At 44.4% G+C, this 142740-nt stretch overlaps 7 protein-coding genes, 1 long non-coding RNA gene and 1 pseudogene across 13 annotated transcripts in view; 3 read left to right on the top strand and 6 right to left on the bottom strand.

Annotated features, from left to right (window-relative positions):
• The window catches only part of LOC136461059 (protein STICHEL-like), a 5367-nt gene extending 1937 nt beyond the window's left edge, over positions 1 to 3430 (top strand). Inside the window, exon 2 of the mRNA XM_066460524.1 lies at positions 3215 to 3430. Coding sequence (XP_066316621.1) covers positions 3215 to 3430 — 216 coding nt within the window. The remainder of the gene's footprint in view (positions 1 to 3214) is intronic.
• A 40210-nt stretch (positions 3431 to 43640) lies between these two features.
• LOC136459152 (uncharacterized) lies at positions 43641 to 44821 on the bottom strand. Its single transcript, XR_010760147.1, has 3 exons — positions 44547 to 44821; positions 44324 to 44420; positions 43641 to 44081 (listed from the first exon to the last, which is right to left on the bottom strand). It is a non-coding gene; the product is annotated as an uncharacterized lncRNA (long non-coding RNA).
• Positions 44822 to 48822: 4001 nt separating this feature from the next.
• LOC136459151 (ultraviolet-B receptor UVR8-like) lies at positions 48823 to 53101 on the top strand (annotated as a pseudogene).
• A 2784-nt stretch (positions 53102 to 55885) lies between these two features.
• Positions 55886 to 75456, top strand: LOC136456669 (inositol hexakisphosphate and diphosphoinositol-pentakisphosphate kinase VIP1-like). 3 transcript variants are annotated; one of them, XM_066456603.1, is made up of 31 exons: positions 55886 to 56130; positions 56221 to 56280; positions 56970 to 57016; positions 57486 to 57569; positions 58204 to 58267; positions 58970 to 59123; positions 60270 to 60340; positions 60843 to 60947; positions 61060 to 61152; positions 61320 to 61394; positions 61808 to 61902; positions 61998 to 62204; positions 62300 to 62399; positions 62511 to 62557; positions 62891 to 62969; positions 63513 to 63671; positions 63935 to 63977; positions 65632 to 65714; positions 66633 to 66695; positions 66772 to 66846; positions 67217 to 67339; positions 67537 to 67775; positions 67876 to 67920; positions 68499 to 68565; positions 68925 to 68996; positions 69144 to 69385; positions 69447 to 69504; positions 72739 to 72906; positions 73571 to 73645; positions 73762 to 73977; positions 74942 to 75456. In XM_066456603.1, the coding sequence occupies exons 1-31, from the start codon at positions 56059 to 56061 to the stop codon at positions 75002 to 75004; spliced, it is 3144 nt and encodes a 1047-aa protein (XP_066312700.1). In that variant the 5' UTR covers positions 55886 to 56058; the 3' UTR covers positions 75005 to 75456. The 3 variants fall into 3 exon arrangements, with proteins under 3 accessions (XP_066312700.1, XP_066312699.1, XP_066312701.1); XM_066456602.1 differs by having other exon boundaries at positions 62487 to 62557; XM_066456604.1 differs by lacking the exons at positions 55886 to 56130; positions 56221 to 56280; positions 56970 to 57016 and having other exon boundaries at positions 57547 to 57646; positions 62487 to 62557.
• Positions 75457 to 75896: 440 nt separating this feature from the next.
• Positions 75897 to 77282, bottom strand: LOC136456670 (uncharacterized protein At1g27050-like). Its single transcript, XM_066456605.1, has 2 exons — positions 76829 to 77282; positions 75897 to 76331 (listed from the first exon to the last, which is right to left on the bottom strand). The coding sequence occupies exons 1-2, from the start codon at positions 77174 to 77176 to the stop codon at positions 76143 to 76145; spliced, it is 537 nt and encodes a 178-aa protein (XP_066312702.1). The 5' UTR covers positions 77177 to 77282; the 3' UTR covers positions 75897 to 76142.
• Positions 77283 to 78114: 832 nt separating this feature from the next.
• LOC136456667 (exonuclease 1-like) lies at positions 78115 to 84434 on the bottom strand. Of its 4 annotated transcripts, XM_066456599.1 has the most exons (15): positions 83866 to 84434; positions 82979 to 83098; positions 82683 to 82806; positions 82444 to 82581; positions 82100 to 82309; positions 81824 to 81998; positions 81512 to 81585; positions 80978 to 81092; positions 80278 to 80630; positions 80109 to 80163; positions 79698 to 79978; positions 79560 to 79611; positions 79172 to 79382; positions 78848 to 79032; positions 78115 to 78745 (listed from the first exon to the last, which is right to left on the bottom strand). In XM_066456599.1, the coding sequence occupies exons 1-15, from the start codon at positions 84024 to 84026 to the stop codon at positions 78594 to 78596; spliced, it is 2406 nt and encodes an 801-aa protein (XP_066312696.1). In that variant the 5' UTR covers positions 84027 to 84434; the 3' UTR covers positions 78115 to 78593. The 4 variants fall into 4 exon arrangements, with proteins under 4 accessions (XP_066312696.1, XP_066312697.1, XP_066312694.1 ...); XM_066456597.1 differs by having other exon boundaries at positions 78117 to 79032; positions 83866 to 84431; XM_066456598.1 differs by having other exon boundaries at positions 78118 to 79032; positions 79172 to 79370; positions 83866 to 84431.
• Positions 84435 to 88895: 4461 nt separating this feature from the next.
• LOC136456668 (aspartic proteinase 36-like) lies at positions 88896 to 95311 on the bottom strand. Its single transcript, XM_066456601.1, has 10 exons — positions 94755 to 95311; positions 93326 to 93455; positions 92956 to 93215; positions 92480 to 92707; positions 90279 to 90441; positions 90100 to 90173; positions 89919 to 90015; positions 89770 to 89836; positions 89400 to 89471; positions 88896 to 89269 (listed from the first exon to the last, which is right to left on the bottom strand). The coding sequence occupies exons 1-10, from the start codon at positions 95309 to 95311 to the stop codon at positions 89097 to 89099; spliced, it is 1821 nt and encodes a 606-aa protein (XP_066312698.1). The 3' UTR covers positions 88896 to 89096.
• Positions 95312 to 99534: 4223 nt separating this feature from the next.
• LOC136461058 (uncharacterized) lies at positions 99535 to 101809 on the bottom strand. Its single transcript, XM_066460523.1, has 2 exons — positions 101746 to 101809; positions 99535 to 100976 (listed from the first exon to the last, which is right to left on the bottom strand). The coding sequence occupies exons 1-2, from the start codon at positions 101807 to 101809 to the stop codon at positions 99535 to 99537; spliced, it is 1506 nt and encodes a 501-aa protein (XP_066316620.1).
• A 5157-nt stretch (positions 101810 to 106966) lies between these two features.
• On the bottom strand, positions 106967 to 113585 carry LOC136456666 (conserved oligomeric Golgi complex subunit 1-like). The gene is made up of 6 exons (XM_066456596.1): positions 111312 to 113585; positions 110522 to 110716; positions 109356 to 109654; positions 109057 to 109242; positions 108208 to 108385; positions 106967 to 107720 (listed from the first exon to the last, which is right to left on the bottom strand). The coding sequence occupies exons 1-6, from the start codon at positions 113526 to 113528 to the stop codon at positions 107577 to 107579; spliced, it is 3219 nt and encodes a 1072-aa protein (XP_066312693.1). The 5' UTR covers positions 113529 to 113585; the 3' UTR covers positions 106967 to 107576.
• Between the last annotated feature and the right edge of the window lie 29155 nt (positions 113586 to 142740).

Raw genomic sequence — 142740 nt, 5'->3', positions numbered from 1 at the left:
GAAGGCGTTGGTTGGTCCTACTGATCGACCACAGAAGATAAATTTTTCTAACCACATATTCAAGAATGTGGCATGTTCCCTCTGGTTAACTGTCCCGGTCTTCTGGCATTCTTGAATGTATCCTGTCCAACCGCCGATGTTGCGGGTATTCACCCTATATTCAGATTTTCTGCCATAAATGGAGCCTTCATCGGTAGTTGAAATATCCAAGCCAGTGAGCATGTAGACATCGGCAAGTGTGGGAGTAGCTGGGCCATGTCCAAACATGAAAGTGTTTGTTGTGTCTGACCAGAAGTAAGCAGCTGCAATCATCATTGACTCATTCTTTTGCATATCAGCAATAGATAGCCTAATGCATTGGTCTAGTTTCTGTTCTACCCAGTGTACTTGCATCGACCTATTAACCCTCAAGTACTAATTTTTCCACCCTTTGGTGGTTTTGGGCCAAGATCGGAATGTATCTTTCCATAAATTCAGAGAGAAATTTTGGGCTCTAAAGGGGATTCTGTTAACCTCTGCATTAATCAGATCAGTTGGATCTGGGTTACCCATTGGTCCTAGGCATTGGACATGCGGCTGATTGGTTGGAATAACTAATTTGTTGTGCAGTTCCTAAGTTTAGAGGATCTGGAGAACAAAAGAAAAGAAAAATTACCAACTATATGAACTCGCAAAGACCAGAGGAATCGAGGTAAAAGGTAATGGAAGTGGAACGAACCGCAGGGATGTCGAAGTTGATTGCCATTATCTTAAGGTAGATGGGGGCACGAGCCGGAGACTCGAGGTTGACGCTGGAGAATAGTTCTTGTTGGTTGAGGTCGCGCAGTTGTTCGTCGGAGTCGCCATCGGAAAGAGAAAATGTCAAAGATTGGAGTCTGAGGGTAGAAGACGAGCGTTCTGGAGAAATCTATTTATAAGCCGCTTGGAGTAGGGGTATTTTGGACTTATCTCTATGCCGCGCGCATGTAGGTCAAGGTGGTTCAGATGGATATGGTAACTGTTCGCACGATGATCAGGGGATTGTACAGATGAGTTGATGGCAAGTAATCATGACTTGGAAGAGATATCGGTGCAGGATATTTTAATTCTGAAAGTGGTGGTATTATTATGTTAGGATCTTGCCGATGGGTTATTGTTTCGGTATCTTAACCATAATTAAGGCAAGAGTGGTTGGCAATTGTGCGATATTTACTGAGGTGCATGAATTAGGATTAGATTTGATAACAGATCAAGTTTTGGCTTGAAGGATGAGTTACGGTAATTGGGCGAAGGCAAATGTTATCTGGAGTAAATTTCAGAGCATTAATGGTTTTATACTCCAAAATTGGGGGCATGTGTTGACATCGTTTTTTGCACGTGTCAAAATGATTAGAGTGGGCTAATCGGTAAGAGGAAAGTTACTGTATACACTGATAGCCGATGAAAATCAGCTTGTAAAGATGGTTGCCGATGAATGGTGGTGATCGATGGAGAGGTTGATTTAGACTCGGGCATTGCCGATAAGGTTGGAAATGTTATTGTCGATGCCGATGAAGGAAGGCTTGAAGACTACTGCCGATGGAACATGAAGTATGCCGATGGAGAGGAGGTCGGTGAGATTTCCATCGTAATCAAGGTGGACAGGGAAATAGGTAGGAGTTGATTTCCTTTTCTATATTTGTTAGAGTATGATTCATGTAAGAGTCGCATGTTTCCTTAGATATGGTCTTGGTGTCCTAGTTGTGTTTGGTTATGTCTCTTTAGATCAGGGTATAAATATAGATTGAGGGGCAATGTAATAGATATATCAATCAATATCAAAACCAATTTTTACTACTATTTGCATCTACTTACTTTTCGGCGACTTCGTCAATTTGCATATTTTTCCTTTTTTACGAGTTCTCATTGATTCGGTGAGTTGCATAGCTTCAGTGCGACCTTCGGCGATCCTCGAGTTTCGTGTGAGTACCTCTTGGCCGTGACTTCCGGGCGTATCGTTGTTGTCAGGACCAAAGTGCTCATATCTTTATCCTTGTCGATTAACAGGTCAAATCGACTGGCACGCTTTGGATATCGATTCGGGTATTAGCCCTTTGTGTTTACAGATCCACTTTTACATCAATAGGAGGACAGATGCCTTCGCATCTCAGCTATCCACCTACTAGAGTAGGACAGGTACGTGACCCAGCTTGAGCAGAAGAGACGTCAGGACAGGACCCTTCTGTGGGAGTACCAGGAGCAAGACTCACAGGGAGCAAAGGAGCAAGCTAGTCTACTCGAGACAGTTGCCTAGCTATAGGACAAGCTCAACCATCGTGAAGAAGTCCACAGAGCCGAGGTTGCTGACTTACAGGACAAGGAAGCCGACCTAGGCAACAGCAACTACTACCTCGACAGCGAGGTCGTAGAGTTGCAGAGAGAGTTGGACGATAGGAAGGCCAAGTTCAACCATAGAGGAGACAGAGAGAGGTCCAAGGGGATTGATATGCTGAAGATCCATTCCAAGAACAAGACCATGACTCAGGAGCTAGAGGAGTTTAGGAAGAAGGCCGTTCGCAACCAGGGTCACCTGATCGAGGCACTCAGGTAGAACGAGTACCTATAGGACAAGTGTGAGAGGACTTGGCAGGCTTGGCAGAAGTCTGACAGGAAGCGCCTTAGGGAGATGAAGGGTATGTGGGATCAGCTACCCAAGGAGATTCGCAGCAAGACGAAGCCTAGAATAGAGGGGTTTGAGTTAGCCCCGACTCACCTCAACCTAGACGCCTGCCCTACCCTACCTGGAGCCAAGCCTACTGAGGAGCTCGCCAAAGCCTTGAAGTATGTGTCCCAACTTCACAAGTCTGACGAGGAGATCGAGATCGAGAATAGTTGTATCCTAGCTGCGGTGTATGAGTTAGAGTAGATGACCCTACGTGGTCATGAGTCATGTCAGAAGCTTCCATGAGTTGTATCCCATGATGTACCCTTATGAGATGTATTATGAGACACTATGCGTAGTACGATTCTCGCACGTCTTTAAGTGTAGCTACTGGAGATGATGCTATGTAATAAAACCCATGTAATGATTGTTTTGGATCTTATTGCACCTTATAAATCCTAATGCTTCTTTGTGATGAGTGTTGGATAGTATAAATGTTTTCTTTAAATCATCAAATCATCAAAAATAGATAATCATATTGAATTATAAGCACTTTTGGCACAAGCACTAAAATTCATATGATCTGTATTGTAGATGCCGAACCGCCGATCAAATCGCCTAATGAACCATGGACATGCGCCCACCCTTGAACCAGTTGAACCAAATGGGGGATGTGGTGGCAACAACCGTGGCCGTGGCCATGGCCGTGAACGTGGAGGGATACCCTTCCACCTGGAGAATACCCCGCCACCTGAGGAGAACATTCCACCACCACTACCACCAAACCTGGCTGAAGTGATGGCACAATAGACCCAGCTTCTTGTAGCTCTTGTTGAAGGAGCGAACCATTGCCAGGGAGGTTAGCAGAATGACTTCCAAAGGAAGCTAGAAGGATTTCTGAAGCTAAGGCCACCTACCTATGATGGCACCGACCCTAACCCGCTTGTAGCCGATGACTGGCTCAAGGAGATGGAGAAGAAACTTGATCTCACTACTTTCACTAATGATGAGTGTGTTGGAGCAGCCACACACCAGCTCATGGGTGCAGCACGCGCCTGGTGGGACAGTTTCAGTGATTCCCATGAGGACCCTACCCACATCTCGTGGGATGAGTTTGCTGAAGCATTCATTGAGTACCACATTCCCAAGGGTATCATGGAGGCCAAAGCCGAGGAGTTCCGCAACATCAAGATGGGAAAGGACAGGGTGACCGAGTACACTACCCGTTTCACTAACCTTCTGTGCTATGCACCTCCCTATGTTGTGAACTCAGAGAAAGAGAAGCTGTACTATTACCGCAAGGGACTTAACCCACACATCAAGCTAAAGTTTGGCGGTATTGAGAGTAACACATTGCGTGCTCTGGTGGATCGCTGCATCTAGATTGAGAAGGACCGTGCTGAAGCTAGAGAAGAGTATAGGGAGAGGAAGCGTAAGCCTAAGGAGTCCTTCCGTGGACGTGATCGCAAGAGGTTCTGCAGAGATGCACCCTCTAGGGAGCACTCTCGCCACAATAGGGATGATAACCCTGGATCGAGTAGGGGTAGTGGAGGCTACAACACCAAATACTCCCACCCTGCTCAGGATCGTTACACCTGGGACTGTTATGCGCAGGACCGCAACACTCAGGACCATTTCAACCATCCCCACTCAGCGAATGAAACTCCCAGCACAGAACCGCTCTACACCAAGCACTGGAAACTAGAAGGCACCCACGCTAACCCCTATAGGCGGTGCGCCTTTCACCTGCTTCGCTTGTGGCCAACTAGGTCACAAAGCCACTGAGTGCCCTCAGAACTCAGCTGCTCAGAAGTCTCAGTTCAAGGGATCTACTACTCGTGGACATTTTAACCATCTGGACGCCGAGGAAGCACAGACTGCCCCTGACGTTGTGTACGGTATGTTTTTAGTTAATGGCAATACTGCATCAGTTCTATTTGACTCTAGAGTAACTTGTTCATACATATTATCCAAGTTTGCACGAGAGCATGACCTACCTATAACCCCACGTGGAAAGCCTATTATCACCAGCTCACCCTTAGGAGACCTAGAGTGCACCCACATCTATAAGGGAGTGAGTCTTACCATTGAGGGTCTTATCTTTGAAGCCAACCTAACCTTGTTACCTTCCACTAACCTAGATGTCATCTTAGGCATGGATTGGTTAACCAATCACCGAGGTATCATATCATGTTCACCTAGATACGTCCAAGTGACCCATCCATCAGGCCAAATTATTAGATGTGAACCCCAGTCCGGAAAGTCCACCTCTATCCTATGTGCCCTTAAAGCAAATACAGAATCACAGCAAGAGGAAAAGATAGTTCATGATGTGTCTGTGGTCAGAGACTATCCCGATGTATTCCCTGAAGAATTACCGAGTATGCCACCAGACCGTGATATAGAATTCATCATAGATCTTTTGCTGGGCATAGGACCCATTGCCAAGAGACCCTATCGCATGTCAATTGATGAACTGGTGGAGCTCAAGAAACAGCTTGATGAGCTCATCTCAAAGGGATATATCAGACCCAGTGCTTCACCCTGGGGATCCCCTGTTCTGTTTGTCAAGAAGAAGGATGGCTCAATGAGAATGTGCATTGATTACCGGAACTTGAACGCAGTCACCATCAAGAACAAGTACCCCCTGCCAAGAATTGATGATCTGCTTGATCAGCTTTGAGGTGCCAAGTATTTCTCCAAGATTGATCTCAGATCTGGCTATCATCAGATGAAGATTCAAGAAAGTGACATCCCGAAGACAACTTTCGTGATGAGGTATGGATAGTTTGAGTTCACTGTGGTATCCTTCGGACTCACGAATGCGCCCGCATACTTCATGAACATGATGAATAAGGTTTTCATGGATGAACTGGATAAGTTCATGGTGGTATTCATTGATGACATCCTTGTCTATTCACCCACCGCTGAAGAACATGAACATCATATGAGAACTGTGCTCGAGAAATTAGCCCAACATCAGCTCTACGCAAAGTTCAGCAAATGTGAGTTTTGGCTATAGGAAGTTGCCTTCCTAGGCCATGTACTATTAGCTAAAGGTGTCGTAGTTGACCTAGCCAAGATTGAAGCTGTGAAAGAGTGGGATCAACCTCATAATGTGACAGAAATCAAAAGTTTCTTGGGATTGGCTGGATATTATCGCCGATTCATCAAAAACTTCTCCAAGATAGCCTGTCCAATGACCAATCTTCTGAAGAGGACCAAGGAGTTTGAATGGATGCTCGAGTGCGAACAAAGCTTCTAGGAATTAAAATAGAAGCTTACCACAACTCCTGTACTAGCATTGCCTGATATCGACAAAAATTTCGTAGTCTATTATGATGCATCCCGTCAAGGACTTGGTTGTGTATTGATGCAAGATGGAAGAGTGATAGCATACGCGTCTTGACAGTTGAAAGAACACGAGAACCGTTACCCTACTCATGATCTTGAGTTAGCAGCAGTTGTGCATGCCCTGAAGATCCGGAGACACTACTTGATAGGCAACAAGTGTGATATCTATATGGATCACAAGAGCTTAAAGTACTTTTTCACTCAAGAAGATTTGAGCATGAGGCAACGCCGTTGGCTAGAGTTGATCAAAGACTATGACCTAGAAATTCACTATCATCTAGGAAAAGCTAATGTAGTCACAGATGCTCTCAGTCGCAAGAGCTACTATCACACTTTGATCATTGAATCCGTACCACCTGAGCTTAAGGAAGAGATTGATGATTTCCAACTTGAGATACTACCGCATGGCTTGTTGAATGAGCTTCGCATACAGTATGATCTCATAGAATGCATCCATCAAGCTTAGAAAGATTGTGAAGAAATCGAATATCTCTGTGGTCTGATGAAACTAGGCTATAAGACCAACCACCATGAAGATGAACAAGGAACCATCTGGTTCAAGAACAAAATCTGTGTTCCATCTAACCTAGTGCTATGAGAGGAAATTCTATTAGAAGCTCACGATTCTAAGTACTGTATCCACCCTAGAGGTTCAAAAATGTATCAAGATTTGAAGAAACACTTTTGGTGGAAAGGCATGAAGACAGACATTGCAGGACATGTGGCACAATGTTACACCTGTAATAGAGTCAAGGCTGAACATCAAAGGCCTGCAGGTTTGCTAAAGCCTCTTGACGTTCCCAAGTGAAAGTGGGAGAGCATATCCATAGATTTCATAGTTGGATTGCCCCATTCACAGAAAGGCAATGATTCCATCTGGGTGATTGTTGATCGCTTGACCAAGATTGCTCACTTTGTACCAGTAAAGACCAAGACCAATGCCAAACAATTAGCAGATCTATATATTGAGCATATTCTCAGACTACATGGAGCTCCCTCTAGTATTGTATCTGATCGTGGTCCTCAATTTGTGTCCCGATTCTAGGAAGCTCTGCATAAGTCCATTGGAACCAAACTTGATTTCAGTACCGCTTACCACCCATAGATAGATGGATAGATAGAACGAGTAAATCAGATCTTAGAAGACATGCTTCGCGCTAGTGTACTGAACTATGGCTCTAATTAGGAGAAGTGCTTACCCTATGCAGAGTTCTCTTACAACAACAGCTACCAAGCCAGTATCAAGATGTCGCCGTTTGAAGCTCTATATGGCAGACCTTGTAAGACACCTTTGATGTGGTCCCAATCAGGAGAAAGATCATTCTTTGACTCCACTAAGATTCAAGATGCCGAAGGAGTTGCTCAAGTAAGAGAGAATTTGAGAATTGCTCAAAGTCGATACAAGAGCTATGCTGACAAAAGGAGAAGAGAACTTGAGTTTAATGTGGGGGACTTCGTCTATCTCAAGGTATCCCCGCTACGTGGGACTGTCAGATTCCATGTGAAAGGAAAGCTTGCCCCTAGATTTGTTGGCCCATACAAGATTTGCAAAAAGATTGGAAAGCTCACCTACAAACTCGAGCTACCTGAGGAATTTGTGGGTGTACATCTCGTATTTCATGTCTCGCAGCTACGCAAGTGTTTGAGGGTGCCCGATGAAGTAGTCCCAACTGATACACTTGACATTCAAGATACACTTGAGTATAGAGAACATCCTATCAGAATTTTGGATAGAGATACCAAAGAGACCCGAAGCAAGACTATTCCTATGTGCAAGATCCAATGGAGTAATCATACTGAGAGAGAAGCAACATGGGAGAAAGAGTCGGACCTCCGGCTATGATATCCTTACCTCTTTGAAGAGTACGTTACACTTTAATCTCGAGGACGAGATTCTGTTAAGGGGGTAGGACTGTAACAACCAAAAAATCCATACACCAAAAATACCAACTACAAATTTTTTTCTTGGAACTCCCATGTAGTGATGAGTGTCATGTATAGAAAGCCAACCTGAGGGTTGCATTAGGCATAACCCCAACCCAAGTCATCACATAAGCATAGCATGACATTTATTGATTATGTTGTTTAATTTCTAACAAATAAAGGGTTGCATACATTATTAACTCAAATTGTGAGTTGGATCTTCATTTGTTTTATGTAATGCCTAACAACTCCTTTAAAAGTAATAAACCATCAAATCAAATCAAAGAATAAGGATTTGTTACACTTACTTTTGTTATACAAAATGGCTAAATAAATTCCTAATATATATATAAGAATGTTGTGGGTCACATATCTAAAACTCTAATGAATTTGGTGCACCAATTTTTGAATTCAAAAACCAAAACCAAATTTGAATTCAAACAAATGGAAGAGAACTAAAAAATAGAAAAAAGAAAAGAAGAAGTGGGCCTCGCAGCCAGCCGCTCGGCCCAAGCTAGCCAGCACCATCGCGGCCATCCCCCAGCGCGCGTGGCCTAGCTTGTGGCCCAGCAACACCCACGCGCTCCCCGCCTTCGCTCGCTGCCGCTGCTGCTGGACCCCACATGTCAGCCCTACTATGCTTCTTCTCCACGCACACGCTGATTCTCCCCTCCGACAGAACCACGATAGCAATGGTAGGGCGGGCCAGGGGGTCACGCCCAGGGCATGGCCTTGCCCCCCCCTTTGCGCCACGCCCACGCAACCACGCATGACCGTCGGATGGGATGCACGTCTCCGATTCCCCTCAATCTCCAGCCGCCGAACACCGGGCTCCATGGTCGAGCTCGGCTATAAAAGCCCTAGCCCTGGAGCCCTAGCGCTCGTCCCGTCGCCCCGCCGCCACCTTGGTGGCCGTCCACAGCCCACCCAAGCCAAGAGAGAAGAGGGAGAAGAGGAAGAAGAGGGGGAAACACCAAAGCCGCTGTGGGGGAGGAGACCACCGGAGCCGAGAGCGACGCCATCGTCTACATCACCGATGCGGTTTGGCATGACACTACATAGCTACCGAAGCTACACGACCTCGAATCGACACGGCACCACCATCCATTCTTCCACGCCACCCATGGTGAGCCCCCCCCCCCTTCGGTCTCTCTCTGCCACCGAACCTCACCGTCGGCCATGGCGCTCCACACCTGGAGCGCGTAGGCTAGTGCCTTGTCTTTGGCCACTAGGAACACACGCACCCACGTACACCCCATGACCATGCCGTGACCACCCCGCGGGAGCCCCCTTGATCACCCATGTGCATCGCCATCATCACCATGTTGCCATGGCCGCTGGAGCCCCCACCGACCATCGGGAAACCAAAGCGTCGCCTTGAGCTCGGGATGCCCTCGCCGCGTCCACACGAAGTCGTAGAAGCCTCATCTGCCCAGCACTAGCCACTGGAGGGCCTACGTGCGTGGCCTCACCACCGGTGAGCACTGCCGAGCCGCCGGCCACCGTGGCCAACGCACTAGAGGACCTCGACCACCACTTAGACCTCAGGATCATGATTGCCATGGCTCGGGGAAGCTTTCCCCCTCCCCAATCGGACACCAGCACTGCCACGGAGGCTCATCGGGCACTCGCCACCGATGGGAGCACCGCCGCAGAAGAAAATAGGGGAACACCCCCTCACCGGCCACCCATGCGTGAGCTCGGTGCACGTGAGCCGAGCCAAGGGGAACAGACGGTGGACTTGGTCCACCATGCGCCCTGCCGTAAGTCCATGGACCATGAGCGCTGGTCCACCGTGAGCCACACGGTGTGAGTCGGGCTGTGGACGAAGCCCAATAAGAGCCCACGGCCGTGACGTGGCAGCGTCACAGCATGCCACGTCTCTGGCCTGACCCGGCCTAGACCGGCCCAACCCAAAGCCCAACCGGCCCAGTTCGGACCCGGCTCGTATTGACCGTTGACTGGTCAACATTGACCGTTGACCTAGCCCCATAGGTCAGCGACACAGTGTTGCTGGACCCCCACGTCAGACGATGACGTCATGCTAGCGTCCTAATAACGTCACGTGGGACCCACATGTCAGTAGTAACACAGCCGAGGCGACGTCATGCTGACGTCACGATGACATCAGCTGCTGACGTCAGCAGCCCTAGACCCACACGTCAGTGACCCTGACCGTTGACCAAAGATCATTGACCATTGACTCGTCGTTGACTTTGACCGGGCCCACCTGTCAGTGACCTAATGGTCTTTGGCCCCACCTGTCAGTGTGGATGATGTTGATGACGTCATGCTGACGTCATACTAACATCAGCTGGGCCCCACCTGTCAGCTCAGAACCATGATGCCAATGTCATGCTAATGTCAGCAAGCCACGTGGACCAACCACAGCGTGACACGTGTCAGCCTAGGATTAATTCAACCTTTTCCATTTTCAAAAATGATTTAAACTTCGGAAATTCATAACTAATTCATATGACCTCAGAAAAATACGAAACTAGGACCTAAATTCATCTAAAATCAAGCTCTACGCAATGAACCCATGTTTGAGTGCATTTGGCTCTTTTGAATTTTTATTGCTTCTATGTGCTATTCTATAGACGTCGCTAACGCGACTATAATACAATCGTTTGCAGACTTGGAGGAGAACCTAATGGACAAGGATCGTGAGTACTGTGAGGAGTATGGAGATGACTACACTAAAGGTGCCACATCCCACCTAATTTCGTAGCACCTATTACGGCATGGCTAATATATAAATGCTAGTGCTTACTTTTATTGGCATGATCACACTATGGTAGGACTTGCATGGTAGTATGCTTTCTTGATGGCCTTTACCTTGACGCAACCTTACCCCTGCTCACCTAACTGTTAGGTTAGTCACACGCTTGCCACTAAATTTCAATGCTTATTACTTCTACAACACTTGCACTACGATGATGCGTGGTGGAAACTGGTGTTATCTAGACTATGGGGAGAGTGTTGCGTGTGTGACTTGGGTACATGGAGGGTGAGGGTTGTGTCGACCAAGTTGGAGTATACGATGAGGCTAGGGCAAGTCTTGCCATGGGATGCTACCTGGGCACCCCTAGAATGGATACCTGTGGTGGGTAAATGGTATATGAGGTGGTCCTGGGTGTGAACCTATGATGGGAGGAGCCCGGGATGGAGGTGCTATGGTGGCATGGTAAATGGAAACCCTGAAGAAGACATTCTAGCTTGGTCAACCTTAAGGACTTACTAGTACTCAGATTCACTGGGAAGCCTTACGTACCACTCGCCCTATATGGTGCGGGACGGCCGGACTACTTGGTCAAATATTGCCACTATTGCTAGGTTGATAGCGGAAAGTGTAAGGAGGTACGGGGCGCAGAGGATTCCCCCACACCCTTCCGAGACTTCATGGAGACCTTGTGGACCTAGCTCATGACTTACAGTTTTAGCCACCCCAGACTAGACTTGGGGTGTACTAGGGTTGAAGGTAGAGTGGCATTATCCTAGGCTAGCAAGCGGCCGGAATCAGCCTAGTTGACGACGGTCAACGAGGAAGGCGGATCTTGTGGTTATGTAAAACCTCTACAGAGTGTATGGTTGATCGATCGATACATGTGCCGACTTGTCGGCTGTGGACCTTTCCTAGGTTTCGCTTAAACTAGATAGTAAGATAAGTCTTTCTTTTCTCCCCCTATGAGTGAGTATTCGGTCATAGCCAGGGGATACAGGCCTTGAGATAGTGCTGAGAGGGAGTTGGCCTGTCGACTAAGCGATGGTATGGTTATGGTATGGTGATTGTGTGGAGATGGTGGTATATCGATCCCAGGATCGAAACCTGGCTCTGGAATGGGAATGGGTGGAATAGGTGTGGGAATGGTGTTAAAACTTGACTATACTGTTATATACTTGATATGCTAAAATAAATAGGAAACCCCAGCCTTATAGGTTCCTTATGACTATATCCAACTTGCATCCAATCTCAATAAAGCAATGCTCAAAGGGTTGGGAGTGACTAGTACAAATCGTACTGATAAATTTTGGCATACAGGTTCTGCTGAGGAGTATAGCTCCGAGGAGTTTGACGGTTGAGGGGTTCGTGCCTACGCTCGAGTTTGGTGATCTTATCTTCAAGCTGTTCTGAATGAATGCTACTTTTAATTCTACCAATGCGGTGATATAATAATTTATATAATTCTGCACTATTTGTACTCTGATATTATCATTGTATGGATGTGATATTCGACTAGAATTTGGGTAATATGATCTACTATGGTCTTATTACACTTCAACTCTATGGATTTCCCTTCGCGGAAATTGGGGTTGTTTCACCCATCGCTTCGTGTCAAACCTTAGGTGAGCGTCAGCCTCATAGATAGGTCAGCATGGGTCCCATGTGGTCGACGCAAGCGCCAGTGCTACCGCTCGCCGCGCCGGCACGCGCGGGGATGATTGAGGACCATATCATTGTAAAGGAGGGAGATTGTGTGGGTGTTCTTGCAAAGTTGCTGTCTCTAGAAATAGTAACGTGGATTGCGGGTTGTTTTGTTCAGAGTCCAGGGGCGCTTTTGCTAATATGTCAGCGCGCACGTGAGATCCTCGCTGTGGGCCGCATCCGCGAGCGGGCCACGACTCCCGTGGGCCGCGTTGGGTCGGATTCGGTTATCTTTTTCGTGGAAAAATAGAAATAACTTTTCATTTTTATTTCTGAGCTAAACTTTGATAATTAATATAAAATGATATAGATGTCCAAAAATTGTGAAATCAATTTTTAGGTTCCTAAAATCATGATCTATCTACTAGTATGTTTTGTTCACATAGTTTTATAATATTCTTAGGAGTTATATAATTAAATTGAGATACTTAATATTATCAAAATATAAATTTATAGGAATTATTATGATAAATTGATGATAGTGTTGGCTCTGAAACTTTCATAGTAAATTCCTAGCATTATTAGGTATTCATTGTAATTTTTGTAGCTCCATAATAATTAGTTTGCTAAGATAGCTAAATGAGCTCTAGTCTAAAAATATATATTTAATCAATAAAATGCCGAAACACCTTGGGATTTTAGAACTAAAACATTTTTTTGGAGGCAAAGCATTACCTAACAACGTGGATGTGTATCCTAGTACGTTAGTCATTAAAGTTAGCTCATTAGCTTACGGAGCCTAATCGTATATTTAAGAGTTGCGGTTACCGTTGATTAATTACGTGTTCTGCGTTGCATCCACGTATATCATAATAGGAACAATCATGGATTGCGAAGTCATCTAGAGTAGCGGGAAAGATGGTGCCTTGATGATCGTGTCACCATGATGGAATGCTAACTTTTGGTTATATCTTACCCAGACAAGCCCCGATGCATAATCCCTATTATTCTGCACTTTATTTTATGCTTGTGCGTTAAGTTTTAAGCAGTTGAATGAAAACCACTTGCATATATATATACTTATCCTATGAGTCCTACTAGTATATTAGGATTGTGTAGATTGCTATGCTATAGGACCTGGTATAAGTCAAGTGATTACCTGCCATTCGCGAGAGATGGATAAGATATTATTGTTACTGTCATATGGAATATATATGAATGATAATTGGAGACCGGGCAGAATGGTACTTTGGATCTGGACTTGGGTAGGCATTCGAGTGAAGCTTGAATTGCACTTGTTTCGCCTGTGTCGATTGAGGACCATTCGTTGTTGTGGATGGTAGTTAGGTCACATACTTATTATCCTGAGCACATACTTGCTTATGGGAGTGGAAAGGCTTGTTGCTCTCTTATCGTGGGTTCTGGCTCTTTCCAAACCGACTGATTGGAGGCAGGGATGGTGGAGGTCTAGGCACCACACTGAGTTCGGGACTTAGGAGTGGGGGCTTGGAGTCCAAGTTTGGACGGGGACCTAGACCCCTTGATAGGAGAGTGGTGGGTTAGTTTTGCTTATGCCTAGGGTACAAGCGAGGCGTGTGTTTTGGGGTACCTAGCTGGGATACATTAATTCGCAAATCGCTGTGTGATACGGTATGACTTGGCTATAATCTAGCATCGTAGTAAGAACTGGAATATGAAAGATGGTAAAATGGTTCTGATTGCTTACCACCTGTTTGAAAGTAGCATAGGTGCTTACATAGAATGGTTAGTTAATTAACTAATGATGACTGCCAATAAAAGTGAATATAAGGACACACATTTAGTAATGCTTCCACAGATGCAATAACCCACAAGCCAGATAACCTTGCATATCCTTGAAGTCTTTTATTTTCCTCCTATAGGGTAAGTCTTGTTGATTATATTCGAGTACTTAGAGTTTTATTCCCCCGGTTATAGGTGATTGGAGGATACTTAGAGCTGACTCTTGTGTGTGGAAACATTCTGGTGGGCTCAGAGAGGATTCCTTTTATGCTACGACTGTAGTGTTTATTTTTAACCCTCACGAAAGGTTTTTATAAGAAAAGATGTTAAATCTACTAGCATATCTTGTATAAAAATGTTCACTATGTTAATGCTCTACCATGTCATTAAATCAATCTTTGCTTCCTCTGTAACTCTAATAACATTGTTATACTCTGTTGTTATAATCAATTGAGGTAACATCCTGCTACTGTAATAAAGTGATATAAGAAATGACTTAAGAATGTTGTAAGCTTTATTCTCTCAGTTATGACCCTGATGAAAAATGTGAATTTTTGAGTTCTTCCTCGGGGTGTGCTCGATGGAACTGCGTAGTTTTGTGTCCTCTCTTGGGTACTTAGTGTCTAATAGAAGACAAGTACTCCGGGAGGCACTAGATTAGGCGGTTCTACTATAGGCGGGTGGTTTGTGCCCAGCGCCAATGGGTGGGCGCTCTCGTGGGGGAGGGGCACTGGTGGCAGCGCACCAACGGGTGGGCGCTCCCATGGGGGAGGGGGCGTTGGTGGCAGCGTTGCCACCGCTGCTGTCGGCACGAGCGATAGAGAAGCAGGAGGGGAGAGGGAGACATTGGCATCGGTGGTCAAAAAAGTGATCGGGTGATGATCCATTGGTACGGGCGAGGTGGGTAGCAGGTGGGTGAAAAAAATCACAAGTTTCTGGTGTTTCTCAACTGCAGAAACACGTAAACGCTGACTATAGGCATAAGATTTTTGTGTGGCCCATAACAAAACTAATTTAAACTTTAGATCTAAATATGTGAAATCAATCCAACGGTCCTGATACAGATGGGTACACAACTTTTGGGTAACAAGTAGATAGATAGATAGATAGATAGGTAGGTAGGTAGGTAGGTAGGTAGGTAGGTAGGTAGGTAGGTAGGTAGGTAGGTAGATAGATAGATAGATAGATAGATAGATAGATAGATAGATAGATAGATAGATAGATAGATAGATTTCATATTTTTCTAGAAACTTTTACGAACATTGGTACTATTCAAAAACTTTGAAAATCATGTTCAAAATAACTTTATAGAACAGCTTTTTCAACTAATTTTATATACATAACTTTATTGCAACAACTCATCAACTAAAGTTTCCTAGAAAACACTTATCAATCACAACTTGTACTGCTAAAAAGGTTTTAAGTCATTTAAATAAGTTTTTTACTTAATTTATTTTAAAAATGTCTAAACAAAGTAGTTGAAAAAAATTCTACTACTTGTAAAAAGTTCAAGCAGATGGGGCAGGATGGATGTGAAATAGAGAAACAGAGAGAGAGAGTGAAAGCTATAAAAAAATGTTAGGCTCCATCATGTGGATCACGTGGACTCAACTATTTTTGGTTTAGCTTATGAAAAATGCTTCTGCTATCAAAAAGTAGAACACCAACCAAACAGATTGAATTCGAAGCTACTTTTATCAGAAGCAACTGTTTTTGTGCGATACAATTTCTACAGCACCTTGAACCCTATTTTTGGCTCTTAGTTTTCTATTTTTCCAAATGTGTGAAAACAAAGAGATGTTTTATAGCCATTTCAAGGGAGATAAAAGAGAGGGCGGATATCATAGTTGTTTTAACAAAACATACACCATTTTCACAACACGTAGCTTAAATCAACATTTCCACAGTCACAACTCACAATAGCTTTCCCATAGCTTGCAGGGAATCCTAATAACTCGAAGGATACCCCACATATTGCCGCGAGGATCGCGAATGATTTTGAATGACATTAGATGACTTATATTTATTGCATCAATGAATAAACTATTATAAATGAATTTTAGTGGATGTTGTGGTATGCTGACGTGGATAAATAAATACATGTTGGTCAAATAATAAATACATGTTAGTAGATAATGTGGTATGCTGACGTAGATAACTTGCATGAATATATAGATGCCATAATAATTACATGGGCTAGTGGGCTACTGATTTGGATGATTTGCATGTCGAAAGTGCATCAAGCCCTTTAGTGGATTTTGGATGATTGGATGGCAACGTGATTAAAGGTCTAACCCGTTTGCTAAGTGTTGGACAGGTAATAGGTTATCTCATAGGTATTTGATGAAAGCCAAAATGATGTGTTGTTGTATAAACAATCTTGTTCAAACACAAGACAACAATACAAATGTAGCTCATACAAGGCTTATTCATTGTGGGATTTCGATGACTCATATGAAAGCAAGCATGTTGAAAAATAATTAATGAGAGATGAGGGATTGCATATGGAATGGTCTCACTTTTTAGAGCTTGCTATATTGAAAGACAATTATACAAATGATCTTAATGAATGATTCAACACCAAGTGTGACTTGATGGCTTGAGATGGTGAAGATAGCAAGGAAAGGCTTTGAGGTACTAAGCAAGAGTGAAGGGCAAGCGACGGCTTGGCGATCGAGAAACCTAGCTAGGATGAAGAAGAAAGTACTTGCATTTAGTTGAGGTACCAATCAAACTATGATGGTCACATTGAAATAGAGGATCAAAAATATTAGATGAATTGTGGAAGTGGCTTAATACATTTGGAGTTAACTCACATTTGTTGAATGGAATCAAGTCACATGCTCAAGATGGCTATGCTCAAGAAGAAAATCAAAGTTGACATGATGACATCCTCACTTGATAAAGATTGAGAAGCTATGGCATTTGGTTTGAAGGAAATCAACTCAAGCGTTTCAAACTCCATTTTTAGTTGGTCTTAAGTTTATAGGTATGCCATACTATTAAGAGAAATGTATCATGTTGATAGATATTTATTCATAAGTGCTCAAGCCAACCCATGTGAGAATTGATTGAAAAAGAGAGCCAAGTGCTAACTCAGTGTGCTGCAGGTCCAGATACCGGACGTGCCCGGTATTGATACCGAATGTGTCTGGTATTGACCTCTCGAGGTTGTTTGTCGGGAGTTTCGACAAGAGTTGAGAGTTTTGACAATCATCGGGAGTTCCGACACCTCACACTCGCCACTGACTTAGTGACCGTTGGTGGTGTGCAGGCAATACCGGACGTGTCCGGTATTCCAATGGCTAGAAAATGGCTAGTTTTTGAGTGGGGTCTATAAATACCCCCCAAGCCTCCACCCTTAGAGGCTGCTGATCCTACTAATTTTCAGACATGTTTTTGAGCCTTGAGAACACTCTTCAACCCTCTCTTAGTGAGTGATTGATTCAAACTTGCAAAATTCATCTTGTGGGTTGAGTGAGATTCAAATTGAGAGCAAGCCACCCTTGAGCACTTGTGCATATTTGTTGGTCTTGTGATTTGCATTTGTTACTCTTGGACTCTTGGGTCCTAGACGGCTAGGCATTGCCAGAGAGCACCCAAGAGCTTGTGGTGTGCCTCGAGAAGTTTGTGACGGTCCGATTCCACCACCGCAAGGGAAGGAATCAAGCTAGTGGAAGGAGGAAAAGGAGTTGGAAAAGACTCTAGCTAGAGTGGCCTTCGTGGTTCTCTAGAGCTGACCTTTGTTGGGTCGCTCGCCGCCCCCTTAACGGAGAGTAGGACTCGACGGAGTCCAAACTTTGGTAAAACAAATACCGTGTCTCAATCTTCCTTTTCATTTGGTATTTGTGATCCTTGTGTGTTGCTTAAGTTTGTATATAGGTTCCTAGATAGTGCCTGTAGCTTGGAAGCAAGGAGGAATCAAAAGGAGCATTTCGAGGGCTAAAGTGCCCAGCCCATGAATACCGGACGTGTCCGGTATTTCAGCCCTGTGCTATTTTTATTTATTCATCGTTCTAACTTTGTGGTGCAAGGTTGCAGCTCTTAGATATTTCCTATATACCTTCTTTACTCTGTTGGTTAGCTCGTGAGGGGTTTATTTCTCTGATTAGGAGTTTCCAATCTCTTAAAAACTCCAACACTAATTGTTTCCGCATTTTGAAGGGTTGAATTTTTAGAAATGCCTATTCACCCCCTTTAGGCGGCATCCTTGGTCCTTTCACATGTAGAGATAGAATTCTTGTAGAGTTTAGAATTATAAGAGAGGTATAAATATAAAGATATAGATATAGATAAGATACCCAACCAAGAGATTACATTATTTAGAGTACAAACCGTGCCAAAGTTTAACAACATATGACCCCAAGTTTACATTTTAAACCATGTTGGTCCTAAGAGGTATCTAAGACCAATCTCTTATATATTCAAAATCAAGGTCTATGGAGTTAAAAAAATCCTCTGACAATTCTCCTAGGTCAACATTGATATTTAGTGGCATCCTAAATTAAATCCTTAAATTTTGGATAACTGGTGTACCACTATTTTCGCGCGGTTTTAACCCAGACATATGTAAGGTTCCGTGAGCATCCAAGAGGGAGTTAAATTGGATGTCTAATTTTAATCTTAAACCACATGGCTCAATTTAAATTACTACTAGAAAAATCATAAACTACTCTAGCAAGATATGTGCTTAAGTTTTTCTAATCTACTCTAACTTACCCTTAACTCAAAAGAGTTTTGCCAGTACAATCAATGCAACTAGCCATAGCTAATATAAAAAGGTAAAGGTCAACAAGTAAGCACATATAGAAACAATAAACGTGATAAGTAAAGAGCTCAAATAAGAGAGGAAAAAAATCAAGGAGACGAGATGATATATCCCATGATATCAGTTGCCAACTCACAACCCACATTCTATGTTGAAGCTTCACTGAGATAAGCGCTCGGTTATAACGTTGGATTTTGTAACACAACTCGTAGCTCGGACGGTTTGGTGCTTTTGTTCCCTTTGCCATCGGACCATCTGGTGCGTGTATACTCACACTTAGTCATTTTTGCTTTGTTTCTTTGCCGGTACGGTTTTCATGCCACTTTTTTTCTTACATTGCTAGGATCTATTATGATATGTCTAATACATCTTTATCAAATATGTTACTTATAAACTTGTGTGGTTGTTTTAATTGCCAAAACTAAGGATACTAGTATAGACACATACCCATGTCCCTCACGCACCTAAACGTTGTCACCGCACATCCCTCACATGCCAATCGCCAAGCATGGCCTACCCATCCCATGCCTTCCACGGTTCCACCACCTGAAGCTGCTTATTTGTCCCACACAACTTCCTATCGACCGAATTTTTTACATTTTAGTCCTTTTTTGAAAGTTTCTCATAAATAGACCCCTGGCGAAAAGAATTTAGAAAATGGACCCTTAGCTCAGCGCCATTGGTGCTGGCGCCGTGCTAACACGTCTCAGCGCTAGCATCTCTGGCGCCGAGCTCCTAGGCATGGCAGATGACATGGCAGTGAGTTTGGCACCAGTCACTCTAGCGCCGAGCTCATTGCCATTTAACCCCGGCCAACCTTCCTGCCCGAGCGTTCTTCCTCTTCTTTCTCCTCTAGGGTTTTTTCTCTCCCCACTTCACCCTACCTCACGAATCGGCATATTGGACCTTGGAAACTTTGATTTGATCCATAGATCTTTGAGAGCAAGGTATCCTCGCTCCCCTCCTAGTTTTTTTTGCATCGATTCGGTATGTATTAGTCGAATTTTTGAACGTAATAATTATCATCACTTAGGGTTTCATTGTATCCATCAATATATGTATTATACAACCATAGGATGATGCCAAGGCATGGAAAAGCTAGCAAACCAAGGCGCATGTAGTTATGTTATGGGTTCATTGTTGTGCATCAAATAGAAAACCCTAGGTTTATGGTTTAATGTTAACTGCTTTGGGTTCTTAGAATGAAATTGGTTGTATTATAGTTATGGTTCTCATTGATATTTATTTGTGATGTTTTGATTTATGTTTGTTAAATTACATCCATTTTGTTAGATGCAAGAAATATTTCAGGAGGAGTTTTGGCGAAAACGGGGTCATCCTCGAGAATTATACCCCGACGCATCTAGCAAAGATGCCCCCGTCCCTCCTGACCTCCCTGTCCTAACTATGACTGTGGTTTCCTGGCCCATGTTTTTCAATCGAAACATTCGGACACAGCGGCGTGTTGCTTCTACACATGCAGTCGTTTTAATGTAAGAAATTGTTTCCACTATTCTTTTTCTTTATTTGTGTAAGTATGCTACTAATATTATGTTGGAATCTTGTTGTGTAGGACCATGAGAGATGCTTTTTCTTTCAATGGATCGACGGTGCAGACAAGTTTGATCCTAGGTACCTCCTTTTCGACGATTAGTTTAGAGGGAGACATCCACATGAGCACTTCAAGTGGTGGGTTCCACCCCCCTAACCCTCCGCCAATGATGGCTAAGGAGAAGCACCTAGCCATAGTTAGACAACTCGAGAAACCTCCTCTGTGTGATTATGGAGATCGAGCTATGATAAACCCTAAGAATACATTGGAGTTTGTGTATTCAAACAAGCATGAAGTAAGTGCAAAGTGTATATGTTGAAATGTTGAGCTATATGAGTTCATGTACTAATGTCTACTTATTTAGGTGTTTTTAATGGTGAAGTGTCATTTCAAGGAGTGGTTGTATGGTCCTAAGAACCAATAGCCGGAAGAACTGCGAAAGGTTAAGGAAAAGAAGAAAGAAAGGGTAATTTACAAAGCACCTCCTGTCATGTGCGAATATGGTGTTAAATCCAACTATGGCCTAGTCCCTTCGGAGCTTAGAATAGGCCATTATTGCGGCCATATGGCTGAGTATGATGAGGTTGGTTATTTTTGTGGTAAACATAAAATCGTATTTTGTTTATTTTGCTAAGACATATATGATAGAATTTGCCGTTTGAACAGAGCACTAGGAAATGTAGGTGGGAATGTTATGATGGTCAAGCTAAGTTCTTGGATGAACTAAAGAAGAGGCAAGTAATTGCATGGAAGGGGGGATATGCACCTGACTATGTCAACCTATTCGTTAAACATCACAAAGAAAAGATGCGTGAGTTTGCTAGATAGCGTGGTATATGTAACCCGATCGATGTTGGGCTTAACAAATGGGGATTGGAGAGGCAGATGATGTTAGAGGAGGAGAGGGCAAGGAATGAGGCAAGGAAGAAGACAAAAGTACAAATGCAGGTCTTGAACAATCATGTTGTTACATTATGTGGCAATGAGTGCTTGAAAGCATTTTTTTCATTGCATGATTTTAAATGAAATATAATCGCATTGCTAACTAATTGCATTTTATACATGAAGGGATTGGATGCAGCGAGGACCATGCCACAGAGCTGGCTCGTGCAAGGTATGAGGAGAAGAAGTTAGATGAGCTTAGATCTCGAGTTGGTCGCACCGTTCAATCACCGATTGTGTTGTTTGATGAGGGGGGCGATGATGAGGATGACACTGGCAGACTGAGTGGGCTCATTGCTCTAGCAGAGGTGGGCTTGCAGGCATAGGAGGCCGAGGATGATACTAGCAGACTGAGCGAGCTCATCGCTCTAGCAGAGGTGGGGTTATAGGCGAAGCAAGTAGAGGAAGACACTAGCAGACTACGCTAGCTCATCGGTCTAGCAGAGGCGGGCTTATAGGTAGAGGAGGATGATGATGCGTTCTTCACTCAGGCCGCCGCAGTCGTAGATGAAGCGAAGGCCGCTTACTATAGGTGACAGGCAGGTCAGAGAAATGCATGTGAGCCTAGCCACAGCAATAGGATTATAGTAGAGGACTGGTACTCAGATGATGAGTTGCTTACTCAGTACGTTTCAGACTAAGGATTTGGAAGTGCATTTGCCCCTATGTCTACTCAATGGAGAAGATGGGACGACAGTGCCTAAAGGCCTCGACACACTGAGGGAAGCACTAGAAGGCACGGAAGAATATCTACCTCCCATCCTTCCATGCATTAGGTTTTGCGATGTACTCATAATGCATGACTGGATTCACCGCTTTGATTGCATTGAAAAGAACTAGCAGCTGCTTATACCCATCCTCCCAGTTCTCATATATCATCTTCCATGCTCGCTGCTTAGCCCTCCATACTTTACCATAAGTTATCACATATCCTTCATACAACGCCTCAACGGTCCTGATAATTGTCCTCACCTTCATATTGGGTTCTCCCTACAAAATTCCCATCAACCGCTTGGCAATGAGGGTAGATGTCAACTGCCGATGCCTCAGTGTTAGCTCATGGTCAGCACAATTGTGTGGCCCGACAACTTTTGTGATCTTCTATTTTCCAGTTACATGTTGCTTCCTTGCACAAACCCTCAATGGGCAGCGTTCCTTGTCACATACAACTATGTAACAGTGCTCCGCATATGAATGTAATACCCTATAAGGCTTCTTTCGTATCACTGCAAAAGCCTGCAACCACCTCTTCAAAGCAGGAAGGTCATTGAACACCCTCCCATTCTCAATTACCATGTTAGCACCAGCCTCAGGAGCTTCTAGGAGCTCATCATCATGTCCTTCTGCAAACGCCTGATTGAAATGAGCAAGATTGCTAAACACAAGAACTCGAGGATCACGGTGGCCAGGAAACATATGCCTCATCATCTCAACATCACTCTCCGTTAGCTCTCTAAAAGGGCGATCATCACCAGAATCAAGAGCCCTAGCCATCTCATATGGCTTTGAATTATGCATAATTTTAATACTATTGGAGCCACATAATCCATCTCCAAAGTGCACTTGCGTGGCAACAGGGGGCACATCCATATTCTCAGGAATCTCTCTTGCAACATCAGAAGAGAAATGAGGAAAGAATGAAAGAAATTGAAATGACCTAATTTCCGCGAAGGTAAATCCACAGAGTCGAAATGTAATAAGACCGTTGTAGATCATATTACCCAAATTCTAGTCAAATATCAAATCCATACAACGTAATTTCAGAGTACAAATAGTGCGGAATTACATAAATTATTACATTGCCGCATTGGCGGAATCAAAAGTAGCATTTATTCAGAACAGCTTGAAGATAAGATCGCCAAACTCGAGCGTAGGAACGAACCCCTCAATCGTCAAACTCCTCGGAGCTATACTCCTCAGCAGAACCTATGTGCCAAAATTTATCAGTACGATTTGTACTGGCCACTCCCACCCTATGAGCATTGCTTTATGGAAATTGGATGTAAGTTGGATATATTCAAAAGGAACCTATAAGGCTGGGGTTTCCTATGTTTTAGCATATCAAGTATATAATAATAGTTGGTCAAGTTTTAACAACATTCCCACACACATTCCACCCCCTTTCCATCCAGAGCTAGGTTTTGATCCTAGGATCGAAATACCACCATCTCCACACCATCACTATACCATCGCTCAGTCGACAGGCCAACTCCCTCTCGGCACTGTCTCAAGGCCTGTAGCCCCTAGCTACGACCGACACTCTCTCACGGGGGAAGAAGAGAAGGACTCATCTCACTATCTAGTTTAAGCGAAACCTAGGAAAGGTCCATAGCCGACAGGTCGGCTCATGTATCGATCGATCAACCATACACTCTGTAGAGGTTTTACATAACCACAGGATCCGCCTTCCTCGCTGACCATTGTCAACTGGGCTGATTCCGGCCGCTTGCTAGCCTAGGATAATGCCACTCTACCATTTAGCCCAAGTACACCCCAAGTCTAGTCTGGGGTGGCTGAAACTGTGAGTCATGAGCCAGGTCCATAAGGTCTCCATGAAGTCTCGGAAGGGTGTGGGGGAATCCTCTGCGCCCCATACCTCTTTACACTTTCCACTATCAACCTAGCAGTAGTGGCAATATCCGACCAAGTAGTCTGGTCGTCCCGCACCATATAGGGCGAGTGGTACGTAAGGATTCCTAGTGAATCTGAGTACTAGTAAGTCCTTAAGGTTAACCAAGCCAGAATGTCTTCATCAGGGTTTCCATTTACCGTGCCACCACAACACCTCCACCCAAGGCTCCTCCCATCATAGGTTCACACCTAGGGCCACCTCATATACCATTTACCCACCACAGGTATCCATTCTAGGGGTGCCCAGGTAGCAACCCATGGCAAGACTTGCCCTAGACTCGTCGTATACTCAAACTTGGTCGACATAACCCTCACCCTCTACCTACCCAAGTCACACACGCAGCACTCTCCCCATAGCCCAGATAACACCAGTTTCCACCATGCATTAATGTAGTATAAGCATAGTAGAAGTATAAGCAATGAAATATAGCAGTAAGCATGTGTCTAGCCTAATGGCAGGGTATGTAGGGGTAAGGTTGCATCAAGGTAAAGGCCATCAAGTAAGCATACTACCATGCAAGTCCTATCATAGTATGATTATAACAGAAAAGTAAAGCAATAGCAGTTCTATATTAGCCATGCATAATAGGTGCTATGAAATTGGGTGGGATGTGGCACCTTCAGTGTAGTCGTCTCTGTACTCCTCATGGTACTCATGATCCTCGTCTGTCTTCTCCTCGGAGTCTGCATACGATCGAATTATAGTCGCGTTAGCGACATCTATAGAATAGCACAAAGAAGCAATGAAAATTCAAAAGAGCCAAATGCACTCAAACATGGGTTCATTGCGTAAAGCTCAATTTTAGATGAATTTTAGTCCTAGTTTCGTATTTTTCTGAGATTGTATGAATTAGTTATGAATTTCTAAAGTTTTAATCATTTCTGAAATTAGGGAAAAGGTTGATTAATTTAGGGCTGACACGTGTCATGCTGTGATTGGTCCACGTGGCATGCTGACATCAGCGTGACATTAGCATGATGTCATCATCTCGGCTCCGAGCTGACAAGTGGGGTCCTGCTGACATCATCTTGACATCAGCATGACATCATCAACGTCATCATTTCCGACAGGTGGGGCCAGAGGCTCTTGGGTCACTGACTTGTGGGTCCGGTCAAAGTCAACGTCAAGTCAATGAGCAAGTCAATGGTCAACGGATCATAGTCACTGATAGGTGGGGCTAGGGCTGCTAACGTCAGCAGCTGACGTCACCTCAGCTGTGTTTGTCATCATGACATCACCATGACATCATAATGATGTCACCGTGACGTCATCATGATGTCACCGTGACGTCATCATGATGTCACCTCGGCTGGCATCCAATTGAGGTGGGAAAAAGCTTCACCAGGCCTCAGCATGTACGGTGGTGGGGTCAAGGTGGCAGCCAGGGCTTCCCAGGGCATTAGCCACGGTGGTCGGCAGCTCGATCGTGGCGGTGCTCATCGGCAGGGCATCTCGGGGCTTTTAGACGGCTAGCGGGGGACAGGGTATAGCATCGACGACGACCATAGGGCATGGTGGAGTCCGCGCACGGTGGTGGTGCACGGCGGAGCTCTGGTCGGTGGTCTAGTGCTCGTGGCCAAGGCACTACGGCCGGCTAATAGGGTCTCAGTCTACACGGCTATCCTTCAGGCATCACGGTGGTGCTACGGCTACTTCCTAGTCTAGTGAGGTGGCCGGGTGCGCAAGTGGTGGCCGCGCCATGACAGCGGCATCATGAGCATGGCGTGCGCATGCTCTACTATGGCGTCCAAGGGCTAGGAGGAGGTCTCAGCAAAAGGACTCACCGAGTGGTGCTGGCGGCGTTTGGTGGTGGTGTGGTGGCGAGGCGCGTCATTGGGGTAGGCGCTTAGGGCGGCGCTAGGGCTTTGATGATCATTGTCTTCGAGCTCCCTACTCGCCTCCCTCTTCTAGACTTCCTTCTCGGCCCTCTTCTCTCGGTGCGGTGCGGGCAGTTGGGCCACCGAGCAGCGGCGTCATGGGCTGAGGAATCCCTAGGGTGCTCTAGCATCGCTTTATAGCCCCGAGGTCCGAGCTCCACCCATGGTGGATGGGGCGGATGGCTGACGATGCGTCGAGGGCATCGGATGGTATCGCGGGCGCGGGTGGTTGGCGCGGAGGTTGCGTGGGCATGGCGCCAAGAGAGTAGGGCTAGGTGATTCACGTGACCCTAGGCCCACACCTGTTGCCTTGGTCAGGATTCGGTCAGGAGGGGATGCCAGCGTGGGGAGGAAGAAGGTACTGTGGTGGGGGGTGACTAACACGTGGGGTCAGGTTGGCAGCGACAGTAGGCGAAGTAGGAAGGCACGCGGGCGTGAGCAGCGTGCTGGGCTAGCTTGCTGGGTCGGCCGTTCGGTCATGCGTGTTGGGCCGGCCTGCGCACGAAGCAGGGCTGGCTTGCGGGCCGAGCAGGCCGAGCCGCTATGAGGCCCTCTTCTTTTCTTTCTTTTTTCTATTTTATTTTTCCTTCTTCTTTATTTGGAGTTTGAATTCAAAATTGGTTTGGAATTTGAATTCAAAATTGGTGTACCTTATTCATTGGAGTTTTAGATATGAGGCCCACAACACTCTTTTATATATATATTAGGAACTTTTATTTAGCTATTTTGTATAACAAAAATAGGTGTAGTTTTGTTATATAAAAATATAAATAGTTTTCTCTTTAAGCATTTATTCTTTGGTTTGATTAATAATTACTTTATGGTTTATTTCTTTAAAGAAGTTGTTAAGCATTACATAAAGCAAATGGAAATCCAAATCACCATTTGGAATTAACAATGTATGCTACATTTTATTTGTCAGTATTTAAATAAACATAATTAACAAATGACATGCCATGCTCATGAAATTGTTTAGTTGGGTTACAACTAAAGCAACACCTATGGTTGGCTCCTACAGATGTCACTCAACATTGCATGGGGTAACAACAAAAAATTTTGTAGTTGTGATTTTTAGTGTGTGGATTTTTGGGTTGTTACAGTCCTACCCCCTTAACAGAATCTCATCCCCGAGATTAAAGCGTAACGTACTCTTCAAAGAGGAAAGGGTATCATAGCTGGAGGTCAGACTCTTTCTCCCATGTTGCTTCTCTCTCAGTGTGATTGCTCTATTGGATCTTGCACATAGGAATAGTTTTGCTTTGGGTCTCTTTGGTATCTCTACCTAGAATTCTGATAGGATATTCTTTATACTCAAGTGTATCTTGAATGTCAAGTGTATCAGTTGGAACTACTTTGTCGGGCACTCTGAAACACTTGCGTAGCTGGGAGACATGGAATACGGGATGTACACCCGCCAATTCCTCAGGTAGCTCAAGTTTGTAGGTGAGTTTTCTAATTCTCTTACGAATCTTGTATGGCCCAACAAATCTAGGGGCTAGCTTTCCTTTCACATGGAATCTGACAATTCCACGTAGTGGGGATACCTTGAGATAGACGAAGTCTCCCACATTGAACTCAAGTTCCCTTCTTCTTTTGTCGGCATAGCTCTTGTATCGACTTTGAGCAATCCTCAAATTCTCCTTCACTTGAGCAACTCCTTCTGCATCTTAGATCTTAGCGGAATCAAAGAACGATCTTTCACCCGGTTGAGACCACATCAAAGGTGTCTTACAAGGTCTGCCATATAGAGCTTCAAATGGCGACATCTTGATACTGGCTTGGTAGCTGTTGTTGTAAGAGAACTCTGCATAGGGTAAGCATTTCTCCCAATCAGAGCCATAATTTAGTACACTAGGGCGAAGCATGTCTTCTAAGATCTGATTTACTCATTCAGTCTGTCTATCTGTTTGTGGGTGGTAAGCGGTACTGAAATCAAGTTTGGTTCCAATGGACATGTGCAGGGCTTCCCAGAATCGGGATAGAAACTGAGGGCCATGATCAGATACAATACTAGAGAGAGCTCCATATAGTCTGAGAATATGCTCAACATATAGATCTGCTAATTTTTTGGCATCGGTCTTGGTCTTAACTGGTACAAAGTGAGCAATCTTGGTCAAACAATCAACAATCACCCAGATGGAATCATTGTCTTCCTGTGAATGGGGCAATCCAACTATGAAATCCATGGATATGCTCTCCCATTTCCACTCGGGAATGTCAAGAGGCTTCAGCAATCCTGTAGGTCTTTGATGTTCAGCCTTGACTCTATTATAGGTGTCACACTGTGCCACATGTCCTGCAATGTATGTCTTCATGCCTTTCCACCAAAAGTATTTCTTCAAGTCTTGATACATCTTTGAACTCCTAGGGTGAATACAGTACTTGGAATTGTGAGCTTCTGACATAATTTCCTCTCGTAGTGCTAGATTGGAAGGGACACAGATTCTGTCCTTGAACCAGATGGTTCCTTGTTCATCTTCTTGGTGGTTGGTCTTGTAGCCTAGTTTCATCAGACCACGGAGATATTTGATCTCTTCACAACTTTTCTGAGCTTAACGGATGCGATCTGTGAGGTCATACTATATGCGGAGCTCATTCAACAAGCCATGCAGTAGCATCTCAAGTTGGAAATCTTCAATTTCTTCCATGAGCTCAGGTGGTACGGATTTAGTGATCAAAATGTGACACTAACTCTTGCGACTGAGAGCATCTATGACTATATTAGCTTTTCCCAGATGATAGTGAATTTCCAGGTCATAGTCCTTGATCAACTCTAGCCATCGGTGTTGCCTCATATTTAGATCTTCCTAAGTGAAAAAGTACTTCAAGCTCTTGTGGTCAGTGCAGATATCACACTTGTTGCCTATCAAGTAGTGCCTCCAGATCTTCAAGGCATGCACAACTGCTGCTAACTCAAGATTATGGGTTGGGTAACGGTTCTCATGTTCTTTCAACTGTCAAGACACATATGCTATCACTCTTCCATCTTGCATCAATACACATCCAAGTTCTTGACAGGATGCATCACAATAGACCACGAAATTTTTGCTGATATTAGGCAATGCTAGCACAGGAGTTGTGGTAAGCTTCTGTTTCAATTCCTAGAAGCTTTGTTCGCACGCGGGCATCCATTCAAACTCCTTAGTCTTCTTCAGAAGGTTGGTCATTGGACGGGCTATCTTGGAGAAGTTCTCAATGAATCGGCGATAATATCCAGCCAATCCCAAGAAACTTCTAACTTCTGTCACATTACGGGGTTGATCCCACTCTTTCATAGCTTCAATCTTGGTCAGGTCAACTACGACATCTTCAGCTGATAGTACATGGCCTAAGAAGGCAACTTCATGTAGCCAAAATTTGCATTTGCTGAACTTTGCGTAGAGCTGATATTGGGCTAGTTTCTCAAGCACAGTTCTTAGATGATGTTCATGTTCTTCGACGGTGGGTGAATAAACGAGAATGTCATCAATGAATACTACCACGAACTTATCCAGTTCATTCATGAAAACCTTATTCATCATGTTCATGAAGTATGCGGGAGCATTCGTGAGTCCAAAGGACACCATGGTGAACTCAAACTGCCCATACCTAGTCACGAAAGCTGTCTTTGAGATGTCACTCTCTCGAATCTTCATCTGATGATAGCTAGATCTGAGATCAATCTTGGAAAAATACTTGGCACCTCGAAGCTAATCAAGTAGATCATCGATTCTCGGCAGAGGGTACTTGTTCTTGATGGTGACTGCGTTCAAGTTCTGGTAGTCAATGCACATTCTCATCGAGTCATCCTTCTTCTTAACAAACAGAACAGGGGATCCCCAAGGTGAAGCACTAGGTCTGATATATCCCTTCGAGATGAGCTCATCAAGCTGTTTCTTGAGCTTGGCCAGTTCGTCAACTGACATGCGATAGGGTCTCTTGGCAATAGATCCTATTCTCAGCAAAAGATCAATGATGAACTCTATATCACAGTCTGGTGGCATACCCGGTAATTCTTTAGGGAATACATCAGGATAGTCTCTAACCATAGGCACATCATGAACTGTCTTCTCCTCTTTCTGTGATTCTGAACTCACTTTAAGGGCACATAGGATAGAGGTAGACTTTCTAGACTGAGGTTCACACCTAATAGCTTGGCCTAATGGGTGGGTCACCTGGATGTATCTAGGTGAATATGATATGATACCTCGGTGAATGGTTAGCCAATCCATGCCTAAGATGACATCTAGGTTTGTGGAAGATAACAGGGTTAGGTCAGCTTTAAAGATAAGACCCTCAATGGTAAGACTCACTCCCTTACAAATGTGGGTGCATTTTAGGTCTCCTAAAGGTGAACTGGTGATGATAGGCTTTCCACATGGGGTTACAGATAGGTCATGCTCTCATGCAAATTTGGATGATATGTAAGAATAAGTTGCTCTAGAGTCAAATAGAACTAATGCAGTATTGCCATTAACTAAAAACATACCATACACAACGTTAGGGGCAGCCTGTGCTTCCTCGGCGTCCAGATGGTTGAGACATCCACGGGTAGCAGATCCCTTGGACTGAGACTTCTAAGCAGCTGAGTTCTGTGGGCACTCAGCGGCTTTGTGACCTGGTTGGCCACAAGCGAAGCAGGTGAAAGGCGCATCGCCTATAGGGGTTGGCATGGGTGCCTTCTAGTTTCTAGTGCTTGGTGCGGAGCGGTTCTATGCTGGGCGTTCATTCATAGAGCAGGAATGGTTGAAACAGTCCTGAGTGTTGCGGTCCTGAGCATAACGGTCCCGGGTGTAATGATCCTGAGTAGGGCGGGAGTATTTGGTGGTGTAGCCTCCACTACCCCTACTTGACTCAGGGTTGTCATCCCTGTTGTGGTGAGAGCATTCTCTGAATGGTGCATCTCTACGGAACCTCTTGCGATCACATCCATGGAAGGACTCTTATGCTTCCTCTCCATGTACTCCTCTCTAGCTTTAGCATGGTCCTTCTCAATCTGGATGCAGCGATCCACCAAAGCATGTAGCATGCTACTCTCAATACCGCCAAACTTCAGCTTGATGTGCGGGTTAAGTCCCTTGTGGTAATAGTACAGCTTCTCCTTCTTAGAGTTCACAACATAGGAAGGTGCATAGTGAAGAAGATTGGTGAAACGAGTAGTGTACTCAGTCACCCTGTCCTTTCCTATCTTGATGTTGTGGAACTCCTTGGCTTTGGTCTCCATGATACCCTTGGGAATGTGATACTCAGTGAATGCTTCGACGAACTCATCCCATGAGATGTTGGCCGAGTCCTCATGGGAATCACTAAAACTATCCCACTAGGCACATGCTGTACCTATGAGCTAGTGTGTGGCAGCTCCAACACACTCATCATCGGTGAAAGTAGTGAGGTCAAGCTTCTTCTCCATCTCCTTGAGCCAGTCATCGGCTACAAGCGGGTCAGGGTCGGTGCCATCATAGGTAGGTGGCCTTAGCTTCAGAAATCCTTCTAGCTTCCTTTGGAAGTCATTTTGCTAACCTCCCTGGCGACGGTTTGCTCTATTAACCAGAGCTATAAGAAGCTAGGTTTATTGTGCCATCACTTCTGCTAGGTTCGGTGGTGGTGGTGGTAGAATGTTCTCCTCAGGCGGTGGGGTATTCTCCAAGTTGAAGGGTATCCCTCCACATCCACGGCCATGGCCACGGCCACGGTTGTTGCCACCATGCCTCCCATTTGGTTTGACTAGTTTGGGGGTGGGCGCACGTCCATGGTTCATTAGACGATTAGATCGGCAGTTCGGCATCTACAACATGAATCATAGGAATCTTAGTGTTTGTGCCATAAGTGCTTATAATTTTAGTATGGTTACATGATTTTGACAATTTAAAGAAAAAACATTTATTCTATCCAACACTCATTATGAAGAAGTAATAAGGTCCATAAAATGCAATAAGATCCAAAACATTCATTACATGGGTTTTATTACATAGCATCATCTCCAGTAGCTACACTTGAAGACTTGCGAGAATCGTACTACGCATAGTATCTCATATTACATCTCATAAGGGGTACATCATGGGGTACAACTTATGGAAGCCACTGACATGACTCATGACCATGTAGGGTCATCAACTCTAACTCGTATACCATAGCTAGGATACGATTGTTCTCGATCTCGATTTCCTCGTCAGACTTGTGAAGTCGGGACACGTACTTCAAGGCCTCAACAAGCTCCTCAGTAGGCTTGGCTCTAGGTAGGGTAGGGAAGGCGTCTAGGTTGAGGCAAGTTAGGGCTAACTCAAACTCCTCTATCCTAGGCTTCGTCTTGCTGCAAATCTCCTTGGGTAGCTGATCCCACATACCCTTCATCTCCCTGAGGCGCTTCTTATCAGACTTCTGCCAAGCCTACCGTGTCCTCTTACACTTGTCCTATAGGTACTCGTTCTGCCTGAGTGCCTTGATCAGGTGACCCTGGTTGTGAATAGCCTTCTTCCTAAACTCTTCTAGATCCTAAGTCATGGTCTTGTTCTGAGATTGGATTTTTAGCATATCAATCCCCTTGGACCTCTCTCTGTCTCCTCTATGGTTGAACTCGGCCTTCTTGTCATCCAACTCTCTCTACAACTCTAAGACCTTGCTGTCAAGGTAGCAGTTCCTATTGCCTAGGTCAACGGCTTTGTCCTGTAAGTCTGCGACCTTGGTTCTATGGACTTCTTCATGACGGTTGAGCTCGTCCTATAGCTTGGCAACTGTCTCAAGCAGACTAGCTCACTCCTATGCTCCCTGCGAGTCTTGCTCCTGGTACTCCCACAGAAGGGCCTAGTCCTAACGTCTCCTCTGCTCTAGTTGGGTCACGTACTTGTCTTGCTCCAGTAGATGGATAGCCGAGATGCGAAGGCATCTATCCTCCTCGGCAAGGATAACTCTGCTGGCTGCGAAACTCTGCTCACTAGGGGTAAGGCTGAGATCGAGGGCCTAGGGAAGTAGATGGAACTCTATTGTCTTCAGGTGCTCGTAGTGGTCTCTCATCACTCTACGAAGTGCCTTGTGTGAGATAGCTTGTAGTCCCTCCTTGACTATGTCCTCTATAGTTAACTCAGTGAAAGCTGGGACAAAAGGTAAGGTAGTGCTAGCTAGGAACTCGACTGAGGTGATAATTAGTCCTTTGATTCCTCCTTTCTGAGCTGGCTTCCCGGTGTAGGTGACCTTGACAAGCTCGTCGAGGTCTCCTAACGTGACGAGAACTCAGCAGAGGGTTTGTGTAAAACCCCCGTGCTCACGTAGGTTGAAGGTAAGCTTGGCATGGTCCAGAGATAGCGGTCCTAGAGGTGGCCAGTCGACGTTTGTTGCCATCTGCATGTTTTAAGGAATAGGTGTTAGCAGGTCAATAATAGATAAGCCTTGCATAAAAGTAAATGCAGGGTCGGTATATAACCGAAAGAAGGGCTGTTCTCGTCCTATTCTATCATCCATTTCTGAGGGTTTCGTCCTATGGTCAAGTATGGCTCTGATATCAACTGAAACGACCTGATTTCCACGAAGGGAAATCCACAGAGTCGAAATGTAATAAGATCGTTGTAGATCATATTACCCAAATTCCAGTCGAATATCACATCCATACAACGTAATTTCAGAGTACAAATAGTGTAGAATTACATAAATTATTACATTGCCGCATTGGCGGAATCAAAAGTAGCATTCATTCAGAACAGCTTGAAGATAAGATCGCCAAACTTGAGCGTAGGAATGAACCCCTCAACCGTCAAACTCCTCGGAGCTATACTCCTCAGCAGAACCTGTGTGCCAAAATTTATCAGTACGATTTGTACTGGCCACTCCCACCCTATGAGCATTGCTTTATGGAAATTGGATGTAGGTTGGATATATTCAAAAGGAACCTATAAGGCTAGGGTTTCCTATGTTTTAGCATATCAAGTATATAATAATAGTTGGTCAAGTTTTAACACCATTCCCACACACATTCCACCCCCTTTCCATCTAGAGCTAGGTTTTGATCCTAGGATCAAAATACCACCATCTCCACACCATCACTATACCATCACTCAGTCGATAGGCCAACTCCCTCTCGGCACTGTCTCAAGGCCCGTAGCCCTTGGCTACGACCGACACTCTCTCATGGGGGAAGAAGAGAAGGACTCATCTCACTATCTAGTTTAAGCGAAACCTAGGAAAGGTCCATAGCCGATAGGTCGGCTCATGTATCGATCGATCAACCATACACTCTGTAGAGGTTTTACATAACTATAAGATCTGCCTTCTTCGCTGACCGTCATCAACTAGGCTGATTTCGGCCACTTGCTAGCCTAGGATAATGCCACTCTACCATTCAGCCCTAGTACACCCCAAGTCTAGTCTGGGGTGGCTGAAACTGTGAGTCATGGGCCGGGTCCACAAGGTCTCCATGAAGTCTTGGAAGGGTGTGGGGGAATCCTCCGAGCCCCATACCTCCTTACACTGTCCGCTATCAACCTAGCAGTAGTGGCAATATCCTACCAAGTAGTCCAGCCGTCCCGCACCATATAGGGCGAGTGGTACATAAGGCTTCCCGGTAAATCTGAGTACTAGTAAGTCCTTAGGGATGACCAAGCCAGAATGTCTTCATCAGGGTTTCCATTTACCGTGCCACCACAGCATGGCACCCCATGGCAAGGCTTGCCCTAGGCTTGTCGTATACTCCAACTTGGTTGACATAACCCTCACCCTCCACATACTCAAGTCACACACGCAGCACTCTCCCCATAGTCTAGATAACACCAGTTTCCACCATGCATTAATGTAGTATAAGCATAGTAGAAGTATAAGCAATGAAATATAGCAGTAAGCGTGTGTCTAGCCTAATAGCAGGGTATGCAGGGGTAAGGTTGCGTCAAGGTAAAGGCCATCAAGTAAGCATACTACCATGCAAGTCCTATCATAGTATGATTATAATAGAAAAGTAAAGCAATAACAGTTCTATATTAGCCATGCGTAATAGGTGCTACGAAATTGGGTGGGATGTGGCACCTTCAGTGTAGTCGTCTCTGTACTTCTCCTGGTACTCACGATCCTCGTCCGTCTGGTTCTCCTCTGAGTCTACATACGATCGAATTATAGTCGCGTTAGCGACGTCTATAGAATAGCACAAAGAAGCAATAAAAATTCAAAAGAGCTAAATGCACACAAACATGGGTTCATTGTGTAAAGCTCGATTTTAGATGAATTTTGGTCTTAGTTTCATATTTTTCTGAGGTCGTATGAATTAGTTATGAATTTCTGAAGTTTTAATCATTTCTAAAATTAGGGAGAAGGCTGATTAATTCAGGGCTGACACATGTCACGCTGTGGCTGGTCCATGTGGCATGCTGACGTTAGCGTGACATCAGCAAGACGTCATCATCTCGGCTCCGAGCTGACAAGTGGGGGTCCTGCTGACATCATCTTGACGTCAGCATGACATCATCTTGACGTCAGCATGACATCATCAATGTCATCGTTTCCGACATGTGGGGCCAGAGGCTCTTTGGTCACTGACTTGTGGGTCCGGTCAAAGTCAACATCAAGTCAATGGGCGAGTCAACGGTCAACGGATCACAATCACTGGCAGGTGGGGCTAGGGCTGCTGACATCTGCAGCTGACGTCACCGTGACGTCATCATGACGTCACCTTGGCTGTGTTTGTTACTAACAGGTGGGACCCGCGTGACGTCGTGATGACATCAGCATGACGTCACCTACTGATAAGTGGGTCCAGAGTCTCTGTGTCGCTGACATGTGGGGCCAGTCTATCGGTCAACATTGACCGGTCAACGATCAACACGGACTGGGTCAAACTGGGCTGGTTGGGCCTAGATATGGGCTAGGCTTTGTGCCACCACGTGGCATGCTGTGGCGCTACCACGTCGTAGCCAAGGGCCTCCACTGGGCTTCGTCCACAGCTCAGCCCACACTGCGTGGTTCACGGTGGACTCGTGTTCATGGTCCATGGACCATAGGCTGGGTCTTCGGTGGACCGAGTCCACCCTTCTTCCCACTGGCCTAGTCCATGTGCACCAGGTGCAGGCGTGTGTGGCCGGCGAGGAAGGATTCCTCTGCTTCCTTCCCCGACATGCTCCCGCCGGTGGTGAGCTCACCGACGAGCTCCCACAGCGGCGTTGGCATCCAATTGAGGTGGGGAAAAACTTCACCAAGCCTCGGCGTGTACGGTGGTGGGGTCAAGGTGGTGGCCAGGGCTTCCCAGGGCGTTGGCCATGGTGGTCAGTGGCTCGGTCGTGGCGGTGCTCGCCGGTAGGGCATCTCAGGGCTGTTCTAGGGGCCCTGGTGCCCTATTTCCTTTTAGACGGCTAGCGGGGGATAGGGTATAGCATCGACGATGACCATAGGGTGTGGCGGAGTCCACGCATGGTGGTGGTGCACAGCGGAGCTCTGACCGGTGGTCTGGTGCTCGTGGCCAAGGTGCTACGGCCAGCTAATGGGGTCTCGGTCTACGTGGCTATCCTCCGGGCATCATGGTGGTGCTACGGCTACTTCCTAGTCTGGTGAGGCGGCCGGGTGCACAAGTGGTGGCCATGCCATGACGGTGGCGTCGTGAGCGTGGTGTGCGCGTGCTCTGCTACGGCGTCCAAGGGCTAGGAGGAGGTCTCAGCAAAAGGACTCACCATGTGGTGCTGGTAGCATTCGGTGGTGGTGCGGTGGCGAGGCACGTCGTCGGGGTAGGCGCTTAGGGCGGCGCCAAGGCTTCGGTGATCGTCGTCTCCGAGCTCCCTGCTCGCCTCCCTCTTCTGAACTTCCTTCTCGGCCCTCTTCTCTCGGTATGGTGCGGGTAGTTGGGCCACCGAGCGGCGACGTCGTGGGCTAAGGAATCCCTAGGGCGCTCTAGCGTTGCTTTATAGCCCCGAGGTCCGAGCTCCACCCCTGGCGGACGGGGTGGGCGGCTGACGATGTGTCAAGGGCATCAGACGGTATCACAGGCGCGGGTGGTTGGCACGGAGGTTGCGTGGGCATGGCGCCAAGGGAGCAGGGCCAGGTGATTCACGTGACCCCAGGCCCATGCCTGTCGCCTTGGTCGGGATTCGGTCGGGAGGGGATGCCGGTGTGGGGAGGAAGAAGGTACTATGGCGGGGGGAGGGTGACACGTGGGGTTAGGTTGGCAGCGATAGCAGGCAAAGCAGGAAGGCGCGCGGGCGTGAGCAGTGCGCTGGGCTGGCTTGCTAGGCTGGCCGTTCGATCACGCGTGTTGGGCTGGCCTGCGCGCGAAGCAGGGCTGGCTTGCGGGCCGAGCAGGCCGAGCCGCTGCGAGGCCCTCTTCTTTTCTTTCTTTCTTTCTGTTTTATTTTTCCTTCTTCTTTATTTGGAGTTTGAATTCAAAATTGGTTTGGAATTTGAATTCAAAATTGGTGTACCTTATTCATTGGAGTTTTAGATATGAGGCCCACAACACTCTTTTATATATATATTAGGAACTTTTATTTAGCTATTTTGTATAACAAAAATAGGTGTAGTTTTGTTATATAAAAATAGAAATAATTTTCTCTTTAAGCATTTATTCTTTGGTTTGATTAATAATTACTTTATGGTTTATTTCTTTAAAGAAGTTGTTAAGCATTACATAAAGCAAATGGAAATCCAAATCACCATTTGGAATTAACAATGTATGCTACATTTTATTTGTCAGTATTTAAATAAATATAATTAACAAATGACATGCCATGCTCATGAAATTGTTTAGTTGGGTTACAACTAATGCAACACCTATGGTTGGCTCCTACAGATGTCACTCAACATTGCATGGGGTAACAACAAAAATTTTTATAGTTGTGATTTTTGGTGTGTGGATTTTTGGGTTGTTACAGAAATAGATGTAAGAAATGGGGTAAGCTCCTAAAAACCATGCGGTTAAGACACTTACTCGGATGATTCTATGTCAAAAAGATCTCATAAGGAGGGTCTGCCACAGAAATATGAGTCTGACAACCATTTCCAACTACCGCATTGGGGGCAGATTGAGCATCGGGAATCGTAAGTGCAATCTACACATGCAGATAAGGTTCTAGAATGGGAGGGTCAATGTATGCCTGATGATCCATTGCTGGGGTAAACCCATGGGGGATGAGATCAACTAACACCCAACGCACAACCACATCCAAATATTATAGCTGGCTCTTCATAGCCGATCTCACATAGTTCTCCCACTGATCCGCGCAACCAATTGAGATCATTTGTCTAAACACGTTGGGCGGAGAACCTAGGTGCAGTACACCATCAACTGCAATGCCATCATCTCCAAGGCAATGCAGCTCCTCCTGAGCCCTTACAACCATCTCACTAAATGAAGGTTTATCATTGAATAGCATAGGCATGCTTTGCATGTCAACAAACTCAATATATCCATAGCGATCGCTTTCAACGGTGCCTCCATGATATATGGTAACTAGGTTGTCCATCTAGTTTAAACACGTAACGAAACACATGTCATTTAGTCTAAATTAGACGATAGATAGTACCTAACAAGTACTTTCTAACTACAAACTAAGTAAATAAGATAATAACTACGTATATATATAATGTACTCACTAAATAGCTAGATCATATGTAGTTAACTAAATATATAACTAATATCTAAGTAACTATCTAACTATATCTATGTACCTATGTATCTATATTTTTATCTATCGACATATATATCTCACTAGATCATTAACTAAATCAACTACCTGAGTCATCACATTAACTAATAAATAACAAATGCCAACTAAGTAGGTACATTGTATATTCATAATTTTTACCTTTCCAATGACTGATCTGCGGATGTTGATGGAATCACAGCGGACGAAGGGCATGGGTTAGGCCGACGATCCGAGCTAGCGGTGGCACGGCCGGTTGCTGCAGGTGGTGGGGTCGGCGGTGGCATGGCCAACGACAGCGGTGGCGCACGGCGGGCGTGGGATGCTCGGGGCTCCACGCGACGAGTCCGGCTCAACGGGCGTGGGAGGCACGGCGACCACGGGCGAGGGCGGTGGTGGAGGGCGGCAAGGCGGGGCGAGGCCGGCGGTGGAGGGCGGCAAGGCAGGCCACGACCGAGGCCAGTGGTGGAGGCCAAGGCGAGGCTAAGGCCTACAGCGGTGGTGTAGGGCGAAGGAGGGCCGTTGGCCGCAGCACAGCACGAGGAGGGGCGTGGGGCAGCCGCGGGGCTCGAGGCGCGCGAGCGGGGGTGGTGGCACAGCGCGGCGCGAGCGAGGGCGGCCGGTGGAGGCAAGGGCGTGGGCGGCGGTGGTGGTGGAGCTTGGCTATGCTAGAGCGAGAGAGGGAGAGAGAGAGAGGAAGTGAGGCGTGGGGCCCATAGGTATTAAAGGCTTGGCGCCAGTCACTCTAGCGCCGAGCTCGGCACCAAGATCTACGGCGCCGAGCTCGACGCCAAGATCAATGGCACCGAGCTCGGCGCCAGAGTGACTGACGCCAAGCTCACTGCCATGTCATCTGCCGTGCCTAGGAGCTCAGCGGTAGAGACGCTGGCGCCGAGACGTGTTAGCTCGGCACCATCACCAATGGCGCCTAGATAAGGATCCATTTTCTGAATTCTTTTCACGAGGGGTCTATTTGTGAGAAACTTTCAAAAAAAGGTTAAAATGTAAAAAAATGGTCCTATCGGTCAGTTGCTCCTTCCTACGCGTCTAGTCTAGACGATCATGTTTGGAGAGGGGCGGGCGATGTGTGATGTGTTAACGGTGGGGCGATCGATGCTCTTAGAAAAAAAAACAAGATTGATAAAGAACATAGACCTAGATTGCTTAGTGACATGTTAAACTTTTACGGATTGAGATATATAGGGGAATTGTATTTTTTTAGAGAATTGTTTTTTAGGGGAGCACTGATTTTATTTATTCAGTAGGATAAGAATTAAGAGAGAAACATTTAACAGGGATAAAAATCTAGATTTATTTAGGTGTATGCTTGTTAAAAAGTATTATTTAGGTGTATGCTTGTTAAATTTTTTTATAAATTTATAACTAAGTTATACATGATCTAATGAGTATAAAACTTTTACTACAGTTTAAGCATACAATAATTAGCCTACCATAAAAATTTCACCACAATTGAACTATAGAAACTGCAGCTATGAATTAATTACAGAAAAGCATAGATCTAAAGCTACAATAAAAAAGTGTACTAAAATATATCATATTATATATTCACTGTGTAGATCTACTCATGTGGAGTCCAACAAAATTAGATTTTTCATTTTATGAATTTTTCGTGATTTGCTATGATTTTTTAAAGATTCAGTCGAAATAAATAAAAATGAAAATGATAAAACCGTCTTTAAAAACCGCTTATAACTGGTCTGTGAGCTAAAACGAATGATTTTAAAAGTTCAGGGAGGTGGTTTATTTGGTTTTAAAATTTAGGGAGGAAAAACAGATTTTCGTAAAAATTGAGGGATTGTAGCGTGGACTTATTCCAAGACAGAAGAGAGAGTACTAGAGGCCCAAGCCATAATGTCGATTGGGTCAGACTAGAATAGAACTGGGCCCAAATCTATAATAAAACAGAGGACGAACGGGCAAATTCAGAAAAGCCTTGCTGCAAAACGCACACTCCATCGCACCGAAGCACTTTGTGTCTGCCTTCATTATTCAGAGATTTGGTACACACATATATCGTGTTGCGTTGTGCTCAAACAAGTGCAGTAAACAAGCGCCGGATCCAAGAACAGCATCTGGAATCTTTCTTTACCTTTCGAATCCCGAGTTCAAGCTCGCGCACCCGATTGTGCCACGTAACCTGCTAACGCGCTAACCGTTCGATCAGCCATCCGTGCAAGATGGACCGTCCGATGTGGGTTCGTCTAGCCTGTCGCCCATCAACCCGCAAGCCGGACACTCGCGACGATTCGCGAACCCTGGACGAGGTCCTCTTCCCCCGACCTCGCAAGCCGCCGTCGGGCTTTGCCTTCTGCGTCGCTTGGGGAGGAGAAGCAGCGGCCCCAGCCGACCCTCGATCTCCAGCACACTCCTCTCCAAGTCCAGCTAACCGTAGCGCGGTGGTTAAGGCGTCGGACCTGGCCCCTGACGACGCGGCCTTGGCGATAATGGCCACGACCGGGACAGAGGCCATGGCAACGGCTACAGTTGTCCTCGGCGAAGCGCCCCCGGGCGGTATCGGCGGTCGAGATCCGCGCCAAGTTTGCACAACACGCCGCCGCCGTTGTGCGCATCAACAAATTCAGCTTCAGCTGCTGCTCGGCCTCAGTCCTCGCCATTGCCAGGGCCTCAGTCCTCGCGATTGACAGGGCCTCATCCTCACACAGCCCGACGCCTTCTACTTCTACGGCCTCCAGCAGGGCTTCCTCCACTCGTGCGTCGCCGTCGCCGAGGGCCCGAGGCTTGCGGTGGTGGCCCATAGCCCATACTCGGCTACAACAACCGCAAAGGCTCAGCTTGAGCCAAGCTTGTCTTTCTCCGTCAGATTCGCTTGCCTTGTGGAATGGCATGGTCGTGGCCACTCTTGCATGCTGACGGTGTCAATGGCTAGGCCGCATAAAAAGTCAAGACTTGCAGATGAATTGGTGTCAATAAATAGTCCAGACAAGATAAATCACGGGACTACATCAAGGTAACCACCATTGCTACATGCCTGTATATGTATTCATGCACACAATCTACTCGATTGAATGCTTCAGAGGTTCATTTTCTAAAATATGGCAATTTATAATTCATCAAATTTCTCTGTTCCATGTCTTATGATTAATTTGATATTCTTCTGTTGAGAAACCACTTTCAATTCTATAGATTTCCACGTGACTTTTATGCTTCATTTACAAGTGCTAACATGTTGTTCATAACTTGCATCCTTCCCTTTCCTTGGTTATGTTGACTTTGGTGTAGTGTACATGCAAGAACTCTATTACTGTGTAAGTAGACAGTGAATTGATAGGTTTCATATGTATAACTACAATCTTACCTACGTTATGATATTCTAAGCTCTAACAAGAATAAGAAGTGGACAATTTCTCAAAAGCGCATGCTGTGCAAATTTGAAATGGGTTCTCTACTACTTTAACATCCAGTATTAAGTTCAACTGATCTCTAAACTTATTTTCCTTTCCAAAGATTTAATTTCTATTTCTAAATATTTGAAAAACTGTAATCTAAACCCTACGCACAAGTGTGACACACAGCTGTTCTGTCACTTTTACATTCTTTAAAATTACTATGTTATCGCAATACAATATGGTGCAAAGGCTGATCTAATTTCTAAAAATGTTACCTTACATTTTAAATTCCTATTCTTAAAAATTTATAGTAACATAATCTTTGCTTTTAAAAAATTCTGAAATATAGAATGAGGCTAATCTAATTTGTAAAAATGTTATCTCGCACTTTAAATTTTATTCCAAAAAAATTATAGTACCATAATCTTAGCTTTCCAAAATTTTGAAATTCTGTTATTCTTTTTTGGACTACCATATCTTTATTTTCGTACAGCCGTCAGCCGTGATGTCCTGATTTCATAATAATAAGATAGTGGATAAATCTGATATAGCAGGGTGAACTGGTTTACCAAGTATCAAATTAAACTTAAGAAATAAGATTAATTTCCAACTTAGCTCTTGGTAGTTTGCTTTGCGGGGCTACTGATGCCTTTTAATGATGAAAATCCTCACTGATCATTTTATCAGAAGCAACAAGAAGAAGATGAACAGATCCTATCTTCATTAGAGAGGCATCTTTCCATCACATAATTTATACAAAATTAATTTCTTTTATATATCATTGATAAATCACCTTTTTTTTAAAGAAAGTACCAACAAGTCATGCTATGAAAACACATGATAGAAACTATCCCTAAAGTGCACATACACCTGCACCTTTATGGGAAATTTTGGATCTTCCTTAAGTACTATTGCTCAGATTTGTTTCTCAAATGTTTTTTTCTGCTGGAAATTCAACACCTCATCACAACATGTAGCTCTCAACTCTCTACTCATGACAATCATTTTAGGTGCCAATCTGAGCAGATGCTCCAACTCCCTTGGAGTGAGATAAGTCATATATCATTGTTTTATCAGAAATATAAGGATTTAGAACCAACATGGGACATATGTACAAATTTTTACATTTTATTTAATGATGCAGTTCTGTAGTTTCAAATCTCATTATATTTTTGAATTTATTGATCCGATCCTTTGTCAAAGATATTAGCCCAAAGCATTACATTTACCAAAGTAAAGCATAAGCAACTGAGCCAATAATTTAGGTTGCTCTGTTTCTTGGACTTGCCATGGTTTTAGTTTATAATTATAACTTTATACTATGCTTACAATGCAGGTTACAACTCATTTCACCTATATTCTAAGGCAGTACTTAACAACTCCTCTGGCGTGCCAAGGCCATGTGCGCAGCTCGTGGGTGGCATGACCGAGGCTGAAAACATCAATTTTAACTCTGACATGAATGATATTTTGGACAACCGTAAATATTACAAAGAAGAACCTGCCTTCTGCATATCAATTTTAGACATTCCTTTGTATTACACAAAATTAGTGTTTTGCCCCTGAGTCTGGATACTACCTATGCTTCAATATTGATACTATTTACGATGAGCATGATAGCTTCAGATGCATAACATGGTACTGAAATCATTTCCACTAAAGAGAGATTGTATTGATACATGGCAGTGACTAGGACGTCGGTTGCTGAATTTTCTGTAACATGTTGTGTGTTCATCTCTGAACCTGCACTGTACGAGCATCTTTCTATTCATGTCTTGGAGCTCCAAGTCTCTCAGTTTCCTACAAAATCGTTCTCATATAGAAATACGAAACTATTATACGTTTAGATTACTGATCATTAGTGATATACCCACGCCAGGTGCATAAATGTGCAAATACCAAATAGTGGTATACATTGAAACATCTTTAGTGATATACCTATGCCAGGTACATAAATGCGCAAATGCCAAATAGTGGTATATATTACAACTTCTAGATGGCGCGGCAAAGTCGCGCCTTCGTTTCTAGTTCTGGATCGGACCATGCATATGTGTCCATCTCCCTGACCTCGATCGAGACCTGAACTAAACGGACAACTCGCTGCTTGAACTATATATAGGCTGAAAACATCATCACCACAAAGGTGCGAATGCGAAGTGCGAAAGTGCGAACACACGTACATGTACGTATATACATATATGATATATATGCAATATAATCTCTGGACTGGGACGACGACGGCGGCATGTTGTGGTCGGATCGGATCAGCTCACAAATATGACCGACGGGTCGCAGCAGCACTCGTCTATGAGGCAGCAGCAGCACAGAGCAGCGAGACTGCATGTGTCCAAGAGAAAAATGAAAGAAAGCAATCTTAGTACAGAATTATTCAGATTTATTTTTCTTCAGCTCGTTATATTACTGATGATGGTTTCGTTTTTTCGAAAAAAAAATACCCTTTCCCTTCACTAGTTCTAAAATTTCCTAGTACTATCGTCGAGCTGATGAGGAGCTTGTCTAACGGTAGTAGCTAACTAGGCCAGCAAGTAGATCGTGTCCATGCATGCATGGCTGCTTACCATCCTTCAAGGAAGCTCGGCTCCCTCCTCGGCGGCGGAGCTGCGTACTGGTACTGCGGCGGCGCCATCACCGGTGGTCCATTGTTGTAGTACCCTCCTGCGTTCCGAGGAGCAGGAGCATAGCGAAGCAATTAATAAGTCCAACAACAACAAGATACATGTGCATGTAAATGGGTAGTATACTAGTCTAATCCGTTGTCGTCTTCATCCCTACGACACTTACCCTGGGGCGGTGGGTACGAGTACCCGTACCTGCGGTCGCTCATGCTGACGGGCGACGGCCTCCTGCTCAGAGTTGAGAGCTTCCGACGATGGCTGTGTGATGTACCGGTGGAAGAGAAGAGCAGGGGTCCGGGAATATAAATACTGCAACAATGAAGTGCACAATTTCTTGCATTGGGAGCATCTGGTACTATATGCTGCGAATTGCATCGATCTCAAAGCCTCAGAGGCACTTGAAGAGTCCAAAGCATTCTCCGTGCGTGCCCCGGTGTCAGCAGATCGACCGCCGAACAACACACACGCAAGGGTTAAGAATAAAGCTTCGTCAGAGCTTTTAATCCGTTGCCCTTTTGTCTCCTTTAGCCTGTTTTGCGCCTTTTTCTGCTACAACCTTTTCTTTTCTTCGTAGATAGAGATTCCTGTCTTTAGCATTCAAGTTCTCTTTGTGTCGTCTGTTGCAGTTATCACTCACATACTAGTTTGCAGCACAAGTGTGGTTGTGTGAACGCTTCTCGATCCTCTTTGTCTTCTTGAGGGAAGGTATGCGGTACCACCATTCGCCGGACCAGGCCGGGCGGTTACCGAACGAGACGAGAATAGCCTGGGCTCCGGTGATGGGTGGGACCAGCGCGCAGAATCTGCACCATCGCGTGATCCCGCGAACACGAGCGTTGCCGTCACCGGTTTGACCTCGTCGTCCGAATGGAGCATCGATCCGCTGGAGATGGATGGATTCTTATTTCTTTCACACACGGCAGGTCCATCATATATACCAGATCACCATTCTCGAGAGCTTTCGGCGGCTTAGCTGCCCATTTGTCCTGCTTTTCGGTGAGCAGCAAGCAAACGTGGTTAACTCGGAGAACACCAAGGCAATATTTGGAGAGAAAGAGAACATATAGCAGCGGTTACTATGGATGTTAACATGCAAGAAGAGGCTGGCACCTTCAGGCAAGTGTCCAATACTGCCTCTCTCAGCCTTGGTGGTGCCTGTTTCAGGAATTATATATGTGCAGCGGTTACAAGGATGCCAGCTGAGGAGGGACGACACTTTGGATTGTCATCTAGAAGGCCGGCCCTTTTTCGGTCCTGTTTAGCGTACATAGCTACACATGGATTTTATGGAGCCGTGTGTTGTTACTTTAAAACATATGGAGCTCGAGGCATGTTAAAACATTTAGACAAGAGAGTAAATAACACTCACCTTATATAACAACTATATATACATATGGGTACAGATTGGTCCAACAATTTATAATCTATTGAAATTGGTGCAACAAATTGACAAATTCATGTGTGTATAGTCCAATACTGCCATGTATTTATCCATATTGGACAACCATGCAACATCTACCGCTCTGCTAAAAGTGCAAACCATGCAATGCATCTATTTGATTCAGCATCTCTACGTTATGACTTGTTTGGTTGTCTGCTCTGATCTTCTCAGCCAGGCCAACACGAACATCAAAGCACCTTCAGCAAGGCTTCAAGAAACGTAGATTGAGTGCGTTTCTCACGAGCCATGATGGTACGGGACTCAAAGCACCGCGTGTGCTTCGCTACTCACTCTGGGACATACAACATCTTTTGTTTTATTATTGCTGTTTGGTTGTGTGCAAGCTCAAGATCTTATGCTTAATTAGGATCTTGTTAGTCTAACACATGGCAATTAATCACGTTGTATCAAAAAACAATTAATCTCGTAATTACTTGAGATGATGTCGATGTCCTATGGGGCTGCTGAAGTCTACATGCCTGATCGAGGCAATAGACATGCGTCGGAATTGGTGAAGAGAGTGGGCGACAAGGCATCGGCGAAGAAGATGCCAACAACACAATGGAGACCGGCGGCAAACCTCTGAGCTTCGATGCTACATCTGTGCTTTCCTAGATCTGTAGTCTTGTGTATCTTTGGTAGATGGGGTGTAACCTCTTCTTATGCATGGTGTAGCTTGGGTTAAGACCTAGTGTTGATTAGGCAGTTGAACTCGGTCTGGGCAAGTCGTGGCCGTTATTAGGCCCTTATCACTCGGTCCTCTAACCGAGCCTTAGATCACTTGTATTATCTCCCTTTTGATCGAAAGGTTTAGTTCTTTTGATATTATTAGTTCCACTCTCACAATAAAACAATATATCAAAAGATAAAAAATCACAACGGTCAGTTAAGTATTATTGGACCTAGCATCTATGTCAAGAATGAAGGACCTATTTGGACTTTATGGAAACTAAAGTGTTGTCTAAAGTTTAAATAACCTCAAAAAAATATCATAATTAAGGAACTATGTATTTTTTTCTTGTTCTAGCAGTTCTCCAATACCTCTTCTACTTTTTTTTTGTCATCAATATTTGTCTCGTTTCCACTTGAATAAATGGGATTTACACCCCTAATACATCCTTCCAACTATCACTTTTCATCCTCTTACTCCTATATTATACTCCTGTGGAACCCATCTTTGGAGCAAATATATTGGGTACTGCTATGGTAACTCCCCCATATTCATAAAAATAATATTGGAATACCTCAATACATATATGTTATGGATATTATTAGAAACTGCTGGAAATGTTCTCATGTAATCTACTCCTAATCTATAAACATAGTCTAAATTTGAAGGAAAATCATCGCGTTTGATAATGATATTTGGGTGACACCAGCTAGAGATGACAAGGGACCCAGGCCCCGTTCGCTTCGCTAAAAAAACAAGCCAAAATACTATTTCTGGCTGATTTGTTGTGAGAGAAAAACACGGTTCCGGCTGAAAAAACAAGCTGAAAAAGATGGATTATAAGAGAAGCGAACAGGGCCCTAGTCGTAGCTCGGTTGGTGTGCGCTCTCGGAGCAGAGGCCACCGGTCGCGCGTTCAAGTCCTACTCGAAGCGTGATTTTTATACTGGAGTTTTTCCCCAAAATAAATGTCTACAGCCTAATTAGTTCATGATTTGACAATGTGGTGCTACACTAAACATGTGCTAATGATGGATTAATTAGGCTTAATAAATTCGTCTCGCGGATTACTGAGGACTTCTATAATTTATTTTATTATTACTATCCGAACACTCTCATTTGATACCACGATGTTATCCTCGACGTGACATACTGACTCCCTGGATTTAAACACCACCAATGTTACGGAGGTGCGAGTGTGAAGCCAAGGTCCCATCTACATCGCCGCCTCCGTCCCTGTCCCTGTCCCTATCGAGAAAATTGCATATTTAAGACTCTAATCGTCGCGTTTCACAGTTTTAGGACTTCAATCGTCGACTTTGTAAAAATAACCCTCCAAAGGTTGGACTCTTGATTTTCATGACATTATGTGCATTCTTTCTTTTGTTGCACATATACATGTATTTGGCACCGTACGTACCTGGGAAGGGAAGTCCAAGCCGCCCGACATTTCGTAACCGCCCGACGTTGAGAAGCTCTAACCCTTCGTCTGTTCGTATCACCGTCGCCCGACGCCGCGACGTTTCTCCCAACCGTGATCCTGACACCGCGGCCATGGAGGGTCAGGCTCTCGACGCCACGGTCATGGAGGACCAGCCTCCCGACGCCATGGCCCGCCCTTCGCTTCCCCTGGCCGTGGCCGCCGGAGGCCAGGCAGCGGCTGCAAAGCGGCTAGCCACGCGCGCCCGAGACGACCTGGCCACGACGGACGCCCGAGGCCTGCCCGCGCCGATCGCTCAAGGGCTGGCAGCGGCCGTTGACGACGTGGCCGTGCCTGAGGGCTCCATAGATGACGAAGCTCCACCGCCGGGCACTGCTATGTCCAGAAATTTTAGCAAAAAATCCAGGCGGCGGCGGCGAGCCAGGCTGCAAGGACGGCGGTGGCCTGCCTGCAAGGGCGGCGGCGGCCAGGAAGCCTGCCCAGGCAGCAGTCTCGGCCATCAAGTACAGACTTACGTACGACAGGAACAGAAGGAGCGGTCTCAACAAATGCATGTATAAAAATGAAAAAAGAAAGAAAATACATATAACATTATAAAATTCAAGAGTTCAATATTTTGAGGGTTATTTTTCCGAAGCGAACGATGGGAGTTTAAAACTGCGAAGGGCGACAAATATGCATGGCCTCGTTTAGATTGAGGTTATGAATCAGTATTTGATACTGTAGTATTTTTGTTTGTATGTGATAATTATTGTCCAATCATGGCCTAACTAGCTCAAAAGATTCGTCTCGTAATTTATAATCAAATTATGTAATTAGTTATTTTTTTATCTATATTTAATACTCTATGCATATGTCTAAAGATTTGATGCGTTGGAGAGAGTGAAAAAACTTATCTAAGGCCGCAATTTTCTCGTCCCTGTCACGTCCGCCGCGCAAGAGCCACTCGAAGCCGCCGCGGTCATCCGCCCGCGCGAAGCCTCCGTGCCGCCCCTTCCTAGAGCTCGTCGTGGGAGGCCACGCCAAGCTCGCCGCGCTGTGTGTTGCGACGGCAGCGGCGGCTGCTGTCGCTGTGCTGCGCTCGCCCCGCTGATTCCTCCGCCACCCGCGCGCACGCGGAACAACTTTTTATGGCTTGACGATGTACTTTAAGCTTTTTCGCTAGGGTCGGCTCGAAGTCGACTGTGTATGCCCTAGCCGAACGGAAACAGGCATGAAAGAGGCGATGGCTGCGGCTGCGCCGGAAGAGAGGCGGTGGCGGCGGACTGGGCGTGGAGCTGGGGTGCGGGCACGGACGGGCAGCTGGGGAACGGCGGATTCGACGACCACCACCTCCCGCAGCCGCTGCTTCTCCCCACTCGATGCCGCGGCCGTGTCTCTTTCGTCGCTGGTGGCGGCGCCCACGCTATCGCCCTCACAAGTAAGCCTGGTCACCTATTTTGAGCTGCCACCTTAGGAGGCTGTAATAAGATAGGGGCTGATCAAGTGAACTGTCGCCGCGGTTTCTCCATGTTTGATGTTTTGACCACTGTTGTAGAAATAGTAGTGTGATAATAGTAGTTATGATTATGGCTCTCGCGTTGCTAGAAGTTGAAATTTTGGTTTGTCAATGACAAGTTTGGCAACCAAAAGTTGGGGCAGATTGGCCTCCTACCATGCTCGGCTATCCAATGTATATCTAGACAGCATTAACCCAACATGGTATGCTTCCAGAAGTAAATGTTAGCTTGGTGGCAGGTACTTGGTAGACACATCACCACTGACACTTTGACACTATCAAAGTCGCTTTTTATGGAATCTGAATCTGTAATTTAAGAAAAGATTGTGAATGCATCTCCATACCTTACTACTGTAATGAAGCTACCACTTATTTTCACCCACTGCATTTTGTGGATTAATCATTCATTAAGCATTCAGAGGAGAGGAAACCATTGATTAAACACTTCACCATGTTTCTATCTGTGGCAACTTCAACAACAACAACAACAATGTAATCTTTTACTAGTCCCAAGTAAGTTGGGCTAGGCTATAGATGAAACCCATAGGAAAGAGCATAAACCATAGCAACTTCAGTAAAACAGTTTAATTATCAAGTGATGCTGTTTGTTCAAGGTTGACTGTTTACTTGGAAGCCAAATGTATATGGCTGATCAGTCTCAAGAAAATTAGCTACCATGTGTTAGTTCTTGATGCACCTTACAATTTTACTATTTTTATGGAAATAAGCTTGCAGTATACTCAACATTTCAGGTGATGGTGAAGTATTTACTTGGGGCAGAGGTACACATGGCCAACTTGGTCATGGGAACTTGGACAACATCCCTCATCCGAAGTTGGTTAAGTTCCTTGAAAATCATACTATAACCTGTGTGTCTGCTGGATGGAACCATTCTGGATTCGCTACAGGTCTCCAGATTCTAAAACTACTCATTTCTTACTGTGTTCGTTTTTATATATAATCTTTTTTGTGTTTGAAATGTTCTATATGAAATTTATGTATTATATGTTCATGTGTTCGTTTTTTTAATGAATAGTTCAATATTTCTTTGGTATTACCACTGTTTATTTGAAAAATGAACAATTGCTGATGAGCTTTACTGTGATGTTTCTAGTTCTTATTTTCAGATTCTGGGCAACTCTTCATGTGTGGAGATGGCTCATTTGGACAACTTGGCACTGGTGATAACCTCTCAAGGAACTTTCCTTTTGAAGTGGCATACTTTAATGCAAGGCATATTGAGAAGCTTGCTTTTGGTATGCACCATTCTCTTGTACTACTGAAAGGTAAGTAAAACCATGGGCCCAGTTGTTATGGTGAAAATCAACTACGTAGTTCTTTTTAAGAAACTGCATGTTCACAGACCCCAGCAATGTACTTTCTTACCTTCTAGAAACACTCATTCAGCATTTCCTCAAATCCATGATAATACCCTAGATCTACACTGTTTCAATCACAATGCATAATTTAGAGTTCTATTGTTCTTGAGAGTTGAGAGAAATTATTCCCAACCCCACATTGGTATTATCTTTCACGTTACATTAGATCGGAGGAAGTGGAAGCTCTTTGGTGTCCATTGGGAGGTACACTACCTTCTGTGTCTGTCGTCCCTCCTTGCGAATAAAAGATCTCAATGAGTTCATCAAGGTGGAAGTGAGCTAATGCTATGCCTGCCAAAGGCCACATAAAGCGGTGGCATGAATCAGTGCTGTTAGTTGTTCTTTTCATGCAGCACAGGAAACGATGCATATGGAGGAGATGTTAGAGTTGTTAGATCATCACAACTGTAGGATCAATGATTCACCTTTCTGCACTGGTGATGCACATTTGGGAGATGCTGTAGGTGTTTGTTGTTCACAACTGTAGGATCGGAGCTTCACCTTTTTGGTTTCTGCGCTAGTGAGTAGTGATGTAAATGCAGGAGATGCTGTAGGTGCCCCCGATCTAAAAGATGATGTGTTAGCATTTCCAGGATCTTACTCTATTCGGCCTATGAGAAACTAAGAACTGAAGTACTGAACCATCTCTCCTGCTTGGTACATTGAAATACAGAGTACATAACAAAATCCATATGCTTTACCAACAGATGACACTGTACTTCTCTTCTCAGACAATTCAGTGTATGGATTTGGCTCCGCAAGACGAGGACAAGTTGGTAAATGTGTTTCTAGGAACCAAAAAACATATAATGTTCCTAGACTGATTGATGGTTTTCCAAATTGTAAGATAGTAAATATATATGCCAATGGTGATCACAGTGCTGTGACAAAAGGGTACCGCAGAAGCTAAAAGACAAGTTTTATAGGACGGCGATTAGACCTGCTATGTTGCATGGTGCAGAATGTTGGCCTACGAAAAGACGACATGTTCAACAGATAAGTGTCGTGGAAATGCGTATGTTGCGTTGGATTTGCGGTCATACGAGAAGGGATCGAGTTCGGAACGATGATATATGTGATAGATTAGGGGTAGCACCAATTGAAGAAAAGCTTGTCCAACACCGGTTGAGATGGTTTGGACATGTCCAACGGAGACCTCCAGAGGCACTGGTGCGTAGTGGAATCCTAAACCAGGATAGTAACGTGAAGAGAGGCAGAGGAAGACCGAAGTTGATTTGGGTAGAGGCAATAAAAGGAGACTTGAAAGGATGGAATATATCCAAAGACTTAGCTTTAGATAGGAGTGCTTGGGAAACAGCTATTCACGTGCCTGAACCTTGATTGCTTCTGCTGGGTTTCAACTCTAGTCTACCCTAACTTGTTTGGGACTTGAAGGCTTTGTTGTTGTTGGTGGCGGTGGTGATCACAGTGCTGCATTGGATGGTAAGCTTTGTAGTTCTGTAGTTGTTGACTCTCATCTTCTCTTCAGTCTTGGACCATAATCCCCCTTCCATTTGATGTGACAGAATCTGGTCATCTGTACATCTGGGGAAGAGCATTAATTGGAGAAGATGATGATGACGAACCACGGAGAATTTTACCCTCAACAAGTGTTTCTCAAGTGGCACTAGGATGGCACCATGCATTAGTTTTATCTGGTGCGTGTGTTTCATTCGAACTATACTTTCTGGATAATAAGCTCTCACATTTATTGCCACCTTGTATCACAGCTGGAGAATTGTACAGACTTGGTGTTTACCGCCACCAGAAATGTGATCCCCCTGGGTTAGGAAATGTATCGGGGCAGCAATCGAACACAACGGCAACAAGCAGTTCTCGTGATCGTTCATCTTCTTTGTCAATGCTGGAGACGGTTCCATTTATTGATGGAGAACAGGTGGTGCAAATAGCAAGTGGAACTGAGCATTCTGCTTTGGTAACAGGTAAAAGTTTCTTCCAAGGCTTGAAGATGCACATAATAAAAGAAAGAAAAAAATTCACAATGAAACCGACTAATCCGATCTTTCTTATATTTTGTTGTCAGATAAAGGAAGTCTTCACCTGGGGCTGGGGAGAGCATGGACAACGTGGTTTGGGCGACACTTCCGATCATGTGGCTCCTCAGAGAGTAGATATAGGTGACAATGGGCAGCGCATGTCTGGTTCACTTGCCGTCCACTGTGGGAGTAGATTTACCATTGCGGTGAATCGCCCTAGTGGCTGGCTATTTTGTAATGTACGTACCAAATTCTTCTTGCCACACAGCAGCGAAGAATAAACAGCAGACAGCACTTTGTTGTGATGCCATGAAGATAATGGTTGAATTGTTTGTGCAAATATTTTTGGCGCCTCTGGTTTTGAGCTACACATTTGACTCTGCCATTAGAGGTGGTGCTGAGAGAGCCTGGGAGAAAAATAAGAGTACAATATCGTTAGGTGGCTATTCATCATTGCACAGAACCATATTCTGGGGTTGCCTACAAAATAAATAACACAGTAGTGACGCATCTGGTTCTCGTTTGTAAACAAAACGATATTCCTGGATGCCACCTTCAAAAAGGTCAAGCTGATGAGCGCTGGCCTTGCGAGTGAAGACCCACGGCAGGTGGCAGCAACAGCACCTTTCTTCAGAAGAATCCGGCCATACACAACGCTGGTAGACGCTAATCGGCTGGCTATACAGGAAGATACACGACTCTTGTGGAACCAAACGGCTCATTTCAACTAAAACATGCATATTCTGGCCATGTCTTAGCTCACGCAGGCTGTAGTTGGTAATAATAGTCTAATCGAGAGGAAACAAAGAGTGTGTCAGGGAGTTTTAACGTTGAAGGAAAGGATACAACAAGTCCTCGATCTCGTGGCGGTAACTGGTAAGCATCAGTACGATTTGGTCAGAAAATATGAATGCAGACGCCTGGCGCCTGCTGCCTTGGGATATTCCGGTTGGATGTTACTCCGGCGATCTCGACGTCGATGATTGGGACGGGCGCGCCAATGAAACCGTGGGGCAATTTCGCCTGATTTTGGCTGGTCTTTTCACGGCACAATTTGCCCGGATATTCTGGTGTATAGCTGAAAGTTCTTAAAATATTCGGACCTGGTCTCTCTTCTTATCAGGTTTAGACCCTTTGGTATGCTGGATTTTTTTTCTCGTTTTCTATATTGTTTCTATGAAAATGAACTAATTCCTATAAAATTCATATATGATTTTCATGAAATTTCTGCTCTCTCTGCTCCAAATTATAAGTCCCTTGGACTTTTTTGGTACATAGAATTTGCTATGTATCATAGACATATATTATATCTAGACTAGATGCATAGCAAAATAAATGTACCACAAAAAATTAAAATAATTTATAATTTAGAACGGAGAGAGTACGTTCTAAGGAGTCGGCTCCATTTGAAAATGGCTTTCAATGGCTCTGGCTCCTTGAACTCCTGTTCATAAAAAAAAAATTCTCACTTCACCAAATAAACCAGGAACCGATAAAAAAAATCAGTATTTTTGGTTCTCTTTTAGCCTCTGTAGCATGGTGCCGGGTTGACGATCAGAGGAAATTTCTGTCTTTCTTACCTCTACTTTATTATTATTCTCCATCCTTTTATGTTGCCGCTTTTGAACCTAGTGACATTTGATGGGTACCCTGCTTACCATGGGATGTGAATGGCTGAGACTTCATCTAAGATTTGGTGCTCCTACCTCGCAATTATTCCCGTCTGCCCCTCCACTCCAGCCTTAGTTTAGTAAGCACTAATTAATCTTACTGAAACTCCAAGTAGACTGTAGTGCAAAGGAAATACTCTAACGCTGAGGCTCCAAAAAAATAAAAAGAATTTCTCATACACAAATTTGTAATAGCAATTACAGAACACGAGCTCGTGACTAGAAAATGTCCTGCACAATGTCCTTGACTCTTGGTCCTCTATAATTGCCATGTTCGCTTGTTGATAAACCATGGTTAAAAGTACCGTTGACTGATTTATTGTGAAAGAAAAATACAGTTCGTTGGCTGAAAAAATACGGCTTATAAGCCAAACGAACAGGACAAATGTGTGCAACGGTCACGTAGGGTCGTGGGGATGTTTTCATCGGCCGTACTTGGATTTTCCTCTCATCCTAATAAGCATCTCATGGTCCTCTATAATTTGTGCAACCCATACAGTACAACTTTCACTAATTATCTTGTACTCTCTCTAATAAAGAAAATGTAATTTTTTCAAATTTTGGATGTCATATATTTAAAAAAACCCCTTAGTTTTTAGCGCGTACAAATCTACCTCAAACAATCTCTGTACTATTCCTTTTTTTCCCTAAAATTTATGACGATACTCTCTCCCTCCATCAATATAAATATATTTAGTAACATAAAAGTCTTCTAGAGTAGATTTTGACTCTTATTTCTGTTACTATTACTATGCATTATCAGTGGCTGAAAACTTAATACCATCTACAGTCATTGAATACACATTTTTTATGCAATTTTTGTACGCTAAACATGTGTACAATTTAATCAATTACTGGTCAAAACTTGCGAAGTTTGAATTTTTTTCTACAGAGTATGCGCTACATTGATGGGCGAATGGTTATGGCAGTGCAATGATTGATTACATTACAGAGCAAGATGCTCTCTTTTTAAGAAAAAGGAAGAAATGTGTGGGAAATATTGATTACACTACAGAGCAAGCATTTGCCACCTTACAATGTGACAGACAAATTCGCAAGTAAAAAGTGACAGAATATCTCACTAACAAAATCTAGGCTGAATGATAATCTTTTCTACAGCTGTAGTTAGACAAAAGGTCAAAAGGACAAGACAATAGTGAAAAATTATCAATGAATTCAAATATACTATTAGGCTATTCTCGACCTCACAATTTCGAAGAATCTAGCCAAGAACACCTTTTTTTGTGAATAATCTAGCCAAGAACACTTTAATGTGTACTTCGATACTCCATATGTATACAGTACACTGTCAAACAGACCTAAAGTTTTTTTTTCTCTATTTTTCAATATAGAACTGGAAAGAAATGGCGAGAGCAATCTCCTTATTACGCACCCCTTCGGGCTTCGGGCTTCGGGCTTCGGCTGCTCGGCAGTTCGCTCTCCCCCTCCCTCACAAAGGTTCAAGACGTCTGATGAGGTTCCAGTCCTGAGTAGTGTAATCAATGTCCAAGAAACAAGCATTCCCTTTCGAGCCATAATAGTCTGTTCTTTCCGCGGAAAGCAAAGGGGGTGACGGTGAGGGGATGGCGAGGCGCAATGATGGCTGGGGCGACGGCGACAAGATCAAGATTGGTGTCTGCGTCATGGAGAAAAAGGTCAGCGGTTGGACTCTGGCGAAACTAATGATTTGATGCTTGCGTTTCTTCTTGCTGATTTGATTGATTTTCCCTGTGGAAACTTTGTAGGTGTCGTGTTCTCCCATGGAACAGATTCTTGAGAGGCTGCGCGCGTTCGGCGAGTTCGAGGTATGGCTCAGAAATGTGTTAACCCGGCGGATTATCCTTTGCGTCCGTTCCTTTTCTTACTGATTACTTGTTTGTGTTTTTTTTAAATAAACAAAGGCAGATACAGTTTACCAAATGATATGAAATAAGAAGCCGTAATTATACAATCTGCGATTTTGCTTCCACTTTCCTTTACATGCTATATAGAAGGTCGATTTCTGGAAGTTACATTGTTCGATCCCGTGAAACTTAAACTCTGCCATTTTGTGACAACATGAATATGCTACCAGCCTACCATGGCATGGTCCTTGGTTTCCTTGTGTTAATACAATCAGCCTGTTCGCTTGTTGGTTTCAGCCAGAGCTTATCAGCCAGCCAACAGTATTTTTCTCTCACAACAAACCAGCATCAACCGGGCTTATCAACCCAGAAACCAACCAGCGAACAGGCTGAATATAAATCCCATCCAATTCATAATCTCTGTATTCTTTACCCCTTTTTTCCCTGAAGAAGCTGGACAGTTCAGTTTATACTTTAATTTTATACTGCTGAAGGCACATATGCCAGGTCTAGTTCCCTTTATTCTTCTGGCCCTGTTGGTGTTCAAATGTCTGAATCCTGAAACTATTTTGCAAGCAACTTCAATAACTATTTGTATTATACTGAATATCAAGAGGTTAAAATAATATGTTTGTGCTTTGTGGGTGCAGATTATCATTTTTGGTGACAAAGTGATTCTTGAAGATCCCATTGAAAGGTATGTTAGATAAGTGTGAAGAGTAAATCTTTTAAGAAGTCTGGTTGTAAATTTTCTGTGCATTGGTGAAAATTAAGTAGTGAATTGTGCAGACAAAAATTTACTTGAAGTATGAGGTTAGGATAAATACCATTAACTAATGGTACCACTCTAGCATGACCATCTAATCATTAAGCAAGTAATTGATACTATCTGTCCCACTGTTCAAAATACTTGTTTTTTTTTTACTTAGGTGTATAACCCCACCACCCATGAGCTTTGCAGAAGTCTCGGCTTTCCAGTGAGGATTTATTCTGTGTTTCTGGATAAATCTTATCTCACATTAATTATGTGATGTCCTTTAGTTATCATATATCTGTTAGTTATGTTTGTGTTGAGTTGTAGGCCAACATTTTATTTGGTGACACCATCCTAAGTTCAAGTTGGTACTAATTCATTATACTAACTGTTACTGTTTTTTTTTTGGCAGTTGGCCTATATGTGATTGTCTAATCGCCTTTTACTCGTCCGGGTATCCACTAGAAAAGGCAGAGAAATATGCAGCTTTACGAAGGTTAAATACCTCCCCAGATTCAAGCAAAGCACTTGTAAAGTGTTGGATTTGAATATGTACTGCCTCCATTCTAAATTGTAAGCCGTTTTGGCTTTTCTAGATATATAACTTTTGCCATGCACCTAGATATACGCTATGTTGAGATACATGGTAAAAAATATTTATCTAAAAAAGCAAAAATGACCTACAATTTGGAACGGAGGGAGTATTAGATATTTGATCCATGTGTGGCTTACATATGGAATTATGGATTTACTAGTCTTAGTCTTATTCCAAATACACTTTCTTTTAGTCTGCAAGATCTACATCAATCAATTTTCTCTTAATCTGTTACAGTTACCTCGAATGCACCCTTGATTAATAGTTCAGTCTAAACCAACTCTCCTAGTAATAATATTTTTGGAATCCTATCATCATGACATTTATTTTCCTAGACATGAGTTCCTCTATGCCCTTTCCCATGACTGAAGAAATGAAACAGAACTTCAGAAGCTATATTTTCTTAATATATTCCTTTTGCTTCTTGCTTGGACAAAAATGCAAGTGACAAATACATTTGATTGCAAGCAAGGGGGCGCATGTTACCCTGAGGAGTTTTAAGGTTCCATGAAGTAACTTAGATATTATTCTTTAGGCCCTTTTTGGTGAACGAGTTGGCCCCACAATACCTCCTTCATGACCGCAGCAAAGTATATCAGGTATTAACATTACTAATTCCTTGGTCGTCAAATGAGTTTCTGTTGTCTCTATTAGATGCTTTTAAGCTGGATTACTTCCCTTTCTCTATTTTTTTGAGGGGGTGCTAATATAAACTAAATAGGGAACAAACAAATTTTCGTTCTTAGTTTTTAAAATAAGAGAATATAAACCAAAAAGACAGCAGTAATATTATGCATGGACGTCTCCTGTTTAACCTTAACACTCTGAATTTACCCTTTTTCTGAATCTCTTTCTCTCCCAAAAAAAAGTGGGACCAACGTAAGAGGAACTAGCCGTTTTTTCAATAAGAAGAAAATAGGCACCCAATTCAAGATGAAGAGGACTTGAATCTATGTGGTTGGGCCCATGACCACACCTCCCTCTCACCCAGTTGAGCTAGGCTCACTTCCTCATCCTCCCACCCCCCCCGCCCCCCGCTTGCCATGACCATTGTGTGTACTTCATTTGGCCTTATGATAAAATAACTGTTACTCACTAGCAGATATTCTAGGTAGGTTTCATGGGAATAGATGATTTATAATCCAATTGTACTTACAGAAAGGTTTTCTTCTGAAACCAACAGAAAAGTCTGATGAACTCTAGTTTGGAAAGGTTCTATTGTCTTGTAATATAGTCCAAACATACATTATCTTGTTCCAAAATGTTGATTTTTCTTTTCTATTTCTCTTTTTGCCATTTAGCAACTTAAGTTGTATGGGGTTCCTGTTCCAACCTATGCTGTTGTCAGAAGAGAGTACCCTAATCAAGAATTAAGCTACTTTGTTGAGGAAGATGATTTTATTGAGATCCATGGGAAGCGGTTTTGCAAGCCTTTCGTGGAGAAACCCATTGATGGTAACAGCTCATAATTTGATAAGTTTTATAATGTCCTTCTCTTGCTCTATTTCTTGTTGACTCTTCTCTGTGTTGGGTCTAATAATGTCAGCTGTCATTTTTGTTTGGCCCAATACATTTATGCCCAAAGGGATGGAAAAAGTGGTACTCTAGCTGAGAAGACTAAGCTTGACTTCATGGCAGGATGCTATATTTGAGCTTACTACTTGAGAAAGGGAAATAAATCCATCCATATAACACTCTAACTCACCAACCACTCAATAATTTTCTGTATATGAACAGTACACAGCTAAACATGTGATAATGCACCAGGGCCCAACACAGGTCTATTGGTCTAAGGCTTTTTGTCCAGTAATAGTTTATTAAAATTCTGTAAGGTTTCTCATTAACATGGCACCGCATGGCACCTGGACCTTGCAGTGCTATGGATCTAACAAAAGATTATCAGGTATTTTCAAGACATGTTTTGACTCCTGAAGCATGCTGAAGACTCTTTTCCTTTCTTTTTTTTTACTTTATAAAGACACATGCCTCTCTTGGGCCTTGTACAACCTAGTTTTCCTTTCTTCTACATGATATATGTAACTAGATACCACAGTAGGGGCTGTTTTTTTTTTTCCCCTAAAACAAATGCTGAAGCCTTGACACTTTGCTTCCAGAGTCTAGACATTATGCGCAAACTTTGGGTTTAATACAAATTATGATAGACAGTTGTTTTAACAGCCCCCCCCCCCCCCCCCCCCCCCCCCCCCCCCCCCCCCGCCCCTACCTTACCTCTTTTTACATTTTTATTCTTTGTTTTTGTGGCTATTGTTGGCCTTCATCTCTAGCCTATCCCAACTTGCTTGAGTCTAAAACTCTTTCTTGTTGTCACGTATCAAATATTGCACAGTTTTTTTTTTCTGAAGTGTGTTTATGTTCATTGTTTGTCTTCAACTCTTACTTTTCTTTACTGTGAAAACTTACCTCATTAACTCCACAATTATTCTGTATTGATTCTTTATTTGTATTTTTCTGTATGCAAGCTAATGAGTATTGATGCATGCAAAATTAGTCAAGTAATATCCAGCACCTATATCGTATTGTATCTTTGTAAAATAACAGAATAAACATGTTTCTGCTGCTTACAATTGTTGTTGTATGAAGGTGATGACCATAACATAATGATATACTATCCTAGCTCAGCTGGTGGAGGAATGAAAGAACTGTTTCGTAAGGTGAGGATTTATTACCTTCAAGTTCAAGTTGATACCATAGCTATGATTGAATGTGGCCACCTGTTATGGTATTCAATATTTCTGTTAACATTTTCACTCATCATAATTTTCTTCTGTTAAAGAAGTTATAGACAATATAAGCTAAAATAGACTATCAGGCAATCTGCTTTATGTTCTGACATTTTGCTTATTCTTATCCATTTTTGTTATCGAGCTGATGCCATCAAGCTTTCTCACTAGTCACTAACTTAAGTTCAAGAGTATTACAGTGAACTAGCATCTTTGATGTTTGTTCAGTACTTCAGTGTAGTAAACTTCTAGATAAATGATACAGAATAAGCTCCAACAATGCATACTATGTGGTTATTTTGTTCAAGTGTTCCTATGGTTACTTATTTGATATAAACAAGTTCATGTCTGTTATTCATCTTATCATAAATGTGTATTTCAAAATTCCTCCAAAATACACTGACCTGACAAAATTCTTCCTATGAATACATAGGTTGGTAATCGATCTAGTGAGTTTTATCCATATGTGAGGAAGGTGAGGCGAGATGGATCTTACATTTACGAGGAGTTCATGCCTACAGGAGGGACAGATGTCAAGGTGGCAAACCTTGCTAACTTATTATTTCATATCTTTCTTTATTTATAGTAGTCCTCTCCTACTGTCATCCTCAAAAGGAAGTGCTGAGCATGGTATTTGACATTCGTTGTAGGTTTATACAGTTGGGCCTGTATATGCACATGCTGAAGCACGGAAGTCTCCAGTTGTGGATGGGGTTGTCATGAGGAATTCTGATGGAAAAGAGGTACTGTTCCTTACCTTGTTGGGACAGGATTCGTCTCATTCTATACATTAAACCTCTGTTTATAACATGCTGACTGAAATTCAAACCCTTTTTATGTAGAAAAGGGTGTGTGTTTCCCATATGCACAATGTAGCACTGTTGCATTATAATATTTGTCTTGCTTGAAGGTGCGCTATCCTGTTCTATTAACCCCTTCTGAGAAACAAATCGCAAGGAGCATTTGCCAAGCCTTCAGACAAGCGGTAAATTAAACCCCTTTCTACCAAACTACACTAAGTAAACAACATGATTGCTTTTTGTTGCTTTGGTAGATTTAATTTGCAATCAATGATATATCTAAGTTAACAGAGAACAGATTAGGAACAGGTTGTTTACTAGAAACTGGTGGGGGACCTGGAAATTTTGTTAAAAATCCTAATAAAATAATGGCAAATTTTGCTCATGGACACCGTTCAATCATGTAATTTGCTGATGTGTACACCGCCAACTCCGAAATTTGCCCAGAGCCATTATGAAATTGTGTTTCTTTGCCGCTGGACACCGCGGCCATCAAAATATTCATTTCCACATTCTGGGAGAGAGAGAAAGGGCAGTGAATAGACCATATTGCCCCTACGGTTGTCCTCCTCTTGAATTTTCCAATTTCTTTCTGCAGGTGTGCGGCTTTGATCTTCTAAGGTGCGACTTGGGAGAGGCAACATCCTATGTATGTGATGTCAATGGCTGGAGTTTCGTGAAAAGTTCATACAAGTAAGCATTCTGTCACAACAAATATTTTTAACTTTTTACACTAGGTAAGAGCCCTTGCTATATCTTATTTAGAGGGTGAGCGCTTCCTAATCCAGGTACTATGATGATGCTGCATGCATTCTGAGGAAAATCTTTCTTGATGAGAAAGCTCCACATATTCCATCAACCATTCCTACTAGTCTTCCATGGAAAATCAGTGAGCCAGTCCATCCATCTGATGCTGTGAGATGTCATGAGAGGGGAACTGTTGGAATATCTAGGCCATCAGAAGAGCTGCGCTGTGTCATAGCTGTTATACGCCAGTAAGTATAATAATTAAGAACTTAATCTCCTCAAATCCTATAACCATCAAAATGCTTTCTGATACTATAAAGGCATGCCTACTTCAAATTGTAAGTGGGGATCGCACACCAAAGCAGAAGGTGAAGCTAAAAGTAACTGAAGAAAAGCTTTTGAATTTGATGTTGAAATACAATGGTGGAAAGGCCCATGCAGAGGTGTGGCAGTCCATTTCATTTTATCTTTCATTCATTCACAGCGTTTGTTCTTTTGCTTGATCTGATCTTTTTATGGTTATTGTTAAGGCTAAGCTTAAAAGCGCTTTGCAGCTGCAAGATCTATTAGATGCAACAAGAATCCTGGTTCCGCGTGCTAGGTATGTTTCTATAGTGTCAATTTCTCATCTCTTATTGTTTATGAACCTTTAGGCAATCATCTTATCAAGACTATGTATATGCTCTTAGTTGATTCCTACCTTCACTGTTTTCCACCCAAGCCATTATGCCATTTGCTCTCATAAATTATTTGGTCTGTGGCAAGTGTAGCTAGGTAATTTTAGGATCCTGTGTGACTTTCATTTGTGATGTACAACTTGGTTTGCGAATTGGATTATTCTGTTGTGCTGCATTATTCCGTGGAATCAGGTACTTTAGGAGTATATCTTCCATATCTTATATATTATTGTTTTGATTTTATCTATAAACTTTAGATCTGGTCGTGAAAGTGATAGCGACGTTGAAGTTGAGCACGCGGAGAAGCTACGCCAAGTTAGAGCTGTCCTTGAAGAGGTAAAATAGTTGCTTCTTGTTTTAGAATACATAGGAGGGCTGTGTATCTTTGTATAGATACAAAATAGAGTCTGGTTACAGTGCGGCAGCTGAAGCGCGCACTCGGGTCCAGGATCCGTTACAGCAAACATGTTGGGACTATACTTGGATGCAATACAACCAATGAAAGAATGGAAGGGGGTAAGGGGCTGAGTCTATGTAGAAGTGCCTAACAGCATCCCAAGTGCTTTCGCCCTGGCTGATACCAGAGTGTGGCCTCAGCAAGTACGCAGTCGGTGACTGCTGCTGCTCATGATTCTTCGTGGTTGAACACACGTGAATGTGCTTCCAGATTTGCCAAGTGGTCAGCATGAACAAGGACTCAATTCTCTTCTGCCGCATTCCTCCCTTGATGAGGCACCTGTATTGCAGCTCATAAGAATGTGTATCTACTATCTTTTATATTTATGTTCTCTGCAATTTTTCTTTTTTGCATTTTTACATTCTTAAAATGTATAATAAATTATTAATTCTCTGATACATAAATTTCACCATGGACATCAGGGTGGACATTTTTCTGGTATCTATAGGAAGGTACAGCTAAAACCATCAAACTGGGTCCGCGTTCCTAAAGATAACAGAGAAGGGGAGGAGGAGTATCCAGTTGAAGCCCTAATGGTTCTTAAGTATGGTGGTGTTCTAACTCATGCAGGAAGGAAGCAGGTCGAATTTACTTCACCTTTGAGTTTTTTTTTTTATTATTATTTTTTGAAATAATGGTTCAGCACACGCAATGGATGCTGCAACCTCAGGTGTCATTTTATATGATTTCTGGGACATATCTGGGTGCCAAATTTATCAGTTTCACAAGTTACCAAGTTGGTGTTATTGCTCTGTTTCTTATATCCTGATGAGTTGTTGGTTTATTTTGAGTAACTCTTATAATACTCTGTTTCTCTCCCGGATGCTTTTGATTGATTGCACAGGCGGAAGAATTGGGAAGATACTTCAGAAATAATATGTATCCAAGTATGGCCTTCTAAACTTTGGTCAATATTCTACATTAAAGATTCTAATTGTCTATCTTGCCGTTTGTCTCCAAATGACTATTTTGGCTTGAATGATTGGGTTTAGCTGAAATGCATGTCTGAACTGATTAGCATACATTTTGGCATAGTCTTCACTGTATCTTCCAATTTAGGTACTTTTCTATTTTACTGAACCCCTTGGCTCTCAATTTGAGGTCAGACTTAACTGAACAAAAGTAAATCTTGCCTGAAAATTTTGTAAAGTCTTTTGATTTAGGTCTGGTAAATTCAGTTCAGCTGCTTTACTACAATTGCAGCTGATTCTTGATTTTGGGTTATCAGCCACCAAAACATTTGCCCAAAAATCTAGCTCCTCATCTCTTCGAATTGGTAAGAATGAGGAACAAAATGGTGCAGCAAGAACTAGACCAAGATACTTGGATTCGTTCGCTGCGGAATAAAATCACAACAGCCACACAGTTACAAGAATTTGTCTCCCTCTGGATCCGCATTCAGGACGTACGTACAGCTGCAGCCCGATCTGGATGACCAGATTAAATGAAAAGGACTAATGATGGGCAATACACCACTAAATCGGCCTACCGTGCACAGTTCTACGGCACTTACCGCAGGTTCAAAACAGACATCATTTGGCGCGCGCGTGCGGTGAACAAGTGCAAGCTATTCGCCTGTATCCTCATTCAAAACAAAATTCTAACAGCTGACAACCTTGCAGTCAGAGGATGGCCTCACCACGATAGCTGCGTCCTATGCAACACCCCGCTCGAAACAGGACATCACCTTTGTATTACCTGCCCCTTCGCACAGGAAATCTGGAACAGGGTGGCATCTTGGGAAAACTTTGGAAACCTACAACCAGCCCTTCAGGCCAATGCCGACACCTTAGTTGACTGGTGTGAGGCGACCTTGCCCTCAGTCCCCAAAGAGTGGACACGGTAATTCAATGGAATGGCCCTATATATTATGTGGAATCTTTGGAACGAGCGCAATCGGAGAATTTTTTACAACAATTACTCCACAGCTCTTCAGGTAGCTGGGTGAGCCAAAGAGGATCTAGAGCAATATAAAATGGACTTTGGAACTTCACATCCTTAACGATATTGTCTAGTGTTTTTGCCTGATTTGTGAAGGGCGGGCCTGGTGCAAGCGGTAGAGTCTTACCGCCTGTGACCGGAAGGTCCCGGGTTCGAGTCGCGGTCTCCTCGCATTGCACAGGCGAGGGTAAGGCTTGCCACTAACACCCTTTCCCAGACCCCGCACAGAGCGGGAGCTCTCTGCACTGGGTACGCCCCTTTTTTTTTGCCTGATTTGTGTTCTTCCTGTTCTGGAACTTTTGTGCCACTTAGGCTGGGTGGTCCTTTTGGCCTTAGTGCCATCTTGTACATAAAACTTCTTTCCGCTTAATTGATTGGCAGAGCTCCTGCCCTTGCTTAAAAAAAAAACTTCGGTACCCTATTATATCCCTTTCCTTTTTCTCTTTTGTTGATTTGGAATTTTGGATACCATTCTGCTCAGCCTTAATTGAAACTCATGTCCAGTCTTTTGCTATTTATCTATTGCAGGTCCATCTCGATTTCTCTTGAATGCCTAGCAACATTGTCTCTCTCTGGTTAAGTTTGTGAAATTTTTTATAGGTGAAGGGCCAGGATTGCTTCGCCTCCACAGTACATATAGGCATGATCTGAAGATATACAGCTCAGATGAAGGTCGCGTTCAGGTATGTAAATAGTCTCCATTTCTGTTTGTGTAAAAAAAATTAGACCAACCTAGGAGGATTTAGGTGGCTTTACATTAATATTAATATTGATAAGAGAATAGTAGGCACCCAAATTCTCCTCGATGAGGACTAGAACCTAGGTGGTCTAGGCATTCATCCACACCTCCCAAACTGAGCTAGGCTCGACTTCTGTTTCTGTATGATACATCATGTTCCATATCAATCAACATTTTTTTTGAAGAATATATCAATCAACGTATTGACAGAGATTTCTAGGAGTCTTAACTGTCATGGAGTAGCTAATTCTGCTTCTGAGTTAAGAATTCAAACTAGTTAGCTTCACCATAGACAATCGACAAATTTATTTATGTCCACATATGTATTATGCCCCAAACTTTATGCTACTATGACAGGATTTGAAAAACGATCCCGAATGGTATGGTCATCATTACCTAGTGGCAAGTTGTACAGTTAGGTGTATGTTTTAATGCATTTATACCTATGTGACATGCTATATTATAATTATTCATTGCATTGGATTTGTGAAGAATTGATTAGGTTCAAGTAGTTCATTGGTAACTGTACTTTGTAATAAATAGTACTGTATAATTCCGTGGTTGTATCACCTTGAATGTTTTTCACTAGATCACCTGACGTTGTGACTGTCAAACTAGTATATTAGTGTTACCTTGTTATAAACTGCCAAATGCTTCCTAAAAAGTTTGGTCGTTTCACTGAACCTAATTATAATGAGCATGGCATCCAAAAAAAAAGAACTATCAGTCTTGTGTCTGATTGGACATTAGCCATCGCAGAAAGAACTGGTTTCCCGGTCTTTACTGTCTTCCATTATTCTTTTTGTACTCTCAGAGTCTCAGTTCTTTATTGATTGACTTAATGGTAGTTGTTATACCTTAGATGTCTGCTGCGGCTTTTGCTAAAGGTCTTCTTGATTTGGAGGGGGAGTTGACACCAATCCTGGTCCGTTCCTCTTCTGTAAATCTATATCAGTCAGAGCAAAGCAGGACCATAATTCTCCTGCTTTTACTATCTCCAGGTTTCACTTGTTAGTAAGGACTCGTCTATGCTAGATGGACTTCAGGATGGTACTATTGACATAAATGAAGCAAAGGTATTCTTCATACGCCATTGCAAATACTTAAGAAATTGTTGCTTTCAGTTTTCAAACTTTAGATTAGTTTTCCAAGGGAGTCAAAGTTGCCACTCAAATGTTGTCAACTGTGAATTTGGGGTAAAACATTTATAAGTATGATGCACTCAGATAATATTTGAAATCAAAAGAAGTGTGGTCCAACAGGAATTGAAGAGTTGAAGACAAGAAAAATGGAGCCATGTATTATGTATCTGTATTCAAATTTGAAAAATAATCTAGAATGTGTATGGTTTTGTACATGTTCAATTCATATGCAATCATGTTTTTGAGATATGGATCATGTACAATTTTTTTCTCCTATGTCTCTAAAGATACCTGATTTTTGCAGGCTCAATTGCATGATATCATCATATCTTCTGAAGTTGCAAATTGTAATGAACCTATGGAATTCCCATGGATGGTTGATGGAGCTAGAGTGCCTAAAAATGCTGCTCAGCTTCTCACAGATTTGGTATGGACATTTTTTTCTCATTGAGTTCTTCATAGATTTTCCTAATTCCTCTTGAACTATTATTCTATACTTTAACATTATGAGTTCCTTACTATATTAAGAACTATTGCTACCCTGCAACCTCTGTGGGTTGCTTTTGCAGTAACTTTCAGTGTCAAAACAACTGTAATGATAATAGGTTTGTACTGTCTTACCAGGCTGAGTTGACAAAAGAAATAACCGCGCAAGTAAAGATGCTTTCTGATGATGAAGATGAGAAAGCTGCCATAGGTGGTGATTCACCAAATCCTCCTTATGATATAGCAACGGCACTGGGGAATGCAGAAATTGATACGGATCGTATTTCTGCTGGATTGCCTTGTGGTAGTGAAAGCTTTCTTTTGATGTTTGCCCGTTGGAAGAAACTAGAGAGGGGTCTCTACAATGAAAGGAAAAAGTATGTCTTCTATCCTTTTGGTATCCTTGTTGAACACTTGATGTTCTCTGAAGGAAGTCCACCTGGTGTAACCACTGTAAAATTTTTCGCTATGATGCAGGCGCTTTGACACTACACAAATTCCTGACATATATGACTCTTGCAAGTAGGTAATCTTACCATCAGATAATGTATATGGGTTTCTCTTTGTAAAAGAGTCGCCTTTTTTCGAGCAACGCATGGGAGCTGCGTGTCATTTCATTAAAATAGAAGAAAGAACAAGGGAGAGGGCATGGAACCAGAAACACCCCAAAACTCCCAATTCACACACCCACACCTAAAAACGAATACAGACCTGCCACGAAAAGAGTCTTTCATACCACACTATGTAGATCTTTGTAGTTATATATTCAGATCCCTGTCCATTTAATGTGTTTTGATAATGAACTTTTGAGATAATATTTCTGTGCCGTTTCCAAAAATACCTGTGATATAAATTTCGGTTGTCATTGAAGCAAATATTGCAAGGAACCACTGTTTTGTTTCCTGATAAAGATCACGTTGAAGTATAAAGGAAAATCATAACTTCTTATATTTGGCATTTGTCAACTTAGTTAATCATTTGTATCATCATCTGAATTCATGTCAACTGAAGTCTTTCAATTTTGCAGTTCTCGTTTATTTATATCATACTCATCTTTATAATGATGTGTTATCTTCCTAATGATAGTTCTTGTATGATAGGTATGACCTTCTTCATAACTCGCATCTCAATCTTACTGGTCTGAGTGATCTCTTCAAAGTTTCTCAGGTGAATCAGGTTTTTATGCTTTTTAAATGTACCACAGATTAAAAAAAGTTAAATCTTGACCGATTTATATCTGTTCAATAAATCGTTGATGTTCTGACGAGGATATATGTTCTTCCATATTATAGGCATACAACTAACAGATTGGGTGCGGTAAATTTTCATGTTATGTAGTACATTTAGCACTACATGAACTCAGTAGATTTCCACTACTAGAAACATGTACCTAACTTATCATGGCTATTCAGTGTAACATGCATAAATTGAATCCTGGATTGTGAATTGAAGCTTGCTCATTCTAATGATCTTAGTCCATTTGTGCCCAATGTATCTAACTGTTTTGTTGTTACTCTTTCGTTCAGTTGCTAGCTGATGGTGTCATTCCAAATGAATATGGAATAAATCCAAAGCAGAAACTCAAAATTGGCTCAAAGGTACTCGCATGTACTACAATTCAGCAGCTAGGGACACTGCTCTTGCATTATGCATGTTCTTTATTCATATTTTGCAGTATTTGTAGCAAGAAAGACAATGGTTTCTGGACATAATCATATCGCTGTTTCTTCTGTCATTATCTATAGATAGCACGCCGTTTATTGGGGAAGATTCTAATTGACCTGCATAACACAAGACGAGAGGTTACTGCTGCTGCTGCTGAATCTAACACACATAACGATACAACGACAGTGTCATCTGCAAAACTTAAGGAGAGGAGTTACTATGAGGAGGTTAGGAATGAATGTGTTGAAAGATCTAGCTCTAACAAGAAGGCCATTGATCTAGATGACTCCCACGAGGAAACAAAATACTGCTTGGATCCAAAGTAAGTTACTAGGAGATTCAAATTTTTTAGTTGGAAAACATATCAAGTAATTTTGTTGCAGATATGCCAATGTGGTTGATCCTGAGCGACGTGTTCGAACAAGGCTCTATTTTACATCGGTATGATAACTGACTTGCAAACTCTGAACCATATCGTATAATGATTCTTAAAAGGAAATTGTATTCTTTTTCTCATTGCTAGAACTTCTAGCTAAATCGGTTTACTTAGGTATGTCTACAGAAGCTCATGTTCATGGGTTTCTTGATGGTTGAAGAGAAAAAACATGTATACTGTCCTGACCCTTTCAGTTTGAACATTTTGAAGCGCCCTGCCCCTATAGATAGAGGAGATGCACCTATGGAGTGTGGCTGGTGTTAGGTTTCATGCACCAACCAAGCGAACCCAAAAGCTTAAGCGATTGGGAAGAGGTGGGCAATCCACTAATACTTCACAACACTCCCACTCACGTGCAACCAGAACAAGGGAGCGGAGGACTTAAAAGATGTCTCTACCAGGACTCGAACCCGAGGCCTCTGACTTTGATACCATGTTAGGTTTCATGCACCAACCAAGTGAACCCAAAATCTTAAGCGATTGGGAAGAGGTGGGCAACAACAGCTGGAACTAGAGGAGTCTATCATCTCCTCGCCCTGCCCCCTTTGCAGGTTTAAGTTTCTGTTAGGAGTTTTTTCCTGGGTCAGGTCCTATCCCTCTTGGTTTTAGGTGTTTTTTTCTCTGTTTTTTTTTCCTGTTAGGTTCTCCCTTAAAAAAGCTGGCTGTACCTTGGGTTTCTTAAACCCTTTTCTTCTTAATATATTGATACGCAGCTCTCCTGCGTGTTCGATTTTTTTTTGAAGCAATTCAACTTAAAAGACGCTTGGTGGTGGAATGAAGATGTGCAAAAGGCTATTAAGGAAAAGAAGGAATTCTATAAGCGCTTGTACCAAGACCGGTGTGCAGACAACATAGAGAAGTACAAGGTGGCAAAAAAGACTGCAAAACGAGCGGTGGAAGAGGCGAAGGGGCGGTCTTATGAGGGTCTTTACCAACGTCTGAATACGAAGGAAGGAGAGAAGGAATCTATAGGATGGCTAGGGCTCGTGATAGAAAGACGAGGGACTTCAACCAAGTCAAGTGCATTAAGGATGAGAGGGAGCAGCTCTTGGTGAAGGAGGATGAGATCATACATAGATGGCAAGAGTATTTTGATAAGCTGTTCAATGGGGAGAATGAGAAGTCCACCATTTGGTTGGACGACTCGTTTGATAACACTAATAGACGCTTTGTGCGTAGGATCCAAGAGTAGGAGGTTAGAGAAGCTTTGAAAAGGATGAAAGTGGGTAAAGCGATGGGCCTTGATGGTATTCCGATCAAGGTGTGGAGATGTCTCGGGGATTTGGCTATAGTATGGCTAACGAAGATGTTCAACAATATCTATCGATCGAACAAGATGCCTGAGGAGTGGAGAAGAAGCATATTGGTACCAATCTACAAGAATAAGGGAGACATCCAAAGTTGCACTAATTATAGGGGAATTAAGTTGATGAGCCACACAATAAAGTTGTAGGAGAGAGTTCTCGAGCATCGACTGCCAGGAACGACGTGGGTATCTATGAACCAATTTGGTTTCATGCCTGGAAGGTCAACCATAGAAGCAATTGTCTTAATAAGACAAGTTATGGAGTGACTCAGGGAGCCGAAGAAGGACCTACACATGGTTTTCATTGACGAGAAGGCTTATGACAACATACCAAGAAATGTTATGTGGTGGGCATTGGACAAACATAAAGTCCCAACAAAGTATGTTACTCTCATCAAGGACATGTACAACAATGTTGTGACTAGTGTCCGAACAAATGATAGTAACACAGATTACTTCTCGATTAAAATAGGACCTCATCAAGAATCAGCCTTGAGCCCGTATCTCTTTGCCTTGGTAATGGATGAAGTGACAAGGGATATTCAAGAGGATATCCCTTTGTGTATGCTTTTTGCAGACGATGTAGTGCTAGTTGATGAAAGTCAGGCAAGAATAAATAGGAAACTGAAGTTGTGGCAGCAGACCCTTGAGTCCAAAGGTTTTAGAGTAAGTTGAACTAAAACAGAATAATGAGATGCGACTTTGGCAACGCTACACATGAGGAGAGAGAGGTGAGTTTGGAAGGTCATGTGGTGCCTAAGAAAGATACCTTCCGCTATCTAGGATCGATACTACAGAAGGATGGAGATATTGATGCAGACGTTTGCCATAGGATCAAAGCAGGGTGGATGAAGTGGCGCCAAGCATCTGGCATTCTATGTGACAAGGGGTACCAAAAAAGCTTAAAGGCAAGTTTTATTGAACAACGATTAGACCTGCTATGTTGTATGGAGCAGAATGTTGGCCTACAAAAAAACGACATGTCCAACAATCGAGTGTCGCGGAAATGCATATGTTGCGCTAGATTTGTGGTCACACAAGGATGACCGAGTTTGAAACGATGATATACGTGACCGTCTAGAGGTAGCACCAATTGAAGAAAAGCTTGTCCAACATCGGTTGAGGTGGTTTGGTCATGTCCAAAGGAGAAAGGAGACCTTTAGAGGCACTAGTGCATTGTGGAGGCCTAAGTCGAGATATCAATGTAAGGAGAGGTAGAGGAAGACCAAAGCTGACATGTGGGGAGGCAATAAAAAGATATTTTAAGGGTTAGGATATACCTAGAGATCTTTGTTTGGATAGAAGTGCTGGGAAAGCAGCTATTAACGTGCCTGAACCCTGACTAGGGGCTCATGTTGGGTTTCAACTCTAGCCTACCCTAACTTGCTTAGAACTAAAAGGCTTTGTTGTTGTTGTTGTTGTTGTTGTTCTTAATATTTTAGTGCTAATCTGTAATTCCTATTCCTTTTCCTTTTCGTAGGCTTGTTTTTTGTAATCTGTACCTTTTACTTTCAACAAAAGTGTTGTAGGGGTGCAAGCCCCTCCAGTTTTCCTCAAAAAAATATTTTAGTGCTAATCAAATATTACACATGTATTTCTTGTGAACAATTTTCATGATTCGTTCATATTGTAGTGCTACTTAAATATACAATTTCCCCGACGAATTGCTGAAAAAAAAAGTGTCTTTCTAAAACATTATATGGTAGAGATACTTTATTTGGTGGCATTTGTTAGCAGGAATCACACATACACTCTCTAATGAACATATAATGTTTTATCCCCCTCATAAGTGGAACTCAGGATTTATCACTCTCTAATGAACATATAATGTTTTATTTGCTGAAAAAAAAGTGTCTTGTCTTTGCTGTCATTATTCCTTCATATAATGTTTTATCCCCCTCATAAGTGGAACTCAGGATTTTGTTCTTGGCAGGAATCACACATACACTCTCTAATGAACATACTTCGCTATTGCAATTTAGACGAATCTCTGAATGGAGAAGAGAGTCTTGTTTGCAGAAGTTCTCTAGATCTGCTATTTAAAACACGTGAACTCGACTACATGAGTTACATTGTGTTGCGTATGTTTGAAAATACAGAGGTATTGGTTTTCCTAGTCATATGCCAGTTTCATATTCGTATTGTTACCCTTTTTTATATTTATATGAGTACTCCTTCCATTTGTTTTTAGTGGCTGCATTTTCGCTGTCTAAAACCATGCTTTAACCAACAATTAGTCTAATAATATGCCACAAAATTACTACAATTGACTTTGTATTTAAAAGCACCTTCTAATTATTTTGATTTTATGACTTCTAATAAAATAGTATATAAAGATTTGATAGTCAAAGATCCTTTTTAAACTACACCCACTAAAAACGATTGGCATATCTCTGTGAATGTGACCCTTTCACCCTAAGATACCCTCAGAAACTGATACTGATTAAATCACATAAACAGTCTACTTATACCTACTCTTCAGTTCAGTGACGTCTCTGCATGCCTAACAATCAAGTTGCACCAATAACCAACATACTAATGGACAAGAATATAACACCTACTACTTAGCTGCTTGTAATGCTTCTAGAATTTCCATAGTGACTGTGAAATGAATACTATTTTTTATCCCATCTGATAATTTTAAGTCTTCTCCTACCATAGTATTCCTGACTAATAGTTTAAAAACTTTAAACTACTAGAAAACATGACAGGCACATCTAACATTAAATAATGTGATTCTTTTGTCAATGGAACATCCATCTCAGGTACCTTTGGAACACCCAAAGAGATTTCGTATAGAGATGACATTTAGTCGTGGTGCAGATATAAGTTCCTTGGAGGTAATATTTATTCGTTTCAAATGCTTGGAAGGTGTTCGTTTCAATATTTCTAATGACTTACATGAATATATTTTTCGCATACATCATGATCACACTATTCTTATGTATCGATGTAGAGTGGAGGCAAAGAATCTTTGCTGCCTGATGATCACACAATGCCGATTATGGAGCCTGAGAGATTGCAGGAAGTTGGATCATATATCACCTTAGACAAATTTGATAAAATGGCTCGCCCATTTGCAATGCCAGCTGAAGATTTTCCTCCAGCTGCTCCTTCTCAACCTTTGCCCGTCCGGTTCTGCAAGGATATCGAATTACAAGCAGGAAAACTGGTAATCTCTAGACCTATTACACTGAACACTACCATCAGTGGACAAAAGCTTTTTGGTATTTTCCTTTGGCCTTTGTTCTGGTTGCTTTGTATTGATGTGGAAACTGGGTGTGAGTTAGGGTATGAGTAGTAGGGTTGTTACAGGTCTGGAAACTAGAACCAGCTTGGGTCCGTTCGGTTACCAGGGAACCGCTCCCTGGAACGGTTCCTGGCCGGATTACCTGTTTAATTTACATAGCGTATGAGCAGCTGGAATGAATCCTGGGCCAAATTTTGCCTAACCAAATGGGCCCTTAGGCATTTCTTTCAGGACCAGTATTAGCCCCGAAGGTTCACCCACTAGACCTCACACTCTCAAAGTATCTTATATACCTACATACTTGTGTTTTCTTCTAGTTTAAACACCAAACATCAAATTTGGAAAAAGGAATATTTCAGTCTTGAAAATTCAGGAGTAAACCAGTCAGTTTCTAGAGAGAAACCTGGCTAGTTCTGGTTCTTGTGCTATCATCAGTACCTTCATACCATGGCATGTTGTTCTTTAGCCTCATATAAGCCACCAAGGAGTAGGAAGATTATAACAGCCGTGATTTTCCATCTACTACCATTTGGAACAGTCTGATTCTGTGTTGCAGAACCTCCAATTTAGCTTGGGACATCCAGCTATTAGTAATAAGCTTTCTTCTACTTCTGTGAACAATCAATCAGGTAGAAATTATTAGTGCAATATTATTTACTTCTGTCAATCAGCCAATCTTATTAACAGTTAACACCACCCATGAACAATCTATCAAACAGATACTACTGCAAGGCTGTTTTCCTCTTCAAACAGCTGACACAATTCGATTGTCTTGTTTTGACCAAAAAATTGTATTGTTTTTTTTTTATTTCTATCTCACCATTTGACGATTTATACTGCATTAATTCTCCATTTTTTTCTTTTTAACTTCTTTCAAAATTTGCAGCAGCATAAGTCAGACATGCTGAGTGGTATTTTGAAAAGGAAGACAAAAAAGCTTCAGGAATAGCATGCAACTGCGCAGCTGAGCTTCAGTTTGGCTGAGTCGTCGAATGGCTAAATGAGAGACACTCAAATGCTTTACCAACAGACGACAAAGTCCTTCAAATGGTTTACCAACGAACGGGAGTTTTACTGAGCACTCTCCACATCGATGGCTAGGTTTGCAGACACCATCGCACAGGAAGAATCACGAGCAGATAGCTTTTTCAGTATTTACAATATTGTATAAATAATAGGCCCATGTGTTCAGGGTGCTGCATGTTGCTTTTTCAGGATCTATAACTCTTATAAAGCAAAACCCCACTAGCAATTCTCTTGACATGCAAGGTGTTGACCTCAGTAGAAATTAAAGTTCACTAGCACAAGCATCGTGCGGGGGTTGTCCACATCAATATGGCACGCTATCCATTAATATTAGTTTATAATAGTTAATCACTTCCTAATAATTGTATAAATAGTTAAATTCCATTCCAAATCAGTAGTTCCTGCAGCTGCGGGGGTTCTTCTAGTTTACAGGAACGCTGAATCCAAGGCCATGTGTGGGTGTGTTTGTTTGGGGACTCTTCTCCCCTTACACTCATGTACATTCTTTTTTAATAAAATGATGTGCAATTCTCCTGCGTGTTCGAGAAAAAAAATATAACAGTGGTAATTCAAAGGAGCATAAATGGAAACAGTCACCATGCTTTGAATCATTTTAATTTCATCTAACCTCTTTTTTCTGTTTTTCTAAGCTTTTAAAATGTTGAGTGACAGAATGCCTACACGACTATGGTTATCCAGTTTTATTCTTCACCGGTTCACTCCTCCGTCCACTCTAGCTAACTCTAGCAGGAGCTAGAGCTGACCCTCCCAAATAGGGCCTAAAACTTCAGAATTTGGTGGCACTTTTTTGTTGCATCTTAATTCTGCATTGTAACATGAACCACAAAGGCACATGGAAACTCCATGTTTCCACGAAAGCTCTTCATGAATGGTAACATTGAAGAGAGGAAAAAGTTGTTCACTAGGAGTAAACGCAACATTGTGGCCTAGATTAATTAAGATTACAGAGGCTCACGTGCGCAGCTCTCATGTTCCTAATAGGTTGTACAAAGACGACAACACTGGTTTGTCCCTCGGAAAACTACTTTACTAATAGAAATCTAGAACAGATCATCATAGGCGACTATTTCTCGCGCCTTGTAAGTCGCTCCAGAAGCTGCTTTGGAGCTCAGCATGGCTGAATTATCAGTCACGTTCTTCACAGTTGCATCGTGCGACGATCGCCCTGCGGATTCAGCAGCCCTTATTGAGTTATTATGGGGTGCCTCACTGGCCTGTACAACTAAAACCTGTATCGCATGAAAGGAAAAACAATGTTACCCCAAGGTAAACGTGTGTATAGTTTGGAGAATTTGAGATTGAACACCGACTAGTCATAGATATTGAGATGGGAAATGTGACTTGTGAGCAACCATAACGCAAATACTTCAGCCCACCAAGCATTATACTACTCTCGGATGGTCTGCAGACACAGGCACTGTTGCTACAGTGCTCAAAAGCAGCCGAACGAGCCATTTCTGAAGCTTTTGAAGCTATATTACTTAACAAATTTCTACTCCTACATGACACTACCGATGTGCTTGACATGAATTGGGACAATGAACTTAGCAATAATCTTTTCTTCTTCAATGTGGTGTTTCGACCCCAATTCAGGTCTGCTGTCGTGTGTACAATCGAGGAAAAATAATTGCGCTACTACCATTTAATCGAACAACGTTGCATCATAATTCAGGAAACCTAGCTTATTTATTAGGGACAAAATAAAGTCATCTATTGCCTTCATTACCTTCTTGGATCCGATGGCGATGCCGCCACCGGGGTCGAGGGACGCGGCAATGGCGGCCACGGCGGCCGCACCGAACCGGAAGGTGACGTACCCGGTGGCCGTTGAGGGGTCGACGCGGGCCCGCGCGATGGGGCCGTACGCCTCCAGCCGTGACTTGAGCTCCAGCACGCCACAGCCGGGCGGCAGCCCGGCGACCATCACCGAAGATGGCTGGGGAGCAGCAGGCGCCGGAGTCGGAACGGGCTCAGGGTAGTCGTCTGACTCTATCTCCGGCGCGCCTCCGCGGCGGCGCTTCGGCGGCGGGCCTGGGCTCGTGCGCCCGCGCTTGCCCCGGCGGCGCCGTGTCATGGCCGCGTGAGTCAGTACTCACTACTCAGTCGCACAGATGAGGCTGCTGGTGCTGGAAGCCTGGGATTCGGGAGTACGAAAGACTCAATTTGCGCATTCGGTAATACCGAACCGATCTTCGGTTCTACAGAAATCCGGTCGGTCGAAAATAGGGATGGATCGGTTCCTTCAAAAAAAATGGTACCGACGAAATTCGGTTTGGATATTTTGTTTCGGTTACCGAACAGTACTCACACAGACATATAATAGTAGGTTCAAAAGCTAATTTTGACATGTGCCATGTTCGCTTGACTTATAAGCCGTACTTTTTTAGTCAATAAATAATATTTTTTTCTCATAACAAATCAGCCAATAGTACTTTTAGCCATGGCTTATCAGCCAAGCGAACACGCAATGATTTCATAGAGAATAATAGTGCAAAATAAATATACATATAAAAGTCCACAAGACTATAAGAGTGAACACCACAAATACATAATATAATAGTCTATAATAGTACAATCAATAATATAACAACACTTAAACTTAGAACATTTCAGATAATTTGGTAAATTCGGTTCCCGAATTTCGGTTCCTAGGAATTAGAAACCGAATAGGGTATTGAAAAATTCGGTTTCGGTTCGGTTCTCGGTATTTTTTGCCCAGAGCTAGAAAAGACAGCGGAATTCAGGGCAGGTACAGCCAGATGCGCTGAGATTCGTGTGCAAGACCAGCAAATCAATGGATACAAGAAACACAACTGCAAATTGTAGCTGAAATTTTTTTCTCATTGTTTCTTCTAATGATATTTTCTGTTATAATATCCCTCCTTTTTACCTTTTTTATTTTGCTTTGTTTGGATTTGGAGAATTCAGAGTGTTCGCTTGCCTACCTTGAGAATGAATGCAACAATAAACAAATTGTAGACTCAAAACTATAGCGGGGACAACACCGTACAAACTGTTTTTTCTTCTTTTTCAATGCCGACTTTTATCTTTCAGGAATGGTCAAGAAACCTCAATGATGCCGTCCGAATCATGCTCATACTTACAAGGATGAACATACAAGTAGTATCTTAACTACAGTTCAATACAGTCGCAAATGAGATTGCTTTCTTCAATGCAACAATAGGGGCTCCTGCTGCAGGGCAAGCAAATGAGCAGTACAAAAGATGAGCTCGAAATGAAGAGCTCCTGCTACTAGCAGCGGCCCCTTTAGTCATTGATGAACTACAGAGGGGCTCTGAAACAAAGGAACCTCTGCAGCCACTCGCGGTCCTCCAGGGTCTGATTGTCAACTATCTTCAACGACGCTTCCTTTTACTCAAATGGAAATGCTCTGATTCAGAGGGTATTTTCTTTTTGCCACAGCATTTGCTGCTGCTGAACCTCCCCTATTTCAGGTCAGATTAGGAGAGCAAACATGTGCGGCACTGGTTCTATTTGAATTGGCTCCTAGAAGGCCCTCGAGTTGCTTTCAGTGTTGTCCCTGTGAATCTGCTCCCATCCAAATTTCTGACTGCAGCTTTCACGGGTTTATATGCAAATGTGCTCAGATCAGGAGGGCTGTCTGCAATTCTCGTAGCTGTGCCTGCATATTTGCTCCGATCAGGATAGCAGACAGTGGGTGCCACGGATGTGTACGCAAACGTTCCCAGATCAGCAGGGCCATCAGTAGTGTCTGTAGCTTTACCTGTGGTTTTGCCTTGATCAGAAGCAGCAGTTTTCATAGGCCTATAAGCAAATGTGCTAATATCAGGGGGGCTGGCAGCACTTTCCTTATCATCACTTGTATATCTGCTTTTTGAAGGGGGCCCTAGACCTGTTTTCTTTGCTGTGCGTCTGAATGTGCCTTGTTCTGGAGCTTTGAGAATAGATCTGCAGCAAATAACCATGGCATAAAAAATAAATACTTACTCATAACAAGACTTTACTGTCTCCAGTAAGTAAACCAATCATACTTAATAACTTCCTTAGAAGTTTTAAATCTCTGAAAAAAGGTTCTAGAGCTGCATACCTCACAGAAAGTGTGTTCTTCACATCCTTTAAAGGAGCACGAAGGCCGCTGGCACGGGGACCAGGGTATCTGAAAGATGATACCAATGCAGCAAACTTATCCATTGATTTTTCTGCAATTCCACTGTATGTATTCACATGGGAAACATTGCATCCAAATCTTCTTTCAGTTCTTATATTTGTATCATCAGGATCATGACCTGCAGAAGTTTCTTAGATCAAGACAAATGAATTAATATAGTTTAATACATAAAAAACATATCACAATACAGGAAGAAACTACATGGAAGATCAAGAAGGCACCTAAGACTGTTACAGGATATGATGCACCAAGGTTGCATCTCTAACTTATTGGACTTTATCAACTAGAAGAAAAGGTAGATAGTTACCTTCATCAACGACTGGTGGACTATCGTCAGAATGAATCGGTTGTAAAGTTTCCTGCATAAACAGCATATTTAGGACCAGCTATATACTGTGATATGAGGTGCTAGTTGTTATATCATGATTCAAAAGAAGAAAAATACATCTTCGAAATTTTGGATGCCAGAAAGCTTTCTTCTCTTCAACATGCCAGATTTCCTCAGTTGATCTCCAGAAAGATTACCAGTACCAACATCATAGTCATCATCTAACTGGTCTTCTTGATCTGTGCAAATTCTCTTATTTACCGTTTTGAAGTATGAACTCCTTGCAGTAATGTCATTATTTTTAGAGGCCACAATGCTTTCAGTATAATGTTGAACTGGTAAAGATGGTCCCATGTTATGGGGAAGTAAAAATGGCTCTGATGTCCAGGGCAAATTTCCTAGAAAAAGAGAATACACACACAAGCTAAGAATCAATGACAAGATTGTTTTGATTTTGTATAACCAAATGATACAGATCATGGTTTGCAGACTGAATCATGAATCAACTATGCAAATCAGAAGTATTACCCACTAAGCAAGGACTTGTAGGTATTGTATTTTCGTTGCCGTAATCAGCCTCAACCTGAATGGCACAAACAAGCTTTGAGGGTGATAGAAATGTGGCTACTACATGAGTTAATGAACAGGACAGCATTGGATATGTCTAGATGATGAAGTGATGGGAAGTACCAAATACCTTTCTGTCTTTAATGCTCGTATCCTTGTAAGGAGGATCACTACCACCATCAAGTGAACTGCACTGAGGTGATTTATTGGCTGAATCGTCGAGGGGGTACTCACAGCTGAAACGCTCAGAGCTACACTGAGAGCTAACACTGATTGGGTCATTTTGAGGAGGTTCAGAGCTTAAATGCTCAGAACTACATTGAGAAGCTTGGATGTGATCTGTTGGCAACATAGTATCTTCAACTGAATCAGGGGTACCAGAGCCTTGAGTTTGAGGGCTAGGCAAAGATTCATTCAATATTTGTTGCTTATGTGTTACTTTAGGTGCCCTGAATTTCCGTTTTGCCTCAAGGGATGCTAAGCCTTAGAAAAAGTCAAGGGTAACCCAACAGGAACAGCCAGTTGATTATTGTTTACAAGTTTTCAAATAAAGTAATGAACCAAATCACAAAGTTGGTGTGAATATTATGCCACTAAAAAAATTTACAGATTATGTCAACAGCCCTGCCTGCTAAAATACCGAGGGAAAATATAAGCTGTTATTAAATAATCTAAGATATGTCTAGGAACACAACTTTAATACTGAGCTCAAGGCACTTATATTATTGTGATTTTTTTATATAATATGTTGATAGGAGTTCAGTATTAGTAAGCAAATTTGATTCATGTGACGTATTCATGACTGAAATTGCAATATGTTGAGAGGATACAGAAATAGTTGGTCAATATATTTTTCTGCACAGGCAATTCTAGCTTCTTCCTCCCATTTGAAGGTGCAATAGGCTCTCTGGTTGGACAAACCTTATGAACAGACTCTGGTTTGATCTGCAAGAAAGCAATCAAGAAAAAAAGGCTACAAGTAAATATTGGTAATTCACATGTCCTGACAACTAAGTTCATGTCAGTAGTATACAGTAAGAAGTGACACAAAAAGTGTATGTAGTGCAACAACCCAAAAAAAAAATGAAACTGTGACCATCTATGGTCCATATACACTCCCTAACAAAATACTCTTGCATCTCCATAAACTCTCCTGGTCGGTTCATCCATATTTTCATGTAGTTATGTTGTGCTTTCCTGTGTAAATTTGTTTGTCTTAAAGTGCACACGTTTCATATGTAGTGTGCAATGAAATTAGATTTGTGCTTGAAGAGAGAGAGATAATATGATAGAAAGTAGGGGGGAGCATAAAGTTCACATAAATGTGGATCAGTCCAAATTCTTTCCGAAAGGAGATAGGATACCTCGAATGGTTCCTTTGTGAGTGGATCAATGTTCCCTAGAGCAATGCCTTTGGCAATATTCTGCGGTAACCATGTAAAAGAATAATTAAGGAAAAGCCCTAATTCATGAGTTTCTTCGAGTTTGAACTTTTTTTGAATTATTAAGAAAAGCTAGCAAGGCAATGCCCCTAGCTTATTTCTAAACTTAACTGCAATGGTCATTAGACAGAGTGGCCTACTAAATTCAGGAAACAGCTTCACAACATCTAGAACAGTGGATAATCTCATATGAAAGAGCTTTAACATCTAAATATAAGCTTGGCAAAGGATATGGGCCCAAAAATTCCAAATCTTCAATGAGGTCATGAGGCACACTTGACAAATGAATAATATCTTCTGTAGCAGGATCATAGACCCTTTGGAACTTAAATGCCCAGATTGCCTTCTTGAAGTCCTCTTCATATTGAGGTGGAACAGAAACAGCACCATACCTCAGGTGCTTGATCACCTGCAGTTATACATGTCGCTGAAACTCCCTTCACCATCTGTTAAGTTCTAACTAGGCACAATGGTAGCATGTGCAACAGACACACAGAAGATAGGGTTTACCTTCTCGTGACACTTTAGCTTTTGGATGAGTGCATGAGCTCGTTTCACGCCCATTCCTGGCAATGAGGGGAGATAGTCACAGCCACTTAAAATACACATCTCGAGTAACATTTGTCTTGTGAATCCATTAAAGTCAAGGTCTCTATTTCGCTCTAGTCGTGTAATCTGAAATTCAACACCTTGCCCAAATTTGTCCATTTTGAAAATAATCTGCACATTAAAGAAAAGGTGTACATTATTAAAGGGCATATAACAAGCTATGAAAGGAAATCTAGCCGAGTATGGGAGGATTATGAAAGATGTAGCGCAGGCCACAGGGCAAAGGGTTGTAATAGTGTACTTACTCTAGAACAACCAAATGGTATCAAATCTGAATCCTCAGTGATCACAGCATCAACAAGTTTATTAACAGATAAGAATGTCATTTGCGCATCTGCTTCATAAGGTGCAACAATATAATCAACCTTTTCTTTCTTCAGTACCTGCATTGCATATTTTAAGAAGCATTTAAACAAGTCTGTTAGAAATATTTTAACTAGGTGTAACTGTTAGGTGTTAACATTACAAGGAATTTGAACTGTACCTCAATCAGTTCAGAAGCAATTCTAGGTGTAATGTCAACAGCTTTCTGATAGCACTCAAAAGCAGCACGTGAGTTCCCAGCAGCCTCATGTTCCCTGGCACGCTCAAGGTTTTCCTTTCTTGACCTGAAGGATGACATTTTTAGCAGGTAACTTACAAAACATGAGAAAGTGCATAAGGATAGCAGAGCAGAGTTTAAGGCCTAACAGATCCACTTAAGATAGTGTAAGAGTAATGTATATGTTCATTGGCAGTTGAAACATGTTGGCTCTTTCTGAAACCCAAACTAGAGCATACCTTGACCGCTTCGTCTCTTGATAGCTCTTTATTGGCAGAAGGCCTCCATCAAATACAAGAATTGTTTTGACGCCAAAATGCCGCAACATGTTAACCCGATGCATGCAATAATCGATATGCCTGGTTCAATTTCAAGGGGAAAAGCATGACATGTGAGGTTATGGTAAAACCCCAAACATGTTAAAAGAATTGGTGCTTAAACTATATGATCCACTATTTCATCTAAGACTTCTTAGATCTCATCGAAGAGTTCTGATATTAAGATATCTATAGGCCACAGCTGTACCATAATATCTGCTAGTTAACAGAGGGTAGGGGGCAGCTGTGACGTTAGTGTTTGCAGATACTTCTTCTGTACATAGAACGTTTTGGGCTAACTTTTCCCAGATTGAAACATTGTGTTATTGTAACAAAGCAGCACCAGATGGAAGCCAAGAGCCACACATCCCTCCATCCAACATAAACAAGCTCGAAACCTTGGCACCAAGGCAGACGATAAGTTCAGTAAATTGGTCGACGATATGACCAAATAAAATGAAATACATTTCTATTACACGATGCCTGAGGTAATGCAAACAATAAATCTCCCCTCACAAACGGGCAAAATCTTGAAGAATTGTAAGCAAAACACTCCTTTCTCCACCCGAAAAGTGTTTCGCCAATCCGGACCCGAACAACAGAATCAAACCAAGAAAACCCCTGCCCTCACGAAGCAATCGTTCCCAGGACTGCCACGACGTCAAAGGGCTCAGGTGTGAAATCAATCGGAAAGAACCACATTTCATCGATTCGCACATCATGTGAACCGCGGCCGGCGGAACGGCTCAAGAAACCCTACAGTATCGGAGCGGGAATTGGTCCAAGAAATGGGGCGGCGGAAGGGGGACCTGGTGGTGGGGATGCCCTTGCAGAGGCGGTCGCCGCAGGATAGAGCGCCCTTGTGGAGCCAGGAGTACGTGTCAACAGCCACCGTCTGGCCCCGCAGCTCCTCCGCGCTAATGGGCGCCATGATTGACTTCAACTGCGGCAGCAGCCCCTGGATCCCCATTATCGCCGCCGCCGCTGCCCCCTCCCCTTCGCCTCTCTCACTCAACTCTCTCTCTCTCTCCCTCCCTCCCTCTCTGATCCCAGTCCGGAGTCCGCTGAGATGGTGGAACCCAGAATGTGGAGGGATTTTTGTGGGTTTTCTAGGAAGGAGAGGAGAGGAGAGCGCGGGAAGCCGAAATGCCGAAATGAGAAGGGAGGGAGGAATCACCGAATCAGGGAGGGGGCATTACACCATTTTAGTGTAAAGAAAACGCCGCGCCTTTGCGTCTTTTCACCTCGAGAATGCAAGCCACATCGACATTGGGTTCGTGATAAATCCGGATTTGGTTTCCTACTAAAGTTCTAAGGTTGATGCAATATTTGAAGTTTGTAAATATTCTATAAAATATATTTTATAATTTTTATTTGATCTTATAGATATTACATTTTACTATAAAATCAGTCGAAATTAAGATAGTTTAATTTATAGTTGTTCTAGTAATGGTTTATTTTAGGACAAAGAGAGTAAAATAGTCCCTCCATTTCTAAAAGGACCAATTCTCGTTTTTTAAAAGTCAAACTGTCGCGGATTAATACTAGGGTACCCGAAGAAAAAGAGTTGATACCCATCAACGTCAATTCATCAGAGCGATCAAGAACGCGACTACGTTTCCCAGTGGACCCCGCCTCGTCCAAACCACCAGGTCGCAGGCTCCATTTCTTCCGATCGTCCGACCCCCGAGGGTTAGGAACGTCTTAGGCTGACTCCCGAGGGATGATTCCATCTCGCCCGATGTCTGAGGGCTGGCTCCGCCTCGCCCGACGTCTGAGGACTGGCTCCGTCTCGCCCGACGTTTGAGGGATGGCTCCACCTCGCCCGGTTCCCGAGGGGAGCTCCGCCTCACCCGCCGCCTGCATGTGACTCCTTCCTAACGACGCGCGCAGATAAGGCGGGGCACTCAAGTCAACCGCAATACCGAGGACCATATCATGCACGTATGCAGGAAAGTACTATCAGGATATGACAAGAAGGGCGTTTTGAGACCTTCCAAGCATGTTAGAGCCCGAACAGTGTTGTAAGCGCTAACATTTGTCTTACAGTATTGCGGGCGCCACCATTTGCCCTCGGGTGTGGATCCTGATGGAAGCTCACGACAACCACTACGAGCTAGGAGGAAACTCGCATCACCTACAATACGGACGTGTGGTCACTACGCCGTTTGCTCCCTGTATGGCCGTGGATCAGCACCTTGGTCCGCCGCGCCGTCCGTCGAGACGGAATGGGACGTGACAACTTGCTGACAATGCCAGGACATGACATCATCAGCGGACAGACGCCCAGCGTGACCCTATCAGGATCAGCAGACATGCACCCAGCATGGGGCTATCTCTGACACCGTCTGTCATGTCAGTGGGGTTCGCCACAGAGGAAAAGGAAGACCCGTCATCTTTGAAGGACCTCATTTGCCTCTAGTTTTTCTTCTTTCTTCCATCTATAATCTCTGCTCTCTCTTGGCCTATAAAAGAGAAGGCAGGGCACCCCCACTAAGGGGGTCAATTTAACACATCACACATCACATCACAGATAATTGAGCAGTAATCAAGCTTTCAGCACCCATTCGACATTTTCATCAGAGACTTGGGACCTGTCCCTTTCTCGTCCGTTTGTAACCTCTATTATAAACTTTTCAGTGCTAATAACACGAACAGCAGCCACGAACTGGACGTAGGGATATTCTGTCCGAACCAGTATAAACCTTGTGTCTTTTTAGCACACCATTCGGGACAGACGCGCAATAACACAAATTTACTCGTTGGTGTTTACTCGAAACACTAACACAAACATTTTTAATTTGATTAAAACTATAAAAAATATTAAATGCCAAATAAGTATTATTTAATTAATTATAAAATATATTTTCATAATACACCTATTTAGAGTCATAAATATTATTAATAATTTTTAAATTTAGTTATTAAAATTTAAAATGTTTGACTCGATATAAACTCAAGATTGCATCTTTTAGGGACAGATTAAAAGCTCTAGTTTGGTTTTGGTTAATTGATGAACCCTTAAGTGCTAACTTAGTTTATCAAAGTGATTATGAGATAGGTAGCACTACTCCAAGTGATGAAGCAATGGCAAAGATCATGACGATGGTGATGGCATGGTGATGATCAAATGCTTAAACTTGGAAAAGAAGAAAGAGAAAAACAAAAGGCTCAAGGCAAAAGTATAAATAGTAGGAGCCATTTTATTTCGGTGATCAAGACACTTAGCGAGTGTGATCACATTTAGGTTAGATAGCCGTACTATTAAGAGGGGTGAAACTCGTATTGAAATGCGGTTATCAAAGTGCCACTAGATGCTCTAACTCATTGCATATGCATTTTAGGATCTAGTGGAGTGCTAACACCCTTGAAAATATTTGTGAAAATATGCTAACACATGTGCACAAGGTGATACACTTGGTGGTTGGCACATTTAAGCAAGGGTTAGAAACTTCACCGATGGAGTGTCCGCCCGTAGAGTGCGGACAGTCCGACGGTGCCACCGGCGTCCTAGACAGAAAAGACAGGGGTTCACAGAGTGACCGGACGCTGGTGGTGTAGTGACCGGACGCTAGATTCAGAGTCCAGTCAGTAGCAGCAGTGAGCACGCATCTCGGTCTTGTGACCGGACGTTGGCAGGGTGCGTCTAGTTAATGCTGACGTACGCTGGCATGTGGTGCATAGGGGAGACATTGAGTGACTGGACGTTGGGTGAGTCCGGTCGAGCATGACCAGACGCGTCCGGTCGTGAAAATTCACGTTTGGAACCTTACTGGAAACGACCGGACGCTGAGGTCCAGCGTCCGGTCACTTTCTAACTGACGCGTCCGGTCATCAATTGACCGTTGTAATCAGGTGATCGGCGTTTGAAGCCGATGACATGTGGCGCACATCGCATGACCGAACGCTGAGGTCCAGCGTCCGGTCAATCTGACCGGAGCGTTCGATCGGCCCGTGTTCAGTGCAGTGAGGAGCCCAACGACTCTATTTCGTGGGGGCTTCTATTTAAGCCCCATGGCTGGCTCAAGCTCACTCTCTTGGCCATTTGCATTGTCATAGCAACCTTATGAGCTTAGCCAAAGCCCTCCCACTCATCTCCATCATTGATCCATCATCTTTGTGAGATTGGGAGAGAATCCAAGTGCATTGCTTGAGTGATTGCATCTAAAGGCACTTGGTATTCGTGTTTTACTGCGGATTTCGCTTGTTGCTCTTGGTAGTTGCCACCACCTAGACGGCTTGGTGCAGCGGTGGAGGATTGGCACGAGTTGGTGATTGTTCGTGGCCATCTTCGGTGATTGTGAGGGAATTTGTATCTTCCCCGGCGGAGTGCCGAAAGGTAACTCTAGTTGATTGCTCGTGTCATTGAGTTACCTCACTTGTGGGTATGTTCTTGCGGTGTCCAATTGTGTGGATGGGGTTTGTGCAACACCTCTTAGCCGCCGAACCACCAAGTGTTGGTCGATACAACGGGGACGTAGCGTGTTGGCAAGCACGTGAACCTCGGGAGAAAATCGGTTGTCTCTTGCCATTTGGTATTCTCCCGGTGATTGATTTAATATTCACCTTGTGATTGATTCACTCCTCTACATGGCGGTATAATCACTCTACTCACTCATTTATATTTTTGCAAACTAGTTGTGATAAGCTCTTTAGTGTAATTAGAATTGAGAGCTTGCTTTGTTATTTTAAGTTCATCTAGTGGAGCTCTTTAGAGTAGCAAGATTGAGAGCTATTAGTGAGTAGTAACTTTGCAAGTTGTGTGCCTAGGAATCATTGCAACTAGAATTATTGGATAGGTGGCTTGCAACCCTTGTAGAGCTAGAGCAAGTTTGTTTTTCGCTATTTGTCATACTAATCAAATTGCTCTAGTTGATTTGTAGATTTTTAAATAGCCTATTCATCTTCTCTAGCCATATTAGGACCTTTCACAGAGATAGCAAAATACTTAAACAGATGTCGTTATTCCAAAATAATAATAATAAACTTTCTCAACTCAGTAAAAATGGCCAATTACTTGATCAAATTGTTCAAATTGCCAACCTTTTGGCGATCAGTCAACATGAGTCGGTTGTCGTCTCACTACCGTCTTCTTTCAAATAACCAATTATTTGACTAAATTGTTCAGATTACCACCTTTTGGCAATCAGTAAATAGGAACCAACGGTTCTCTCTGCCGTGTTCTTTCGAGCTACCCTTTTTACTTAATCGAACCATTACAATGTGGTGGACATCGTTTGAATAGCCAATGAAGTAACCATGATGGTCCTTGCATCAAGCTTATTTTCATGCGGGTTGTATAATCTCACTAATGGTCCTTGCGTCAAGCTTCTTTCCATATGGATTGTATAATCTCGCTTCTGCTAGATAACCCCCAATATACATGTGTCTTAAGCTAGGTTTCCTTGGTATCCATAGTTCATAAGGAGTCCTAGAAGTTGCCTCACTAGGAACTCTATTTAGCAAGATACATTACAGTTCTTAATGCATGCATCCACACAAATAAAGGTAAATCATAATAACTTAACATAATGAGTATTTTGTTTTGCTTCTTTCTTAGCTAACTATAGCTTGGTGTATCTTTTTTTTTCTTCCAAAGAACAGTAGTTTGGATCTGTGAACACAGCCCCACCGTCTCTGTTTTCTGCTATCTTGGCCTGACTTCACCACTGATCGTGACACCCAGCAGGATCCAGTTGCTAAGCTAACAGGCAGCTTTTACTTCATGATCTGTCGTTCCCTCTGTTTTGAGTAACACAATAGCATCCAAATTTTATGGCAGATTAAATTTGAGAGCACGACCAAGCAGAGACCAAAGAAGAAGAAAGGGGCTCTGCAATTTGAGATAAAGGAGGCCGTACTACATGAACAATAGACCTTTCATTTTCTGTATGTACAGTAAGAATGCTCAAGTCATGGCAACTCTTCTTCGTGCATACGACTAACTGACTACGTGCAGCAGGGACGACCACGTCTCTCAGCTCTGGATACACCAACGCAATAATAAAGAATCAAATCATGATGTCAGTTAGCTCGCCTGCTATCTACGTGAGCCGCTGCCGAAAATGAGCATATGCACAAGCATGGTGACGATCCCAGCTGGTATCAAGCTCTCGTATGATGCACGCCGTGCCGAGCAATTCACGTCGAACTGCCCAGTGTTCACGTACTGGTTCTTCCCTGATGATGTGGTGACATTCACCGACATTGAACCTGCCAAGAGATAGTGTCAGTCACAAAGAAATGGGGCCAATAGTGTTAGCCACAAGGAAATGAGGTTGACAGATGACGATAATGAAGAACTAAGGAACAGCCAGATTGGTTAAGAAGAATCAGGGCTTACAATCGTAGTCTGCCCAGCCCATGCGCATGTTCGCCAAGTCATACACGAATATCTTATCCTTTAAAACAAGATCTGAGACAAGAGGGACCACATAGTTAACACCAAACAGAAAACAGTCAGGCTTCAGAGAGGTGTTACATATATATAGCACCGGTGAGAAAACAACGAGACTCCACAGAGGTATTATGTGCTTGGGCATTTATGCACATAAGTAGTATTTGGCTGTGTGACGGTCAAACTTATATCCTAGACCTTAATGCTTGTGCTTGATTTATTTCATAAAACCATATCATTTAACAGCAGCCTGAAATCTTATAGCTAGATGCGCAATCTAAATTGGTTAACTGTGTCCAGAGTTAGACTGGCTAACCTCCAAGTATAGTTATTTCTTGGCCCTGGTTCCTTTGCCAACCAATGCACCACAATACATTGTTGTCCTGCAACCATGATTGACATGATATTATAGCACTTGACACAGCCTCTCCAAGAAACAATTAACCCAGATATACGACGACTTACAACAGAAGTCTGCTGCAAAAGATAGTTCTCTGGCTTCACCAACATCGCAACACCACCCATAAAATAAAGGGTTACGGTTGGAAACGATGAGTCAACACTGCCAAATGGTAAGAACATTTATAAGGAACCCAGGACCTCAAAGGACAACAGCACTTAATTTGGTTCCAGAAAGAAAATAAACCTGCTGGAAGTGATAAAACATTGGCTTCCTTTGCTGACTAGAGAACGTACAGATGGAGAGACTGCAGCAGCTATCTGCAGGTATGAATACAGACAGTTACAACACAGAATTAGTAAGAAATGTAGACTCACCGTATATGGCCATTATAAGGAAAATATTGTGTACCATATGAAACTCACCGCACTAACAAATGGATCGTAGGCTCCATCTGCAAGGTATGCCAATGTTGTTCCTGAATCCACGATTGTTCCTTGTGTATTTGATGTTGTAAACAAGGAGGAATCAATGGACAGCTTTTGACCATTGACAGAAATGCTTTCCAGATTCAAGTTGTAATGAGGCCTATATTTCATTTCAAATATTGGCATAAGCAGTGGTTAGTATCAGGAATACATGAGCATGAGGCTCCAGAACTTCTCAATGCCAGAAATGGTTGTTCAAGAACCAACATAACATAAAGGGATATTGGTGTTTCTGCCTCTATTCCATAGTCCAATGGTGATTTTACCCCTTCTTTTTTAACATTGTGATTTTACCCTCGTTTTTTTTATAAATGAAGCTCCCGTTTGCCCCTACTATGTAACACTGTTAGAATTGGTAGGATTAAATGACAAAAAAAAAGAAAAAAAAAAGAAAAAGCACGTACACCAAAAGACAGTGATACCCCTCAGCCCCTTTCCCCTTCCTCACTCGGTCAGTCGAACGCTCCCGAACCAGAGTCATGTGTTAGGGTTTCCAGGCCGCGGCGCAGCGTGGCTACCAGCGGCGGCGCGGCTCCTCATCTCTCCGCCCTGCTCCCCCCCAGCTCGTGCCCGTGGCTCGTCCCTCCGCCCCAGCGGCGGGGGTACCAGCTGGGGCGCGCGCGGCCTGCAGCGGAGCCTGGCCCGATCCCTCCTCCCGGCGGCGAGGCCACCAAGGCTGCAGCGTGCCCACCCCGACCCCTCGCTCCGGCTCGCGCCCGCGGCCGCGCGGCTGGGGCATCGCCCGCTGCCCCGCCCCTGTACCCGTCCGTGTGTGCGGCCGGCGGCACCCCTATCGATCGACCCGCGCACACCCAGATGGAGGCGTCAGCAGCAGCAGGAGATGGGGGAGGCAGCGCCTCCACGTGGAGCAGCCCAGCGGCCATGCAGGCCACCAACGACGACGACACGGCCAGCAAGATGTAATCCCCCTTCCTTCCTCCTCCCCTGTCTCTCCCAGAGATGTGATGATTTCCGTTGTGCGGCTAATTTATTTCCTCCGTTGCAATTGGGTGGTGGATAGAAGAGGCGCGGCTAGTTTGTTGGGCCACTTCCTTGTCGATAATTATACACTTTTGGTTGCAATGAATCGGCGTAGGAACTAGAAAGCACTTGAGCCAGGCTCAGGCATGTAGTTTGGGTCATCTTAATCCAATGATGTCAGAAAAAAAAATAAAGGTAAGAAAGAGGTATGACCCAGTTACCAATTTGTTGTCAACTGAACTATCTCTTGTGTGGATGATTAGTGGATAGTGAGTTCAAGGCACAGCTTTAAGTACTTATGTTATGTGGGCTTCTGTCCTTGATACTTAATAATTGATACTTAATAAGCAAAGTGGCCAAAATGTCAGCCCTGAACACTTCAGAAGGCTCATTTGCATCTGTAGTCACTGCTATTTATGTCATGGGATGAAATCAATCCTAAGACCCTGCAAGTGCAAGTGCTTCTCTTTACTACATATTTTAGTAACTTTACTAACATAATTCTTCTCTTTTTTCATATAAAGTGCAAGTGCTTCAGGAAGGGGAAGAGGAGCAACTTCTGGGAGGCTTGCTACTTTGTTAGGTTTCAATGCTTGATATGTAGCTCACTACTAGTTGCCTAGAGAACTCACTAGTAGCTCCTACTTTTGCTTGACATGTCATTTAGACCTATATATTAGTGTTTGACATGTCATTTGGACCTGTATGTTGGCTTCTATTATGGTACTATGATGACATGTTACATGGATCTGGTTTATATGTACTAGTTGTGTGATATTAAATTGTGTTTATGTGGATTGTCAGCTGAAATGTTGTCGAATTTTTCTAAAAAAATCTGTATAAAAAATGTCAACTTGTTGTATGAAAATAGGGGTAAAAACACAAATAACATAATAAAATACGGGTAAAAATGCATGGGCAAAGTTGTCCTTTTGTCCAAAAGTTAACACTGTTAAAGGGACTTCACAGACCAGGGGTAAAGTCTTCCTTCGTTTAAAAATCGCAGGGGTAAAATCACAAAGTTAAAAAAACGAGGGCAAAATCACAAATGCACTTTGAAACAGGGGTAGAAACAGTAGAATGGCTACTAAAACATAAGATAGCATGCAGATTTGTGAAATTTTACACCCAAAGTAATTTCAGGGGAAGAAACTTACTGTGATGGAACAAGTGGAGTATACACTAATCCTGGCTCCACAATTTCACCAAGCACAAGAATGCCACCACCATTATCTGAACCTTTCAGGCAATGAGAGAACACCTTAGGGGACACCCCAAGAGAATTCAGTTGTGAAACTACAGACAGTTGATGCTGTCCGAACCCAAAAATTCCATCAACTGCCCTATCTGCCTTCGTCAGGTCTCCTGACTGTGAGTTGCTACATCTGCTTGGAAGAAATTGAAACATTCATGAGCTCATAAATAATATTCTACTGAAAATCTTGGTAGAAAAAAAAATCAGAGTTAGGATAATGAGTCAATAAAATTGCAATCGAGCGACATAGCTAGACTTGAAGCTGACTAATGACTAACAGAACAAGAAAATATTTTCAACTTCAGTGGCAACTTGAGTAAAATAACATCAGGTACTTTCAATTATTTAAAATGATATAGGACTCCAAGGAAACTGTACCCGAAAACAATAGAAGCAGACGAATTGGCGGTCTGCTCATTTCCCATGACAGTTTCGAAAAACATCGTGTCAGACACATAGTACCCTGATGTGCCACTCCCATCACCATAGGTGAAAGTGTACCCACAAGGGCTGCTTGGGGAATCTGAGGTTTGGCAGATTGCTTCCTCTGTTTGGAGGGCAGCTGTACATCTATCATCAGAGCATGTTATTCTGGATGATGTTGATGAAGAGTCAGGGCTGAAGGACTCTAGCTGGATCTGAGGAACAAAAATAGTAACCATTCAATCAGGAGTTCCCTGACTAACAAGTAACAATAGGTGAACATTTATGCATTTGTTAAAATTCAAAAATAAGAAGCTGGCCTCACATTGAGTCCACTTGATGTTGGGCAGCCAGTGCAAGGACTGCAAGTTACCCACAATATATCACTCCCAGTGTCAATCTGGACGAAGAATTCCTTTGCCGGGTTTCCTAATTTCACCCGGGTAAAATAAAGCCTGCAAACTCAAATTCAAACTTTATTACCAGACAAATAGGCAACTAGACCATGTTAAATAAAAGACAGAAGAAAAATGTATCTCTGTTATATCAAATACCAACAAGCCCAGTTGCAGAATGAAAATTAGAATGAATTGGTGAAATGATAATACTACAGTTCGCTGATCAATCACCAGCACAGCAGTATGTGTTGGGTAACAGATTGAGATGTGTATCCTAACCAAATTGAGGATAGAAAGGAATAGCATGCTTGTGTGACAATCGTGGATCGCAACATTCATGATGACTTCAATAAGGTGTTATCTACTATTTGAACTAAAGTCAGGAATTTACTATTAGGGGAGTGGTCTAAACATATGCACACCACAAACATTGCCAAAAATACATGCAAGAAAATAAATTTACTACTCCTAAATCTTGTAGATGGAAACCAGAAAGATGCCCTGGCACCGAGCGCTAGCCGTCTATGTCACTATGATTAATGGCTACCTATACACTGCAAACAACCCTGTTTCTACAGCTTGCTCGATTTTGCTCCACAAACTTCTTCCTACTCTGAAACTCTGAAATTGATCGTTCAAGAAATAGGATAGAAACCTAACAGAAGGGAGAAATCCTAAGTTGCCGTCTTAGGAAATCTATTTGTTTCCCGACGAAGGATTTGACCCTAGGCAAAAGCAAAGGAGGGAAAATGAAATAAAGTAAGGATTGCCTTAAACGGACTCTAGACTCTGGAACCGATTCTACAAAGCTAGAAAGTCCTCACAACGCAATGAGTCCTCTCCGTACAGGATTTCACTAACAAGTGAATCAATTAGGATGAGGCTACTCAGTAAGAACCGGAATGACACGAGTAGAGCAATGAGGCACCACACAAGATCTCATTTTTAACATAGCTGCATGATTGGAATGAAACGAACGAATCTACGGACTGAAGCGAAACTGAACTAAACTCGCAAAAAAAAAAAAAAACATCCACAAACAACAAGAAGAAAGAAAAAAAAATAACTCAACGAATTTGGTAGAATGCACGCGAAATCCACCAGAAAAAAGCCACCGAGTTAACAGCATAAACAATCGAATCAGCATCGGCCATTCATCAACTGGGAAAAGGAATGGACACAAGCAGCCTAGCCGACGAACTGCCTGTTGGCTCACCGCCCGAACCAACAAAAAAAAACGAAAAAGGCTCGAATTTCCCACTCTTCCACGAATCGCAAACAGCCGACCCAATCCCAACCGAACCTAAACCACCACCAGACAATAGAGAGGAAAAGCGGAGGCAGCAGCTCACCCACCCGACCATGTACGGGTTGGCGGAGCCCTCGACGGGGAAGTCCACCACGCCGGCTACGGCCCCGAGCAGCCTCCTCCTCGAAACACGGTGCCGCGCGGCGTCCCGCCGCCTGAGTTCCTCCAGGGCCACCCCCTTGCGCGGCACCGCGCGCTCCAGCCGCAGCGCCGCCGGTAACGGCGCTGCCGACTCCGCCGCGGTCGCGGCCGCAGCCGCCACGAGAAGAAGCGCCGCCACCGCCACCTCCGGCGGCCTCATCGGGGGAGCCAGCCGCAGCGGGCGCCGGGCAGGAGGGGGGGCCGGTCCCCGACACCAGCCAGACGCGGGGAGCAGGAGCGAGCGCGGAGGCTGCTCGTGTGGCCGTAGGAAAAATTTGGGGCGGCTCCTTTTCGCGGCGAGCCCCTCGGAAGAGACGCTAATTCTACGGCGCAGAGTATATAACACCTCCCCGAGGCCCGAATTTGTAAAGGGGTTGGGAGTTGAGAGGGGTAAGTGTGAAAGGGCGGGGAAAGGATTACGTGTGGGCTGCTGTGTACGCGCCCGGCGCCTCTCTCCCTCCATTCGGCTTCGTTCCGCCGCTTTATAGTTGCGGACTCCTTTTCTTCGTCTTTGGCATGGCCGCCCCCTGTTCTGGTCGCCTTTCTTTGCTGCCTTTGACCAAAGTGATGGGTTTGGTTTTGTTCTCAATAATACTCCGATTTATTCAAAAGAGGGCTGCTAAATGATGAAATCATGGATTGGAAAATCGATCCATCTTTTTAAGATCGAATTATTTATTTGGATATATGATAGGAATGTATATTGTATATACAATAATATGCATCGTATCAAAGTTCAATATCTTTGCTAAATAGTAAACTTGCATATTTACTGGAAACTTTTGCAATCCTGTCATTGACACATCGATCCACTCTCCAATATAAAAAGAACATGGAGCCACCTATGTCCAGGGCGGTGGCATTGAAAGGGTTTCGGATAATATCAATGTCAGTGAGGATTCTTTTTATAAAGAGTTAACCTAGGTGTCCATCGTTATCCCAACAGAAATAAAAGAATTATAAACATGAACAGTCTTTGTTTATTGTCATTTGGAATCTACTTATGAAGTCTAGAGTAAAATGCTCTATAACATTATTTTTTCTCCATCGATGTTGACTTCTAGAGTTTCCAACAACATATTCAACTATCGTGAGCTCATAAAATAGAAAGCGCGTAGAAAATTTTAGCGAGTTTTTTTTTCTCCTTATAACTGCATATTGATGGTGACACCCCCCTTGATTGAAAAGGAAAGAAACAATAATGCACTACTATTAAGTATCGACTGATCAACACTACGACAGCAGAAAATTTTAGTTTCTATGACCACAGTATACGCTAACCTGTTAAAGGACTTTGAGCCAATCATCTCTCAAACTACCGTGAAAAGCAACCTTGAATTTGAATTGTTCTTTAGCGTAGAAATTAGGGAGAGGAAAAGAAGTTGAACTAGCTCGGTTAGTCAAGGGTGTGGATGTATGCTCAGATCATCTAGATTTACAACAAACGTGCACAACTGGGGGAGAAACTTCTGAAATGATCGATCTGGACATGTTCGTGTACCCATTGATCAATCTAGAAAGAAACCTTGCTATCAGAAAAAATGACTTGAGCACCTTTCCTTCTTCCTCTCCCCTGACGGGGCAGGTAGAAGAAGAAATCTTCTTCCAGGTGGCTTCGCATGGCATGCCTGCCTGTGCCGTTGCTAGGAAGTTGCTGCCCTGGCCTGGACGCAAGTGGTTGGTTGGTTTGGTTTGGTTCAGCCGTTGAGGCAACCAGGCTGAAACACTGGAACGACGGCAAGTTATTCCAGTCATGCGTTCCAGTCATGCGTTCTGGATAGCCTGTTCGCTTGATCGTTTATGCTACTTATAAATCGGTTGACGATATTTTATTGTGAGAGAAAAATATTATATCATGTCTGATAAGCACGGCTGATATGATCAAGCGAACAAGGTGATCGAAACAGCTCGCTGCAGCAGCAAGCCTCAGCCGGCACAAGAAATGGTGAGGGTGTTTGGATCCTAGTTTTTAAGAATCTGACTTCATTTATTGTTCTGTGGGTAACAAAAAATTGGCAAAAGCTGGCTATTAACAGCTTCCTAGTTTTTAAGATTCTGGCAAAAACTGGCAGCAAAAACTGATCTATTTAGATCTCACCTAGTTTTCAAAAGCCAGATTCTTAGAACTAGCAAAAACTGGAGGATCCAAGCAAGCCTTAGAGGAGGTACTAAGTTATCACACGATACTATTATTATATACCCATTTTGTAAGTAGGTTCTCTTGTGAAAGGCATCCATTCATAGCCACATAACTCCTTGTTTTTAGACAAAGAAAACTTCACTAATAAAGCCCTGGCCTCTCCAAAAGCAATTGATGCCTTGTGAAGTGGTGAGATAAAAAAAAGATAGATAGATAATGTCACGATCACACTTTATTGCTCATCACTTTTAGAAGCATCACACTAGCATTCTCTCGAGAAGGCTAATTAATCCAAGGAGTAGTTTGGACCCCGGCGAGAGAGAGGGAAAGAATGATGTCATCTCTTAACAAATTGGCCGCATGGCGACTATATATGCAATTCTTTTGTATATATATAAATGTGTCAGCAAACGTAATCAGACTATAAACCCGCTACTGCTACTCAAAAGTTTTTTAATTAGCCTGCAAAAAGGGAAGAAAAAGCTTATGCTCGTGGCATACCCCTAACACTCAACGGCGACTAACACTCAAAATATAGCCCATAGATTAAGATCCTTAGCGACTAGCTAGACCTATAAGCTTATACATATCTACACCCAACTTGTAAACTTACAAGTTGCAACCTTTCACCTGCATGCTTCTGTTCTTTTGGGTCTTGGAAAAGATCTCACACTCCCCTATCTTTTTCTATCGATAACAACAACATCACTCCCTCTACTACCACTAAGGGTGATCGCAATGGATTAATTTCTATAGCATTAAACAAAATATTGATGTGATATTGGAATTAAGTAGAAGAGAGAAGAAAATGGATATTTATATAAGAAATTATGTCTATATAGAAACCATAAAAAAATCAGGAGTCATTTGGCATGGCTCTTCAGTGCTCTGACTCCAAGGTCATTGTAGCAAGCATTATAGCAGTGAGCCATAGTGATGCTTATTTATTAGCTAAAAAGTTTTCTCGAGAGAACGTGAATTTGAAACATTGGTACGAAATTTTTCTTCAGTGAATCTGAATTTGAAATATTTTTACAAAAATCTACTAAATGTATCCTTAGTTTCTCTGGGTGCGTGTGCTCTACGGTGGTGTTCATGGTGGAACGCAGTGAGGGTGTTCGAGGAATTGCCAACTCCAATCTCATGGTATTAGTCCAACCAAACACGGAATACTATATGGATGATACCACTCTATATTTAACCAAACAGATGTATAAACCATGCAATAGAGTAATGTAGGCAAACCAAACTACAATAAATTACATTCATTTATGCAAGAATAGCTGCATGACCCTTAATGCAATGCAATTTCTATGCCAACATCCGATCACACCCTATGTGTACGTGGTGCTTAACCACGCGGCCGGCCCCCTTTCTGTTGCAACACCACCACGCCGCCGCAAGTGAGAATGTGAGATGACGGACGCTCGTGGTCCTGAGGACCCCACGCGGCGTCGGAGACCAGTCGTCGGCCGCACTCGCTGGGTCAGAGCCGAATCGTCTCGGAAATTCCGGAGATGAGCGGCGACCACGTGCGGCTGGCCGCCTAGCCTAGCTGGATGTTCTTGTTCTGTTCCTTGGATTGGATAGCGGGTTCGATGGGACGCAACAACATGAGCGCGGATCGGAAGAGGACAGAGAAGACAGCAGCCACGGTTCGGGTTTCTTCTGCTCCCCGTGCGCGACTGTGCGAGCCGTGTTTTCACCCGTACTGCTCTCTCCGCGATTCAACGCATCCGAGAGCTGCTGGCTGCTGCTACGTCTCATGTAGATGCACGTACGTGAGAGTGGATTGGTGCGTAATTAAACTAGGTTTTATTTTAATCCACTTTAATATACGTGGATTGAAGTGCATATATGCAGTGGCGGACCTAGGATTTTTACATAGGGTATGCGCCGCAAAAAAAAAATTCTTATATAATTTGGTAAATCATTTATAATTCGGTAAAACCATATTATAATTCGGTGAAACGACGTCAAATCTTAATATAAATTGTTCAAATGAAATACAAATACTTCGAAATATAACAATATGATACTTACAATATTACTTGTTTATCCGCCGCTTTCTCAATGACATGAATGTCTCCATTATATTCTTTATTAACTTAGAAGAAAATATTCCGCTCAATAAATGTGACTAGACAATCATCCAAAACAGTATCACCTATCTTATTCCTTAACTTTGTTTTCACTATAACCAATGCAGAAAATACCCTTTCAACACTCGCAGTTGCCACTGGTAAAAGCAATATCAATTTGAGAAGCAAGTACACCATATCATACACTTTGTGCATCTTTGTTTCAACAAGCTTAACTGAGAGATCAACAATGTTGTCTAGACCTTGGAAGCTAGCATCTTATCGCATGTCATAATATAATTATCAAGTTGCAATTCAAGTTTTAACAAATCATTGTTGGAGAAGTCCTTAGGATAAAATTCAGCCAATCTACGTACCTTCCGTGCATCAAAAGAAGCAAAGGAGTTGGAAGGACTGAAGGCTGACATACAAGAGAGTAGCTCCATATTGATCTCATCAAACCGATTATAGCTCTTGACTAATTTGATCAATGACACCAATGTATACTTCTCTTCGAAAATGGTCATCATTTGTTTGGTTCCGGGCACGAGCATACCGTGCTGATTTTCCATAAGGCACATAAGCACCATCCATAGCAGAAACTTCAACACCATGTTTAATAAAAAAAGAAGTGACCTTCTGAAGAAAATTATCCCAACCATTAGACCTCAACTCCTGCATTCTGCTCTTTGCCACATTAACAAGTGAGATTGCATTAAGAATATCTTGATCCCTTCTCTGCAAGCACTCGGATAACTCATTTGTATATCCAAGAATAACATACATTAAGTGCACAAAAAAAATAAACTCAAAGGTTTCAAATGCTCTAAGCACAAAATGTATCTTTGTCCAATCTTCCTTATATGCATTATCAGCACCAAGTTCAATGAGCACATCATGAATTGAGGAATATATAGTGATGATGCTACATATAGTTTTGTAATGAGAGCCCCACCAAGTGTCACCAGGCCTAGGCAAACCCATCTCTTGATTTAATCCACTCCCTAATTCAAACTCACCACACTCTAGTGCTTTCTGGACATTCTCAAGCCTAGCATTTCGAAGCATATCATGACGCTTGCAAGAAACCCCAACAATGTTCAACAAGATAGATATTTGATCAAAAAAAGTCTTGTAGTCAGTATTTCCTTTGACAATAGTAACAAGAACTAGTTGGAGTTGATGTGCAAAGCAATGAATATAATAAGCGGAAGGTGATTCTTGCATGATTAAAGTTTTGAGCCCTTTAATATATCCTTTCATATTGCTAGCCCTATCATAACCTTGACCTCTAATCTGCTGCATACTCAATCCATTACTAGCAAGTAAAACTTCAATTGCTTTCTTAAGTGACAAAGAGGTAGTATCATCTACATGAACAACTCCAATAAAGTGCTCACATGGCCTTTCAAGTTTATCAACATAACACAAGCAAAGAGCTAGTTGTTCTTTATGTGATATATCACTAGACTCATCAGCTAAAATTGCATAGGGCTCATCACCAAGTTCCTCAATTATTTTCTTTCTAATTTCTATGGCACAACAGTGAATAATTTGCTTTTGTATCTTTGGGCTAGTCAAAGTGCAATTACCTGGTGCATTGTTCAAGACATCCTTGTTCACTTCTTCACTATTTCCTGCAAGAAACTTTAAAAGTTCAATGAAGTTGCCTCTATTGCTAGACTCTTCACTTTCATCATGTCCACGGAATGTCAATCCTTGATGCAAAAGAAACTTGATACATCTAAGTGAATATGTCAATCTTTTCTTGTAAAGACGAAGCTCCTCCTCACTCCACTTGTCAATGTTATAATCAATTGCTACCTTGGGATTCATAAAACCAATGTACCTCTCTTGAGCTGCTTTATGTGCCCTAGAACCAGAATGTTTGAGAAGTGCTGTGTTTCCTATATTCCAATTATTCCATCCATCAACAATAAAAGTTTTTGACCCACTGCCCTTCTTGAACAAGTAGCATATGAAGCAAAATGCAGAATCCTTCTTGACACTATATTCGAGCCACTCATAATTATACAACCATTGTATACTGAATCGACGAGGTACGCCTCCAATGTTTCGGTATGGAAAATCATGTATATAAGGTTTGCAAGCACCTTTAGTAATATATGCTCTACGGATTGCATCTTGATCATTAATAGGATAATCTTCAATGGGCAGCCTTTCACCTAGATCATATAGTAGGCGATTGATGTCATACGCCGGCGGCTTTGATGCGGGCGGTGGCGGTGATGCTAGCGGGGACGAGGGCAAATGATCTGCAATTTCTTCAACTTGATTCTACTGTTCCACAATATTTTCATCCAGAGGTGGGTCAATAGCAGCCGCCTTCTTTACTGCTTTCTGAAAAAGGGATCGAATGTCTCTGTTTCTTTTTATAATTCAAGACTCAAGAGTTCTAGAAAAAACACTCGCCAATTAGCAAAACTAACGATCGGAAGAAACCTGGAACTGAGGAAGGACGGGGATGGACGGGGAGTATCACCTAGGGAACTGACGAAGGACTGGCGAGTGGCGATCAGTCTTGCAGGCGATGGCGGCAGTCCAGGGCTCCAGGCCAGGCAAAGCGACGGGCGATGATCAGCTATTCTGCTGGTAGGGCGGCGGCGCACGCGATTCGCGAAGAGCCCTGGACTGCTGGTATGACACGTCGTAGACTCGTATAGACGAGGCCCGGGTCCAGCGCGTGCTTGGGCCGGACGTGGCCTGAGCCGTAGTCCATGTGCCCCGCGCCCCCGTGGCTGAGCCGTCCCCATTCATTAGTGGGCCAGCTTCCACGTTGTTGGTCGTCAGGTCGACAGGTCGTGGCTAGAATTATGGAACACATAGTCAGGTCGTCAGGTCGTCAGACGTCAGGTCATCGCTCGGTTCAGTGAATCAGATGTATGGTTGGACGGGTGACCCACAGGGTGGTTGGTGGACCACCCTGACCACCCACTAGGTCCGCCAATGCATATATGTATCTAAACAAGACCTGAGTAGATCTCTAGTATGCCGTTGATATCTTATTTCACATGTGTTAGAGTGGATTGATAGGTTCCATTCTAATTCACTCCAATACATATAAATTGAAGTGGATACACAAACATGTAAATAAGACCTGAGTAATCTCTAGTACGTCGTTGATCAATATACAATATATTGTATATACGAGTATAACAAAAAAAGGGACAATTGTCTGGCGGACATCCAAAGTGATGGTCGTTTGCTGGTGGACACTTTGTTTTGAGCAGTTTACCAGAAGACACTCTGGTTCATTGAAATTATGCCACAGGACACCGTGGTCCGGTTTCAGCTGGTTGAGGAGAGAGAAAATTTTATTTTGGACATCCGGTGCCCCTGAGCCACACTTGGGTCCGCCCCCAACCTGGTCTGGTTGGACCCAACGGAGGGGATGGCGCCGCTGTACCCCAATGCCAGCATCCACGTGCAGAACCCCAGCCTTAGGCCCCCGCACCGCCACGCCCTCCCCAACCCGGCCCGCTCCACCCGCCGCAAGACCTCGCCGGGGTCCTCCCTAGCTTTCGCCGCTGCAGGGGGCGCGAGAACCGACGGTGGCATCGACATCGTGCATACCATGGTTGCCGTGTGTCTCCTCGAGTTCGTCCCCTTTGCCGAGATCGATGCCGCCGCGCTCGTGCGCCGCCTCCAGTCCGAAACGTCGTCCACCAGCGAGGCCAAGCGGGCTGCTCTGGCCGACCTCGCCATGGAGCTTGGGGGCTCCGCGCCCGCTGCGGTTGCTCTTGCGCTTCGTCGCATCGTGGAAGACAGCGGCGGCTTGCAGATCGAGGAGGCCTTCATTGGTGGCAAGCATATGACTATGGTCTAGGCCATCGACCGGAGCAAACTCCTCAAAGAGCTACCAGAATCCTCCTATGTGCTCCAAATCCATCCTCCGCCAACTCCACAGGTGACTCCCACATATACTGATACTAACAGCGCCATCATACTAAGGCATCGGAGATGGGGAGCCGCTCGCATGGAAGGTGGAGAGGTCACCGCCACCGCTAGAACTCGGGAGGGAGCCGCCGCTTGGCCTGCAAGATCCAGACCGCTGATGGGCGCCGCTGGATCTGCCGTCGATGCGAGGAGGAAGGAGGAAGGAGGAAGGAGGAAGGAGGCACCGTTGATGCGAGGAGGACGTAGGCGACTCTGGATCTTGAGCGGCGGGGCGACGCCGGACTCCGGTGCGGAGCTGCTCGGCAGGGGCGTAGCTTGGGCTCTGGCATTCGCAGCCCGCTCGACAAGGGCGGAGCTTTGACTCCGGCAGAGCTTGGGCTATGGCGTTCTCACCCTGTCTCTTCTTCCAGTTCTGTTCTTATGTTGTCCAACCAGATCAGCTTGGGGCGGACCCAAGTGTGGCTCAGGGGCATCGGATGTCCAAAACAAAATTTTCTCTCCTCAACCGGTTGAAACCGGGCCGCGGTGTCCTATGGCATAATTTCAACGAACTAGAGTGTCTTCTGTCAAACTGCTCAAAACGGGGTGTCCGCTAGCAAATAACCATCGCTTTAGATGTCTGCCAGACAATTGTCCCAACAAAAGATGGACATGGCGAGCTGATAGTGCCAACCTATGAACCATGCTCGTGCATGCATGAGCGACGATGTATGCACATATATATGGTACTGCTGCCCTACAAACGGTACGTTCGCTTGTTAGTTTCAGTCATGGCTTATCAGCTAGCCAACAGTGTTTTCCTCTCACAACAAATCAGCATCAGCCGAGCTTATCAGTCCAGAAATCAACCAGCGAAGAGGCCGAAAGTCAATGACTCTTGTCGTGGTTGGTTCAATGCCACGGTATGTATATGTAAGTACTCGCTCCGTTCCAAATAAGTCATTCCAGCTTTTTCGAGAGTCAAAGCATCTTAAAATTGATTAAAAATAAAAAAATATAAAGATTTATAACATTAAATAGGTATAATATAAAAATTTAATTAATAAAAAATCTAATGATACTTATTTAACATCGTAAAATGGTATTATTTTACGGCAGTGCTAGCATCTAGACGTCCGGACGAACGCCCGTGCCTGCACTCCGTCTCCCCCCGCACGGTTGCATCCCGTGCCCACCTACGTGGGGCCCATGCCGTCCAACTGCACATGGGGAGTCCCTGCTCGTGCTCCCTTCGCTTCTCACGCTTATGCACGCGGCCAGCAACTGCAGCAGGTGGCTATGCCAGCATCCAGAAGAGGGGAAGGGAGCGGATGCCCATCCAATGCCGAGAGGAGTAGGAGACATCGAGGCAAAGGTGAGGCTGCAAAAAAGCAAAGACAGAAATACAACATCTGATCTACTTTTAAAACATCCGGATGCAACATACGTCTGAAGGCATATGAAACACATGAAACATGCTTGTGAAGCACTAGCTGCAACATCAGATCTACTTTTGAAACATCCAGATGCAACACTTGCAACATACGTCTGAAGACATATGAAACACATGAAACATTCTTGTGAAACACTAGCTGCAACATCAGATCTACTTGTTGAAACATCCAGATAAACACACTTGTAACATACGTACGAAACAGCTAAAACACTCGAAACATGCGTATGAAGCATTTGCAAAAAAAACACCTGAAAACACTTCATATGTGTGAAAACATACACAACATCTAGATAAAATACTTGCAAACATAGTATGGAAAACGAGATGAAACATTTATAATGTACACTTGAAACATACTTATATAAGCACTGCAAGATATGCAATATTACGATCTACTTTTACAATATCTAGATGAAATATCTGAAACACTTGAAACATATTCTTGCAACATGGGCTTTACTTGGATGAATGGAGGCACGCCGGCGTGGAGATCGACGGCGGCGCATGGACCTCGTTGTGCGACAATGGCATGGGCAACTCACACGGTGCGCGCGATGTCACATGAATCTCATTCCCCTCGCCTGCTTGCTGGAGTATCCGTCATGGAGGCTCGCGCGGCTCGGTGTTGGCGGCGGCTCGCCAGCTCGGTGGAGGCGGTCACGACGAGCGGGCCGGCCATGGCGAGGAGGCAGTGCGGTGAAGGCGAGCGAGGCGGACCGAGACCGGTGGGGAATGCGGCGTAGAGGGGGCAACGCGGGGAGGCAGAGTAGAGGAGGCCGCAGGGGATGTGGTGCGCCGCAGCGGGGGTGTGGTGCTGCGGGGACCGGCGGCGGCGAGGCGGAGTGGGGTGGGCAGATGGGTACGGTGCCGCAAGGAGAAAACGGCGCAGCGAGCATCAGGGCACACGGACAGGACGAGCGGACGGGTGTTCGGCTGGTCACTTTTGGAACTTATTTTGGCTGATTCAATAGTGTTCTGTGAGAGAGAATAAGCTGAAACAAGTTGAAAGTAGTACAACCGAACACCCCGTCTCTAGGCAAGCGGCGCGTGCAGGAGTGAGCGGAGGGAGGCGTCCGTCTGTCCGAAGATCTTAATTATATCATTATTGATTATTTTATTATATAAATTTGATTAAACTTGAGATGTTTTGATTCTTTGGATGAATTATAATTTAGAGCGAGGAGTACGCCTTTAATCTACGCCCCTCGAGACCGGACCTCACCTCGATTATCAGACTCTCAGATATGACCAGGAGAACGGCCCGGCAGCTGCCGACATTTTAATTTGCAGCTGCCAGCCTTGCTGGCCGAGTGATATTTATGTACATATATGATCGACACGAGTTGGTCGGATATTATGACGTAGACTAATCGATGTGTTGTAAAGCCTCCCAAAAAAGTGTTTCTTCTCCGAGACATATACGGAGTATACACGATGTTTTCTTCTATACCATACATATACGTACCTACCCATATGGTACACTTTTGACTTTGTGCACGGGCATATAGTTGTTCATGCAGCTCGAGGCACGACGGCACGGCACGAAGCACGTTTTTTTAGCCCGACACGAGCACAGCCCAGCCCGGTGACATACGGGCCCAGACTGGCCCGGCCCGAGGCAGCAGGCCGTGTCTAGGCCGCTGCTCAGGCCCGTGGGCTGGCACAGCCCGGCCCGGCCACGGCGCTTGTCCGTCCACTCAACCCGTTGCTCGGGTGTCCAGCAGTCTCTCTCGAGCTTGAACGAATGAACGGGTTTGGTTGTTCGCGGTTCGCCCTCTGCGCGCACTGTGTCTGTGTGGGTCCATGTGGATCATCACTCACATACGCATCACGAAAAGCGGGGAACCTTTTCCAGCCCGAAGCTTCCTAATCCATGGCAATGGCCACAATCACGTGCTGATAACATCTCATCCACCGGCTTTCAAAATAGTAATAATAAAAAAAACTCATCCACCGAGCGCAACGGCTTTGGGTGTCGGTGTGCTTGCTTGCTTGAACATTGTTTCATAGAGATAGAGCCACGTCGTATAATATGTTGGATACTTGGATGAAAAGTGAAACAAAATTGAGTGGATCAGTGGATGTAGTGATCCTAGAAGGAAGAGTGATTAGTTGCTTGCAGTGCATGAGCAGATTCAGTGACCCTGCACTCAATGCCCGTGTGAAAATGATGTGCGTGCATGAGCTTGTACATTGACACTTCCCCTGAGCCCAGGCCTAGCAGTGTTTTGCTTGGGACGCAGCGTATCCAACCAGTGAAAGCATCCAACAGGCCAGGATAATAGTCGCTTTACACCCAATAGGCCATACATACAGGCGTCGGTGGATACATACAGCCAAACAGCCAGGATAGGGGAGATACGGGGAACCAATCACAGCCTTAGCCAGCCAAATTTTCCATGGTCCTGCTTAGATGCTTGTTTTGCTATAATTTCTGCTCTCTAATTAGGCACCTATAAAATCAGCAACTGTACCTAATAACAACTTCAAATCCCACATGTAGACAATTACAGAAGACTATGGCAATCAGCATAATGCTGAGTGGACATGAACGCATGATACAGACTTTATTATTCCTATATTTCCAGTGTACACATTTTGCAAATTTGCCTACATGATAAAACCACAACCTCAGCAGTTCCAGCACTGTTCCGGTGAAAAAAATCAGCCAACTCGCCGAGACAAAGATAAGAAAGAAAGAAAGAATGGGCCTCCAAAATTCTTTTCACAACTTCAAGTGCCGCGTATCCACAACATGACTACATGAGTCCCCAAACTGAGCTAGTATCAGCGGCGAGTTGCACTTGTTCTGTCTTATGTACCAAGTCAAATGCAAGCAGGAAACACACTGAAACCAAATTTGATTTCCCTAACCACTCATTCAACCAGTGGGCAGCCGATATAGAATAAATCTCATCTTTTCCATCATAATTTCCTGAGCTTCTCCATGACACTGTCTAGTCATGATAAGATGTGAAGAGGCATGGCAGGATATGCCAAGCAACGCTGGACCAGCAATGTGGCATCATTCTGTAAGCAACAGATTTCCAAAGGCATATTACACCTGACAACAGTTCTCTTGTTCTCTTGATGACACGTGAGTTTCCATATGGCGTGTAGTAAGGGGTAAAGATCAAGGATCATGGTGCCATTACTATGAATCATATCGAGCTCCAGATGTGAAAGAAGAGAAAAACCCAGCTGCTGGTCCAGGGAGGATGTCACTTAGCTTACCAACCTGCCCGTCAGAGAGCATGGACCCCCATCTTGATGTGTTCTCCCCAAATTTGCTCCCCACCTGACAAATGACATGAAGATATTTTGATGAATATTTGAATTCACTTGAAAGATACAACAATTATAGGTTGCGTCAATAAGTTTTGTAAAAGGGAATAGACAGAAAACATGTGAAAAGATAAACCTCTTGATTTGTCTTTCGTACAAAGAAAGAAAAAAGTCTTCTAATTTCCACAGATCTAGGGACTAAATGAAAAAATAGAAGTAGAAAACAAGACATTGTTGGCTCAAAAATGAAAATAAATGTGCTAGCAACAGTCACAAGATATCAACACAAGATATGAATCAGTCAGTGCTTATAAATTTTCACTGTTTCCAGGGCTAATTCTGCAAGTATCTCATACCATGCTAATGGAAATTTTCCTCAACCAAGCAGAATGAATTTTGATGGATAAATTAATAAGTTATACAGAACGTGAGGATCTTTTTTTACTTGTTTAGGCTAGAATTGAAGTTAACAATCAATAAACTTGTAGTCAGTTACTCACCTGGGTAACAAATGACTTAAGCAATGGAGCAGCACTGACAAGACTTGCATTATCACCAAACTCTGGTGTAGTAGATCTATCTCCATTTGAATAGGATTTCCAAGGATTTTTAGATGTGGAGTCACTAGATGGCGACTGTAGTGACGATTTGTGTGATCTTGATGATATAGATGGGGCACTGTAGGCAAGAAGACAAAAAAAAGGAAGAGATCAGAATCTAAAAAAAAAGAGTATATTCTCCACAAGCCACCTGAAAATCCCCAAAAGAAAATCAGAACACCAACATAGGTTGCTAAATGGAACAAAAAAGCAAATCAAAGATAAGAATGATATTACACAAGTCTCCTAAATGTAGAACGAGCACACTAAAAATATACATTTTCTTTATTGTCCATTAACTGTTCATCTCGACATTTACTACTACTTAGTCATCCATACAGTACACCAGAATAGAGTATAGTGTCTTATCCAAAGTTACAAGTCATAATATCACTTGTAAGGATTCAACACTGAAGCTGTAATATACTAATATTAACTCACTAATGTAAGCTCCTGACATTTAGCAGATGACCTTTTTGCAGAATGCTATGAAGTTGCCCATTATATGTTCCAGAATTATGGCATAGAAATACATCAGGTTTAACAAGCATATCTTGTCAACAAATGTTGTCAAGCACAAAATTTCCATATCATAACTATATCTGCTGATTGCAATGGTAGGTACGCTGCTGACAGGTTGGTTTGAGCACAAAAATAAGTCTAAAACACCTTTCAAAATCACTTAATGGGACATGCACTTGGCAATATATAAATCCATAGTTAGTTATTTACACGACACAGATCATTTACCTGATTGGTAGGTACTTGAATCTTGGAACCTGAGAGCACCTCATGATATTTGAATCTGTATTTGATTTCGTTGGTAATTTTTGTGCAATACCAGTGTACATGTGATTCAGTTGGACCAAAAAACCAAAAAGAACAACATAACGCTTGTAAGATTGCTTCTCATTCTCCCACAGGTAAGGTTCATACCTATTTAAAGACACAGCTTTCAGTTGGGAGGAATGTAAAGCAGAGTCTGTAGTTAATTTGTTACATATTTTAATAACATGACAGGAAACAATTTAAATTGGAAAAAATCTTACGTGGCCCAGTCTATAGGATCCAATCTCTGTGAGAGCCTGTTGACTAACTTGTTTATAGGCTCTATGACAGCTGAGTCTGCCTGTAATTGTGACTGTTTTCTCCTGAAGGAAGTCTTGGTGACGGTGCTTGGCAAAGAATTTGTCTGCATTTCAGTAGTGTTGGTGGAAGAACTTTTACCTCCTGATAGGACATCACCAATGAAACGCAAGTCTAGCAGTATTTGCAGAATTCCTTTCTCTGAAACCGGAGAATTCCCAGATTCAACAGATGAAAGAAAATTTTCATAAATATTGATGACCTGCATATATTTAAGTAAAAGTTGGATCAATGGATCACATTTCTTGAAAGACGTACTGACAGGATCGTATGGAATCATCATCAGTACAGGTTTGAGACAACTTTGATAAAACAGGCAGCAACTAGGTCATGTAAAAAACAATGTCAACTGGAATATTCATGGAGCTGAAGCACCCAAGCATGAAGCATTAGGCCCCGTTTGGCCGGGCTCCCGCGGGCTCCGGCTCCTGCACTGTAGCCGGGTGTCGGCCGCCCAGGAGCCGGAGCCGCGGAGCCAGAAAAACGAGCTTCTCCGGCTCCGATGGTGTCAGTGAGGGAGGAAAGGAGGAGAGAGAAAAACGGGTCTGGTGAACAGTAACCGGATGTCGGCCGCCCAGGAGCCGACAGGCAGGAGCCGGAGCCCGGCCAAACGGGGCCTTAGTCCATATTGTCTAGATGAAGCACTAGTTCCAGTCTGAAGACACCTAAATCGAAGACTGGTTACTATTTTTTAGAAACAAATAAATCTTTCTTAAGTTGCAATAGTTTGACTGAGAATCTATTCCCATGCTGGAGAAATATGAATTAGACTTTCCCAGCACTAAACAGGACAGGCCAAAAAAAAAATCCATCAGATGTGTCAGTGTTATTATCATTATGATGTCAAATATCTCTAAGTAAAATCCAACATTCTCCATGCTGAGTCCATGGATAAACAAACCACAAATAAGCTATTTGTGGTTTGTGCAGATCCAAGAAACAGCTTAATTGCAAAAGAAAAAAAACAAAGAATCAACTCTTGGATTCTTGGCTAGAGGTTCATACAAAATAAAATACTTCGATTTTGAGTCCAACGCATCATGACTGTGAACTTGTAACAGGGACATACCTTCTGCAGTAGCTCCCATGCAAAATTATGCAAAATAATCCTGTCCAGGATGTGCCCTCCAACCTTATGAATCTCCAAGCATGCTTGATAAAGAAAGGATATGATGTACAATGAAGGCATCGATGGAAGAGCTATTTGCATCTCCAAGGGACCCTCAGTTGTTTCCTCTTGTTTAATTACTGTGACTTCCCAGCCCTAACAATGCAACCAAACCACACAACTAAAGCAATTAGAATTCTGTATCGACAAGAAAAATGAAATAATATTTGTTTGGTACACTAAATAGCTTGAAAGCTCTGGGTAAAATAGTAAAATTTAGTGCTTGGATTAGGCCAGCTTATATCAGTGATGCTAAGTGTCTGATTACTGATAAGCAGGCACCTAGGCAGGGTAGGCGGCAATTGCACTATGCGCGAGGGTGAAACCAAGCACCTAGTCCCTGCCTCCTTTTAAATATTTTTTCTAGCTCCAATCAATTCAGGTGTACCTTTAAATTCACTCTCGGTAATCTTATGAGGCATTATGTCCAAAGTTAGTGTTCTTCATCAGGCCTCAAGAAGTACAATGTATACCTACCCACGATTTTCCTTAATTCACCTAGTCTCTCTAGGTAAGGTACAAACACATATTGCCCTCAATGTGTTCAGAGATGGTCCCATATGCTATATTATTATACATGTGAATCTACTTAAATTTTCCAAACCAAATAAAATGCAGTCATGTAATTCAAAAACTACACCGTATTATACACTAAAAGATATCGGAACTGCAAGTGGGTTCAAAGGCATACCCTCAAAGGAGTTGAAGAGGATAGTGAATCATCCTTGTTGAGATCATATGAAAGAATGTGAGATAATTCAGTGGACACCCATGCTATCCATACATTATGAGCCATGATGCAAAGTGACTGCAGGGTCTTATTGAGTTCATCAAGTCTAGGATTGGATCTATCATCAGCGCCAAACAAAGATACTGCAGCAGCAATAGTTTGTCTTCTCGGGCTATCCGAGAATTGCCTTCCAGGACTCTTGGGACTGTCAAATGTGCGCCTTCTGGGTGTAAAAGATACCAAAGAATCAAAAGATGCCCTTGAATGTCTTGGTGTAGGTGATGATAACCTGGCAAATGCTGCACCACCCGCCTCCTTTACCCACTCCCTTGGGGAACCTAGTATCAGGGGTACATGACTTGAATGGTATCTCAGCGCAAACAAGAGACGACCAATGAAGAGAGACCTCTCTGCTATAATAGAAGCTGCAGGTATGTCGGTACCCTCCTTTTTGGTTCCCAACAAAGCAGAGAGCTTTCTGAGCTCAGCTTCTAATTCTTTCAGTACTCCCGAGATGGTCCTGTAGCATTTCTCCTGGAGGTATGGCACCAATTCCTTCAGCCTTGGGGCTGAATTATGTGACTCCACAAAGCTTAACAGATCGTCCAGGATATTCTTGCATTTACTGTCAATTGCACTCCTGATCCGACTAACTTCTGGCCCAAAATACGATGTTAGGCAGCTATGAAAATCATTTTCATCAGCAATTGGTTTCAAGTGTGCCAAAACTCCGCCTTTCTTGGTCTTAGACTCTGAGAACCAGAAACCACCGCCCTTTGAAGATTTCCGCAGGTATGCTAGGAAATCTCCAGCATCCTTTGGATCAGCATTGTCACCAATAGTCTGAACTGATTCCTTCACGTTAACACTAGCACACAATCTATCAAGCTCTGAATGCACAATGTCCTTCATCCGCCGCACAAATGCTTCCTCCATCCAATCCTCAAAAATATCCTTGCCATCCTTCAAGATCAACCCACGGATCTGATCCCACGGGGACTCAATATCTGACCCAAAGACGCTCTTCAGCCACTGCTCCAAACTTCCCTCCAATCCGTCCCTCCCATCTAGTGCATCACGTACAAGCCTTTGCACTGATCCAAGCAGCTCCCCACTCCCAATGGCATCAACCAACTTTTGCTCACCAGCAATCACACCAAAAATTTCAGTACAACATTCCTTGAGCCAATCCGTACAGGCCCCAGCAATGGCATCTGGCTCAAGCAGCACCATTGTAGCCTCAAGCTGGTTCATGTGCTCCTTCCACAGCCGTGCTTCATCATCAGGGTCCGGAATGCCACCGAACAACTGCTCAGGCGGGGTCTTCTCAAGCACCGTCTTGAAGAACAACGGCATATCACTGAGTGCAGGCACAAACAACTGTCCAACGTGGCCAAGCGTGATCCGCACGATCCTCGCGATATCGCACAGCACAGAGGTGTAGGATGACAGATCCGAGGCGAGCCCAACTAGGGCGTGGGAGATCCAAGCGCGGCGCGAGGTGAGGAAGAGGAGGAGCGCCTGTGCCGGGGCAAGCGACGGGGCGTCGATGGCGGCCACGGCCGCAAGCGCGTCAGCGTGAGCCGCTACAGGGAGGCGGCGGTCGGCGAGGCGCTCGCGCGCGCGCTGGGCGATCTGCGGCCGGAACGCCTCCACGAGCTGCGCCTGGTGCGCGAGGAGTGGGAACCGCGCGGCGGCCGCGGCGTCGCGGGAGAGCCGCCCGTGCACGACCTGAGCCCGCAGGTACCGCCCCGCCGCCTCCAGGAGCAGGCCCTCGTCGAGCTGGCCCCAGATGTGCTCCGGCGTGTCAACCAGGTACTTGGCGCGCGCGGCGAGCGCGTACAGCCTCGCGCGCCCTCCAGCAGACGGAGACGGCGAGGCGGCGCATAAGGCGGGAGAGGGTTCAGCGGGCGGCGAGAGCGACGAGAGGGAGCCGGAGATGCGGGCGAGGTTGTCGGATATGGCATCGGAGGACTGCTTGATGAGGAGGATGGAGTCCGCGGAGTCGAGCAGGTCGCGGTAGCTGCGCCCGACGAGCTGCCGGAGCTCCTCCTCCTTGGCGGAGATCTCGCGTCGGGTGGCGCCCTCAGCCGCGCGAATCTCCGGGATGCGCTTGGTGCGGAACAGATCCTCGGCGTCGGCGGCGCCGCCGCCTCCGGGAACGGCCGCCGCAGGCATCGCGGCCCCCCTTGCCTTCGAGCGCGCGGCGAGATCCAAGAGAGGATCGGGAGGGAGGGGTGGGGGAGAGACTGACTAGTGAAGAGGCACGTACGTTTGAGTTAGCAGGACGAGGTGGAAGGAGGGTGTTTGGCGGGGCCGATAGTTAGTCAATGGTGGGCCCGATAAGTCAGAGAGCGAGGGCCTGGTGAACCGGGAGCTCGGAACCTCGTGGATATGTGTATGTAGGGCAGTGGTGGGACGGTTTGTCAGTGGTTGAGAAAGTGGCCGATTTGGTGGGCCGTTAGTTTCAGGATTTTTGAGTTGAATGCTATACCACAGTAAATCACTCTTTGGAACTAAGAATTTCCCCTTGTTTTTTATGTTTTCTTATAAAATAAATTCATTTTCTATAAAATTTTATATGATTTTTATAAAACTTCTGTGTTCCAAAAGAATTAAGAAAAAGCTGCAAAACTAGAAGTGATTCGGCGTTAGTACAGCAATGGGTCCAAAGTTCTATGGACTAAACTAAAATGTGGACTAAAATGCATATTTTTAGTCCCTAAAATGCTAAATACATGGACTAAAATTTGGACTAAAGGGTTTAGTCCTCTAGTCCATGAGGGGGTAATTAAACTGGACTAAAGTGTTCTGAAGACAATCCTGCCCCTCGTTACTCCCCATCCCACCCGTGGCCAGTAGTTGTAATATCTTCATCTCAATAGGGGTAATATTGTCTTTATACAACTATATTAATGGACTTTAGTCCCTGAAACTAAATAGGATCCGTACTCAACTTTAGTTCAGGGACTAAACTTTAGTCCGCGAACTAAAGAAACCAAACAGGCCCGTATTCTACTCCAGCATTTCAATCGGTTGTGCAAGTGCATCTAAATTAATGATAAATTTTGCAGACTGAACGGCATGTGGTATGTGCAGTCTTCAGTAGTGAATTTCTCTATGAAAGAAACAAGACCACGAAGAGTGTAATAAGCGTATAAAGCTATCTAAACAATGTTGAAATGCTGAATATGTAGTACTTGATGAGGAGTCGTACTCAAGTTAATGCTCTACACTCGATCTGTTCGCTTGTTGGTTTCAGTCAGCCCAAACCAGTCAGCCAATAATGTTTTTCTCTCACAATAAATCAGCACCAGCCAGCCCAAAAATCAACCAGCGAACATGCTAGCATCATGTGAGGCAACTCCAAAGCCCAAAACTCCAAATCCACGTCCCTAGGAAAGGTTGACTTCAATGTACGATTTGCTTCAACGGTAAGGATCGTGAGCATCGGACTTTGGCGTTTTATTATTTGGAGGTAATCTTATTTCTGAATTTTTATGCTTATACAAGTAGTATCCTTTGTCTCTTTCAGACAATGATATTATGTATATCAATTATGACTTTATAAAACTTATTAATTGCTTATAGATTTGTTAAATACGTTAGTTTCTTAATCAGTTGTCGATAATTCACCAAAAACCTACCTAGGAGGGACAAGATGTATTTTTAGGTCATGCCCCTTACAAAAATAATGGACCCGTGTACATGACTAAATGTCATTTTGGTGATCTATATCTACATATAGGCAAATCACACTAACTATTCAATCTCCGCATGCAAACTATTAATGTATTATCCCCACTAAGTACCACATCCTCCCACTATATAACTGACACACCATCTTCCACTAAATATCATTATTGTTTTTAATCTATATTTATCAACATAGAAAGCATACCAATATCATACTATTTGTCTGGAGATCTATCACATTCTCCTATAATTTAATCAAATATTATATTAGCTTTTTGTTAGATTCTTTCATTAGCTTGTCTAAGCTTTGCTAGCCTATCTCATACATGTAATGACACGACAACTTTATCTCTTACACAATCTCACTGCAACATGTGAGTTATTCTTCTAATTTAGGTAAGGATCCAATTACTAGGACAAACATATATGTGCCAAGTTGTGTACGAGTTATAGTAGGTCATAAGGCCCTTCACAACGTATCGCTTAAGTGGTGCTAAAAGAAGAGAGATTATTGGGGAGTCACTCCACACACATTGCGACCACCGATGCCATGTGGAGCGGCGCAAGGAGATGCACCGGTGCCATCTCTTAAAGAAGTACGTATTTTTTACTGTTGGTCCTAACTACCGCAACGCATGCTGGATGGTGCTCAAGGGCTCTTGATTTGACTGCTATGCAGGGGCTGCTGTACCTCTAGTGATCCTTGCACGTTGTAGGATATGCAAAGGGATGCCAAATACTATACGCGGGGTCCGTTTTTTATTTAGCACCACTCCACCATTGTGGAGAGCCAACGATGCGAGGAGACATGTGGCAAAGACGGTGAAGAAACAGAGTCAAAATGAAGAAATCGACAAATTAAAGGAAAGACTTCGTGATACGGTTAGACCTGCACATGGAAAAAAAAACACGTGTTGGACAAAGCGCCTATAGCGTTCGGCCATCACTTCTGTTGTGTATATTATTGTTCGATTGAATAGGCCAAACTGTCTAGTGTTCGAAGTGACGAGAGCCAGACAAATGGAGAATGACCGTGCAGATCAATGAGAGAAAGAAATAAGAGAAATAATGTGGAGTTGAACTAAGAGGATGGTTCAACCAAGGATAAAAATAGAGGGCCAGACAAACTACAATACCATCCGACCAACACTTTGTGTTGAGGCATGGTGCAAATGCACAGATCGAACGGTCTGTCGAGAAGAAGGAGAAGAGCACCGATGACGTCAACAAGGTACAATGGCTAGTTTTAATGATAATAACTGATTGGATAATCCGACAATGAATTTTTCTATGTGCGCATAACCATCCAACCAATTGATTTATTATGAGAGGTGAGGAGCCATATAAGGGGACCAGAAGAGACTTGTAGCGGTGCTGAACCTTACGTGCTGTTTGGTTGCATTATGTAAAGGATAACGCAAACGGTAACAGAAATGCTATACCACGTCCATATTTTTTTTTGAGCAATCTAACACACGATTTTGAGGCCGTCTGATCTGTGATCGCGCCACCGCTGCGGCCTCGCTGCGCCGTGCCCGCGCCACTGCAGCCTCGCTGTGCCGTGCCCTCGCCACCGCTGCTCCCGTGCCAGCGCCGTCACTGTGCCCGCGCCGCCATGATTTGTTGCTTGTGATTTGTGCCGACACAGCCGCGATTTGTCCTTGTCCTTTCATAGAAAAAATTATTTGTTGTGATCTGTGATTTGTGATTTGTTGTTGCTTGTGATTTGTGCCGACATAGCCGCGGCCAAGGGCGGGGTGGCCGACGGCGGCGGGGTGAGTTGTGCAGTCCGTCTGGAGGTAGAAGAAAGTTGGAAGCTGGAGTGAGAAAAATGCTGGAGGCCGTTGGATCTTCATCATACGGTTAAAAAAATCATGTGTTAAAACTACATAAAACACATGGTTATGCAGTAGACAGACTCAACAGTAAAGGAAGACGCCGTAAATGGAAACAGATTAAACCATTACAAACTTTGTTTGGTTTCTGACCGTAGACGTAATGGAATTAGACATACAACGAGATCAAGACCGAGGGCTTGTCTTCAAGCTCCTCGCGTAGCGCTGCATCTGCTTCCAGAAGTTCCGAACAGCAAGACCAAGACCAAACTTGCGCAGCTCCTTATAGTTCTCCGGACGGCTGAGAGGCATGGTTGACGGCGACAAGGCCGAGGCGGCGATTGCAGGTGACCCACGGCGCTCGTCTAGCTCGAGGAGGCCTTCATGGCATCCTGGCGACGACATCGGATTCTTAGACATCGCCCTCCGATCCTATATGGGGTATTCCTGCGTAGCGGAGCAGATCACCACGCAGACACTCCTCGACGAGATGAGAAGCCCTGACTCACGATGTGGGTGGCGCGCTTCTGTGAACACCGTAGCTAGTTGCATCTGGACGAAATTGCAGAAGGCAGAGGAAGGGAGGCGGCGCAGGTCCGGTGTTGGCACGAATGGGTGGAGTCGCGCTAGGACGTGAAGAGGCAGTAGGGATAGGCGGCGGCACGGCGGCGGCATTGGGCACGAACTAGATGAAGATGTCGAAGCCTCGAGCCCTCGAGGGGAAGACGGACGGACGAACGGATTACGCTCGGGTTTGGGTGGTATCAGATTTCTATTAGCCCGTATCAGTTTACGACGTGATGTGTTTCCTGTGGACGTAAAACAAACACAATCTAACGTTATCAACTGCCGCTGTAATCGGATACCGTTACAAAAGATCTAACCAAACACTATCTTAGGTGCGGTTTGGTTTAGGAACGGTAACGCAAACGCCAATGTAATCAGAAAGCAGTGCTAGCGGTAACAAAGTAACAAATCATTGACTTTGTTTGGTTTCTACTGCACTGTAACGTAAATGGAGTCAGAAACTGCCTGGCGGCAAGTTGTCCGACCAGTGCGAGAGCTCCCAACAGCCTGGCGCTGAGCAAGAAACACAAGCCCACAGAACCGAAGACCATGACCAGCGCCGCCACCACACAGCCAGCCTTGGGTTGAGATGCATCTGTGTCCGCGCTGCTGCCGCCCTAAGCCCATCAGCCGGTGTAGATCTGTCCTTGGAGATGAACGTGGCAGTAGTCTCGCCGCCGCCGTCCTTGCTAGGTGCATGGGCTTCCTCCGCGCGCTTGCCTGTGGCGACGAGCCTGGGTGGAGGAGGGACGGACTGCGGAAGACTGGGTGGAGGAGAGACGACTGCGGCGATATTGACGAGTCGCCATGAAAAGCCTCGCCGAGATGATAGAAAACGCCGAGTCGAAGACGATGGATGCGGGGTGTCGTGCTGGGCTATCCGGGTCCTGTGCGGCCGTGCTATCCGATTACAGAAGGTTGGGAGGCGTATCCGATTTGTATACTACGGTATCTGATTACAGGTGATCTGATTGCGGTTGAGGCTGAAACAAACAGAACTTAACGCAAACGGTTAACAATGTAAATGGATTACGTTACATAGGACCGAATCAAACGCTATGTTAGTGGCTTGCAATACTTGCCTTATTTGTACAAGCCTTTGTGGCAAGCTTAACGTGGTGACCGAAGAAGACATTTTCTCGTTGCATGATCCATAAAACACCCCGAAGGCCTGTTCACACACGACATCTTTCAAGGAGCCATCATGCCAAGAACAACACGTGTCTAACTACCCTGCAAGCACATATCGCTTGATTGATTTGTCATTGCATCCATCATGACAGTAACTAGTACGAACATGCGCGCATCGCTGCACGGGCCGAGGAAGCAGCGCCGCGCCAACAATAATGGTTGAAACAGTAACAAGAAAGCACAATGGTTGAAAGCAACGCTAACAATATCAAACCGTGTATAAACAATGTCAAATAGTGAAAGAGCGGTACATGAATGTTGAATAGTGAGTAAACAATGTCAAATAGTGAATCAGTAATGTCTGATGGCCTGAGCGGCCTCGGATTTATTTGTGTTTTATAATATTATTCATGATTCATGATTTGTTGCAACCTAACCACGTGAATTGTGTAGCCACATGTAAACAACTAGTATTATGCAATCTCTCCAAAGGTACTAACCTAAGAGGTATGTCCTCCTTATATAGCATTATAAATATATCGAAGGTTCATGACAACAAGTGGTAAAAATAAAGACAATAAGAGGACTATGAGCAACTCCTAAAATTTAGCTAAAAATATGTACTAGCTAGGGAAACTCTCTTGTATTTGGGTCGATGAACCCCCTAGTTTCATTTTAGAGAGTATGATAAATGATGTAACCATGTTTGCAAATCAATAAAGTGCACCACATGGCATTCCCTAAAAAAATTCTGAATCTCTTGATTTAGCCATCATGTAAAATAGAAAAGTCCCTCAAAAAGATGAGTGCTACAGCTGCCTGGCTAAACATGGTCCTTTTCTATATTTAAATGGGTCACATCATCCTGACGGTTGGTCCTTGGCAGCTCGCAATATACGTTCGGCACCAGGTTTGCTCGCAAAGTCGCAAAGCACGACTAAGCCGCCAGATCTGCTGGTAAAGTCGCAACGCACAGCTACCCCTTGGTGGCGCACCACTTGGTACGGTTCTCCCCAGCCCGGCTGCTCGGTGCGACAGCGGTGCCGAGCAGTAGTCGACGGCGGCGATCACTTCATGCGTTTAGGATTTGTTAGGTCAACCCATCGTTTGTTTCCGATCACACGTGCCTCAGCTTTGCCTTAGAGCCGTAGGTGTGTAATGTGGATTCTGAAGCTGAGTTCAATCTACTGAATGAAATGGTGGATTCATCATCTTTGGATGATGATGATGATGAATTATATATTGCTGCTGCCCACATAGTAGCAACGGATATTGGCAATCAACCATGTCATCGTGGTTCCGTTGAGGGACATCGTGTATTAAATCGTGACAGACAGTCAGGGAACATGAGACTTTATCAAGACTATTTTTTAGATGATCCTACATATGGGCCAAACTATTTCAGGCGCAGGTTCGTACGTACCTCATATTTCTTTTCAATTATACCTTGTATATGCGTTCGATTTTCGCCAAATTAATTTGTCTTCTTGCATAGATTTCGAATGAGGCGTCATGTGTTTGTCCGTATAATAAATGTTGTCAAGGAGCATGATGACTATTTTGTACAAAAAGAGGAATGCAACTAGTACCCTAGGACTATCTTGTTTGCAGAAGGTTGTGGCGGCATTTCGGATGATAGCTTATAGAGTAGCGGCTGATGCTACGGATGACTATGTTCGTATTGGTGAGAGTACTGCTCTATAAGAGTTTGAGAAAGTTTGTCAACGCTGTTGTTCAGATATTTGGGCATGATTACATGAGAATGCCTAATGTACATGATACTGCTAGAGACTTTCAACTGAAAACAAACTGAAGAATAAAACTCTACTATTGATAGCAAATTAGACCGACACTTCAAGTTCCAGAAAACTCTAACCTCAATTGGATGATCACAGGGAATAGGCTAACATACTATTCACAGAAAAAAATACTAAACTTACTGAAATACATAAACTCTAGTTCAATAAATAAATTTGTAACATGCACAATCACCTACCTTCACTTTACTGCAACTAGTTGAATTGTACTATCTAAAAGTAGCAAGAATGCTTTCATGATTCAGAGCTCACCAAATCTGAGTTATTTACATAACATAATTGCCAAGAATGCTTTTATTCACAAGTACTCGCAATAGACAGCTGTCGGTGCAGAATGTGACCAACTAGTAAATATTTAAAGTTTTGTTGTACGTTGTGATCGGAGGTGGCCTAGCACTCAATGACACAGGATTTATACTGGTTCAGACAATGTGCCCTACGTCCAGTCGGAGTCGGTCAGTGACTTTATTCCTGAGCCCAGGTGCTCGAAGTTTGCAGTGGGGTCATAAACGAGAAGGAGAAAGATGGGGTGTACAAGAGGTCCGGTCGGCTCCAGTCGGAAGGGCCGAGAGTGACATGAACTTCGCTATGAGCTAAGTGTTCAAGCGGGTGCTTGAGGTTCGAACCTAGCGGTCCTGTGGTTGAGAGCTATCGATCTAAGGAACCCTGATCAACTGGAATCGGTCTCCTTTTGTTGGAGGAAGCGCACCCCTTTTATAGATGAAGGGGACGGCTTTACAAGTGAGAGGGAAAGGGTGCGTATGCTACCGAGCCTTATTGTCCACGCCTACCAAGCCTTGTTGCCCACATCGGCGGGTACCAGATAATGGTAGGCGCCTACAACACTGTTGATGTCACTGTAGAATGTCAGATACATACGGGAGGTCGTGCTGCCTTTTTTAGGGATGGTGGACGTTGGTACCTACAAATACTGTTTGATATCTAGAGGCATGTGAGGAGTCTCACTATGTTCATCCGGTACGGTAAATCCTGGCGCCCATACCGCTATTGATGCCCAGAGGCACGTGGATGGCCTTACAGTATGAGAGTTTTAGCGGCCCCTACAATACTGTAGAGGGAGATGTCGGCGCCTACAATACTGTTTGTGTTAGGTGGCTGCAGAGTACTACTCTGTGCAGGGTATGGTCCCTGGTACAGTGGTTTTGACTTCTGAGCCTTGCCTTGCCTTTCTCCGCACGTCTTCTGGTTCCTACCGAGCGGGTGTCTCCGGTCAGATGGCTCCAGTCAGCTCTAAGTGCGCCGGTCGGAGAAGAGCGGTGAGCAGGGTTTCCACGAGCCCTGGTCGGAGGGACACGGGGTCACAGTCGGAAGTAGCACTTTGGGCCAGGCCTTTCGATCGGAGAGGGCATCCAAAGGTGGCTGGAGGCTGAAGCGAGTGCTCTGATCAGAGTGGTGGTCCTAAGGGGTCAACGAGCGGGCGCCGCTCCTTTCGGTCCAGACCTTCTGGTCAGCGACTGGGCCGTCCTTCTAGCCTATTGTATTTAGACTCTTGGGCCAAGCCTTGGTGTGGAAGTCGGTCCCCGAGGGACCCTAGGTTTATAAACTCGATAGAAGCCCCCGAGCCCTCGAGCAATTCGGGTCGAATCGTCTGAGGGATTTTTGTCTTGCCGACGGGTGTGCACGAGCGCATCCGCGGGTGTAGCCCCTGAGCCCCCGGGCGGTTCAGGTAGAACCATATGGGGGTGTTGTTCTGGTGGGCGTGTGTGTGAGTTTTTAGTCCGAGACAAAATTTTGTCGCTCGAGGCGTCGTTGTGTAGCCGAGGCAATTTTTAGTTTGTTTTGAGAGATTGGGTGAGAGGGAGCTTGTGGATCCCGACGTCAGTGCACGCCATGGGATCAAGCGAGGAAGTCAGTCAAGGGTTCTGGACGAGACAGAGCTCACTAATCCTGGTGTCATTGCACGCCGTGGGATCAGGTGAGGTAGTTAGTTTCAGACGAGACAGAGCTCATTGATCCTAGCGTCGATGCGTGCCATGAGATCGGGTGAGGCAGTTAGTTTTGGACGTGAGAGAGCTCACTGATCCTAGCGTCGATGTGCGCCATGGGATCAGGTGAGGGAGTTAGTTTGGACAAACCCTGGCGTCGGTGCATGTCGTGGTTTCGAAATAGTTAGTTTTAGGGGTCGGACGAGACTGAGACCGTGGGTCCTAGAGTCGGTGTGCGCCGTGGGACCGAGCGGGTCGGAGTTGTGGATCCCGGCCTCAGCATAGCCTGGGCGGCCAAGGTAGTTAGTTTTTACGTGAGTTCAGAGTCGCGGTCCCTGGATTTTTGGAGCGCAGTTGGAAGTGAAGCCGTTACGCGAGTTCGGAGTCATGGTCCCTGGATTTTTTGGAGCATAGTCGGAAGTGAAGCCATTATGAGAGTTCAGAGTCGTGGTCCTGGATTTTTGGAGCGCAGTCGGAAGTGAAGCCGTTACATGAGTTCGGAGTCATGGTCCCTAGATTTTTGGCGTTTGTCTTGAGCCCCCGAGCCTTGTTGGGCCTTCGTGGGGGTCGATGTGAGTTGTGTGCGTTACCCCATCCTCGGTTCTTCACAACTAGAGGGGCTGAGTTTCATCGCTTGCCCCGATCGCTCGGGCTCAAAGACTAGCTCGGTGAGTTCACTAACGGGTGTGATCGAGTGAAATCTGGGTCCATTGTTCGTGATGGAGTTGGCATGACCCGCATGGGACATCCTACTACTCCTTGCCTATTGAGCGGATATGTTTTGACTTGTGAGCCTTGCCTTGCTTTTCTCCGCACGTCTCTTGGTTCCTACCGAGCAGGCATCCTCGATCGGATGGCTCTAGTCGGCTCTGAGTGTGCCGGTCGGAGAAGAGCGGTGAGCAGGGTTTCCACAAGCCTCGGTTGGAGAGACGTGGGGTCGGAGTTGGAAGTATCACTTTGGGTCAGGCCTTCCGATCGAAGAGGCCTTCCGATCGGAGAGGGTGCTCGGAGGCATCTGGAGGCCGAAGCGAGCGCACCCACGGGTGTAGTCCCTGAGCCCTGGGCAGTTCGGGCAGAACCGTCTAGGGGGGTGCTGTTCTGGTGGGCGTGTGTTTGGTCTTATCGCTGGTCCAGCCTTCCCCGAGCCCCCATGCGTGGTGGGAATTCGATCAAGGGTCGGTTTGTCTTGTGACTATCACCCCATCCATAGTTTTTCGCAACTAGAGGGGTTAAGGCGACGTCACTTGCCTCGATGGCTCGAGTGATGTGCTTCATGAGCTTGCTAACGGGGATGTTCGGGCGGAATCTGATCCTGTCGCTTTGCGACAAAGTCAGCAAAGCCCTCGGGTGGCATTCCATTACTCCTTGCCCCATCTTCCAATAGATTCCCCCTTAATAGGGTTTCTATGGGCTCGGCTAGGGGCTGGATTGAACTAGAAGGTTGAGATGACCCTATCCGCCTAAATGCGGGTTGGGCAAAGGCCGCTGAGGCTCATCTGTGTTTTCTCCCCTGGCTCTTGTTCGACACGGGGCGGCCCCAGACCCTTTGTGGGTTAGCCTTCGAACCTCGGTCTCTCGATCTTGGATCGATCAGCTCGAGCCCCTGAGCCCTTTAGGGTCTGATAGGGGTCGGCCATGTTTTCGCGTGTTACCCAATCCACGGTTTCCGCAATCAGAGGGGCTAAGTTGATGATACTTGCCTCGATGGCTCGAGTGTCGTGCTCAATGAGCTCGCTAACGGGTATGTTTATGTGTAATCCGGATCCGTCATTCGCTGACGGGGTCGGTAGAGCCCTTATGTGGCATTCCACTACTTCTTAACCCGCCACTCGGTAGATGCCCGAGCCGTTTGTTGAGCTCAGGTGGTCCATTGGCCTCTCCTCGACGAAGATTCTATGGGTTTGGCTTAGGGTTAGAATCGAATGAGAAAGGTCGAGACGTCCTTGTCTGCTTCTGAGCAGAGTCGGGCAAGGCCACTAGGGCTCGTCTCTGTTTTTCTCCCCTAGCTCTGTTTGATGCGAGGCGGCCTTGAGCCCTTCGCGGGTCGGCCTTCGAACCTCGATCGATCGCCGCTCATATTGAATGAGGTGGCTGCCACTTCATGACGTGACACGAAGCATTGAGATGTAGAGATTTGCATATGCAATGTTTGGACGTATGGATTTAGTGTATCACTTAATTAAAACGAAAGTGGGATTTGGTAACGTTACCTTGGCGATATGAGCGATGGGAAGCTCCTACAAGATGTGTCCATGCAGGGTTCGGGCCCAATGTTTGCGATGAGGTTGGCGTAACCTGCATAAGCATCGCTATTTTTCATTTTTTGTCTCTCGGCGGTGATTCGAGCCGCTTGATTGATTTAGTTGACCTAACAGCTTCTCCTCGAAGGAGGTTCTGCAGGAGGACCCCCCTAAACCCTTCTCAGGAAGGCAGGAGCCAAGGCTTGCGGTGCGGGGAACTGTGAGTTCGATTTATGCTGGTGAACAAAAATATCATAGCCGCCGAGGCATAGGGTCTAGCGGTTCGTCCAGTTGTATTCAAAGTTTTATACCCACACACCGCGCTTCCATTTTTTAAACGTAAGGAGGGGTCGTGCAAAGAGGGTGTCTAAATAAATAGACACCCTCGGTAGCCCCCGAGCAATGTCCGTGCCTTTGCTGTTGCTGGGGTCAGAGGCTTGGTAAAGAAATTCACACTCAAAGTAAGTAAATAGAGGTGCTTATCTTTCAGTGGTCGTTCGTTCGTTATTTTGCTTGGGCCGTTTGATCGACCTAGGAGGCCCATTGGGCTCCCCCTAGATGGGGAGTTCTTATCCCAACTCTTCACCAGCCTCTAAGCCACCACCTCTTCTACTTCCTTTCCACTGAATGCAGCAGTTCCTAAGTAAGAGAGGGTAATGCCAGGGAGAGAAGAACTCACAGATCCATTCATGAATCTGGAGAGCGATGTCAAGCTAGAGGTCATCCAACATAGATGAGATGGTGTGGGTCACCTATGCTGAGGAGGAGCCGCTACTGCCAAAGGAGGAGGAGCGCTGGACGGTGCCAAATGTTGTTGGCTTTGCCGTCATGTGTTGCGGCCTTCCTTCGGTGGGAGGCGCCCCCTGCCTAGATGTCATTGTTGGGGTTGTGGCTGATGACGATGGTGTAGTCCCTGGACACCCCAGTGGAGGGGCACCACAGTCACCGGCGTGGTGCTCGACGTTGCAGATGACGGCGCCTTCGAGGATCCCACGGAGCGGTAGGACGTCGCCGATGGAGAGCATGGCGCGGCGACCATAGTAGTACTCATAGTAAAGCTAGGCAGAGACTATAATTGAATAAGTTTGTGGGGGAGCCCCTGAGTGAACATTACTGTGTGCTTAATGACTACCGTTGGTTTTGTTTTCTATGATGGAATTGCTCCGTTCGGGGGAGCCTGTTCCCTTTCATTCCTTAGTTTTCCCTTAGCATAATTTTGTTTTTTATTCTGTCTTTCTTGTACCTGCCCGTTTGTCCCATAGGTCGTGACCTTGGGAGCCCGCGGCGTGGCCCACGAGGCTCGGCTGCTCGTAACCATAGGGAAAGGTGAGGTGTGATCGGTTGGAATGTTTTTAAAGCAAAGCTACGTAAAGCAAAACTAAGGAACGAACTATCCCGTTGGTTGGGTAGGAAGGAATTCCATCATATGTAAACAAAAGTAGGAGGTAGTCATTAAGCATAATGATAGTAGTGTACCCTAGTGGAGCCCCCGAGCGCCCTGGGCCAAAAAGTGTTCAGGTTAGGGCGCTTTTGTAGGAGCATATACTAAGTAAATAATGGTAAGATTGAAGCTTTAGGAAAAATGACATAGCTATTCTAGTAGTTCAGAGAGATGGGCATCATTGTCGTCCTTCAGTCAGTAGGCATTCAGTCGGATCACTTCAAACTTCAGTCATCTGGATCCTCGCCCGCTGCGCCCCCTTCTTTGGTCGCTGCTTCCTCGCCTTTTTCTTCCTTTGGCCTGCGAGCTTACCTCAGTAGGTGCTTGAGGAGCTGGCAGTCCTTGTAGAGGTGTTTGACAGGGTAGTCATGGTTGGTGCATGGGCTCTCCATGAGATCGTGGAAGTGGCCCAGAGGGTCTTGCTGGGGCTGCGTGCCCACATGATTGGTCGCGGCGTCCGATGCAAAGTTGGCCGGTCGGCGGCGATCCTTGCTGTTCTTTTTTCCCCTCTACGTGGAGGGGCCCTCGTCTTGACCTTGGTGCTTGGCCTTACCTTTACCACGGCCTCCGTTGAAGTGCAGTGGGAACGACGCTTGCTGGAGGTGTTGGACGAAGGTCCGTGGCGCCATCAGGGCTGGGACTCTGGTCACTGCTGCGTGTGTCTTGGTTTGGTCCAAGCCGCACGAATACAGGCGGTCGATGTAGAGCGGTCACTGAGTCAAGATGAGGTGCCAGTGCGGCCTCCTGTGCCGCACTAGACGATTGTAGCGGTGATCAGGTGGAGCGACCCGTCTGCCGCGTTCTCGTTCCCCTAGCAGAGAGCGAGGACGCGTGTCGACATTGTGATATGGAGCACTCCGCTTGTTGAATGGTGGCGGTCTCCACTAGTGCCTGGAGGTTCCGGTGGATTGCCTATTCATGAGGGTTGTTTGGCTCGGATAGGCCGCGCAGAAGCATTGCTGCGGCGGTGATGTTCTGGTTCGCCCGAGCGAAGTGCGGGGGATTGCCCCCCTATTCATGGTGTTGTGCTGGACCTGACGGGTGCGCCCCTAGGCGCCGCTCATCGGTCTATGTGCGCGGGGCACAGTGTGGCGTGCCGGGCGTGCCGGCGTAGTTGGTGGTTGATGCAGCCACCGTTGTCGTAGTTCATCCCCGTGCTCAAGTGTGAGCTCGGGGGTCTCCACGTGAGGGCTCGGAGGGCGTGGGTCCAGAAGGACTCCATTACCCCTGGCAGCTGTTCTGGAGCGTTCGCCATAGCGTATTCCCAGGATGGACGATGGCTAGGCACCACATCGCCGATGCTGGAGCCGTCACTCCCGACATCGTCATCCATGATGTCGAGGAAATAGGTGGGAGCATAGCTCGCCATCCCCACGAACTCAGACGTGAGAGGGTACGGTGCCAGCATCTTTTGGAGTCCCTAGGCGTATGCGTCCACAGAAGACACGAGGCCATAGGGGAACTGGTCGTATAGCGGTTGTGTTGGGGACAACGGGGTTCCGCCGGGTAATCAGCGGAAGATAAAGAATAGTAAGTAAATAACAGCGTGTATATTACTCACAGCGAGGTTTGAGCAGAGAGTTTGCTCAGAAAGAAGCGCAGATGCCGCGTCGTCGAAGCTAGGCATCCCAGAGTTGATGGAGGGCGCTCCTCCGATGGGTGCCAGGACATGAGCCTCCTCGTAAAGATGTAGCACGCCGAGCCAGTCGACGATGAAGTTCAGGCTTCCAAAGAGGAAGGCCTAGGATGGCTCGAAGATGGGTGGAACCCGCATCCCAGCGGGTGAGAGTGTAGGAAACTCCAGTGAGCCAAAGCGAATCATATCGCCCGGGCCCACCACGGTGAGGGTGGCAGAAAAGTGGGCCATCCGATGACCAAAAAGTGTTGAACGTATAACATCTTCCCCATGGACGGCGCCAACTGTCGGTGCAGAATGTGACCAACTAGTAAATATTTGTAGTTTTGCTATACATTGTGATCGGAGGTGGCCTAGCACTCAATGACATAAGATTTATACTGGTTCCGACAACGTGCCCTACATCTAGTCAGGGTCAGTCGATGACTTTATTCCTAAGCCTAGGTGCTCAAAGTTTGTAGTGGGGTTACCAACGAGAAGGAGAAAGATGGGGTGTACAAGAGGTCTGGTCGGCTCCGGTCGGAAGGGCCGAGAGTTATAGGAACTTCGCTATGAGCTAAGTGTTCAAGCAGGTGCTTGAGGTCCAAACCTGGTGGTTCTATGGTTGAGAGCTATCGATCTAAGGAACTCTGATCAACTGGAATCGGTCTCCCTTTGTTGGAGGAAGCGCACCCCCTTTTATAGATGAAGGGGACGACTTTACAAGTGAGAGGGAAAGGGTGCATATGCTACTGAGCCTTGTTGTCTATGCCTACCGAGCCTTGTTGCCCACACTGGTGGGTACTAGATAATGGTAGGCGGCTACAACACTGTTGATGTCACTGTAGAATGTTAGATGCATATGGGAGGTCATGCTGCCTTTTTCAAGGATGGTGGACGTCGGTACCTACAAATACTGTTTAATGCCTAGAGGCATGTGAGGAGTCTCGCTATGTTCACCCAGGATGGTAAATCCTAATGCCCATACTGCTATTGATGCCTAGAGGCACATGGAGGGCCTTACTGTATGGGAGTTTTAGCGGCCCCTACAATACTGCAGAGGGAGATGTCGGCGCCTACAATATTGTTTGTGTTAGGTGGATGCAGAGTACTGTTCCATGCAGGGTATGGTCCCTGGTACATTGGTTTTGACTTGTGAGCCTTACCCTACCTTTCTCTGCACGTCTTCTGGTTCCTACTGAGCGGGCGTCCCCGGTCGGATGGCTCTAGTCGGCTCTGAGTGCGCCGGTCGGAGAAGAGCGGTGAGCAGGGTTCCCACGAGCCCCGGTCAGAGGGACGCGGGGTCGGAGTCGGAAATAGCACTTTGGCCCAGGCCTTCCAATAGGAGAGAGCGTCCAGAGGCGGCTGGAGGCTGAAGCGAGTGCTCTGATCGGAGTGGTGGGCCCAAGGGGTCGATGAGCGGGCACCGCTCCTTTTGGTCCAGACCTTCTGGTCGGTGACTGGGCCATCCTTCTGGCCTGTTGTATTTAGACTCTTGGGTCATGCCTTGGCGCAGAAGTCGGTCCCCGAGGGACCCCAGGTTTATGAACCCAACAATAGCTATTCACAAATTGCATCTGAGCTCACATGTACATTTCGAGTTGGCCTGATTATTAAAAAAATAGATCTAGCGATTTGAATCTCACCGGAATACATGCCATACAAGGGGGCTCATGCAGCGAGGGCAGCATTGGGAGGAAGAACTCCATGCCATAGCCTAGGTACCCCTACACTTTGCAACCAAGGCAACGACGGTAACTGCTCCAACTGAGAAGAAGCAGCGCGGGATGGGAAGAAAAAGAGGAGCACGATAAGGGGGCACACGTGGGAGCGGGAGAGGCTAGCACGCGGAGAAGGAAATCGAGCGTGGGAGAGGCGAAGCCCGCATGTGGGATTCTATTGGCACCGCGGATAGCAAGCGAGTCTCACTGGGGAAAATTGACCAGCGATGACTACAGGATGGCCAGCGGTGAAAAATAAAAGACGGAGTAGAAAGGTTGTTGGACAAATTTTTTGGGCCACAGTAGCTACAATAGCCTTCACGGATGCATTTAGCCCACCTATAGGAGATGCTTGAGACCATGTTTGACACTGCTTTGTGTAACACCCCGGGTGATACGAGCTTTCTTAGCACCAAGATTTAGGTCCAAGAAAGATTAGCCTAACAAGTTTCTGGGTTTTAAAAAATTATAACCCACGTGAGGCGAAAAACAATTTCTGTGAACAAGGACCAAACATAACTTGTATTTAGCACTTAAATAAAAATTAAAGTACAAGTTTAGTAGATGGAAATGCAACTTTAACTTTTGGAAAATAGATGTTGTTAACTAGTGTTTTGGGAGCTCAAAAATCAAATTTGACATTAAGATAAGCTCCTTTCATTAAGTCGGCAAACACTTGAACTATTGTGTAAAATACCATTTTTGGAGAATTATATTGAGTAAAATAGTTAAATGGTGCTTAAAAATTTTGCTCCTATGGGTTAGTATAAGGTATGGACTATTGCATGAAATACTTGTTGGTAGCAATTAATAGGGTTTAGGCCTTTTAAAAATTATAACAAAAGTGTTAATGACTGTTAGTTTGAATTGAACCCTAACTTTTCTAAGTATGGTAAAAGTAGTAAGACAATGCTATCTTGACATTTAAATTCTAGCTAAAAAGTTTAAACACTAGCTGCATGTTTTGGTATTGTTTATTGCATCGAAGTGAGTACTTTAGCATGGTGAAGTCCACGGATGAGTTGAAGTTGTCGTGGCATCGCAGAAATTGCCCTAACTTTGTTAGAACGCGCTGTCAATCTTGTTTCGGGCTTCGGTCGTGAACTGGTGTTCAGCACAACGAGCTCCTGTTGGCACCTCTCCATCTCCCTCGATGCTCACTCTCTGGCCAAGTTCGTTGCTCGGACGAGAAGCACTTATTGGCTACTAGAATCTTGAACTCTTGTTTTAATCTCAACTAGGCTCTAAGTGGTTGGTTTTGATGCTTTAAAATTGGTGCTTCACATGTGGTTCGGCCGTTCAGACCCGGGGACACAGTCACCGCGTTCGGTGTCATGGGCTACCTGCACAGCTACCAACCACTGCTACCATGCGCTGCGCCACGCGTTGGCTGGCATACTCTGTGGCTGAGACAGTTGTCCCGCTGACCAAACATGTGGTGTCGGCTGCCTGTGAGGCCAGGCGTGGCTGCAGCCGCTCTCCGCCATGCGTCGAAAGCTACCGACTGTGGTGTTGTCCAAGCACACCTGCAGAGCTGTGCCTTGTCCTCTTGTTGTTTTGGTTACTACAGCGCTTGCCCTCAGCCGCACAACCCACCTACCAAGCCCGAGCTCAATGTCGTACGTAGTTTATTACATCGCGATGCCGTGCTGCTACATGCGCGTGGCCGTACATGGGCACACCTTCAATGGTTCCATCCAAGCGCTAACTGACATGCCGCCTATTCTTAGCTCAAGCGGTCATATCCCCGTGCTGTCGTGCCTCATCGGGCTAGGGTCGCTTCTCGCGATGTGACAGTGGCTATGGAAGCTATTTTCTACGATGCCATGACAACTGGGCTCTAAGCGCAAATATGTACAAGCTAGGGAAGCTATTTCTTCAAAACTCTCTTGTATTTGGGTCGATGAACCCCCAAGTTTCATTTTAGAGAGTATGATAAATGATGTAACCATGTTTGCAAATCAATAAAGTGCACCACATGGCATTCCCTAAAAAAATGCTAAATCTCTTGATTTAGCCATCATGTAAAATAGAAAAGTCCCTCAAAAAGATGAGTGCTATAGCTGCCTGGCTAAACATGGTCCTTTTCTATATTTAAATGGGCCACATCATCCTGATAGTTGGTCCTTGGCCGCTTGGAGCGACAGCGGTGCCGAGCAGTAGTCGACGGCGGTGAGCACTTCATGCGTTTAGGATTTGTTAGGTCAACCCATCGTTTGTTTTCAATCACACCTGCCTCAGCTTTGCCTTATAGCCGTAGGTGTGTAATGTGGATTCTGAAGCTGAGTTCAATCTACTGAATGAAGTGGTGGATTCATCATCTTTGGATGATGATGATGAATTATATATTGCTGCTGCCCACATTGTAGCAGCGGATAATGGCAATGAACCACATCATCGTGGTTCCATTGAGGGACATCATGTATTAAATCGTGACAGACAGTCAGGGCACATGAGACTTTATCAAGACTATTTCTTAGATGATCCTACATATGGGCCAAACTATTTTAGGTGCAGGTTCATACGTACCTCATATTTCTTTTCAATTATACCTTGTATATGCGTTCTATTTTTGCCAAATTAATTTGTCTTCTTGCATAGATTTTGAATGAGGCGTCATGTGTTTGTCCGTATAATGAATGCTGTCAAGGAGCATGATGACTATTTGTACAAAAAGAGGAATGCAACTAGTACCCTAGGACTATCTTGTTTGTAGAAGGTTGTGGCGGCATTTCGGATGATAGCTTATGGAGTAGCGGCTGATGCTACGGATGACTATGTTCGTATTGGTGAGAGTACTGCTCTATAGAGTTTGAGAAAGTTTGTCAAAGCTGTTGTTTAGATATTTGGGCATGATTACATGAGAATGCCTAATGTACATGATACAGCTAGAGAGTTTCAACTGAAAAAACTGAAGAATAAAACTCTACTATTGATAGCAAATTAGATCGACATTTGAACAAGTTTTAGAAAACTCTGACCTCAATTGGATGATCACAGGGAATAGGCTAACATACTGTTCACAGAAAAAATACTAAACTTACTGAAATACACAAACTCTAGTTCAATAAATAAATTTGTAATATGCACAATCACCTACCTTCACTTTACTGCAACTAGTTGAACTGTACTATCTAAAAGTAGCAAGAATGCTTTCATGATTTAGAGCTCACCAAATCTGAGTTATTTACATAACATAATTGCCAAGAATGCTTTCATTCACAAGTACTCGCAATAGATAGCTATTCACAAATTGCATCTGAGCTCACATGTACATTTTGAGTTGGCCTGATTATTAAAAAAATAGATCTAGCTATTTGAATATCACCAGAATACATGCCAGACAAGGGGGCTGATGCAGCGGGGGCAGCTTTGGGAGGAAGAGCTCCACGCCATAGCCTAGGTACCCCTGCACTTTGCAACCAAGGCAACGACAACAACTGCTCCAACTGAGAAGAAGCAGCACGGGATGAGAAGAAAAAGAGGAGCACGACAAGGGGGCACACGTGGGAGCGGGAGAGGCTGGCGCACGTAGAAGGAAATCGAGCATGGGAGAGGCGAAGACCGCGCACGGTATTCCGTTGGCGCCGCGGATAGCAAGCGAGTCTCATTGGGGAAAATTGACCAGCGATGACTGCAGGATGGCTAGCGGTGAAAAATAGAAGACAAGGTAGAAAGGCTGTTGGACAACTTTTTGGGGTCACAGTAGCTACAATAGCCTTCACGGATGCATTTAGCCCACCTATAGGAGATGCTTGAGACCGTGTTTGACACGGCTTTGTGTAACACCCCTGGTGATACGAGCTTTCTTAGCACCAAGATTTAGGTCCAAGAAGGATTAGCCTAACAAGTTTCTGAGTTTTAAAAAATTATAACGCACGTGAGGCGAAAAACAATTTCTGTGAACAAGGATCAAGCATAACTTGTATTTAGCACTTAAATAAAAATTGAAGTACAAGTTTAGTAGATGGAAATGCAACTTTAACTTTTGGAAAATAGATATTGTTAACTAGTGTTTTGGGAGCTCAAAAATCAAATTTGATGTTAAGATAAGCTTCTTTCGTTAAGTCGGCAAACACTTGAACTATTGTGTAAAATACCATTTTTGGCAAATTATATTGAGCAAAATAGTTAAATGGTGCTTAAAAATTTTGCTCCTATGGGTTAGTATAAGGTATGGACTATTGCATGAAATACTTGTTGGTAGCAGTTAATAGGGTTTATGCCTTTTAAAAATTGTAACAAAAGTGTTAATGACTGTTAGTTTGAATTCAACACTAACTTTTCCAAGTATGAGAAAAGTAGTAAGATAATGCTATCTTGACATTTAAATTCTTCCTAAAATGTTTAAACACTAGCTGCATGTTTTGGTATTGTTTATTGCATCGAAGTGAGTACTTTAGCATGGTGAAGTCCACGGATGAGTTGAAGTTGTCGTGGCATCATAGAAAGTGCCCTAACTTTGTTAGAACGCGTTGTCAATCTTGTTTCGGGCTTCGGTCGTGAATTGGTGGTCAGTGCGATGAGCTCCTGTTGGCACCTCTCTATCTCCCTTGATGCTCACTCTTCGGCCATGCTCGTTGCCCGGACGAGAAGCACTTAGTGGCTACTAGAATCTTAAACTCTTGTTTTAATGTCAACTAAGCTCTAAGCGGTTGGTTTTGGCACTTTAAAATTGGTGCTTCACACGTGGTTTGGTCATTTGGGCCCAGGGACGCGGTCACCGCGTTTGGTGTCACGCGCATCGCGGGCTTCCTGCACCGCTGCCGGCCACTACAACCACACGCTGTGCCATGTGTTGGCTAGCGTACTCTATGGTCGTGACCATTGTCCCGCTGACCAGCCGTGTGGCGTCGGCTGCCCGTTGGGCCAGGCGTGGCTGGAGCCGAGCTTCACCGTGCATGGGAAGCTGCTGACTATGGTGCTATCCAAGCACACCTACAGGGTTGCGTCTTGTCCTCTTGTTGTTTTGGTTACTACAGCGCTTGCCCTTAGCCGCACATCCCACCTATCGAGCCCAAGCTCGACATCGTACATAGTTTATTGCATTGCGATGCCATGCTACTATGTGTGCGTGGCCACACGTGGGCACACCTTCAATGGCTCCATCCAAGCGCTAACCGACACGCCGCCTATCCTTAGCACGAGCGGACATATCCCCACGCTGTCGTGCCTCATCGGGTCATGGCCGAGCCATCTCTGCTGGGGCCGCTTCCCACGATGTGGCGGTGGCAGTGCACCGCTGAAAGCTCTAGTTTGGATTTGGTGAATTGATGAAACCCTAAGTGCTAACCAAGTCTATCAAGTGATCATGAGATAGTTAGCACATTCCAAGTGATGAAGCAAATGAAAACCATGACATGATGATGGTGATGCCATGGTGATGATCAAGCGCTTGGACTTGAAAAGAAGAAAGAGAAAAACAAAAGGCTCATGACAAAGGTATAAATGGTAGGAGCTATTTTGTTTTGGTGATCAAGACATTTAGAGAGTGTGATCACATTTAGGTTTGATAGCCGTACTATTAAGAGGGGTGAAACTCGTATCAAAATGGGGTTATCAAAGTGCCACTAGATGCTCTAACTCATTACATATGCATTTAGGATCTAGTGGAGTGCTAACACCCTTGGAAATTGAAAGGATCAAGATGCCCAAGAGGGGGGGGGGTGAATTGGGCTAATTCTAAATTTTCTTGCAATAATTAAATCCTACGGTTAGCCTAATTAACCTCTTGTGCCTAGAAAAGTGTTTCTATTACTCTAACATACAAAGGACTTGCAACCTATGTTCCAAACTTACTCTAGCATGGCAATTCTATGAATCTAAGAACATGTATTGAATTGCACAAAGTAAATGCTCAAAGTAAATGGAGAGAGAGGAACGCGGTGATGTTTTGCCGAGGTATCGGAGAGTCGCCACTCCCCACTAGTCCTTGTTGGAGCACCCGCGCAAGGGTGTAGGTCCCCCTTGATCCATGCAAGGATCAAGTGCTCTCTACGGGTTGATTCTTCGACACTCCGTCATGGCAAATCATCCAAAGACGCTCACAACTTGAGTTGGGTCACCCACAAGCTTCGCTGAGTGATCACCAAGCTCCCAATCACCACCAAGCCATCTAGGTAATGGCGATCACCAAGAGTAACAAGCATGAACTCTCACTTGACCACGTGCAGCCTAATGAGAAGATGGATGCACACTTGGCTACTCTTGATTCACTAATGAGGCTACTCTCTTGGATTCTTAAATCTCAATCACCTCACTAGGACCTTGCTCTTCTTGGCACTTACAAATGTGTTTCTCAGCTGTTGGAATGAGCAAAAGTAACTCCACACACGAGTGGAGCTTCTATTTATAAGGCAGCCTAAAAAATGAACCGTTATGAGCTTCTACGGGGTGATCGGATGCTCCGGTCAGTTCAACCCGCGAACTAGTGAAAATGTGTTGACCGGACGCTAGCAGGGTCCAGTCACCACTAACCAGACGCGTCCAGTCGCATTAAACCCTTACTAGAACCTTACTAGACTCAACCGGACACTGAACCCCTAAGGCCTGGTCAGTACTGACCGGACGTGTCTGGTCGCAGATTCCCTTCTCTAGAACCTTACTGGAGTCGACCGGACGCTGCCTTTTAGCGTCCGGTCACTTGACCTCTCTAGCGTTCGGTCTCACCGAACGCAGTCTGTTGATCAAATGAACTGACCGGACCCTGCAGCCAGCGTCCGGTCGCACCGAGGCCAGTGTCCGGTCAGCATTTGACCCTCCATTCACTTCCAACTCTCGATCATATGTGAATGAAGTTTGCTCCAAAGGATCTTAGGCATTCATAGGAGCTACCTAGAGCTAGTTTTAACAAGTGTGCACCACACCTAACTCACTAGACTCACCTAGGTCAAGCTACCCGTCCATACCCCCCTTAATAGTATGGCTAAAGGAAAAACAAAGTCCTAAACTACTCTAAGTATCACTCCAACTTCAATCGACACTTAGAACTAGTCATCCTTAACCTTATCATCCATCCTTTGAAAACCAAAATGATTTCTATCATAGGGGCATGACAACCTTGATTGCCCAATTGATCTCTATTACCATGACCTAACTTACTTGTCTCTACAAAACACATGTTAGTCATAGTAACCTTGTATTGTCATTAATCACTGAAACCCAACTAGGGGCCTAGATACTTTCAATCTCCCCTTTTTTGGTGATTGATGACAATACCACCTTGAGTATGTAAAAGAGTGAGGTTTTTGACGGGCTTGGTTCATATAAGCTTTTGTTGATAGGAACAAAAGTGTTAGTCAAGCTTATATGACCCAAGCCAACACAATGTACTCAAAGAATATGAATTAAGCAAGAGTACAAGTACCAAAGCTCATTTGCATTGGAGTATAAAAGCAGAAGCAAAGGCAAATGATCATAACACAAGTAACATGACATATAAATAATGCAAAGTAGAGAGCACACATGTCATTTATCACAATCACGTAGATATCACTATCACATAGATATAATAATATGCATGAAAGTAACACACGAATGCATAAAGTAATAGTATATCACACAGATAGAACTCCAAATGTATATAATAAGCTAATACTAGATAACTAGCTCCCCCTAAATGTCGCTCCCCTTGAGTCTACATACTCGAACCCTCTCCCCCTTTGGCGTCAAACACCAAAACCTAAGGGTCAGTCGGCGGGGCTACAGCGGACGAGCCGGGTGCTAAGGTGCGAGGAGCAAGCTGAAACTGGGTGCCATCATCATATGACCCTAAGCTCTGAACTTACTGACCCTCTATGGCTGGCAATGTCTCTGAAGCAGTCTGGGTCTGAGCTAGGGTAGGTGCTGTCTGTGATGCTGTTGGGACGTCTATCGTAGGATCTGATGAGGCAACAGACAAGGGGAGCCTCTGAGTAGTCACTACGACTGGGACTGCTGTAGAAGGACCTATGGTATGCATATGAGGTAGTGTAGGCATGCTGGTCAGCTCACTGAAAGATGCTCCAAGACTCCTAGAGACTGACATGTTAGGCACAAAAAGCGAGGGTGACTGCTCTAGTGAGAAGCTGTGTGATATGGAGTGAACTGCGGGGCAACCACTGGTGAGGACAATCACTAGGACACCTAAACTATGGGTGAAGCAAAAAGAGCTAGAGGTTGTCCCTAACTCTGAAGCCCACTAGGCTGTACAACTGGAGTCATCGAAGTGGTGGCAGGCCAAGCAAGCTGGGGCAAAGGCTATGGCAGTGGGGCCCCAAGTGCTGTCACTACATGCTGCATAAATCCCATAAGCTGCTGCTGCATGAGTAACTACTGGTGATGCATCTGCTGCTGCTGCTACTAGAGGAGCTGCTGCTGCCGCTGGAACTCGTCCTGACGAGCCTGAAACTATGCGAAGTTGGCAGTAATCTCCTGAGCCTAACGTGCCTAATCCTGCTGCATCTACTCAAGAATAGCAATCAATGTGGGGTCCATCTGTGGTGTAGGTGGAGCTGAGCTAGAACTGTCGGCCTCTGCATCATGTCTGCGTGGAGGCATCTGAGGAATCAGCTGATAATCATCATCCAAACTATCACTGGACTCGGTCATCTCCTGCTGTGCCTCAAGCTGCTCCTCCTCAGTGGCGGCAATGCCTCTAATGATCTTGTCCTGCTAGCTACTGACTCTAGAACATCTAGACGATGACTAGGCCGAGCGGGTGCCTGTGGTGTGCTGTGCCGGATCCTCTGTGCCATGTTATAAGCCAGAAACTCTATGGTGGCACCTCTATACTCAGCAACCATCTCTAGGGTCCTAACATGCATAGACTAGAGCATCAGGAAAGTAATCCAATGTGCATATGGAAGCTATCTACGACTCTTGAAGCCCTCAGCAATAGTATCCTCCATCTCTGATAGAAGGAGGTCCCAAATGTCGAACACGGTCTGCTGCATTAAGGCATTAAGGAGCCAGAGCTGTAGGCGAGATAGACCCTCTCTGTATCCCAACCTAGGAAGTAGTGTCCTCCTGATAATGGCCTCTAGCACATAAGCTATAGGAGTCAGGTCACTGGGGTTCCTCCTCGACCCCTCACCAAAGGGCTCCTTGAAGCAATGGCGCACAAGATCTATAGGGGGCACCAACCCTCCATGAGGGTGCCTGGGAGGCTCCTACTATCCATAGCATACCTCATGCAATCTGACAGGCTGATCCTGTTGCCTCAGTATCTCCCAGGCCCTAAAACTCATCACCCTGTAGTCTCTGCCATTGAATGCAAAGTGTATGAAGTTGTGATGCGGATCAACATAGAGTGAAGCATAAAACTACCGAACCCAAGATGGTACATATACTCCTATCCGGCCAATCAGATCTGTCAACCTTGGCAAATATGACAAGTAGGGGTGGATATGCTCTCTGGCTGCTGCCACAATAGACTCTATACTGCAGACTCGCTGAGATCTGAACACTGCCCCACTATTGAGATAAGCATTATAGAAATCCTCATAGAGCGGTGTATAGAAACCCTATGCTGCTCTCTCATCCCTCCTCGGAGGAAACCACACATCAAACTCAATAAACCTCAGCTGGTGAACCTGTCTGGCTGTGGCGGCCCTCAAGTCAAGGTGTACCACTAGAGGCAGACCCTGTGGTCTGGGTGGTGGGCGTGAACCCCTGCGTTGTGTAGCTAGCCTCGGTGGAACTGTAGCACTGGTACGACCAGAGCGGCGTAGCTGGGGTGCTGGCTCGGTCTCCTCGGTCTGCTAGCCCTCCTAAGTCTCCTTAGCTGGCTGAGGCTCTACTGGTGGGGGCTGCTACTATGGCTCCTGCTAGGACTCCCCCTGACATTGAGGCTCCTCAATAGCCAGATGACGTCCTACCATCATGACAGTCCCAGGTGGACTACCATAAAGTTGCTCAATCTCCCTTAGTCTGCCCTGAGCATCGGGTGCCAGATGATCTGCTATGATGACTCCACTACATGCACCTCCTCTCTTGGCACGCTTTGCGGCCCCAGCGACTGCTGCTGCTCTCGATGTCTCTACGTTAGGGTACTTGCACTTCTTAGAAGTCACCTACTTTGTTGCCTTGCCTTTTGATCCTATAGGCTGGCAAGGCAGGGGCCTTCAATCATCATCTCCTAGACCACCACCAACATTCTCTGTGCGAGCCATCTGACCTGACAAGAGGATGAACTACCGCTGACGAAGATCAATTGTCAAACTAACACTCTCAAGGCTTGGCCTTGATCTGTACTCATGAGCTTGGCTCCGAGTTATCTGACAACTGCCACAAGAACCTCAACAGCACCGACTCGCTACACGATGGAAGAGATGGATATACAAATAAATACAATATACCTAATAGATGTGAAAAACCTAGGAAGCAAGCAATGTAGGTGCGAAATTGAGACGACGGGCATGCTACCTGACGATCAGCAATCCAGGAAAAGAAGAGACGTCACATGGGGAACCTTAGAACCAGCTAGGGTTAGGATTGCGAACCACTTCGAAGAATTCGGCGGCCCTAGATGATTTAGATTAATGCATTGAGATTTGAACGGATCAAACTCACGCAAGGAGGAAGCTATGGCCTTACCAGCGAGAAAACAGAGCTAGGACATAGAAAATTGGTGCGGTGGAGCTGCTCGCTGGGTGGAGGCACCGAGCGCACAGATTCGGCTTTGACGGCGCTGCAGGCATCATGGTGGTGGCGTGCTGTTGCTTGGGCGCGGGAGGCACGCGGTGGCTTGGGCGCGCGGGGAGGCGTGGTGGCGTGCAAGGCTGGCACGAGGTGCTCGGCAGCATGGCCAAGGGAGCTACTATGGTGAGCTTGCGGTGATGTGCGGTCACAAGAGGCGCGGAGGAGCTACGGCGGTGCTGGCGGCGGCTTGGGCTATGGCTAGGCAGCGGAAAACAAGGGTTAGGTCAAGAGTACACGACAGATAAGGAAACGGAAGAAGAGTCCTGATGCCATGCAAAATCCACTGACCGAATGCTCCGGTGGTAGTGATCGGACGCTACCACCCAGCGTTCGGTCGATTCCAGAGAGGTCCAATTCCTCTAGAATCGCGACCGGACGTGTCCGGTGGTCCATGATCGGACGTAGGCAGGGTCCGGTCAGTATAGCCTGTTCCTTCTTCAAACGACCGGACACTAGATCCCTTCCTGACCGGATGCACAAACGCAGCGTCCGGTCACTCCTTTAGCAGCAGTTCACCTCCTATGAACTGACCAGACGCTGGACAGCAGCGTCCGGTGCAGTGTCCGGTGCACCTTTTCCAGCAAATCTTCAAAGTTCCTTCATGCTGCCTGTTCCCAATCAAGTCCCAACTTGAATAAGATCCAAATAAACACCAATTGGAACTAATGTGAGTGACCTCTCTCAAACCCTCATATTTTTCAAAATATTTTGCCTTAGGCTATAATTCTTTTTAGGAAAATAGGCAATAAGAGGGCAAATTAAACGAAACAACAAAGCAACATTCATGCATATGCAATACTTGTAAGTAAATCTAGTTGCTTGTCAAGTTTGATCCAAGGTTAAGCTTCTTCACACGCTTTTTAGTGGTTATCTTAACCATGTTAGACAAGTCCTATATGCATTGCCAAAAATTAAACATGTTGTATATTACAATGAATGCAAGGGACAACACAAGCTCAATTTTTAGTGAAGTTACTAAAATCAAGTACATTGAGCTCATTCCGCAATCTACAAAATGTAGCCTCATCTAGTGGTTTAGTAAAGATATCCACTAATTGATCTTCGGTTCTTACACCTTCTGGTGATATATTATTTTTAGCAACATGATCTCTTAGAAAGTGATGACGGATATCTATGTGCTTGGTGCGAGAGTGTTGAACCAGATTATTTGCAAGTTTTACCGCACTTTTATTGCCGCACAAAAGAGGTACCTTTTCTAGAACTACACCATAGTCTAGCAAAGTTTGTTTCATGTATAATATTTGTGCACAACAAGCACCCACGGTAATATATTCTGCTTCGACGGTGGACAGAGCCACACTATTTTGTTTTTTGGAGGACCAAGACACAAGTGATCTACCAAGCAAATGGCACCCTCTGGATATGCTTTTTCTATCAACTTTACATCCGACGTAATCCGAATTAGAATAGCCAATTAATTCAAATATAGCTCCTTTGAGATACCAAAGGCCAATGCTTGGTGTGTGCTTAAGATACCTAAGGATTTTTTTATGGTAATTAAATGTGTTTCCTTAGGGTTAGCTTGAAATCTAGCACACATACATACACTAAACATGATGTCGGGCCTAGATGCGGTTAAATATAATAAGCTACCAATCATAGAACGGTAGAGAGTTTGATCAACCGGGTTACCTCCCTCATCTAGGTCGAGATGTCCATTGGTAGGTATTGGTGTTTTGATTGGCTTACATTCATCCATCTTGAATATCTTGAGAAGATCTTTTGTGTATTTCTCTTGAGAGATAAAGATGCCTTCTTCTATTTGCTTGACTTGAAAACCAAGAAAGAATGTAAGCTCACCAATCATGGACATCTCGAACTCCTTCGACATCAATTCACCAAATTCTTTGCATGAGTCTTCATTTGATGATCCAAAGATGATATCATCAACATATACTTGACAAATGAAGATATGCCCATCAAGCTTCTTGGTGAATAGTGTGGTATCGACCTTCCCAATGGTGAAGCCCTTCTTAATGAGGAAGTCCCGAAGGTGCTCATACCAAGCTTTTGGGGCTTGCTTAAGCCCATATAGTGCCTTAGACAACCTATAAACATGATTAGGATATCTAGGGTCTTCAAACCCAGGAGGTTAATCAACATAGACTAGCTCATTAATAAAGCCATTCAAAAATACACTTTTCACATCCATTTGATATAGTTTCATTTCATGATGTGATGCATATGCAAGTAGGATACGGATGGCTTCTAATCTTGCAACTGGTGCAAAGGTCTCTCCAAAATCCAAACCTTCAACTTGAGAGAACCCCTTTGCAACTAGTCTTGCCTTGTTCCTCACAACAACACCTTGATCATCTTGCTTGTTACGAAACACCCACTTTATTCCAATGACTCTTGCACCTTTTGGTCGCTCTTCTAGAGTTCAAACTTCATTGCGAGTGAAGTTGTTCAACTCTTCATGCATGGCATTGATCCAATCCGGATCTTTGAGAGCTTCTTCTATCTTGGTAGGCTCATAGCAAGAGACAAAAGAGTAATAAGCAATAAATGAAGCAAGTTTTTGAGATCGAGTCATTACACCCTTTGATGGACTCCCTATGATGAGATCTTATGGATGATCTTGTAGGAGAGGTATATTTCTTCTATTGACCACTTGAGGAGGAGGTTGTGGAGCATCAACATCTTGTGCTTGTACCACCATTTGCTCATGGGAGATATG

Source organism: Miscanthus floridulus, chromosome 6 (assembly GCF_019320115.1).
Source record: "Miscanthus floridulus cultivar M001 chromosome 6, ASM1932011v1, whole genome shotgun sequence".
NCBI classification, from domain to species: domain Eukaryota; kingdom Viridiplantae; phylum Streptophyta; class Magnoliopsida; order Poales; family Poaceae; genus Miscanthus; species Miscanthus floridulus.
Note: the sequence above shows the minus strand (reverse complement) of the source record. Positions and strands in the feature narration are given on the sequence as shown.

Coding starts and splice junctions, on each gene's coding strand:
- LOC136456668 (XM_066456601.1), bottom strand. CDS start 95,311: ATGGAGGGAGAGAGGCGCCGGGCGCGTACACAGCAGCCCACACGTAAT. Junction 93,456..94,754: donor GCCAACCCGTACATGGTCGG/GTGGGTGAGCTG, acceptor TTGAGTTTGCAG/GCTTTATTTTACCCGGGTGA. Junction 90,016..90,099: donor TGTTTTATCACTTCCAGCAG/GTTTATTTTCTT, acceptor ACCATTTGGCAG/TGTTGACTCATCGTTTCCAA.
- LOC136456667 (XM_066456597.1), bottom strand. CDS start 84,026: ATGGGGATCCAGGGGCTGCTGCCGCAGTTGAAGTCAATCATGGCGCCC. Junction 82,807..82,978: donor CAAGAGACGAAGCGGTCAAG/GTATGCTCTAGT, acceptor GTCATCCTTCAG/GTCAAGAAAGGAAAACCTTG. Junction 82,582..82,682: donor TTGCTTCTGAACTGATTGAG/GTACAGTTCAAA, acceptor TATGCAATGCAG/GTACTGAAGAAAGAAAAGGT.
- LOC136456666 (XM_066456596.1), bottom strand. CDS start 113,528: ATGCCTGCGGCGGCCGTTCCCGGAGGCGGCGGCGCCGCCGACGCCGAG. Junction 109,655..110,521: donor CATGGGAGCTACTGCAGAAG/GTATGTCCCTGT, acceptor AAATATATGCAG/GTCATCAATATTTATGAAAA. Junction 107,721..108,207: donor TTAAGTCATTTGTTACCCAG/GTGAGTAACTGA, acceptor GTCATTTGTCAG/GTGGGGAGCAAATTTGGGGA.
- LOC136456670 (XM_066456605.1), bottom strand. CDS start 77,176: ATGACACGGCGCCGCCGGGGCAAGCGCGGGCGCACGAGCCCAGGCCCG. Junction 76,332..76,828: donor TCGCCATCGGATCCAAGAAG/GTAATGAAGGCA, acceptor CATGCGATACAG/GTTTTAGTTGTACAGGCCAG.
- LOC136456669 (XM_066456602.1), top strand. CDS start 56,059: ATGGCGAGGCGCAATGATGGCTGGGGCGACGGCGACAAGATCAAGATT. Junction 57,017..57,485: donor CTTGAAGATCCCATTGAAAG/GTATGTTAGATA, acceptor TTTTTTTGGCAG/TTGGCCTATATGTGATTGTC. Junction 69,386..69,446: donor AAATACTGCTTGGATCCAAA/GTAAGTTACTAG, acceptor ATTTTGTTGCAG/ATATGCCAATGTGGTTGATC.
- LOC136461058 (XM_066460523.1), bottom strand. CDS start 101,809: ATGGACTACGGCTCAGGCCACGTCCGGCCCAAGCACGCGCTGGACCCG. Junction 100,977..101,745: donor CCCGGGCCTCGTCTATACGA/GTCTACGACGTG, acceptor ATTGGAATATAG/GAAACACAGCACTTCTCAAA.